The sequence below is a fragment of the Elaeis guineensis genome, chromosome 10, assembly GCF_000442705.2.
Source record: "Elaeis guineensis isolate ETL-2024a chromosome 10, EG11, whole genome shotgun sequence".
In the NCBI taxonomy this organism is placed as follows: domain Eukaryota; kingdom Viridiplantae; phylum Streptophyta; class Magnoliopsida; order Arecales; family Arecaceae; genus Elaeis; species Elaeis guineensis.
This window is the reverse complement of record NC_026002.2, coordinates 31,872,429-32,016,607: the sequence shown is the minus strand read 5'-3', so window position 1 is coordinate 32,016,607 and position 144,179 is coordinate 31,872,429. Positions and strand designations below refer to the sequence as shown.

The 144,179-nt window shown below is 38.9% G+C and overlaps 4 protein-coding genes across 6 annotated transcripts; 3 read left to right on the top strand and 1 right to left on the bottom strand.

The window, feature by feature from the left end:
* Nucleotides 1–25,367: 25,367 nt before the first annotated feature.
* On the top strand, nucleotides 25,368–36,187 carry LOC105052693 (external alternative NAD(P)H-ubiquinone oxidoreductase B3, mitochondrial). The gene is made up of 10 exons (XM_010933603.4): nucleotides 25,368–25,604; nucleotides 26,844–27,111; nucleotides 27,806–28,012; nucleotides 28,415–28,665; nucleotides 29,395–29,611; nucleotides 29,699–29,803; nucleotides 30,497–30,769; nucleotides 30,908–31,029; nucleotides 35,545–35,664; nucleotides 35,825–36,187. The coding sequence occupies exons 1-10, from the start codon at nucleotides 25,513–25,515 to the stop codon at nucleotides 35,910–35,912; spliced, it is 1,743 nt and encodes a 580-aa protein (XP_010931905.1). The 5' UTR covers nucleotides 25,368–25,512; the 3' UTR covers nucleotides 35,913–36,187.
* Nucleotides 36,188–40,821: 4,634 nt separating this feature from the next.
* Nucleotides 40,822–43,306, top strand: LOC105052692 (uncharacterized). Its single transcript, XM_029266852.2, has one exon. It carries the CDS (start codon nucleotides 41,320–41,322, stop codon nucleotides 43,060–43,062), a length of 1,743 nt encoding a protein of 580 aa, XP_029122685.1. The 5' UTR covers nucleotides 40,822–41,319; the 3' UTR covers nucleotides 43,063–43,306.
* Nucleotides 43,307–58,661: 15,355 nt separating this feature from the next.
* On the top strand, nucleotides 58,662–99,083 carry LOC105052691 (vacuolar sorting protein 18). Of its 2 annotated transcripts, XM_010933600.4 has the most exons (23): nucleotides 58,662–59,014; nucleotides 59,099–59,326; nucleotides 59,424–59,563; nucleotides 59,660–59,755; nucleotides 63,067–63,134; nucleotides 67,260–67,361; nucleotides 67,570–67,714; nucleotides 70,580–70,720; nucleotides 70,802–70,927; nucleotides 71,101–71,157; nucleotides 74,154–74,213; nucleotides 77,685–77,801; nucleotides 80,333–80,493; nucleotides 82,073–82,151; nucleotides 82,967–83,029; nucleotides 83,406–83,536; nucleotides 87,188–87,293; nucleotides 92,872–93,060; nucleotides 95,560–95,787; nucleotides 96,648–96,803; nucleotides 97,631–97,792; nucleotides 98,501–98,617; nucleotides 98,707–99,083. In XM_010933600.4, exons 1-23 carry the CDS (start codon nucleotides 58,846–58,848, stop codon nucleotides 98,875–98,877), a joined length of 3,012 nt encoding a protein of 1,003 aa, XP_010931902.1. In that variant the 5' UTR covers nucleotides 58,662–58,845; the 3' UTR covers nucleotides 98,878–99,083. The 2 variants fall into 2 exon arrangements, with proteins under 2 accessions (XP_010931902.1, XP_073100236.1); XM_073244135.1 differs by lacking the exon at nucleotides 58,662–59,014 and having other exon boundaries at nucleotides 59,135–59,326; nucleotides 59,395–59,563.
* A 4,172-nt stretch (nucleotides 99,084–103,255) lies between these two features.
* Nucleotides 103,256–130,935, bottom strand: LOC105052690 (protein RRC1). Of its 2 annotated transcripts, XR_012134892.1 has the most exons (19): nucleotides 130,813–130,935; nucleotides 130,503–130,582; nucleotides 130,264–130,399; nucleotides 130,077–130,122; nucleotides 120,676–120,730; nucleotides 118,464–118,613; nucleotides 116,101–116,220; nucleotides 115,837–116,002; nucleotides 111,664–111,776; nucleotides 111,375–111,446; nucleotides 107,799–108,020; nucleotides 106,682–106,740; nucleotides 106,419–106,497; nucleotides 106,121–106,258; nucleotides 105,583–105,807; nucleotides 104,699–105,498; nucleotides 104,408–104,586; nucleotides 103,605–104,089; nucleotides 103,256–103,495 (listed from the first exon to the last, which is right to left on the bottom strand). XR_012134892.1 is itself a non-coding variant. In XM_010933597.4 (18 exons), exons 2-18 carry the CDS (start codon nucleotides 130,566–130,568, stop codon nucleotides 103,827–103,829), a joined length of 2,940 nt encoding a protein of 979 aa, XP_010931899.1. In that variant the 5' UTR covers nucleotides 130,569–130,582; nucleotides 130,813–130,935; the 3' UTR covers nucleotides 103,256–103,826. The 2 variants fall into 2 exon arrangements, 1 of the variants encoding a protein (XP_010931899.1); XM_010933597.4 differs by having other exon boundaries at nucleotides 103,256–104,140.
* Nucleotides 130,936–144,179: the final 13,244 nt, after the last annotated feature.

Sequence of the window (144,179 nt, the reverse complement as noted above, 5' to 3'; positions counted from 1 at the left end):
TGAAATTTGAAATTTGGTTGAAATTTCAAAATTTGAAATTCAAAATTTAAAATTTAAAATTTGAAATTTGAAATTCAAAATTTAAAATTTAAAATTTAAATTTTGAAATTTGAAATTTAAATTTTGAAATTGATATATTTAGATATACTTGATCCAAGTAGCAAGTAATCGAATTGGGTTGGTTGCCATGGCCGTCCGGTCATAGGAGAAAAGTAGGGTTTAAAGGCCCTCTCTTCCCATTCGATGGGGTCTCCTATGGCGGTAAGAGTGCCGATGCGATTATATCCCATGCAAATGAAGTAGCGAAAGGAATATTCATGATTTATTTTGATTGAGTTATTTTCTACTATGTAATTAGCAATAGGATTGCTATTTATGAAATGTGCTGATATATTTGTGTAATAAGTCAATATATTTGGTGAACAGAAAATAAAACCTTTCAAATTTGAAAATTATTTTCGAAATGCCAAACCCTGACCCATTAGTCCAAATACTTAATTAAAAGAATTAAGTGTTGTCTAGTAGGTCTAGAATTGTGAATTAAGACTTAAGATAATTGCATAAACTTGTGGGTCAATGGGTTAGATGGATTAGATCCATAATTGGGTTAGACCTAAGGTTAGCTTAAAGAAATGGACTAAATTAGAGTAATTGATCAAATCTAATCAAAAGTTGAATTAGATTAGGTCAAGGATACTCTAGACTCAACTCCAATAGTTGTAGTTGAATGGGTCCATGTCTTTAACTAGACCAAGATGGACTTAATTCATGGCTACGCGGTGGAACCCTATTTACTAAATTGATCAAATTAAAACTAATGAACTGGTTGGTGTCTAAGGTAAGTTTGGCAGTTTGACCAGTGGTTTTTAAGCGGGAGCTACTCGCAGTAATTCGATCTCTGACGAGTTAATGGCTTATCCCCACCACTGATCTCACTTACCTGGCCAACCTGGTGAATTAGGTTTTGATTAGATCACTTGGTGATTAGTGCTCACCCATGTCATTAGGTAAATCAGTTTGACTGATTTAGGTGCTCCTAATGCCAGCTTTAAGTAAATCCTTTTTAATCTGACTTGGTAAAGTCAGTGGGAGGATTGAAATTAGCTGGATATTTTCTTCTTATCTATTCTTTAATAAAATCCTCAAAAAAAAAATTTATTAGGTCCTAAAAATGATTAAGTTATATTGATAACTAAGTCATAGCCTCCCATTAAGTGAGTGATAATGAGTCCATTAGTTTAATAATCATTGGAGGCCCAAAGGCCTGGTGCTTATTGACTAATGAAATTATCATTCATAGTATGATAATTTGATTTGAGTCTTTCTGATGGTGGTTAGATTGACCGACCAAAGTCGGGCTTGATCATTTATTGGTCCGATTCATCAAATCAAATCATGTTAATGGTTGGACCTAACCAAATTTTTTCAGTGGAGGCCAAAGCCTACTGATTAAATTTTGGGGCAAAATTAATTACTAGAAGTTGTTTAGAGAAACAACTGGTTATGAACCTACCCATAGATGCACATGGGTTGACCAACCAAAGTTGGGCTCGTGTGTAGTCTGTGTGGATTCTAGTACCCACTAAGGAATTAAAGTAATTCTTCGAATTGGAGGTTGAGGTACCAATTCGTAAAAATACTGGGAGAAACTTTAGACTAAAGTCCAAGTCTTTAGTATTAATAATTTATGTACTAATATAGGTCTGGTTTTCTTATATGCAGCTATGGCCACTACCCTGTCGCTTCGGTCATTATTAGATAATGACAAGCTCATGGGACCTAATTTCGATAGCTGGTATCGAAAATTAAAAATCATCCTTGAGCATGAGCGGATCCTTTATGTAGTAACGGATCCGGCACCTGAGGAGCCAGCTCTAAACGCTAGAGGAACAGTTCGAGATACTTATCAGAAGTGGCTCAATGACCGCACCAACGTCCGGTGCATAATGCTGGCGGCAATGAATGATGAGTTCAGTCGCAGGTTCGAGAATGCCCAGCCACAGGAGATGCTTCAAATGTTGAATGACTCTTTTGGCATGCCTGACGATGTTGAAAGGCACAAAACTAGTTGTGCCATTTTTAATGCTCGGATGAGGGATGGAGCCTCAGTCACTGATCATGTACTGTACATGATCAAAATGATTGAGCGCCTAAGTAAACTGGGTTTTTCTCTGCACGAGCAGCTCGGTAAGGATGCGATCCTTAATTCTCCACTCAAGTCCTTCCTTCCCTTCCTTACTCATTTTCGAATGACAAAGCCTGCAGTGAACTACCACGGCTTGTTGGGGTTGCTGCAGAACTTTGAGAAGGATCACCAGCTCCATAAGGAGTCGGTGAATGTTGTGGGAGGGTCTTCTTCTGGTCGTCGACCCTTTAAGAAAGGAAAGAAGAACAAGAAGAAGAAGAATAAGAAGGTGCAGTTGCATGCTGGGACGTCTGCACAGGGTCAGACCAAGAAGCGCAAGCTCGATCAGAGTCAGGAGGAGTGCTTCTTTTGCAAGAAGCAGGGGCACTGAAAGAGAAACTGTCCTCTATACATTGCCTCACTGGACCCGAACAGGCCAAAGAAGAAGCAAAGTACTTATATGATAACACCTTGCAACTTTTCCATTTGTGATACAACTGCCAGGGTATTGGATACCGGAAGCCCTTATCATATTTGCAATTCGATGCAGGATCAGCAAGTCAGTAGGAGATTTGATGAAGGCGAGAGGTTCCTGAACGTTGGAGATGGAAGCAAAGTTTCAGTTCTAGCATTAGGAATCATGAACCTTGCAATCAATTCTCGAAATATAATTCTGAGTGAATGTCACTATTGTCCAAGCTTTTTATTAAATATTATTCCTGTAGGCCTTTTGGCCATGAACGGTTATCAATTTTTAATAAAAGAAAATATTTACAATATCATTTTGAATGGTGTTACAATGTATAATGGACAACTTTATAATAGAATTTACTTTCTATCACAATCTGTTAATATGGTTCAAACCTCTGGTAAATGCCCTAGAATAGATAATGTATCAGAAGTCTACCTTTGGCACTATAGGCTAGGTCATATCAATAAGAACAGGATAAACAGGTTGGCTCAAGAAGAAATTCTTGAAGTAGGTGATTGTGAATCACTTCCAACCTGTGAGTCCTGTCTTCTTGGTAAAATGACCAAGTCACCTTTTACTGGAAAAGGTGAGCGAGCCAGTGAACTCTTGGGTCTGGTACATTCTGATGTATGCAGACTCATGAGCACAAGTGCAAGAGGTGGATATTTCTACTTCATAACCTTCACAGACGACCTATCGAGATATGGGTATGTCTATTTAATGAAGCATAAGTCAGAGTCGTTTGAAATATTCAAACTATTTCGAAATGAGGTAGAAAAACAAACTGAAAAGTATATTAAAACTCTTCGATCTGATCGAGGAGGTGAATACATTTTCAATGAGTTTCTGACATATCTTGGAGAGAATGAGATTCTCTCTCAATGGACTCCTCCTGGAACACCACAGCATAATGGTGTATCTGAAAGGAGGAATCAGACCTTGTTGGATATGGTTCGATCCATGATGAGGTTTGCTGGTCTGTCGATCTTCCTCTGAGGATATACGCTCGAATCGGCTTGTTACCTTCTAAATAGAGTTTCAAGTAAGTCTGTAACCAAAACGTCATATGAGATATGGATAAGATGTAAGCCAGTACTCTCATATCTTAGGGTTTGGAGATGTCCGGCTTATGTCAAACGTTTAATTACGGACAAGCTAGGACCTAGGTCTGACAAGTATAATTTTATAGGATACCCAAAAGAGACCAAAGGGTATTATTTCTACCTGACTGATGAGCAAAAGGTGTTTGTCAGCCTTAAGGCAATCTTTTTGAAAAAAGAGTTTCTTGATGAAGGGACTGTTGCTTCTAAGGTCGAACTTGACGAGGTTCGACAGGTGGAAAAACTGACACAAGTTGCCAAACCTGAATAGGATTTGATTAGATCAGATCCGGAGCCCATTGTTCAAGCACCCTTAAGGCGATCTGGTAGAGTACCACATCAACCGGATAGATACTATGATTTCTTGGTCTGGGACGACGATCATATCAAACTTGATGAAAATGATGAGGATTCGATCACCTACATGGATGCAAAGCAGAGACTCGACTCTGAGAAATGGCTAGAGGCCATAAAATTCGAAATGGAGTCCATGAAGGTCAACGATGTGTGGATATTGGTTGATCCACCCGAAGGAGTAAAATTCATAGGGTGTAAGTGGGTCTTCTAGAGGAAGAGGGGCGCAGACGGAAAGGTGAAAACCTATAAAGCCCATCTGGTTGCCAAGGGATATCGTCAACGTTATGGTATAGACTATGACGAGATATTTTCTCCTGTGGCAATGCTCAAATCCATTCGGATTATGCTTGCGATAGCTGTCCATCTGGACTATGAAATCTGACAGATGGATGTGAAGACAGCTTTCCTAAATGGAGAGTTGGATGAAGAGGTGTATATGATACAACCTAAAGGATTCACATCCACTGATGAGTCTAAGGTGTGCAGACTACAGAGGTCTATTTATGGACTTAAGCAGGCATCCCGGAGTTGGAACATACGTTTTGATAGGACGATCAAGATGTATGGCTTCGTTAAGAATGGAGAAGAGCTTTGCATTTATAAGTGGGCTAATGGTCCAGTAGTGGTATTTTTTGTATTATATGTAGATGATATTCTCTTAATCGGGAATGATGTCCCTGTATTACAGGGAATAAAGAATTGGCTGTCGTCACAGTTCTCCATGAAGGATTTGAGAGAAGTTCCTACATCCTAGGGATGAGAATCTATAGGGATAGATCTAAAAGGTTGCTTGGTTTATCCCAGTCTACGTATATAGATACTATGCTGAAAAGGTTCAGCATGAAAAATTTTAAGAAAGGCTATCTACCGATAGGCAATGAAATTTCTCTCTTGAAGAGGGATTGTCCGACAACACCTCAAAAGAGAGAGTGTATGGGTAGGATTTCATATGCTTCGGCAGTGGGATCTATCATGTACGCCATGACATGTACACGACCAGATGTGGCATACTCACTAGGGGTAGTGAGTAGATACCAATCTGATCCAGGAGAGAATCACTGGAAGGTTGTTAAAACCATCCTGAAGTATTTAAGAAATACTAAGGACCAGTGGCTTGTTTATTGTGAATCGGACTTGAGACTTATAGGATTTACAGACTCTAGTTTCCAGTCTAATCACGATGACAGCAAAAGTATATCGAGATTTTTTTTACCCTTAATGGTGGGGTTATCTGCTGGAAGAGTTTCAAGCAACACACAGTGGTTGATTCAGTTTGCGAGGCAGAGTATGTCGCTGCATCAGATGCTGCCAAAGAAGCAGTGTGGCTGAAAAAATTCATCACCGAGCTCGAAGTAGCACCCTCCCTTGTTGGTCCAGTTTTGCTCTACTGTGACAGCTCTGGAGCCATTACTCAGGCGAAGGAACCCAAGGCACACCAGCGGACGAAGCATATTCTGCGCCGCTACCATCTCATCCAAAAAATTATGGATCGAGGTGATGTCGACCTTCTGAAGATCGACGGAAAGGAGAACCTGGCCGACCTATTCACTAAAGCCATTGCGGTGAAAGAGTTCGACGACTACAAGTCGAAGATGGGTATTAGATACTGCACCGATTGGCTTTAGGTCAAGTGAGAGATTGTTGGGAATAGTGCCCCAAAGCTAATCGTCAGCCTGTTGATGATTGTGCTCATTTTTGTATATGTACATGAATTATGAATTAATAAAAATTATTTTGATATTTTTCATCACAAAATATTTCATCTTCTAATAAACTCCTATGTTGTGGTGAAGTCCTTAAGACTATTTAGACTCGACAAAGGAGGATTTGTCGTTTAGTCCTTAAATCTGTTCGTGACCAAATGATACGTTGTTACCAAAGACGACAACGTTTATCAAGCATAGGTCGTTGTGTGCCATATAGGTTGGTTGTCCTCTTAACCAATGAGTGCGGAGACACTGGTATGGCATACAGGTGAGATGTAAGGGTATATCTGCATTGAACGTGACCGACTCTGGAGCTATTTCTGCTGTCAAGATTTGCTCCGATTAAATATGGGTATAAATGTCCCTCCGACCTGAGACCGCCATGGTGACTTGCAAGTAACTCACTGCACTTAGGCACTGGACTACCTGAATTTCTAATTCAGTGACGGAAGGCTGTTGGGTGTAGTCAAGTACTTGACTTATCGGTGCATGTGTTAAGATGGGATTGACCACTCCAGTTTAGGAGCTGCGCACAGTCGTGTTTCAATTTAGCAAAACCTTGGCCAGTGCAGTCTTTGTGAGGAGTCACAGGACTGTTTGAGTTGAGCACGATTCGGATGATCTAATCAGGGTTGACAGTTTAACCCTGAGTCGTCCTAAACACAGAGGTCAAAAGGATGAATTATACAGTAACCATATTCACGTAGGTTCTGAGTGTTGCGATTGTGACTATTTGATCTATCCGATCGTCGGGTACCATTGCTAGATGGTCACTTCGATTAGTACAGAAATTGATTCCTGTGCTATCGGCTTAGGTTCGAACCTGCGGGGTCACACACATTAGAGATTCCTATCTGATCTGATGGCTGATGAAGAGTCCTAATGCTCGTGGACTATGAGTCCTATATGTCTGAGATTTTGTGATCGAGAATCAGGATTCTCTGATCATGAATTCCACACATTTTGGGTACCGGGGTCAAGAGTCCCACTGGTTTAGGACTCTTCGATCAGGGTTACATATCGATGAATTCTGATACCCGATTATCCATCGGATTTGGACTCAATATTTATGAGAGATTTAATTAGTGATTTGATCGCTAATTAACTCAATTTAATTGAATAATTATTTTTGGATCAAGTCCAATTGAATTGGATTCAGTTGGGTTTGACCCGATTAGGTTAAGAGTTGACCTAATCGTCGAGATGGTTTGGTTCCTGATTTGATCGGGAGTTGGACTTAATCAATTTCTAATTTGATTAAGATTTTATTGAGCCTAATTAAGCCTAATTAAGTTAGATTTAAATTAGACTTATTGGGCCTAACTTATTTGGTTCAATTAGGTTGGTTTAAATAATGAAACCACCTTGACCCATTCTCCCTGCGCCACCTCACTTCTACTGCGCTCATTTGAATTCACGAGAAGAAAGTTCTCATGAATTTTTTCTCACGCAAAGCCCTCCTCACGCCCTATTTTAATGCATCAAATGAGTGGATAAGGATGATTGGTTGGCCATTCAAATTCAAAACAAAGTTTGAATTTGAATGAGCAACCAATCTTAGCGCCTTAACCTTATCCTCTTTTAGCACCCCATTTATTACATGAGAAAATGTTTCTCATGAAATCACTCATGCACAAATTAAGCCACGCCCTCCTCTTCTCACGCCCTTAGTGGATAGGGATAAATTGGTTTTCATTTGAATTCAAAATTTGATTTGAATTCAAATGTGCAATTACTCATCTTTATCCTCTCATGTGGATAAGATGTTTGACATTGTTTTAAAAGAAGGAGAAGAGTGGGGCGTGTGAAAAAAAATTTTTGGAGAGAAAATTTGGGCATGAGAAATTCTTGTGTGCAAGGTGAAGGTCTATATCCTTCCGAGAGAAAAAGAAAGAAAAGAATGAAAAAGTGTGTGCAGGGTTTCAGTGAGTTCTTTAGGGTTTCAGCTTGGAGTTTAGGAAGTGAGAAGGTGAGCTACGAGTGTCGTGAGCCTACCAAATTTTAGAAAAATCTTCAACATCCTCTCAAGCACATTTACTGACGATCTGGAGCATCCAAAAAATCGACAGACATCGATCGAAAGAGTTCGATCAGCATCGGCCGTCGAAAGGACTCTACAACAAGCTAGCACTCGTGAGGAGTCAATCAGATCAGAAGCTTCGTGTGGATGATCCGCAGAGGCCAAACACGCTGTGTGGCTACATCATGATGATCAGACTTTTTCAATGATGATCAGATTGCGGCGATCTACTATCCGCATAAAGATATTGTGTTCTGAACACATTACAGTAAAATATTTACTGTTCAAATTTGAATTTCAAATTTAAATACATGAATACTATATATCATATTTAGATCCTAGTGTAGGATAAATTTTTATTAATTAATTAAATTAATTAATAATTTTTACTGTAAAATAGTGATTTTGAAAAAGTTTTAAAATTGCCATTTCACCCCTGCACTGAAATTTTCCCACAAATGGTATCAGAGCGGGTTCTTAGATATGATATATATATTTGCATGCATAGATTAAGTTGTAATCTAAAAGTTTAAATTTAAAATTTGAATTTTGAAAGTTGTTCGAAATTCAAAATTTAAAAATTTAAAATTCAAAATTTGAAATTTGAAATTTGAAATTTGAAATTTGAAATTTGAAATTTGAAATTTGAAATTCAAAATTCAAAATTCAAAAATTTAAAATTAAAAAATTTAAAATTTGAAATTTGGTTGAAATTTTAAATTTGAAATTCAAAATTTAAAATTTAAATTTTGAAATTTAAAATTTAAAATTCAAAATTTAAAATTTAAAATTTGAAATTTAAAATTTAAATTTTAAAATTGATATATTTAGATATACTTGATCCAAGTAGTAAGTAATCGAATTGGGTTGGTTGCCATGGCCGTCCGGTCATAGGAGAAAAGTAGGGTTTAAAAGCCTTCTCTTCCCATTCGATGGGGTCTCCTATGGCGGTAGGGGTGCCAATGCGATTATATCCCATGCAGATGAAGCAGCGAAAGAAATATTCATGATTTATTTTGATTGAGTTATTTTCTGTTATGTAATTAGCAATAAGATTGCTATTTATGAAATGTGCTGATATATTTATGTAATAAGTCAACATATTTGGTGAACAAAAATAAAATCTTTCAAATTTAAAAATTATTTTTGAAATGCCAAACCCTGACCCATCAGCCCAAATACTTAATTAAAAGAATTAAGTGTTGTCTAGTAGGTCTAAAATTGTGAATTAAGACCTAAGACAATTGCATAAACTTGTGGGTCAATGGGTTAGATGGATTAGGTCCATAATTGGGTTAGACCTAAGGTTAGCTTAAAGAAATGGATTAAATTAGAGTAATTGGTCAAATCTAATCAAAAGCTGAATTAAATTAGGTCAAAGATACTCTAGACTCAACTCCAATAGTTGTAGTTGAATGGGTCCATGTCCTTAACTAGATCAAGATGGACTTAATTCATGGCTACGCGGTGGAACCCTATTTACTAAGTTGATCAAATTAAAACTAATGAACCGGTTGGTGTCTAAGTTAAGTTTGGTAGTTTGACCAATGATTTTTAAGCGGGAGCTACTCGCAGTGATTCGATCTCTGATGAGTTAATGACCTATCCCCCCACTGATCTCACTTACCTGGCCAACCTGGTGAATTAGGTTTTGATTAGATCACTTGATGATTAGGACTCACCCATATCATTAGGTAAATCAGTTTGACTAATTTAGGTGCTCCTAATGCCAGCTTTAAGTAAATCTTTTTTAATCTGACTTGGTGAAGTCAGTGGGAGGATTGAAATTGACTGGATATTTTCTTTTCATCTATTCTTTAATAAAATCCTCAAAAAAAAATTATTAGGTCCTAAAAATGATTAAGTTATATTGATAACTAAGTCATAGCCTCCCATTAAGTGAGTCATAATGAGTCCATTAGTTTAATAATCATGGAGGCCCAAAGGCCTGGTGCTGATTGACTAATGGAATTATCATTCATAGTATGATAATTTGGTTTGAGTCTTTCTGGTGGTGGTTAGGTTGGCTGACCAAAGTCGGACTTGATCATTTATTGGTCCGATTCACCAAATCAAATCATGTTAATGGTTGGACCTAACCAGATTTTTTCAGTGAAGGCCAAAGCCTACTGATTAGGTTCTGGGGCAAAATTAATTACTAAAAGTTGTTTAGAGAAATAACTGGTTATGAACCTATCCATAGATGTACATGGGTTGACCAACCAAAGTTGGGCTCGTGTGTAGTCTGTGTGGATTCTAGTACCCACTAAGAAATTAAAGTAATTTCTCGAATTGGAGGTTGAGGCTACCAATTTATAAAAATACTGGGAGAAACTTTAGACTAAAGTCCAAGTGTTTAGTATTAATAATTTATGTATTAATATAGGTCTGGTTTTCCTTTATGTAGCTATGGCCACTATCCTGTCGCTCCGGTCATTATTAGATAATGACAAGCTCATGGGATCTAATTTTGATAGCTGGTATCGAAAATTAAAAATCATCCTTGAGCATGAGCGGATCCTTTATGTAGTAACGGATCCGGCACCTGAGGAGCCAGCCCTGAACGCTAGAGGAACGGTCCGAGACACTTACCAGAAGTAGCTCAATGACCGCACCAACGTCTGGTGCATAATGCTGGCGGCAATGAATGATAAGTTCAGTCGCAGGTTCGAGAACGTCCAGTCATAGGAGATGCTTTAAATATTGAACGACTCTTTTGGCACGCCTGACGACGTTGAAAGGCACAAAACTAGTTGTGCCATTTTCAATACTCGGATGAGGGATGGAGCCTCAGTCACTGATCATGTACTGTACATGATCGAAATGATTAAGCGCCTAAGTAAACTGGGTTTTTCTCTGCACGAGCAGCTCGGTACGGATGCGATCCTTAATTCTCTATCCAAGTCCTTCCTTCCCTTCCTTACTCATTTTTGAATGACAAAGCCTGCAGTGAACTACCACGACTTGTTGGGGTTGTTGCAGAACTTTGAGAATGATCACCAGCTCCATAAGGAGTCGGTGAATGTTGTGGGAGGATCTTCTTCTGATCGTCGATCCTTTAAGAAAGGAAAGAAGAACAAGAAGAAGAAGAATAAGAAGGTGCAGCTGCATGCTGGGGCGTCTGCACAGGGTCAGACCAAGAAGCGTAAGCCCGATCAGAGCCAGGCGGAGTGCTTCTTTTGCAAGAAACAGGGGCACTGAAAGAGGAACTGTCCTCTATACATTGCCTCACTGGATCCGAACAGGCCAAAAAAGAAGCAAGGTACTTATATGATAACACCTTACAACTTTTTCATTTGTGATACTACTGCCTGGGTATTAGATACCGGAAGTTCTTATCATATTTGCAATTCGATGCAGGGTCAGCAGGTCAGTAGGAGATTTGAAGAAGACGAGAAGTTCCTGAATGTTGGAGATGGAAACAAAGTTCCAGTTCTAGCATTAAGAATCATGAACTTTGTAATCAATTCTCGAAATATAATTCTGAGTGAATGTCACTATTGTCCAAACTTTTTATTAAATATTATTTCTGTAGGCCTTTTGGCCATGAACGGTTATCAATTTTTAATAAAAGGAAATATTTGCAATATCATTTTGAATGGTGTTACAATGTATATTGGACAACTTTATAATGGAATTTACTTTCTATCACAACCTGTTAATATGGTTCAAACCTCCGATAAACGCTCTAAAATAGATAATGTGTCAGAAGTCTACCTTTGACACTGTAGGTTAGGTCATATCAATAAGAACAGGATAAACAGGTTGGCTCAAGAAAGAATTCTTGAAGTAGGTGATTGTGAATCACTTCCAACCTGTGAGTCCTGTCTTCTTGGTAAAATGACCAAGTCACCTTTTACTGAAAAAGGTGAGCGAGACAGTGAACTCTTGGGTCTGGTACATTCTGATGTATGTGGACCCATGAGCACAAGTGCAAGAGGTGGATATTTCTACTTCATAACCTTCACAGACGACCTATCGAGGTATGGGTATGTCTATTTAATGAAGCATAAGTCGGAGTCGTTTGAAATGTTCAAACTATTCTGAAATGAGGTAGAAAAACAAACTGAAAAGTGTATTAAAACTCTTCGATCTGATCGAGGAGGTGAATACCTTTCTAATGAGTTTCTGACATATCTTGGGGAGAATGAGATTCTTTCTCAATAGACTCCTCCTGGAACACCACAGCATAATGATGTATCTGAAAAGAGGAATCGGACCTTGTTGGACATGATTCGATTCATGATGGGGTTTGCTGGTCTGCCGATCTCTTTCTGGGGATATACGCTCGAATCGGCTTGTTACCTTCTAAATAGAGTTCCGAGTAAGTCTGTAACCAAAATGCCATATGAGATATGGATAGGACGTAAGCCAGTACTCTCGCACCATAGGGTTTGGTGGTGTCCAGCTTATGTTAAAAGTTTAATTACGGACAAGCTAAGACCTAGGTCTGACAAGTGTAATTTTATAGGATATCCAAAAGAGACCAAAGGGTATTATTTCTACCTGGCTGATGAGCAAAAGGTGTTTGTCAGTCTTAAGACAATCTTTTTGAAAAAAGAGTTCCTTGGTGAAGGGACTGTTGCCTCTAAGGTCGAACTTGATGAAGTTCGACAGATGAAAAAACTGACACAAGTTGCTGAACCTGAATCGGATTTGATTAGATCAAATCCGGAGCCCATTGTTCAAGCACCCTTAAGACGATCTGGTAGAGTACCACGTCAACCAGACAGATACTATAGTTTTTTGGTCTGGGATGACGATCCTATCAAACTTGATGAAATTGATGAGGATCCGATCACCTACATGGATGCAATGCAGAGATCCGACTCTGAGAAATGGCTAGAGGCCATGAAATCTGAAATGGAGTCCATGAAGGTCAACGATGTGTGGATATTGGTTGACCCACCCGAAGGAATAAAACCCATAGGGTGTAAGTAGGTCTTCAAGAGGAAGAGGGGCGCAGATGGAAAGGTGGAAACCTATAAAGCCCATCTGGTTGCCAACGGATATCATCAACGTTATGGTATAGACTATGACAAGACATTTTCACCTGTGACAATGCTCAAATCCATTCGAATTATGCTTGCGATAGCTGCCCATCTGGACTATGAAATCTGGCAGATGGATGTGAAGACAGCTTTCCTAAATGGAGAGCTGGATGAAGAGGTGTATATGATACAATCTGAAAGATTCACATCCACTGATGAGTCTAAGGTGTGCAGACTACAGAGGTCCATTTATGGACTTAAGCAGGCATCCCGGAGTTGGAACATACGTTTTGATAGGATGATCAAGACGTATGGCTTCGTTAAGAACGGAGAAGAGCCCTGCATTTATAAGTGGGCTAATGGTCCAGTAGTGGTATTTCTTGTATTGTATGTGGATGATATTCTCTTAATCGAGAATGATGTCCTTGCATTACAGGGAATAAAGATTTGGCTGTCGTCACAGTTCTCCATGAAGGATTTGGGAGAAGCTTCCTACATCCTAGGGATGAGGATCTATAGGGATAGATCTAAAAGGTTGCTTGGTTTATCCCAGTCTACGTACATAGATACTATGCTGAAGAGGTTCAGCATGGAGAATTCCAAGAAAGGCTATCTACCGATAGGCCATGGAATTTCTCTCTCGAAGAGGGATTGTCCGACAACACCTCAAGAGAGAGAACATATGGGTAGGATTCCATATGCTTCGGTAGTGGGATCTATCATGTACGTCATGACATGTACACGATCAGATGTGGCATACTCACTAGGGGTAGTGAGTAGATACCAATCTGATCCAGGAGAGAATCACTGGAAGGTTGTTAAAACCATCCTGAAGTATTTAAGAAATACTAAGGACCAGTGGCTTATTTATGGTGAATCGGACTTGAGACTTATAGGGTTTACAGACTCTAGTTTCCAGTCTGATCATGATGACAGCAAAAGTGTGTCGGGATTTATTTTTACCCTTAATGGTGGGGTTATCTGCTGGAAGAGTTTCAAGCAACACACAGTGGCTGATTCAGTTTGTGAGGCATAGTATGTCGCTGCATCAGATGCTGCCAAAGAAGCGGTGTGGCTGAGAAAATTCATCACCGAGCTCGTAGTAGCACCCTCCCTTGTTGGTCCAGTTTTGCGCTACTGTGACAGCTCTGGAGCCATTGCTCTGGCGAAGGAACCCAAGGCACACCAGCAGACGAAGCATATTCTGCATCGCTACCATCTCATCCGAAAAATTATGGATCGAGGTGACGTCGACCTTTCGAAGATCGACGGAAAGGAGAATCTGGCCGACCCATTCACTAAAGCCATTGCGGTGAAGGAGTTCGACGACTACAAGTCGAAGATGGATATTAGATACTGCACCGATTGGCTTTAGGCCAAGTGGGAGATTGTTGGGAATAGTATCCCAAAGTCAATCGTCAGCCTATTGACGGTTGTGCTCATTTTTGTATATGTACATGAATTATGAATTAATAAAAATTATTTTGATATTTTTCATCGCAAAATATTTCATCTTCTAATGAACTCCTATGTTGTGGTGAAGTCCTTAGGACTATTTAGACTCGACAAAGGAGGATTTGTCGTTTAGTCCTTAAATTTGTTCGCGACCAAATGATACGTTATTACCAAGGACGACAATATTTATCAAGCATAGGTCGTTGTGTGCCATATAGGTTGGTTGTCCTCTTAACCAATGAGTGTGGAGACATTGGTATGGCATACAGGTGAGATGTAAGGGTACATCTGCACTGAACGTGACCGACTCCGGAGCTATTTCTGCTGTCAAAATTTGCTCCGATGGAATATGGGTATAATTGTCCCTCCGACCTGAGACAGCCACGGTGACTTGCAAGCAACTCACTGCACTTAGGCACTGGACTACCTGAATTTCTAATTCAGTGACGGAAGGCTGCTGGGTGTAGTCAAGTACTTGACTTGTCAGTGCGTATGTCAAGATTGGATTGACCACTCCAGTTTAAGAGCTGTGTACAGTTGTGTTTCAATTTAACAAAATCTTGATCTGGGTAGTCTTTGTGAGGAGTCACCGGACTGTTTGAGTTGAGCACGATTCGGATGATCTAATCAGGGCTGACAGTTTAACCCTGAGTCGTCCTAAACACAGAGAACAAAAGAATGAATTATACAGTAACCATATTCACGTAGGTTCTGAGTGTTGCGATTGTGACTATTCGACCTATCCGATCATCGGGTACCATTGCTAGATGGTCACTTCGATTAGTACAGGAATTGGTTCCTGTTCTATCGACTTAGGTTCGAACCTGTGGGGTCACACACATTAGAGGTTCTTATCTGATTTGATGGCTGATAAAGAGTCCTAATGCTCGTGGACTATGAGTCCTACATGTCTGAAATTCTGTGATCGAGAATCAGGATTCTCTGATCATGAATTCCACACATTTTGGATACCGGAGTCAAGTGTCCCACTGGTTTAGGACTCTTCGATCAGGGTTACATATCGATGAATTCTGATGTCCGATTACCCATCGGATTTGGACTCAATATTTATGAGAGGTTTAATTAGTAATTTGATCCCTAATTAACTCAATTTGATTGAGTAATTATTTTTGGATCAAGTCCAATTGAATTGGATTCAGTTGGGTTTGACTCGATTAGGTTAAGAGTTGACCTAATCGTCGAGATGGTTTGGTTTCCGATTTGATCAGGGGTTGGGCTTAATCAATTTCTGATTTGATTAGAATTTTATTGAGCCTAATTAAGCCTAATTAAGTTAGATTTAAATTAGTCTGATTGGGCCTAACTTATTTGGTTCAATTAGGTTGGTTTAAATAATGAAACCACTTTGACCCATTCTCCCTGCGCCACCTCACTTCCACTGTGCCCATTTGAATTCACGAGAAGAAAGTTCTCATGAATTTTTTCTCATGCAAAGCCCTCCTCACGCCCTACTTTAATGTACCAAATGAGTGGATAAGGATGATTGGTTGGCCATTCAAATTCAAAACAAAGTTTGAATTTGAATGAGCAATCAATCTTAGTGCCTTGACCTTATCCTCTTTTAGCACCCCATTTATTATACGAGAAAATATTTCTCATGAAATCACTCACGCACAAATTAAGTCACGCCCTCCTCTTCTCATGCCCTTAGTGGATAGGGATAAATTGGTTTCCATTTGAATTCAAAATTTGATTTGAATTCAAATGTGCAATTACTCATCTTTATCCTTTCACGTGGATAAGACGTTTGACATTGTTTTAAAAGGAGGAGAAGAGTGGGGCATGTGAAAAAAAAAATTTGGAGAGAAAATCTGGGCGTGAGGAATCGTTGTGTGCAAGGTGAAGGTCTATATCCTTCCGAGAGAAAAAGAAAGAAAAGAAAGAAAAAGTATGCGCAGGATTTCAGTGAGTTCTTTAGGGTTTCAGCCTGGAGTTCGGGAAGTGAGAAGGTGAGCTACGAGTGTCGTGAGCCCATCAAATTTTAGGAAGATCTTCAACATCCTCTCAAGCATGTCTGCTGATGATCCGGAGCATCCAAAGAATCGGCAGACATCGATCGAAGGAGTTCGATCAGCATCGGCCGTCGAAAGGGCTCTACAACGAGCTAGCACTCGTGAGGAGTCGATCAGATCGGAAGCTTCATGTGGACGATCCGCAGAGGTCAGATACGCTGTGTGGCTGCATCGCGATAATCAGACTCTTCCGACGGTGATCAGATTGCGGCGATCTACTACCCGCACAAAGTTATTGTGTTCTGAACACATTACAGTAAAGTGTTTACTTTTCAAATTCGAATTTCAAATTTAAATGCATGCATACTATATATCATATTTAGATCCTAGTGTAGGGTATATTTTTATTAATTAACTATATTAATTAATAATTTTCACTGTAAAATAGTGATTTTGAAAAAATTTTAAAATTACCATTTTACCCCTGCACTGAATTTTTCCCACAGATCTATCCGAGCATGATCAAAGAAGTGCCTGAGGGTGGTACGATGGCAATATTATCTATCAGATTTGGCTTTTTAGGAACAGCCTAGTCTTTGATGCCAAGGTGATGTCTGTGCATCAAGTTCTGGAGAGAGCGTGCGTCTAGCTAAGGAGTATACCTATTTTGACACTATCGACTGGTCCCTTGATACCTCGAGATCCTGGTACTCTCTTGCTGCACCTGCAGTGATCCGAAGGATTCTTTTAATTTTCTGAGAGCCCCCTCCCTTGAATTTTGTCAAAGTGAACTTTGACGGTAGCGTTAGGGTGGCAGAAGTGGTGCTGGCTTTGTTATCCAAAACTTGGATGCCAAACTGTTGGCTGCAAGGAGCTCTCATCTTTACAACCCATCTGTTTCCGGTGCGGAACCCCGTGCCGTCTATACGGGCATTATCTGGATGAGGGAGGAGTTTCGAGCAAAGAGGATCTTCGTGGAGAGTGACTTTGCCACATTATCGGCTGGATCTGGATAAGGCGATGCATCCGAAAACTCATCCATTACTCTGTGACATATATAGGTTCCTTCGTATCCCCACTGTGATATTTGTTCAGCATGTTTTTTGAGAGGTGAACAGGGCTGTGAATGGGTAGCATCCTTTATCGTCGAGTATACTGGTGATTGGATCTGGCGCCAAGGTGACGACTGCCTATGGATACTTCTTGATATTTTGTATTCTGATTCTATGGGTTGTACTCACCATAGACTAGTGTGATCGTCTATTTGTAATAATAATAAAAAAAAAACATGCAGGAAGGATAGCCCCCACCAAGATTAGACTTAATCAATTCAAGTTGGTTAAGTTGTTAATTTTTTGCATCTTTATTACAAAAAGAAACATACTATGGAATTAATAATAGTTGAAAGAAGCGTCAAGCTAATATTTTAGTTTTCTCCAATTTATTCAAGGGGAGGGGTTATTAGACGGATAAATTAACAACATATTGTTTGGAGTGAGATATGATAAGTTTACTTAAATGCATTTCTTTGCTATTTTGGCCAGCGGCTAATTTGTGCAGCTTGCGTGTGCCTCTTTTTTTTTATATATATATAGTTTTTTTCTTGTTCTAATAGCCCATATGGATTTCCTGGTTTTTCCGCTATGTCCGGTTTGTAAACAGTTCGATTCAAGTAAAGCTTAAAAAAAGTTAGCTACCTAGAAAGAAAAAAAAAACACGTGAAAAATATTTTGTTGTAGTTTCAAAAATATTCAAGGAAATATATATAAATGCAAAAAATCTCCACGCATTATAATCATGGAAATTGACATGTAACGCTCCCGTTCAAAGTTAACCAGACAAATTTTCTTGGAAAATTCGGCAAGTAACGGTCGCATCTGGTCCATTTAAGATGCATATATATCTTTATTTTTTTTTCATACGTTCTGCGATCTCTTCCACTTCTTCTCTCTTCTCTCTCCTAAGCGGTGGAAAAGTTATACATTTTGTTGTGGCCAATCGCCTCGTCGCCCGATCGCCGGGAAGCGTGCACCTGCAAAAGAAAGTCCGCACTGACCGGAGGCGGCTCCGACGGGGACCCTCCGACGGTCAAGTCAGAGAGGTGACTGGGCAACAGTGAAATATAGACAGAGAGCTCTGAGAGAGGGAGAGAGAGAGAGGAGCGAGCCTGCGTATGTGGGAGAGACGGGCGGATCGATCCCTTGCACTGTTGCCTTCTCCGGTTTATATAGTGGAGCACGGTATGGCGCCGTCATTAATGGCGCGGACAAGTGAGGAACTGTCAACTCACTGTAGACTGTCAGAGTCGCCGTGAAAACGTCATGTCGCCGTGTGGCCGTCTAATCACCAGGGTTGACCACGCTCTCGGCGGGACAATGCCCCTAGGTAACCGCGCCGCATGCGGCTGTCAGGACTGACAAGCTCTGGCGGCTGTACGGCGATCGGAGGAGTCGACCGACCCTAGGTCGGTGGCCAGCTGAGTGGCGTCGGGGCCCTCCGTTGGTCGGCGAGTGAGTCGGCCATCAGACTTCCTGGTCGGTCGGCCAGTCGGTCGGGGTCGGCCAGTCGGCCGGTCGGTCAGTCGGTCGGGGTCGTCCGTCGGGGTCGGCCAGTCGGAGTCGTCCGTCGGGGTCGGCCAGTCGGTCGGTCGGCCGTCGGAGTCGTCCGTCGGGGTCGGCCAGTCGGAGTCGTCCGTCGGGGTCGGCCAGTCGGTCGGTCGGCCGTCGGAGTCGGCCAGTCGGTCGGTCGGCCGTCGGGGTCGGCCAGTCGGTCGGTCGGCCGTCGGAGTCGTCCGTCGGGGTCGGCCAGTCAGAGTCGTCCGTCGGGGTCGGCCAGTCGGTCGGTCGGCCGTCGGAGTCGGCCAGTCGGTCGGTCGGCCGTCGGAGTCGTCCGTCGGGGTCGGCCAGTCGGAGTCGTCCGTCGGGGTCGGCCAGTCGGTCGGCCGTCGGAGTCGTCCGTCGGGGTCGGCCAGTCGGAGTCGTCCGTCGGGGTCGGCCAGTCGGTCGGTCGGCCAGTCGGCCCCTTCGACCGTAAGTCGATCGGTGGGGATTCCCCAACAGTTGCCCCCCTCCACTCCTGAGCCCGATGTTGTGTTGGCTCGTGTGAACACGTGGGCGACGGCTTCGGACGAAAGGAGTGGTGTTCCGTCTTTTCCTGCCCCGACTCTGGCGATCACATCAACGAACGATCCAATATCGGTCGTCCCGACTGTAGGTCGAGCATGCACGTCGGGTCGGAGGTCGGGCAACCTCCGAACGTTGCTCATCGACACGATCATTCTGCAGAATCTGATAGTCGAGTAGCATCCGACGTATTCGGATAGGATGACGATGGCAAGTCGAATATCCATTGTCCAGCCCTTGGTCGGACGTATGCATCGGGATGTATGATAAACGGTGGTAAGCCGAATATCCTTCGATCGGTCGTGACCAGATCGGTATGTCGCGAATGCGACTGCGGTCGTCTTGGCATTTTGCCTTTCTTAGTCGAAGCTAAGTCGGCAAGTTAGCCAGCCGCATTAGTCGAAGCCCTTTGCCTTCAGAGGCCGAGGCTGTCGGTTCGGCGATCGGTGATCGAGCCGTTGATTCGGCGATCGACGATCGGCCATGTTGGTCGGAGCCTTTTGCCTTCAGAGACCGAGGCCGTCGGTTCGGCGATCGGTGATCGAGCCGTTGATTCGACGATCGACGATCGGCCATGTTGGTCGAGGCCTTTTGCCTTGAGAGGCCGAGGCCGTCGGTTCGGCGATCGGTGATCGAGCCGTTGATTCAGCGATCGACGATCGGCCGTGTTGGTCGAGGCCTTTTGCCTTCAGAGGTCGAGGCCGTCGGTTCGGCGATCGGTGATCAAGCCGTTGATTCGGCGATTGACGATCGGCCGTGTCGGTCGGAGCCTTTTGCCTTCAGAGGCCGAGGCCGTCGGTTCGGCGATCGGTGATCGAGCCGTTGATTCGACGATCGACGATCGGCCATGTTGGTCGAGGCCTTTTGCCTTCAGAGGCCGAGGCCGTCGGTTCGGCGATCGATGATCGAGCCGTTGATTCAGCGATCGACGATCGGCCGTGTTGGTCGAGGCCTTTTGCCTTCAGAGGCCGAGGCCGTCGGTTCGGCGATCGGTGATCGAGCCGTTGATTCGGCGATCGACGATCGGCCGTGTTGGTCGGAGCCTTTTGCCTTCAGAGGCCGAGGCCGTCGGTTCGACGATCGATGATCGAGCCGTTGATTCGGCGATCGACGATCGGCCGTGTCGGTCGGAGCCTTTTGCCTTCAGAGGCCGAGGCCGTCGGTTCGGCGATCGGTGATCGAGCCGTTGATTCGGCGATCGACGATCGGTCGTGTCGGTCGGAGCCTTTTGCCTTCAGAGGCCGAGGCCGTCGGTTCGGCGATCGGTGATCGAGCCGTTGATTCGACGATCGACGATCGGCCATGTTGGTCGAGGCCTTTTGCCTTCAGAGGTCGAGGCCGTCGGTTCGGCGATCGGTGATCGAGCCGTTGATTCAGCGATCGACGATCGGCCGTGTTGGTCGAGGCCTTTTGCCTTCAGAGGCCGAGGCCGTCGGTTCGACGATCGATGATCGAGCCGTTGATTCGATGATCGACGATCGGCCGTGTTGGTCGGAGCCTTTTGCCTTCAGAGGCCGAGGCCGTCGGTTCGACGATCAGTGATCGAGCTGTTGATTCGGCGATCGACGATCGGCCGTGTCGGTCGGAGCCTTTTGCCTTCAGAGGCCGAGGCCGTCAGTTCGGCGATCGGTGATCGAGCCGTTGATTCGACGATCGACGATCGGCCATGTTGGTCGAGGCCTTTTGCCTTCAGAGGCCGAGGCCGTCGGTTCGGCGATCGGTGATCAAGCCGTTGATTCAGTGATCGACGATCGGCCGTGTTGGTCGAGGCCTTTTGCCTTCAGAGGCCGAGGCCGTCGGTTCGGCGATCGGTGATCGAGCCGTTGATTCGGCGATCGACGATCGGCCGTGTTGGTCGGAGCCTTTTGCCTTCAGAGGCCGAGGCCGTCGCAGGTATTCTTCCCCCTCGATCTCCATTAGGATCTGCGCACGAGGAGCGGAGAGAGGAGTGTAAGAGTCATACCAGGGGCGTGTCAGCCTTGGAGTCTGCTGCCGGGGTGACTTTTGGATACGTCGGGGTGGCGAGACCCGACTATCGGTCGGGGGCCTGCTGGGTTCAGCATGGGCCCGACCTTTCTTCCATTTTTTTTTTTTCAGCCCGTGCCTTAAGTCAAGCGCCGGTCGGAAGCTCCTTCGTCCGCGCGTATGTACTTGTACGCGCGCTCCAGCAATTCGGCGTATGTTCGGGGGAGGGTTTTGTCCAGGGAGTAGGTGAATCGGGACGCCCTCAGGCCCCGCTTTATGGCTGAGACAGCCATGTCTTCGTTGAGGTCCCGGACCTCGAGTGTGGCCTCGTTGAATCGCGCCACGAAGTGTCGGAGCGTCTCACTTTCCCCCTGTTTAAGGGAGAAAAGGCTGTCCGACATTCGCAGCGGCTTCCGGCTGGTGCTGAAATGAACCACGAAGGAACGCTCGAGCTGCCCGAAGGAGTGGATACTTCCCGATCGGAGACCGGAGTACCAGGCCCTGGCAGCCTTGCGAAGTGTGGCGGGGAAGCCGATGCAAAAAAGAGCGTCGGTTGCCCCTTGAATTGTCATGAGAGCTTTATAGCTCTCGAGGTGGTCGACTGGGTCGGTGGAGCCGTCGTATGGCTCCACGTTCGGCATTTTGAACCGACTGGGAATCGGCTCGTCGAGGACCAGTCGGGAGAGAGGTTGGGCGGTCTGGAAGTCGACGTCGTTCGAAGACTTCTGGCCGTCCATCTGCAACTGGGCGAGTCGGCGGTCGATTTTCTCGAACCGTCGCTCGTAGTCGTCCGCTCGTCGATGCTGGGAGACCCCAGGAGTGGAGTCTCCGAAGGATTCCGAGAGGGAGGCCGACGGTGTGCGCGGCCGCTTCTTCTTCCTTGCCCGTTCCAACGGGGAGGGAGAGGGCCGCTGGGACCGTCGGTCGTCGCGCCGTAGTCGTCCCTCCTCCTCTCCGTGGGAGCGCTGTTGGGAGCGCTCGCATGGAGGTGACAGGGATCGGCGCGGTCGTCGGCGGCTGCTCCTGGAGGGCATAGGTCGGGCCGCCGGTTGCTGCTGGAGGCTTTTGACTGCGTCGGTCAGTACGGTCATCTGCCGTACGATGGCCGCAATCTGGGCCTCCATGGTCACCGCGGGGCGCGGAGAGCTAGGCTCCGCCGCCGGTGGGGGCGGGGAGGCCTCTTCCCGGCGTGAAGAGCGCCTGGCCGACTCGGTGACTCTCGATCGTTGAGCTCTTGTCTTTGTCATGCTGTCCCCTACCTGGCGTGCCAATCTGTTGTGGCCAATCGCCTCGTCGCCGGATCGTCGGGAAGCGTGCACCTGCAAAAGAAAGTCCGCACTGACCGGAGGCGGCTCCGGCGGGGACCCTCCGACGGTCAAGTCAGAGAGGTGACAGGGCAACAGTGAAATGTAGACAGAGAGCTCTGAGAGAGGGAGAGAGAGAGAGGAGCGAGCCTGCGTATGTGGGAGAGACGGGCGGATCGATCCCTTGCACTGTTGCCTTCCCCGGTTTATATAGTGGAGCACGGTATGGCGCCGTCATTAATGGCGCGGACAAGTGAGGAACTGTCAACTCACTGTAGACTGTCAGAGTCGCCGTGAAAACGTCATGTCGCCGTGTGGCCGTCTAATCACCAGGGTTGACCACGCTCTCGGCGGGACAATGCCCCTAGGTAACCGCGCCGCATGCGGCTGTCAGGACTGACAAGCTCTGGCGGCTGTACGGCGATCGGAGGAGTCGACCGACCCTAGGTCGGTGGCCAGCTGAGTGGCGTCGGGGCCCTCCGTTGGTCGGCGAGTGAGTCGGCCATCAGACTTCCTGGTCGGTCGGTCAGTCGGTCGAGGTCGGCCAATCGGCCGGTCGGTCAGTCGGTCGGGGTCGGCCAGTTGGTCGGTCGGCCGTCGGAGTCGTCCGTCGGGGTCGGCCAGTCGGAGTCGTCCGTCGGGGTCGGCCAGTCGGTCGGTCGGCCGTCGGAGTCGTCCGTCGGGATCGGCCAATCGGAGTCGTCCGTCGGGGTCGGCCAGTCGGAGTCGGCCGTCGGGGTCGGCCAGTCGGTCGGTCGGCCGTCGGAGTCGGCCAGTCGGTCGGTCGGCCGTCGGGGTCGGCCAGTCGGTCGGTCGGCCGTCGGAGTCGTCCGTCGGGGTCGGCCAGTCGGAGTCGTCCGTCGGGGTCGGCCAGTCGGAGTCGTCCGTCGGGGTCGGTCGGTCGGCCGTCGGAGTCGGCCAGTCGGGGTCGGCCAGTCGGAGTCGTCCGTCGGGGTCGGCCAGTCGAAGTCGTCCGTCGGGGTCGGCCGTCGGGGTCGGCCAGTCGGAGTCGTCCGTCGGGGTCGGCCAGTCGGAGTCGTCCGTCGGGGTCGGCCAGTCGGTCGGTCGGCCAGTCGGCCCCTTCGACCGTAAGTCGGTCGGTGGGGATTCCCCAACACATTTAAGCCTCCCAACACTAATTATTTAAACATCACAGCAAGCATTCTACAGATCTGAACCATTTCCAGTTTATTTTTGATCTTGAAATCAAGTTTTCCATTATTTTTATATATGGTCTGATTTCTGCTGATAGAATTTATATCTGAACATTTAATAGTTTCTTGATCTATATGAATCCAGAAGTTCTGAATTGTTTATTCTTATGTGAAACTTTAAACAAGTAGTTTACTTAGAGTAAGTGCTGAAAATATGATTTCTTTTCAATTTTATTTTTTTATATATTTTTTTTATATATTTTTTATAATTTAAAATATTTTATTATTTTTATATTAATTTATGAAATTAATAATTTTTTTAAAAAAAATATACAAACACCTGTTGAACTTTGGCCTATTTACATTTAAATCTCAAAAGAAAAAATTTTAAATAGACCTCAAAATTTTAAAAAAATTATAAAGAGATCCAACCATCTATCTTCCATCTAACAGCATTAACAAAAGAGAAGAAATAACTAAAATACCTTCAGTCTGCAGGATTTTTTTTTGAAGGATAATAATTTTTTTTCTGTTTTTCTTTGAATCCTTCAAAGCCTTTTCAACTCTGTCCTGAGTCCTTGTATATGCCACCTCCACTACCATCTCTCGCCTCTATCGCCATCTTTTATCAGTCTCTGTTATCACTTTCTCTCTCGCAGATGTCCACCTCCTCCCCGCTTTCTTTGCTACCACCTCCTGCCAGTCTCCATCGTGTCTTCTCTCTTATGGATGCTCATCTCCTCCCCGCTCTTCTCATTGCCACCTCCCATCTCTACTACTACCCTCCGTCGTTCTCCGCTATCGTTTATCTCCTCGTGGATGCCTACTTCTTTTCTGCTCTTCTTGTTGCCACCACCTGCTGGTTTTCACTGTTGCCTTCCTCTCAATCATCACCAACATTGGTCTTTCCCCTTCAATCTCCTTCAAATATTTTTTTTTCATAGATCTCCAAAAAAAAAAAGATACCAATTTTCTTGCTCTTCCTCCCTATCATTACCGACATCGGCCTTCCACCTTCAATCCCCCTTTAGTATTTTTTTTCCCACAGATCTTCAAAATTAAAAAAAAAATTGATTAATTTATGCAAAAAATATATATATATATATATATATATATATTATTTTTATTAATTTTTTCTATATTTTTTTTAATTTTTTATATTTTTAAAAATCTCCAAGTCCCGATCAGAGAATACGTCGAGCTAAGAGGGATATTTATAATATTTCATAAAATTTAATCTTCGAAGCGATCCTCTCGTTATACAGATGGTTGGATCTTTTTGTAATTTCTTTTAAAGTTTTGGGTTCATTTGTAATTTTCATTTAAATATAAATATGGTAAATTCAAAAATATCACTGTAATTTTTTTTAAAAACAATTAAAAAAAAAAAAAAAAAAAAACTCGCAGCGGGAGAGAACATGGCCGCCTGCCGCCACGGCGGTCCATCTTGTCTGCGCCATCTTTTAATTATTTTTAAATCCACCGTCAAACGATCAAGCCTGTCTCTGGCTGTCGCTTTCCTTCCTTCCACAAAGACCGGAATCTTCCTGCCCTCAAAGAATTCGGGAAGCGTTGCCTTTCGTGATTGACAAGTCCGACAACAAGCCTCCCTATTTATTTGATCCAGTTATAATTTTTTTTTACCCATTTGAGGAATTTATATTATAATTTGATAAAAAAAGAAATATTAAGACCAGAGACCCTCAGATCTCTCAGCAGTCCATCTCTCTCTCTCTCTCTCTTTGTGAGATCTCTCTCGGTGCTCGGCATGAGGTTCTCGGCCTTCTTCTTTGATGGCGTCTCCCGGGCCTTCCACCATCGCCCCAGCTTCTCCAAGCTCGTCGTCATCTTGACCGCCAGGTCTTCTCATCTCTTCTCCGTGTTTTGATCTGCTTTAAGCCTCCAGATCCGCTCTCCTTTGTTCGATATGGTGAAATTTGGCGGGCAATTGATCTCTTTTAGCTTTAGAAAAATAAATAGCTTCCTATTTGGCTTTCCTAGATTCTTGGAACAAAAGAGGTTGCCTTTTTTTTCGCATACTTTTGTTTCTTGTACTTGTTCTGGTTTTGTTCTGTTGGATATGGGGTTTTTCTTTGTTGGTGAGCTCTACTGTTAGAATCTCACATATCGTCTGTTACAGACGATTTTTTGTATCATTTATTTATTTCTTTCTTTCTTTCTTTCAATTATATAGTATATAATCCATGTGTTCCGTTCTGAGAAACAACATTGAACCTATTGTTTTAGGTAAAATAAAAAGATAAAAATTAATAGAGATGGTTGATGAGTCACCTGTTCGGTGAGCTTTGCTTCTCGTTCGTTATTATGATTATTATTAGGTTGATTTATGAGAAAAATCTTTAGGTTGCAACGCTGTCGTGTTTTAAATTCCCTAACTTCTGATTGGTTATAAAGAACTCTTGGATCATGAAAGAAAAATTGACAAGTGCCTCATATGGTACGTAGTGGATTCGAGCATGGGAAGAGATTTCTTTTTCAATCTTCTCACAGGATTACATTAGTTAAGAGAAGCCTTGATATTTTTATAAGTAATTGGTTCCTATACCTGGTAGTTTGGTACCACTTGTTAAATGAGCAGTACCGCTGGTAACCTGGCAAGCTCTGGACCATCTGTTTCGAATGCATGGGCTGTTGAAGGAAAGAACAGATGTGTCTAAGCAAACGTCTGAAAGCAGTGAAGGATCCAATATAATTTAACAAAAGTGGGATTTATATCATTTATTGTTTTTTAAAATGCTTTGATGTGCAACCAGCTGAGCACGTTACCCAGTGTGTCACAAAAATAACAAGGCAGTTGGAGCAAAATGATCTGCTGACATGTACCATGTCACTGTGTCTCATTCACAGCTGAAATATATTTATGTCTGCATAAGTGCACGCACATATGTATGTATATTCATGTGTATGGATAAGTATGTATGTACATATGTATTTCTTGTATCATTCTGATTCATTTTTCTATTTATGTCCTCATGTGTTATTCTAATCTATACGAGTTCCCGACAATTTAAATGCTTATTTACATTGTTGATGTTATTGTTATGTTCTAAATTGTGGCTTATGCTTCCTAACTTGCAGTGGTGGAGGTCTTGTGGCGTATGCCGACTCAAAATCAGACCATGCCATTGAATCATCTCAAGTAGCACACAAGAAAAAAAAGGTGGTAGTTCTTGGTACTGGTTGGGCTGGCACAACGTTCTTGAAAAATCTAGATAGCTCATTGTACGATGTTCAAGTGATATCACCTCGTAACTACTTTGCATTTACCCCTTTGCTACCTAGTATCACATGTGGAACAGTTGAACCACGCAGCATTGTTGAGCCAATTCGCAAGATAATAAAAAAGGTACAAATTGGCATGTTATTTCCATTGAGTTATGCTTTTTTTTTCTTTTTGAAAAATAGGAAATTGTTACTCTTATCATTTATAGTACTTTTCTTCTTCAAAAAAATATTTTTTATTTTTTTATATTTTAATTTGCAAATGAGTGGTATCCTATGATGACTTATGCGGATGAGTGAAATTTTCTATTAATTCATTTAATGTATAATGATTCCTTAACAAAATTTGAGAGGCTGGCAATAACAGATTCTAATGATGCTTGAAGTGCAAGAATGCAATTAGTATGACAACAACGGTAGCTTCATATACCTTGTAAAACTATCAACTTGTTAAGGCAGAGTTGGTTTCCAGCTTAACACTTGTGTCAATCTAAAACAAGGCATCTCTTTTGATATTTGTGAAAACAATATGATCTGCCTCTGTAGATAAAATTGACAAATAAAAGATGAATGAAGAAAAATGATAAGAAAGTTAATGAGAAGACTTTGATGGCGAGAGTTTACTTAAGTTACTAGTAACCTTTTCTCCCGATTTTGATGTGATATTCTTGTTTAGATATATTATTGTTAGTCTTATCTATCTTGCTTGGTTTCCATCTATACCAGAGGCTAATGTGTTTTTATGTGTTGCTCAATGAATAATTTGGTCCTGTCAGTGAATCAGTACTCAGCCTGTTCTCCAATTATTGCTTTTGCAGAAAGGAGGAGATATAAAATTTTGGGAAGCTGAGTGTTTCAAAATTGATCCAACAAACAAAAAAGTCCATTGTCGATCTAATATTGGCACAAATTTGGACGGAAATGGTGAATTTCTTCTTGATTACGACTGTCTGGTGATAGCGATTGGAGCCAGGGCAAATACATTTAACACACCTGGTGTAGTGGAACATTGTCACTTTCTGAAGGTACACTTAATTTCATCATGATAGAAGTCCTAGTGTCAGTGCAGTTTACTTGTCAAGACAGCATGCATGTTAGGTATTTTTGAAATAAATTACAGTAGATGCAGATTTTTAATCTTATTCGCTTGAGGTACAAGTCTGACTGTTCCACCACACTACCAGATTCATGCAGCAGAGTCTTATTGCTGTATGTTCCTGATACATGAGGTTTCATGTAAACTATCTCACCACATATATGTTCTTCAGTTGTTGCTTAACTTTTTGACAGATATCTCGCTAGTTTTCAGCATCCATTTTCCATATTCTTTCAAATGATGCTTTTAAAAAAGTTGATTGTTATATTTGTTGATTGCATGACTGAACCCATCTTGTGAGGTTCATCTGACCAATGGTAGCTATGTGCAGGAAATAGAGGATGCTCAGAAAATCCGTAGGAGTGTGATGGACTGTTTTGAAAGGGCCAGTCTTCCATACCTTGATGAAGAAGAGAGGAAGAGGATGCTTCATTTTGTTATTGTTGGTGGTGGTCCAACTGGTGTTGAATTTGCTGCAGAGTTGCATGATTTTGTCTCCGAAGATTTGTCTAAATTATACCCTACTGTTCGAGACCTGGTGAAGATATCAGTTATCGAAGCTGGAGAGCATATCTTGACCATGTAAGGCAGCATTTGATTTTTATTTGTTCTCATTTATTTCCCTGATTTGACCATATTTATGATTTTGAAGTTGGATGGTGCAAAATCAGAACTCCTTCATCATACTATTTGTGATTTCATATGCATATAATTTACCATGTTCAACCTTATCAGATTTTGATTAGACATCTATCAAAGGCTTGTGGCAAGACATATAATACAAGTTATACAGCAGTTATTATTCTGGCTGATCCTAAATCCAATTGAAATGTGTCATGCAAAGGGTGTCTTTGGATGCTCTTCCAAGAAATCACGGCAATTTATGGGTTTTCATGTTTTTGAAATTTACAATCTCTGATTTGATAATACCAGGCATTTGGTTGACAATCAAATTTCATAAAGGCTCTAAACCAATTGCAAATCTTTATGGAGTAGAATTTTCCAGATTCAAGTTCTTGTCTCCTTGTTAGCTTATGTTTTTCCTTTTTTCAATATTTTTTTCATTTGTCAATATTCTCTTTTTAATAAAATCTCGACTCTTCAATTGAAGGAATCAGTTAGAGAAACAGATGTAAGTTTTTGAAATTAAGAACTTCCAAATGCAGCCAAAAATAGATTTATCTAAATTTATTATCTTTCATCTTCATGTTATTATTAAATTTATTTGCAAATTGCCTCCTCTACGTAACTTTCTTTTTCTTCCATCGTACCTTCTCTAAGTTGTATGTGCATTATGGCTGTATCATTTAGGTTTGACAGAAGGATCACTAAATTTGCTGAAGAGAAATTCCAAAGAGAAGGTATTGCGGTGAAAACAGGATTTAAGGTTGTGGAGGTGTCAGATAAGGACATTACAATGACAAACGCATCGACTGGAAAAATGTCTGTACCATATGGAATGGCTGTGTGGTCTACTGGTATTGGGACACGCCCTGTCATAATGGATTTTATGAAACAAATTGATCAGGTTAGTTGATTGTAGCTTATGGTCACCATTTTCTAAAATCTGATTTCTTTAATTTTGTTGATACTTTAATTTATATCTAATGCACAGGCTAACAGGCGTGTATTAGCAACTGATGAGTGGCTTAGAGTCCGTGGATGTGATGGTGTATATGCTCTTGGTGATTGTGCCACCATAAGTCAACGAAAAGTCATGGTATGTGAAACTTTGCTTATTGATGTGATGTCTTGTTTCACTAAAAGGTGCTGGCTATTAGTTAGAGGGACATGTAGTACGTGAAGTGGATTAGTACCATGAAATATTTCATGTTTGCACAGATAAATACATAGTTACGTATAGTGTTGATTTAGAATCTTGTCCTATTTGTTCAAATAACTTTAATTTGAACCTACAATGTAAAGTGTGGCTGCCTTAAAATATCAGTTATCTTGAAGGTTCCTTAACCATTCATTAAATGGACAAAAATTTTTGGCACTGAAAGAGCTAAAGGATGAAAATATGTGATGGTTAATGTAAAGTAAGAATAAGTTTGTTCTTGACTACCATTCTGTTTATCAATCTGAGCATCCATTGCTGATGGCTTAAAAGCTTAGATTGTCAAGCTGCCGTTTCACAGTTTAAATTAGTTTATGCTGTTCAGTTTTAATCTGCAGAATATCTTCATGAGACCTATTAGTAGCTCTCCATTCTCAGCTAGTGAGAATATCAAACGGGTATTGATAGCAAGTGATCATGTAAAACTGCATTGAGACCTAACATGGGGATTTCATGCAGGTTTCACATGTTTCATATAACTAGACATCATGATGAGTGCATCAATTAGCATCAACCAAATTGCGATATGAACAATGTGGTTTATTAATATGCTTCATGACTTTGTGCTTTCAGGAAGATATATCATTAATCTTTAAGGTTGCAGACAAAGACCATTCTGGAACTTTAACTGTGAAAGAAATCCAAGATGTTTTAGATGATATTTGCATAAGGTACCCACAGGTGGAACTCTATTTGAAGAGCAAGCAAATGAGTAACATAGTTGATTTAATTAAGGATTCCAAAGGTGATGTGCAGAAGGAATCTGTAGAACTGGACATAGAAGAGTTCAAAAAAGCTCTTGCAAATGTAGATTCACAGGTCAAAAATCTTCCAGCAACAGCTCAGGTAATCTTTTATGAGATAGAGTTTGAGTAATTGATTAATATAAATCTGACATAACTAGGGAATGAAAATTTTATAATTTGTCCAATTTTTGTATGCTGACCGACATCATCTTTAATGTTCTTCATTAAAATGTACAAGGTTGCTGCACAGCAAGGTAATTATCTTGCTCGATGTTTTAACAAAATGAAGGACACTGATGAGAATCCTGAAGGTCCACTGCGCATTAGAGAATCAGGCCGTCATCGCTTTCGTCCCTTCAGGTACCTGTTATAATGCTTCTCTGTCTCTTGTGTTTTTCTATTTTTATCTTTTTTAGGTTACTTTATGAACTTTAATCAGTATGGATGGCAGATATATGATCTTACACAATTGTTTTCCTGAACCTATATCTGTTTACAACTCTATAATTATTAAAAGCGTGCATTGGATCGTCACACTTTGGTTGTAAATATTTAATTATTATTCTTTGATGGATTTTGGGCCTCTAGTTTGTTCATTCAATGTCACCTAGTCTAATTATTGTAATACCATGAAAGCCTGTATGCAATTTACCAGGCCATGGTCAAATTATGACTTACAGATAGCACTTGTAGTAGCATGCAAATGAATAGTTTAATTTGGCAGTGCAAGATGGGTTGTATTAGATGCCTGCAATGATTTAGTCATAAATGAAAGAGAAAGTATGTATTTGGAGCTTCTATTGGTGTAAGTATTCATTACTTACTTTTTTGGAAGTTCTAATGAATTGATGGGAGGTATAAAGGTTATGAAGGGTAACTATGTAACCTTGAGGACCCTAACAGAGAAAAATTTTGCACCAAGGAGTAAAGTGAAGATATACTATAATACTTTATTCTCCACTCATCCAGTCCTCTGCCTTTAACTTAAATCTCCATTTATCTCTTCCCCCCTCTCTCCCCTCTCTCTCTCTCTCTCTCTCAAAATGGTGCCAGAGCTACTGTGATCCATTGAGCTTGATAATAATAAAGAGGCAGTAACAGAGTTGTGATGATCTAACAAGATTGACAATAATAAAGAGATCTGTTCAAAGATTGTGAAGGCTTCAACTTCAAGTACCGGGTTTGTGGCAAAGGAGAAAGTGAAAGTGAGTTGGGGAAGCAAAAGCAACACCATTGCCAAGTTTTGAGGTGAATGAAATGGATAGACAAAACAATGATTATCAACTATCAAGTATGTGCCAATTTGGAAAGGAAAGAGAATGGAGAAATAGTAGTTCTTTTAAGAAAATTAGGATATTCTAACCTTGCGCTTTCAAGTGCTAGCTTTTGCTAGGCAAGTACTAGCACCTGGCATGGGTCAACACGGCACCTATTAAACCATTATTTAATATATTTAATCAAAAAGGTCTTTATCCTTTCTTTTAATCTTTTTTTTCAGCACAAAACTGGTAGATGCCTATGTGGCATGTTATATGCCCTGCTAGCCACTGGCTAGCATGCCATGTGCCACTAGTGTTTAAATTGGTTCTAATGATATATATTGGAGCAATCAAACTCGCATATTCTAGATTCTAAATTATGGGATGTTGCATAGAAGCTAGAAAGTTGCATTCCAAGTAAAATTCATGGAAGAAAGGAAGAGAAAGCACTAAATAACTTTGTGAATCACCAAATTAATTGCAGGAAAAGATCAAGTTAGTCTTTTCCTGTTACAAGAGTGAAACATCACCATGAAATTATCAGTTGGCAATCTTGGATGATGTTGAATTCTTGGAAGAAAATATTGAAGAAGGTGAAAACGAGATGACTTTAGGAATGCAGAGTTTGATGAAAAGAATGCAGACTTTAAGAATGCAGAGTTTGATGAAAAGGATGAGAAGCAAGAAAATGAAGGGAAGGGTTATTAGGTTATAGGAGAAAATTGAAAAGTTAGAAGAAATTAAAAATGCGCAAGATGAAGAAATCGCAGACGTAAAGGATGGTAAATCAAGATTAGATTGAAAATTTGAAAACTCAAATTGTTTGAGGGATAAATATTTGGTAGACATGGAAACTTCTTTTTTTACCCTCCGAACGAGAGAAGCAGGCACTAAGATGTTAAGCATAAATATGAAGAAGAATAAAGTGCTTTTTAAGTGAAGTCATTGCACAAGCAGATGAAGATCTTTTGGGAATCCCTTCGAGTCAATGAAAACAGAGTGAAGATTGTTGCACATAGAAGTGTCAGAAATTCCATGAGGTGGAGGAAAGGCAAGCTGACATTCTCACCATGCCCCTCAAGATTGATATTTTCAAGAGGCTACAACTAATGCTCATAATGATAGCTGGATTCCTATTTTTGTGGAGGGTTGGCGGTTGTGTTGGAAACAAAACCAAATTTAGTATTCATTGAAGTATGAATTGCACTCATCCATTGATTTACAAATTAAATTGAGAAGCTCCTCTCCCCTCCTCTTTTCCGCAAATTGAATTTTAAACGTTATATCCCAGATAATCCCCCGCCGCCCACCCACAAACAAAAAAAAATAGCACCATCCCAATACTAAATATACCATCTCTCCATTATAGTTGCTTTTGGTCTTTTGTACCTTCTGTGGTTGGCTTTACTAGTTTCAATCATGGGATTTTCTATCGGCCTGCATCTTTTTCTTCTGTTTTGTGCCCAAGATATGAATATTATTAACTACTTATTTTAGTCTAATTACTACAAATTGAAGCTCCCAGGTTGCGATTTTTTTTCTTTCTCTTTTACCTTGTAATTTCAATAATGGTACTTTTTTGTTTTGGTCCGTTGTTTATATACCTCAGATATGAATGTCATTCACTATATCAAGCCTTGCCTACTCACCTTTTTCTATAAACTCTTAAAGGTTACGTTCAAGTATCATGATGTTAAAACACACAATCAAAAAGGCATTTGTTCCTCCCATCTGGTCTTTAGGTTCTTTGGTTGGATATTCTATTGCTCAAGGCTCTCATGTCATTGGGGGTTCCTGAACTTTAATGTTGCTAATATGACTTGCCCATCTCTGTGGAATAAGGTTTGCAATCCAAGTTCTTCATCTCATAATTTCAAAAGACAATCTGCACCTAATAATTAGGGCTTACCATCTGGTTCATATGATGTAAACTTCTGCAGGAACAATTTCTTTCTTTTTCTTTTTCTCAAAACATCCTAGTGTCATCACAGTGGACCTCGACCACCAATTCTCTGATTTAATAATGGAAAAACATATTATACAAGAAATTGGGAAATAACAAAAATCCTACACTTTTTTCTTCTTCGTTTATTTGAATTGATGTGTAGTACTTGTGCATAGGGCTTTGGCTCATGTTTGAATTATGGCCAACCCGCATATGGTCAGCATGTGGACTCTACTAAACTATCATTGTGATTGTTTTACTGAACTAAATATGGCTGTAGGTTGCTGAGGTTAAATAATCCCTCAGGCCACTATATGTGATTGTTGCCTCCTATCCTCAGATACCCCAGTTTGTGATTTACAAGTTTTCAGGATAAATCTTGTTACTGGTTAGCCAAATTGTAGGTTTCTTGGTATCTCTACCGGCACAATTGTGAAGTTGCAGAATGGCTGACATTGGCTTCCAGCTGGACTATGCAGAATAGTGGATTTGTTGCATATGGATTGAGCCAGAAAGTTAATAATAAACATTTCAAATTTTAGGATTTAGTTCAGAAAATTGCTAATTACGGAACAATTCTCATGGATAACGAATATCAAATAGGATTAGAGCCTAAGCAATTTCACTTAAGAATGAAGGGCGATATACCTAGTTGTCTGAACTTGGTAGGTGGCTTACGCCCTGTTTTCTGTGGATGTTTACAAGGTTGTTTATTAGTTTAGTAGTCAAAATCAAAGAACTAATGGATTGATCAACTGTTCTTTTATGATTGTCCTGTCTGGGGATAATGATCCTAACCCCATCTTTTTGGAGTGTGCTTACTGATATCTATTTTTATCCTTGTCGAGTGGGTTGCGTTTATGCTTATCTATTTTATCCTTATCTCCTGTTGGACTTTAGTCTTACAACCCTATATAAAGATTAACCTCTCTCACTGGGTGACACTGGGAAATACATTGGGTTATTCATCATGAGAGTCAGATGGGCCTCCATCAACACCCCATATTGCTAGCAATGTGTGACACTCTCTTTGCTTTTGTGGTTGGGGCTACAACAAACAATGGGATGTTCTACATCCTCATCAATATGATGGGAGCCACTAAAGATCCTCCTGCTGCCTATCCAAGAATCATGTCTGAAGCAACATAAATAAACTTGTAGTTACCTGTTTTCCAAATGCTCAGAAAAAAATTAGACTATGATCTAATGGTGTATATAAGAAATAACATAAAAGAAAGGACCTTGTTCTATGTTCCCTCATTGTGCTCTTGCATTTACATTTTAAATCTGATGGAGTTATAAAACAATGTAAAATATAGATGTAAAAAATGCTAGGAGTTGAAGGAATTTTGCAAGTTGTGAGTATATCCACCACATTTTGTTTTTATTTAGAAACTAAAAAAGAACAAGGAATCTTGAAGACTTCTTTCTCAAGTTCCCAAGTGCTTTATTTAGTTTTATTGGAGTCACACACACACACACACAGAGAGAGAGAGAGAGAGAGAGGTCCATCATCCAATGCATGTATATGTAGGATTCTATGAAAGGTATATGCTGTTGTTTTTCTTTTAATGTAAAGCTGCTGCATTTTCTCCCTTATCATGCTACAAAACTACCTATATTTTTCCTTTTCTATGGGATACATTCTTCTGATCTGTTTTGTAATCCAAGGTATAAGCATTTTGGGCAATTTGCTCCACTGGGTGGGGAGCAAACGGCTGCACAACTGCCTGGCGATTGGATCTCTATAGGCCAAAGTTCCCAGTGGCTCTGGTATTCTGTGTATGCAAGGTACATGCTTGAAAACTCTAATGTATTGATTTTACTGCCAATTTTCCTTGAAATTTTGATACATGCATTGCAATTTTATCTTGTCTTTATTGTTATGGTCTAAACTGTGTTTTTAATTATAATCTGGTCCCTTATTCTTGCTGTTTCTTTTCAAATCCAGCAAGCAAGTCAGTTGGCGCACAAGGGCATTGGTAATTTCTGATTGGATGAAGCGTTTCATTTTCGGGAGGGACTCGAGTTGCTTATAATTTAGCAAGAAAGGCCAAAACTTGTAAAAGAAAGCTTTTGCTGAAGATTCTGCAAACTACACAAAAATCAGATCCTGAATTCATTTAAATTTTTTTTTAATTTCTTGAGGCCACAAGCAAGCTGTTGTTGGCAATTTTGAATATTGCTATTCTTGTTGTATGTCATAATAAAAAACAAAGTGTTGTCTGAGGATGGTATCCTCTTTCATTTTTCCAGTTACACTAGTTACTATGGGACTACCTAATTTTAATAAGTTTTTGTGCAAAATCTCTTACCGTATACTGTTGATGAATTCTTTTTTTGTGTATTATGGATACTTTTGGTCAAGATATGCTGTCTTGGTATGTGCCATCATGTTACTATATAAGTATATGCTTGGTACGAGACCGATTTAGCATATCGAGTGTATATCTCTTGTATCATATATCAATACCGAACTGATGTGGTATAGGATGATTCAGTATAATATGGTGTACCTACCTTCAGTTTTTTGTTGGTTTGATTGGACCAGTGTCTTTCTCATCCAAAATCATGCATATACTTCATGACATGATTGACCATTAACCGTTATTAGCAAGTAGTTCCATTTTTCTGGAAAATTTGAAAATTGAAGTATTTATATGTCATCGTGGATTCAGGTATGGAATAGTGCGATCGGACCTGGCGAGGTGAACACCGGAAGTAGAAGACCTGCTTGACATTTACTTGACCATTGGTAACTTACGGTGGCTAAAAGATGGGGATCAGTAATATTCTGGGATGTGCCATGGTGACGCGTTTGATAATATTTTGAGGTGTTATCCCGATGCACATCTGGAAAGTAAATTTAAAAAACTAGTGCTCACCTTTTCCTACCTCCACCCTATCCATTTCGCATCAATATACGCTAAATCCTTAATTCCAGGAATATAGTTTGCAACGTTGGCTGCTATTAGAGCGGGCGTTCGACATGCAAAGAAATTGATCCTGAGGCAGTGAGGCCAACAAAAACATCACGTTTCGTGCATGAATATACTGTTAATCCCATATGGGCACAATAGAAATATATTCTTAATGTCGGAACTGTCATCCGTCTTGCTCTAACAATACGTGTTAGAATTTCCTTGATGGTAGGGGCAGAGAGAATTTCCGGCGTAGTGAAATATGTAGAAATCAAAAGGAACACCATTGCGGACATTGACATTAAGAGACAAAAACTAAGGGAGTAAATGTGATTACATACATTAGTAGGTCTAACCATAAACAATGGATACTAGGCATTATGCACATTGATCCCTGTAGTGCTACAGCTAACAAGTTAAATATCTGTTCAGAAAGTATGTTCACAAGAATAAAATTCAAAGGAACTGATGAGGGCCTGTGCCAACGGTAAAGCATGTGGTTTAATTTGATACAAAGTGATGAACTTTATCGAGATCTTGTTATGGAGAAAAAGTAATCTAGTCATGGTTAAATATAGATGCATGTACTTGATCAGTTGGTGGCAAATTAGGTGCTATTAAAATATTGTTCTTGATAATAATTGAAGTGGAGCCATCCGGTAACATCTTACCTCAGTCACCTCAGATATAAACGAATTGAAAAGACAATTATATCTATCCAAAAATATTGGTTGTAGTTACATCCTCTCCATCATGATCGCAAGTCTAAAGTGGCTATAACTATAAGATAACATAGGAGGTCGTTAATATATAGTTAAGCACTATAAAAATTGTTACCATGCAGTTAATGCATGTTCCATCCATCTCGCTACCTATCAAATTTTCTCTATAAATAGAAAGGAACAAAGGATCTTTAGAAAAGATATTTGATCACTCCAACTCTTACAATTCTCATAACTCCCACCATCTCTTTCTCTTTTTTCTTCTATTCCTTAAATTTCAATTGACTTAAGCATTGGAGGATCTCTTATTTGAAAAACTCCGAAAATATTTTTTTTTTCAAATCCATGTGCCAACTAAAATGCTCCGACAGCCACATCCTTAGATCCATGTGGTGCTCTAATAGAAGAGCGGCCTCACTGCAACCTTGGTCGTATTGCCCTCAGTCTGACCTTGGATTTGGGTGGCACTAGTTTTTGTGCTATTACAATTTCTCAAAGAATAATGTGTGCTTGTGCACAGGTGTTCAGAGTAAATTTGTGCGCACTTTCTTTTGCATGCGCATATATGTGCTGCAAATAAAACATACCAGTAACATTATCCAAAAAATGTTGTTCTAGGCTGATTGATTTATTTGTGGTCTTTTCCATTAGTGAAATCATTCTCATGGTTCCTGTTAATCGATTCATGATTTTTTCCAGGGGCCAAATGAATATTTCATTGGTCATACTTGCGAATTCCTAATATATGCGTTACTTTTGCTTTCTCGTGATTGCATTGTTTTTTCTTTTCTTCTTCTTCCCCTTTTTTTTTTTTTTTGGATGATAATGGAGGGTCAAACCACCCAGCTCGTGATTGCATTGATATCTTCCTTTTTTTTGTTGCATCTCCCAATCACCTTTTTAGAAGGATACACACACGTTTCCTAGTAGTCATTTTTCTCACTTTTTTTTTAAATTTTTTGAGAAAATACTTTTCACTTTTTTATTACTTGAATTTTCCTTGAAGTATTGGATTTGCCCAGACTTGAATTAACTTTGAAGGCAAAATTTTGACATGGTAACAACCAAGTAGACACAAACAAATCTCTCTCTGTGTGATATACGGGGAGGCTAGCCCACCCATTTTATTAAGAGAAGAAATTATATCGACGCATTTAAAACTTACAAAATCCCAAAGCAGCAAGATATGTCGGATGGGAAATCCGAACCAGTAATCGGTTTGGCAGCATCTGCCCTGGAGTCACAAGACAACTCACATTCTTCACAAGCAAGAAAAAACCATTCAAGGGATTATTTCCTCTACATTGGCCAATCAAGATCCAATACCTCTTGCCTGTCCTTTCTTATTTGGTGTCGCTGAACATGAAAAGTGTTCAGAGTTCTACCTTCTTTCTGCTAAGCTAAGTTACTTGTACCTGTCCTTGATCTACCTGGTACATCACTTCTTCCCTACTCATTAATTTCTGAAGCAACCAACACCTTTCACCATCATACCAAGACCTTCATGCTACCTAACCTTCGTTATATTGACTTACATCTGCTGACCCAGTGGACCACACTCCTTATTTATATAAAATTATAATTCTATCATATCTTTTTTCTCATTGAGGAATATAATTCTACATTGTTGGAGCCCGAGCCAAAAGCTAATAAAAAGTTCTCCGGACATCGATATATAGAAAATGACTTCCATCCAAGAAATTGTTTTCAATCCATCAAGCAAAAGCACTATCATTTCAGCCGAATGGACCGATGGCATAGTTACTATTCGTTCATCTAGTTCACCACCTCAAAAATATCATAGTGCTAATGTAATTTACCATTCAATCAGAACAAAGGGAGTATGATTAAGGACACCTACTGATTTCTAGGACCATATCATTTATTTTTTTATGTAAGCATCATACTTTTGTAGCCAGCCATATTATTTATTGCCTTCCACATCCTCATGCCCAACTTCTTCAGCTCACTCCAAGGCTTGTCCTCTTTTTATTGGTTGCATGAACCTTTCCTTTATATGCTTTCTTTCAGCTTGGTTTGATATGGAAGCCTGGTGCTTTTGTGGTGTCCATCTACCAATCTACACTCTCAAAGGTACAAATGAAGTCATTCTACCAATCTACCAAACAAGGGGGCTCACATGGGGGCAATGACACCCCCTAGATGAGAATATTTGGTATCCCCACCTGCGGTCCCTAATGGGATAATGTAGGCGGTCCATGACAGCAATTGTTCTCCCATAGCATTATGTATGCTCTCTTCTGTCTCAGCTTTTCTTCCTCCTTTTGTTGGCTAGCAGCCTTATGGGAATAGTCTTATGGCATTCTTGGGACTTGCAGAGTGGGGTCTGTCCTCCTGGCAAAAAATTCTTTCAGGTCCTGGATGCAACTAATTGTAAGTGAAATACAGAATGGATATGACTAATTATAAGTGAAAATATGTACACATGAAAATAAGGGGTAAATGCATGCCATGATTGTTGATGTATTTGCAAGTAATATAAGGTTTTACTCATCCAAAAGACGATCGTAGCCATGAAATCTTAACAACAAAAATTGTAGATCTTCATCATACATGGGAGATGCTGTCATAATTATAATCTGTAAGTGCTGCAAGCTAAATTTCAAACTATGTTATATTGGCATATTTAGAATGTATTATAAGATTTTTAGGTGGTGTTAATAAATGGATGGAGGGATATGAAGGAGTAGGTCTACTTCATGGAATAGAATAGACGTGTTTTTGGTTTTATATGAGAAATAATGCAAACAATAAGTTGAGCCAATAACCTACATTCAATCCACATTGAAGTTTGTGATAGTTTTGGATTTTATCACCAAAAACAAATTACCTTCTCATTTTTTTGAGTGTTATAGATTAGATGAGGAAAAAAATCAAAATTGAAAGGGATACAGACAAGCTTATTCCACGGTGCAAGTCTATTCCACCAAAATGGTGGAATAGACTTATATCGTGGCGGGGGAGTGTTATGGCAAAAATTCGGAAAGATATTAGATATCCCTTACTTATTCCGGAATCAAACACCATCTTAAAAGGTGTCCTTTGTGAGATGGTATAACATTGTAATTTACTCGTGGTCATTGGGCCTTAATTCTAGAGAAGGTGGATATATTAGGATTAATGAGTAGCATAATGATTAATGAGTATATATAATTAAGTACCAGTAAGGAAACAAGTGATTTCTTGTAGCACAGGTCCCAATTCCCAAACCTGCAATACAAAATTATCATTGGTACATCAGTATTATATTAAACTACCTTCCTCTCCCATGGCCCAAAAAATCCTCCTTTTCTTCTCATACACTCACAAGCCTCCTCAACCTTGTTCATCATCACCAACAACAAGCACCACCCTTGCATTAATTATGCACTCTTCATGTTCCCAACTAACCTCTCATCATAGTTATCCAACCTCACCAGGATCTTGCAAACTGACAACACCACCTTCCATCTTCTGAAAGACCAAAATGACCCAACCTCTATTACATTGGCCCTGCACTTCACCTATTCACACAGAGGTTGATCAGTAAGTTTCATTACTATGTCAGAACTCAGTCACCAAAGCATAGGATTTATGTCCATGGGCACATATAAAGGCAGCAACATATAACAGATAATGGATAAAAGGGAATGGATAGACATTAGACCAGAAGAAATATATTCCTCTTCTCTCATATTCCCCTGCCAACTTAAGCTGACCCATTGAAGTCTATCCCACTGGAATTCCAAAGCACCAACACTGCATTCTTTTAGCCTGACTCTCCAAAAGATGATCCCATCCTCATGAGCTCAGAGATGAGAGAAGATCTAAGAGAACCAGCACTTATCTCTCCACTTTCAGAGGAGATCAGCCTCCGGCGAGCATCGGAGCTCATCAACTCCTCGATCTCCTCCTCCTACTCCATTCTCTCTTTCCCCACCAAATGGCAATTAATCCGGGACAAGCTAGAGCAACTAAACTCCAACCTAGCGGCTGCAGCCGACGGCAACTCTTCCACCGACAATTCGGCACTCACCGCGTTCTTGAAGCCGATGATAACGACTCTGAATGACATTCAGATGCTCGCTGATCGATGCAGCGATGAAACTTACAGCGGGGGGAAGCTTCTCATGCGGAGCAATCTCGATGCTGTCTCATCTAGGCTCGAGCTCATCATCAAGCATCTCACACAAATATATGCTTCTGCAATTCTCTCCCGATCCCAAGCCATTGTTCTGACGAGGCCTGCTGTTGGTGCAAACAGAGAGGACATGAGGTTTTATGTAAAGGATCTCTTCTCAAGGCTAAGGATTGGAGACTTGGATATGAGATCTCAAGCCTTGACCATCCTTAAAGAGATACTTCATGAAGACCAGAAATATGTGAGGATTGTGGTGCTAGAAACAACTGACAGCATTAGTCTTCTGGTGAACTTTCTTGAATTTGGAGACATGGGTATTCAAGAGAAGGCTGCAGGGGCTGTCTCAGTAATTGCCAGCTTTGATTCATATAAAGGAGCTCTTGTTACAGGCGGTGCCATTGCGCCATTGGTTCGGGCGCTGGAGATGGGAAGTGAAGTGGGAAAAGAGGAAGCTGCTCAAGCTCTGAGGAAACTTACTGAGAATTCTGATAACGTGTGGTCTGTCGCCGCTCATGGAGGTGTTACAGTGCTGCTCAAGCTCTGCGGCAATGCTGATAGCAGTGGTGAGTTGATTGGTTTGGCTTGTAATATACTAAGGAACCTTAGCAGTGTCGAGGAAATTAAGAAGTTCATGGTGGAACAAGGAGCAGTTTCAGCTTTCACAGAGCTTTTGAAATCAAAGGAAGAAACAATCCAGATTCATGCACTAGAGTTACTGTGTGCAATGGCTTTGGAGGATGCCAGCCTTGGGCATATGGTGGTTGGAGAAGGGGTCATTGAGCCGCTCATGAAGTTATTGGATCCAAACTCTTCCTACTCATTGAAGGCAAGAGAGGTTGCTCTCCGGGCTACCGAGTTGTTCTTCTTCTCATCGATAGATTTGATCAATGTTTTGATGGGCTGCGGTTTCCTTGATCGGGTTCTCTTTTTCCTAAAGAATGGTGAGATATCTACCCAGGAATCTGGCCTCAAGATTGTTTGCCATTTGTGTGAGATATATGAGGAGGCTAAGAAGGTGATGGGTGATGCAGGATTTATGGCAGAGCTTGTCAAGTTGCTAGAAGCTAAATCTTTTGAAGTCAGAGAACTGGCAGCTGAGGTGCTCTGCTGCATGGTTCCAGTTCAACGAAACTGCAGAAGTTTTATCCAGGATGATCACAGTGTGAATCAAATCTTGCGGTTGCTCAATCCAGATGAGGAGAAATCGGTAACAAATAAGCTTCTGCTCTCAATCCTGATGTCACTAGCTAACAGCAGCAATGGAAGGAGAAAGATTTTGGCATCTGGGTATATAAACCACTTAGAAAAACTAGCAGAGGCTGATGTTGTGGATGCAAAGAAGATCATTAAGAGGCTCTCTAGCAACAGATTTCGGAGCATTCTTAGCGGAATATGGAGTTTGTGAGTTTTATCATTAGCACTTCGAAATTTTTTAATGTCTAAACTTTAGCTTCTTTTCTTCCCCTCCGGAGTTTCTTTTTTTTTTCATTATGATTTGGAGCAGCTTTTAGTGTAACTTTATTTTCTTCCCTGAAACAGTATCTGAAATATCACTGCTAAAAAATTGTTCCAACATGCTTAAGGTAAAGCTGGTGTTTGCTAAAAATTTAGAAGGAAATGTAAAGGGAATTGTTTGGAAATTTCTTTCTTTCTTTTTTTAATGATGATGTTAGAGATGCTTATTGCTGGTCTATCAACACTGGATGGGATTTTTCAATCCAAAAACTTAAATTTCCTTGCCAACTTGATGACAGTCTTGCAGCAGCCAAAGCACTTTTTCAATCTACACTTTATTGAGAGCTGATGGGATGAGGCGATGCAGGTCATACCATGTATCGCATACACATGAACTTGCACATGGAAGCCTTTATCATACATCAAATAATATTTAGGACTCCTCCTATGTGAACAAAATAGATATATTTCTATAACCTTATGGTTACATCCTTGCAGGAAAGGTCATTGAGTGAGACAGTTCTCCAACATCTGGGAATTCTGGCTTTCTTTAGGAGACTTCATAAGGCCAAAAAAAAAAAAGCAATAGGGAATACAGTAAGTTTCATGGAAATCAAGTGATGCATTCTTTGATTGTTCCATGGGCAGATAAAAGATCCAGAAATTGGGTTTCCTACAGGTAATGAAGAGTCACAGGATGAGATTATTGGTTAAATGACAAATAGGTCTATATTATGGAGGGATCACATGGATAGCCCATGGGACCATGTCCCAAAGAGTATCCCCATCAAGGCTTGTCTTCAAGCTTATGAGATAAACCAAGACATGGTTCTGCATTATTCTTGTGTTCTATATCCATCCAAGGAGTGGGCACCATGTGAACCTTTAAATGAACAGAATTTTGTACAAGTTGCCTCTATCATGTATGCCTATTGTTCAACCATTCTGCACCATCCGAGCAATGGACGATCTCTCCGATGGTTTGTACAACTTAAGATATGAACCCATCAACTAAACTTGGACAGGGAGGTACAAGTAGAGAAGCTATGAAATGGATGGATAATGTCTGGCTCTTCACTATAGGCTTGTATGTAATGTTTACTAACCTATTTTTACCATATCTAGACAACCATTGGCATGTGCTCTAACTGTATACAGGATCCCTCAAAAGGGACACGTCTGAGCGTATGCTTGGTCCAGGGACTCACATGGCATCTTGGACACTATTTTTATGTTTGCATATGAGTTTCTGTTCCACTCTATGGTGTTCCTATTACCATAAAGCATTTCTAAACTGTAATCTACTTCACATGAAATAAAAACCCACGATCACTCTTATATCCATAGGAAACATATATGCAAGGCTTTCATTTTGTTTTTCTTTTTTTTTTTTTTCTGAGGAAAAGGCTTTCATGATTAATTGGAGAATATATTAACTGAAACTTTTCCAAAAGGATACCGAAGAATCTTATATTTCTGCTGGAAAAATCAGACTTCTTGCAGATTTAGGGTGAAATTATGTGAAGTTATAACTAATTACCTCATACTCTATCCTACTTTACCTAGTCCAAGTTTTGACATTTCCATCTGTCCGCTAGATTTGGGTTCATTGAACTTACTAACCACTATATCTAGCAGTCACTTGATTACATTCAGCCAAATATCAAATTTAAGTATATAGTATGCTTTTTACCTGTTGGTGCAGAATTTCACCGACGTCGAAGAAGCTAGAGTCGAGGAGATCGCGTCCGCCGCTGGGACCTGCAAGGGAAGTCTAAACCGAAGTTGGAGGTGCTCCGGCAAAACCCTCCGACGCTCAAGTCAGTATTCTGCCTCAACAGAAATGGAACACTCAAATGGAATTTTAGCAGAGTTTCGAAATAGAGTTTTTAACTTAGAGAAGAACGTATTTGGGATCCTTTTTTATAGACGGAGAACGTAACTGATTGACAGCGGCGTCTGTAACTGCCTGGTAGTGGGCCGTTCAGGGTCACACGGAGTTTGTTACGGAGAGTAGTGGCGTCAGGGGGCCGTTCAGGACCATGTGGAGTCTGTTATGGAGAGTGGAGTGATATCTGTTGTCGCGACTTGCCAGAGAGTGGTGCAGCCACGTGGAATCCATTACAGAGAGTGGAGTAGGGTAGTGGCCATTGTCGTGACTTACCAGAGAGTTCGGACCTGACGGCTGAAGCTCGATCAGGACGTCTGATGGAGCGGAATGGCTCTCTGTTTCAGCAATCCAGAAGAAGCTCGAATATTTTCGAGGTTGCTGACGAGTCTACTGTTGTCGGATGCCTTGGGTGCCGATGCTACAGGCGGGAGTCATCTGCTGTAGAAGCTCAGACAGGGACTTTCTGTTGGTGAAGTCCGATAGAAGTTTGATTACCAGAGAAGTCCGTCTGGAATTTGCTTGATGTGGAAGCTCGTCTGAAGATTGTCTGCCGGAGAGGTCTAGTTTTATGAGGAATCCGGTAGGGGGTCGTCCGACAGTGGAGTTCGGATGGCGTTGTGGAGGTTTATCCTCTGAAGGAGTCTTGAGGACATTGTGGAAGGTCGAATGTTGGAGGAGTCCGAGATTCAATTCTGCTGTAGAAGTTCGGACGGAGTCCGGCTCTCGTAGGAGTCTGGATGAAGTCTGCTTATTGTAGAAGCTCGACCGAAGATCAGTTGTCATGGAAGCTCGGATGGAGACTTCTTATTGTAGAAGTCCCGCTGCTGGAGGAGCTCGATCATTGACGAGGTCCGAAAAAAGTTCGGAGTAGAGATCCAGTGGAGCCTATCCGTCGTAGAAGTTCGTCTGTGATCCGTCCACTGTAGAAGTTCAGACAGAGTCCGATTCTTGTAGGAGCTCGGATGAATTTCGCTTGCGACAGAAGTTCGAAGTAGAGATCCGACCGGTGTAGCCCATCCATTGTAGAAATTCATCTGAAATTCATCCACTGTAGAAGTTCGGCTGGGATCCGGCTCTTGTAAGAGCTCGGATGAAATTCGGAAGGCGGTCCACCATCGTAGAAACTTGGATGGAGCCTGGTTACCGCAGGAGTCCTGCTGTCAGAGAAGCTCGAACATTGACGAAGTCCGAAAGAAGTTCGGAGTAAAGTCATTCGTGGCCGGAAGAAGTCTGAAAGAGATTCGAAGAATAGTCGATCACTGTAGAGAATTGGCTGATAGTGAAGTTCAAAGAGCATTTGGGACAGTCTGATAAATGAATGGAGGAGCTCATTATTGGAGGAATCTGGATGAAATTGTAGAAGCTCAGACGGTCGGAGGAGTTCAGAGAGAGACACCGCATAAGGTCGGAAGCCAGAAGAGCCCTGGAAGGGTTGGCCTTTTACGAACTTCGGTTGGGGGTATTTTATACCCAACACCAGTCCCCCTAATTTCGAGTTTAGATTTCGAATGAAGAAAGTACAAAAAAATTTTTACCGTCGAAGTTGCCTCCCTCGATTTTTGTACTCGATTATTTCCAGATATTTTGGCGTTTGGCGCACTGGTGCTGGAGCCTTTTCGAATCGAGGCGATCCGAAAAGATTTTTTCGAAATTTTCGCTGGAGCATTGCTTTAGGTACGGTGCAATAATGGTTCTGTCAGCTGTCAGCCACTTTCAGCCGCCTGCCATGGTGAGTGGGACATATGGCGGTTGTAGATCGACCAGAGGAGATCCGCAATCATCACTGCGCCGAACCTCGTCGCTTATTTAAACCAACCTCCCTCCTTCAGGGATCTCACTTTGCCTGAAAGTTTCTTCGGTCCCTCCTTCTTCCTGAGAGTTCCGTTCTTCCCCAGCGTCCTTCTCGACCTTAGGCATTCTTTGAGTCGTCCCCATCTCTGCATCCTTCGGACCAGTCTAGGTTAGTTCCAGAACTCTCCCCCTATATTTTTTCTTCTTTTTTTTTGCTGTTCTTCTTTTGTTTTTCCTCCTTTACATTCTACCTGTTCGATTTTCCATGAACATCCCGCTTCTTATTTTTTTCAAATTTTTTGGGGTTTTTAGGGTTTTCACTGGATTCAGAATATCCTCCAACACTTTCTCCTCCAGCAGTTCTAGGAGTTCGTCCATTCCAGCCCCCCAAAATCTTAGTTCTGTAGATGAACCTCGTCCGATCTTTGTACCAGACACCATCTCCAGCTCTCTGACTTCGGAAGAACTCTCACTGATTAAGATTCAGTATGGAGTTCCTTCGAAATACGAGCTGAAGCTTCCCGGGCCGACTGACCGGGCTAGCGCTCCTCCCCCCGGCTGCTTCTGTTTATACCAAGAAGCTTTCCGTGCCAGGCTTCGACTTTCGCTTTCACCTTTTGTTATTGCTCTCTTCCGCTTCTTAAACATTTCTTTAGTTTCTGTAGCGTCGAACTCCTTTAGGTTTCTGATAGGATTTCTTTTCCTCTGTAGTTTAGCTGAAGTTCGGCCAACCCTTTCTTTATTTAGAAATTTCTATACCTTCAAGCGCCATCCCTCGGCAAAGGACTGGTGGTACTTCTCCCCTCAGTTCGGTAGAAAGGGGTTGCTGAAAGGTGCCTCCTCTTCTATCTACAACTGGAAGGAGAGGTATTTCTACGTCCGATGCCCGACCTTGGAGCTGGGGTTGCCCCCCTGGGGCTCCCTGAGGGATTCCGTCCGTCGGGCTTCTAGCCTAAGACAGGATGACCTTGAAGCCTCCAATAAACTCGAGGCTTATCCAGCTCCTCTTCTCTCCAACCTCCTGAAGGAACAACTCTTGTTCAACATCGGCCTAAGCCCTCTCAATCCTATCGGTATTGTTATATATATATATATATACATTTTTTTTCATTGTCGTTCGCTGCTTCTCCTTTCTTCTTGTTCTTTTGTTAAGCTGTGTCGATCCTCATTCACTACAGATATGGACGCTGACACAGCTCGAATGCTAGTCCAGGGTCTCAAGACCCACAAAAGGAAAGGTGCAGCATCCTCGGGGGCAGCGAAGAGGGCAAGGGCAGAAAAGACCAGCCCGTCCGCGCCTGCTCAGGCGGCCGTTGCTGTCGATGCTTCCTCCGACGTCGAGCCCGCAGTCCCCCGGGCCTCTTCAAGGAGTCCCCCGGTCGAGGTTCCCGCTCCAGAGGCCCGGCCCGAGGAGGCATCAGGGGCCGAACGGAGAAGGAGAAAGAAGATATTGGCCCGCAAGAGCCGCAGCAGCAGGACTGCCATTGAGGGGACCGATGGCTCCGAAGAAGATCCGGGGAGAATCCCTTCAACAATAGGGATCTAATAAAGAGATTGGTCGACGGGTGCATCCTGCCCGAGGTCGTCCACAGGATCGTCCATGCCGATCCTGAGCAGCAGGTCTGGGACTCTCTGGGGTCCTTCCTTGAGGTAGGTCAATTTACTCCTTCCTGCCTCTTTACTTTGCTTACTCCTCGACTTTTATATTGACTCCCTGGCCGCTCTTGCAGATCGGACACCAACTCATCGCCAATATCGAGGCGATGAACGATGTTAGGAAGGAGGTTGCCCAGACGGAGGAAGGTCGCCTGATCGAGGCCGCCCGCCTCGAGGAGAAGATTGTCGAGGTTGCGAGTCTCCAAGAGGCGCTGCAGAAGGAGGGGCAGACCTCGACAGACTTGAGAGCCACCTTGGAGGAAAAGAGAAAGAAAGCAGAGGCCGAGGTCTCCAAGTTGAAGGCGCAGATCCCAACCCTGGTCTCGGAGGCAATGGTCCGAGTAGTGGAGGGGTTCAAAACCTCCTCCGAGATGAGGGACTGAAGGTCGAGTTCGGTCAGGCCGCCTTCATCAAGGGCTTTGAGCTCTGCCAAGAGAAGGTAGTCAAAAAATTTTTCGAGCTGGACCTCGACTTCCTGGATGAGGCGTCTGATGATGAAATCGGACCTTTTGAAGCTACTGCCGGTCTTCCTCCAGCCGAGACTTCCTCGACTGCCGCAGCTGCCACGGTCGACCTTCCGAGGGCGCCGAGCTCCCCCACTTCTGCCTCAGAGGTCCGAAACCTCTAATTTTATATTCTCTCTTTTTTTTTGTTACAATTTTTTCTCGTTCTCTTGTACTTAAGAACTATTTAATCAATAAAATCGGACTCTTCTTTACAGAGGGCTCCTCTTTTTTACTCTGCATTCCTTTTCTTCTCTTTTGTTTTCTGGCACTGATTTGTGTTGTGGCGCTCTTATCTTCCAACGACAATACCCCGTCGAAGCTCTTTCCCTACCACAGGAGATTCCTCTGAAGTCGATGGTCCGGGACCTCAGAAGGAAAGTTCATCACCTAACGAAAAAATCAAAGAAGCTGGATGACGAACTTCACCGACTGAGGCAGAGCCATTCGGAAGTCACTGCAGAGGCTGCCCGCTTTCAGGACCTCCACAAAAAGGGCTTCATGGACTATATCCGGAGGAAGGCTGACTTCGTGAAGGAGCTTGAGGAACTCCGAAAATGTGCCAGTGATCGATCTTGGACTCAGGCTTCCAAAATCAGCTCCCTTGAGGTCGAGCTGGCGGCTGCACGGGAGAAGATCGGCCAGTTGGAAGGGAGCTCGTCCTGACTCGCAACTCAGGCCGACCGCGACCGAGACTGGTCGAAGAAATTCTCTGACCTTCAGAAGCAGCTGCAGGATGCCGAGGCGAACTACAACGCCTACCGAGTTGGCTGGTGCAGGCAAGCAGACGACTACCGAAGGAAGCTCAAGACGGTGACTGACAAGGTTGCCTGCCTTCAGAGGCAGTTGTCTGAGAGAGTCCAGGCCGCCTCTGCACAAAGCTCCGACGAACTCCACTCCTTGAGGGGGACCATGGAAGAACTGTCCGTGGCCCTTGGGCAGGAGAAGGTCGAACTGCAGCGGCTGAAGATTCAGCTGGCCTACGAGCAACAGGCGGTCAAAGATGCCGAGGTGAAGTCCGAAGTTCTGAGGAAGAGGCTTCGGGAGTCAGAGGGCGAGAGTCGGCGGTTCCACCAAATGTATCGGAAGATGCTGTTAAGAAAAAAAGAACTGGAAGAAGAAGTCGAAAACTTAAAGCAATCCTCGATGATGGCTGGAACCGAGAGTTCGAAGTCTGAAGAAGTCGAACTTCCTTAAAGCTTCTTTACCTTTTATTCTATGTATTCTTTCCTTTTCTTGTCGTTTTTCTTTTTTGGCCTTCAAAGGCTTTGTAATGTACACTTCACTAATGAAATGAAAAGAAAATTTTTCATTACCTTGTTCATTCTTGTATTAAGTTGTCGTTTACCGAACTTCTTTTGTCTTTCGTCTTGTTCGATATCGACGTTGTTTGAAGATTTCTGATCGTCGTCGTGTTGATTTGCCCCTTTTGTTCATGATCGAAGATCTTTTCAAGGCCACTCGAGTTTGACGCTTCCTCTCGGTGCTCGAGCTTGGAGGTCCGAACTTCTCGTTACCTTGAGGAAGTCGATTTTCTCCTGCCAGTGCTGGGTTCCCTCTTAGAGACTGAGAATTTTTGACAAGAGTCTCCTTCCTCGTTGAGACGAGGTTTCTTGTGTTTTTGATGTAGTTTGTTTTTCCTTTGTCACTGACGTGGCTCTTCGCTTTTTCTTTTTCTCTTCCTCCTTTTTTTGTGTTCGAGTGAGAGTTTTTCCTCTGCTCTTAACGGAGTCGTAGGGGTGTAGAGGAGCCGTTGAGGAGGCTTTCCTCCTCGTCCGATCTTGAACGACCGGATCTTCGTTTGTGTCAGGATGAGGTTCTCCTCCTATTTCCGACACAGTCAATTTCAGCTCATGTTAGGACGAGGTTCTCCTCCTGTTCCTAACAGGACTATGGGGGCACGTAAGGGCCGTTGCAAGGGCCTCTCCCTCCATCCGATCTTTAAATAATCGGACCTTCGACTTTGCTCATGTTAGGACGAGGTTCTCCTCCTGTTCCTAACATGGCTGTGGGGGCACATAAGGGCTGTTGCAAGGGCCTCTCTCCCCATCCGATCTTTAAATAATCGGATCTTTGACTTTGGTCATGTTAGAATGAGGTTCTTCTCCTGTTCCTAACATAGCTGTGGGGGCACATAAGGACCGTTGCAAGGGCCTCTCCCCCCATCCGATCTTTAAATAACTGGACCTTCGACTTTGCTCATGTTAGGATGAGGTTCTCCTCCTATTCCTAACATGGCTGTGGGGGCACATAAGGGCCGTTGCAAGGACCTCTCCTCCCATCTGGTCTTTAAATAATCGGACCTTCGACTTTGCTCATGTTAGGACGAGGTTCTCCTCCTGTTCCTAACATGGCTGTGGGGGCACATAAAGGCCGTTGCAAGGGCCTCTCCCTCCATCCGGTCTTTAAATAATCGGACCTTCGCCTTTGCTCATGTTAGGATGAGGTTCTCCTCCTATTCCTAACATGGCTGTGGGGGCATATAAGGACCGTTGCAAGGGCCTCTCCCCCCATTCGGTCTTTAAATAATCGAGCCTTCGACTTTGCTCATGTTAAGATGAGGTTCTCCTCCTGTTTTTAACACGCTTAGTTTCGATTGTAGGAAGAAGCTACTCCCTGTCGTTATGAGCTCATGCCAAAAGAAAAGATATGCAAATATGAAAGAAACTTTTATTTAAGGCAGAGTTATTGGTAATACATTCGTAGATTTTTCGAATCCCATAGTCGTGGAAGGTCTGCTCCCCGTCAGGGTCCTCTAGAGATGGAGTTGATGATCCCAATTGGAGGCCGATCTTCAGGCTGCTCCTTCCTCCTTGGCGGCTCCGATTGTGGCAGGGCCCTCGGCCAATCTTTCCTACCTTCAGGCCGGCGTCGAATGAATTTATCGAGCCAATCTCGTCTGATGAGCTCCTCGATCTCGTCTCGAAGCTGGATGCACTCCTCCGTGTTGTGGCCGTGGTCACGATGATAGAGACAGAACTTGTTAGGGTTGCACTTTTCGGGGTGTGTGCGCATCCTTTCCGGCCTTGGCAGCTGCTCCCTGACCTCCATCAATATTTGGATTTCGATGCATTGAGAGGGGCATAGCTGTGAAATCTTCCTGGGGGAGAGCTCTGCCGAACCCTGCGGTCCGGGCTCCTCTGCCTACGAGCTCAGGGAGGAGTGCGGACACGCTTGTGTCCGGGGGGAGTTTGAAAACGTGGCCGAGCTTCACTCGATTCTTTTTCAACTGTGAGCTTACTGGAGTCGCTCGCCTGCCGCTCCTTCGCGGCCTCCTCGTCCTTCAGCTTAAAGGCTTCTTCTACTTGGGAATATCCTTCAGCCCGAGCCAGCAGATCAGCGAAGTCCCTGGGATACTTCTTTTCCAGAGAGAACAGAAGATCGTTCTTTTGAAGATTGCTCTTCAGGACGGCCATTGCAACCGATTGGTCCAAGTTCCGGACCTCCAACGCGGCGGCGTTAAGACGGTTGACATAAGTTCGGATGAATTTTCTCTCCTTTTGCTTGATGTTGATGAGGGACTCCGAACCTCTTCGGGGACACCGGCTGCTGACGAAATGAGCAACGAACTGGTGGCTCATCTGATCAAAGGAGAAGATAGTATCCGGCTTCAGTGTCGAGTATCAATTTCTTGCTGCTCCTTTCAAGGTAGACGGGAAAGCTCGGCACAGGATGGCGTCTAGTGCGCCATGGAGCAGCATCATTGTTCAGAAGGCCTCCAGGTGGTCAACCGGATCCGAGGTCCCATCGTAGCTCTCGAATTGGGAGAGCTTGAAGTTCGGCGGAATTGGTTCCTGCATGATCATTTGAGAGAAAGGAGGGTCAGTGCAAATGTCCTCACCGTAAACGGTGGGAGTATGGCGGAGCTCTTCGATCCGCCGGTTCATCTTCCAGAATCTTTGATCCAGGAGGTCCTCTCGACTGCGAGTCTCGAGGATCTTCTGGTGGAACGAAGGCAGGGACCCTCCGGGGGTGAAATCGTGATCGGACGGAGGGCTCTCCACCTTCTGCTTCTCCTTTCCGAGGAAGATAGGGCGACTGGCCCAAGTGGCCCGTCCGGTCGCTGGATTCTGAAACTCCGACAATGCTCTTTCCAGCCGCACTGATGCCTGCGGCTGTTGCGGCTGCTGCTGCTGCATGGCCTGCACTGCTTCGGTAAGGTCCCTGACTTGCTAAACCAGAAAGTTGAACTGCTCCATGCCGACTGCCGTTACCAAAAGAGGAGGAGCCTGAGAAACTGGAGACGAGGCCGAAGCTTGCGGGGCTCGCTGAGATCTGACCGCGGAGGCCGTGGATCGCCTGGTGGATGCCTTTCGGAGAGGCATTAGGTGGAGATCTGGCAGGGGAAGAAGGAGAAAGTGTCGAAGAAGATGACCGAAGACAGTCCCGTTGAGTACTCCTTTAAGAACAAGGGTACTGCGAAGACACAGGACCCTTCCTCTGGCACCAATTCTGTTGATGCAGAATTTCACCGATGCTGGAGAAGCTGGAGTCGAGGGGATCGCGTCCGTCGCCGGAACCTGCAAGGAAAGTCTAAACTGGAGTTGAGGGTGCTCCGGCAAGATTCTCCGATGCTCAAGTCAGTACTCTGCCTCAACAGAAATGGAGCACTCAAATGGGATTTTTGCAAAGTTTCGAGATAGAATTTTTAGCTTAGAGAAGAACGTATCTGGAGTCTCTTTTTATAGATGGAGAGCATAATTAATTGACAGCGACGTCTGTAACTGCCTGGTAGTAGGCCGTTCAGGGTCACACGGAGTTTGTTATGGAGAGTAGTGGTGTCAGGGGGCCGTTCAGGGTCACGTGGAGTCTGTTATGGAGAGTGGAGTGGTGTCCGTTGTCGCGACTTGTCAGAGAGTGGTGGAGCCACATGGAATCCGTTACAAAGAGTGGAGTAGGGTAGTGACCATTGTCGTGACTTGCCAGATAGTTCAGGCCTGACGGCTGAAGCTCGGTCGGGACATCTGATGGAGCGGAATGGCTCTCTGTTTCAGCAATCCAGGAGAAGCTCGGATGTTTTTGAGGTCGCTGACGAGTCTACTGTTGTCGGATGCCTTGGACGCCGATGCTACAAGCGGGAGTCATCTGCTGTAGAAGCTCGGACGGAGACTTTCTATTCGTGAAGTTCGATAGAAGTCCGATTGCCAGAGAAGTCCGTCTGGGATTTGCCTGATGTGGAAGCTCGTCTGAAGATTGTCCGTTGGAGAGGTCCAGTTTCATGAGAAATCCGACAGGAGGTCGTCCGACAGTGGAGTTCGGATGGCGTTGTGGAGGTTTATCCGCTGGAGGAGTCTTGAGGACACTGTGGAAGGTCGAACGTTGGAGGAGTCTGGGATTCAATTCTGCTGTAGAAGTTCGAACGGAGTCCGACTCTCATAGGAGTCTGGATGAAGTCCGCTTATTGTAGAAGCTCGGTCGAAGATCAGTTATCGTGGAAGCTCGGATGGAGACTTCTTATTGTAGAAGTCCCGCTGCTGGAGGAACTCGGTCATTGACGAGGTCCGAAAGAAATTTGGAGTAGAGATCCGGTGGAGCCTATCCGTCGTAGAAGTTCGTTTGTGATCCATCCACTGTAGAAGTTCGGACGGAGTCCAGTTCTTGTAGGAGTTCGGATGAATTCCGCTTGCGACAGAAGTCCGGAGTAGAGATCCGGCCGGTGTAGTCCGTCCGTTGTAGAAATTCGTCTGGAATCCATCCGCTGTAGAAGTTCGGCTGGGATCCGACTCTTGTAAGAGCTCGAATGAAATTCGGAAGGCGGTCGACCGCAGTAGAAACTTGGATGGAGCCTAGTTACCGCAGAAGTCCTGCTGTCGAAGAAGCTCGAACATTGACGAAGTCTGGAAGAAGTTCGGAGTAAAGTCGTTCGTGGTCGGAAGAAGTCTGGAAGAGATTCGGAGAATAGTCGATCACTGTAGAGAATCGGCTGATAGTGAAGTTCAGAGAGCATTTGAGACAGTCCGGTAGATGAATGGAGGAGCTCATTATTGGAGGAATCCGGATGGCATTGTAGAAGCTCAGACGGCCGGAGGAGTTTAGAGAGAGACACCACATAAGGTCGGAAATCAGAAGAGCCCTGGAAGGATCAGTCTTTTACGAACTTCGGCTGGGAGTATTTTATACCCAACATTACCTATGGCTTGCAATCAGTGCCATCAAATATTAAAATGCATCCAATTTAAGCTTTGATATCATGTTTCTAGCAGAAATGATGTCATACAAAATGTACTAGGTAACTTGTTTCTTGCATTATTATGTGATGAAACAAAAAGACTGAAGTCTAGCACTGTTGAACCCCATACTGAGGTAGTATGAGCCATCAGATCAACCAACAGAAAACCAATGTAATCTGGAACATCACACTTAATCACACGCACGCCATAATTGGCATTGTACTAACTTTACGATCAAAATGCTGAAAGAAATAGAGTGTCATGTAGGATTTTTCTTTTTCAGAGCAGCAGTTGAAGAGTCAGCAATCATTTCGAAGACGTAACAGAAAATTACCTAGGTAAAACACTTGGAGGAAAACCACCCAAAGTTTGAACTTGGAACCTTGCCCCAATGGATGGGTGCACTAGCTGGACTTGTCCACTTGCGATGGCACGTAGGATTTCAATGTTGCCAACTTCGGCTTCAATATCTCAACCATGCAATTCTCAGGAGTTTGAATTTTAGTTTAGCTGAAAAATTTATTCATTTCTTCTTAAGATCCAGTTCTAAATTGTCAGCCGATTATGATTTCAATGCAAGATCAAGGATTTGCCTCTCAACTTTCCTGGTTTCCATTTCAATGCAAAATTAAACTTCGAGGCATGATTCGGCTAAAATATCAATCAAGTCATGCTCAAATTTGAATTTGAATTTGAAGGTTAACCTACTGATAATAGTATATATTATATAATATAAATATAAATAATAATATTAAAAATATATATAAATTTAAATTGATTTGTGAGCTTTCATCAACTCGAAAAATTATTCGAATTTTACTCCAACTCGGTAATAGCTGAAGCCTTGTACTCGCCGGAGATTCATCATTCTTCTTCCGAGCTGATGGTGACAAGCTCTGCTTCAAATCCACAACTCTTGGTGAGACAGCAATGATTTCCCGCGGTACAAGACTACCACTTCTTCGTCGAAACTTCGCGCTCGCAGGAGATTACTCGATCTATTTCGAAGCAGGCATCATCATGAATTTAGCCGATCCACCCACACCCCACGCCATCCGGCCACGGCAGCTCTCGAATCCGGAGAGCTTCGAGCCTCGAGGACAGCCGCCCGATTTCCTTCTCAATCTCCTCGATTGCTCCATCGATGCTTTCGTCGACGATCTGGTCATCCTCCTTGAAGGACAATACTTGGATGCCTTTCTGGAAACAGCTGTCGGACCGCCAAGAGGTTTGAGTGCGGCCAGAGATTTCTTGGAGTCTGGGATTTGTCTCGGACCAAGCTGCATTTCTCCTTTCACCCGTCCGAGATCGAGTGATTCAGATTGGTTGATGGGGATGGGGGGAAGAGGAGACCATGGCAGCTTTGCGGCATCTCAAAAATCGAGGAGCCTCATCTTCTTGTGGGCTGGATAGGAGGAGATCTCTGAGGAGAACAAGAGGAATGGAGAGGGGAAGGGTAGAAGGGAGGAGAGATTTTTGGGGAGCTCTTCTCTGATTCTCACAGAATTCATGGAAATGGGTATGGAAATGAGACGGTGGAATCAGAGGGGTAAGGGTTTTGTCTCCGGAATTTTTTTTTGACCATTAGCAGAACCGGGTTCTCGAATTCTGCCCATTCGGAGCAGAAATCGTAAGGAAAAAATATATATTTTTTCTTTCTTTCTCATTTTTCACATTTTTATAATATATTTTTTTATTAATATATACTATATAATTAAATAATATATATCAAATAAATTAATTATTAATCAAATCAATACATAATTTTAAATAAATTGATATATAATTTTTGAAATATAAAATTTACATGATATACATTTAGCAAATTAATCATATAGCATTTAATACATATTTTTAAACTAATTAATATATAATATTTAAAATATTATGTTCATCAGGATATACTATATAGTATAGTGATGCATACTCATCAATTTTCTGATATATACTAAATTTTTTTTTGATACACATCTAACAGCGATCTAATATATATTTTTAGATAAATAGATATATAATATTCAAAATATAAAATTTATTAATATATAACATATGGTCAGTTGATTCGCGCTTAGTAATTACTCATCTAGCAATCTAATATATATCTCTAAGAAAATCAGTATACAGTTTTTAGAGCATTGTATTCACTAGTATATATTATATGTTATGGTGACATACATTTTCGACTTTCTGATACATATTATATGCTTTTTTAATATGCATCTAGCAATAATGTAATAACATATCTAAATAAATTGATACATAATTTTTATAATATATATTTTTTTAAAAAATATATATTGGATCAGTACCGGATGTGTATGAAAAAATCTTGCAATATATATGAGAAAATCAATGAGTGTATATTATCAGGCCATATAATATGTACTCGTGAATATAATATTTAAAAAACTGTAGATTAATTTATTTAAAGATATGTAATGAATTATTAGATAACTAATTTACTAAAATATGTATCACCAGACTATATACTATGTATTGATGAACTTTATATTTTGAAAACTATATATCAATTTTATTTGAAAGTGTGTATTAAATTGCTTAATGATTAACTTGTTTAGTGTATATCATATAATCATATAATATATGTCAATAAAAAGTATGTATTGAAAATAAGAAAGAAAAAATATTATATTTTTTTAAAAAAAATTATGAGATTAATGAGTTCATTAATAGAAAAGTCTTTGACTTTTAGATTTATTTTTTAAAATTGATGTTAAAAAAAATATGGCTAGCTACGAAGTTTATCCCATGAGTTTATCTTTAGTGCCCATCCTATATGGTTTTTGTTCCCTTGGAGAAGCTCCAATGTGATGAGGTGGGTAGTTTAATAGGGATTATATAAGGCAAGTTATCACTTACTTTTCTTTTTTTTTTTTTTTTTTTGGATATAAATAACTTCTTTCTCCTTTCTAATAAATGTAATTTGCATCAATGTTGCAAAATTGACACATGTAAGCACCCACGAGATCAATGGATGGTTAACCAACCCTATTTTTAGCTATTCTATAATAGTAGTATAATAAATTATCATGAATAAGAGATTTTAATAATTTAATTTATGTAGCATATTAATTTGGTATTTTAATTTTCTTTGCAGACTCATAAGATATATTTTTTAATATTTTAATCTTTTTTAAAATCATGAATTACAAGTGCATAAGCAAGAGAGAGCAATTCAGAGAAATGAATAGTGGCGATAAAAATCTAAATTTTTTGGATGCAGGATGATTCAATGATAGTTGTTAAATAATTTTCTGATGCAATGTTTGATGATAGTAAGTGACATTTGTGATTACTGTTGAGTTTTGGATGTGTTTGGGGAGCTAATAGTGCTTGTAACTGAATGATTTCTTTAGTAGTTGAACATTTTAGGGTGATATTATAGGATTTTATAACTGATTTATTTTATAATAACTTATTTATTCATGTTTAATTTAATATAATATATCCCTTTTAACAAATTTAAAAAAAAAATCCGAACTTCTCCGGAGCTCTTCCTGAAATCCTCGGATCCGCATTTTAAAACATTTCGGTCTTGCCTGAGCGTATTGTTCCTCAGCACCGAATGGCGACTCCGCGATTGCTCCCGACCGCCGGTCACCTTCCCTAACCGTCAACCTTCCTCGCCCGCCCTCGGTCCTCTCCAAACCCGCGCTTCTTCTCCTGGGGTTTCGCAGACACCCCCATCCGATCCCGTCGCCATGGACGCCACAGCTGGCGGTCACCTCTTCGCCGTCGAACCGTTCCAGTGGGACGCCGCCAAGGGCCACGGCGTCATCACCTCCATGGCCGCAGGCAACGACGTCACCCTCCTCGGCACCAGCAAGGGCTGGGTCATCCGCAACGACTTCGGCGTCGGAGACTCCGTTGGTTCGTCGATTCCCCTTACTTTCCCTCCTTGGACCCCCTTCTTAGATGCCTCTCATCCTCCTCTTTCTCTCCATTTCATCGCAGATCTCGACTTCTCTGGCGGCCGGGCCGGCGACCACCCGGTGCACCGGGTCTTCGTCGACCCCGGCGGGAGCCACTGCCTCTTCGCCCTCCTCCACCCGGGCGGCGCCGAGACGTATTACACGCACGCGAAGTGGGCGCGATCTAGGGTTTTGAGCCGGATTGTTTTGAGCCGGCTGAAGGGCCTCGTTGTGAATGCCGTGGCCTGGAACCGGCAGCTGATCACTGAAGGTGAGTCCTATTATCTGTTCCTTATGGCATTTCCAGATCAAGAATCTCTTCTGTTATGTCTGAATCAGGGCGGCTTGATTGATGATTCTGAATTCAGCTTCAACGAAGGAAGTGATTCTGGGAACGGAGAACGGGCAGATTTACGAGATGGCAGTTGATGAGGCGGACAAGAAGGAGAAGTATGTGAAGTTGCTCTTCGAGCTGACAGAGCTCCCAGAGGCCATCATGGGCTTGCAGGTGCTTTAAAATTTTTATCGCTGCTCATCTCGTCGCCCACAAGTTCTGATGGGTTTAAGTCAGTCATGCCATGCTTACTCAGTTCTTCTTGTGCAGATGGAAACAGCTATAGTAGGTAATGCTACGAGGTATTATGTGATGGCTGTTACGCCAACTCGATTATACTCGTTCACTGGCATTGGTTCTTTGGAGGTAAGCAATTTATTTATTTATTTATTTTTTAAGAACTATTATTTATAATGTACATTTCTTGTGGGTAGATTTAAATCTTATGAATGTTAAATATTTCATTCATAAATCAGTAGAAGCAGGCATAGTTAATCCATAAAAGCATTTGATCTATGAAATGTAGATCAATATGGAACCCTTTAGATCAAGGCAATCTTTGAGGTAGAACTATATTCCATGCGTTTGTTGAGTATGTTTAATGTTTCCTAGACATGCTTTGGCAATCAAGAGGTTTAGTTGCAGCAAAACAGTATAAGAACGCACAAGATTCTTGGACATTTTGTTTTGGTTTTGTATCAGAATTCTTCTCGAACAATTTAAAAGAATTCTGTGCAGGTGTAGGTATTGTTAGTTTTGGCACCCAGGATAGTCAGCTTGGACTTTGGGCTATATGTGAAATAGGAGAATCTAATATATGAACAAACAGAAGGACCCATTTCCATATATGAGCTTGACCATTCTGATAATTTCCTCTCTTTTAATTATTATCTGATATCAATGAGAGTCATATAAGCAGCTTAGGATTCGGAACCTGGACTTCATATTTGCTGGCAGAGTTCTTGTTATTTGGCCATATTTTTCTTTGTCATATGTGCTTGCCTATTTATGGGTTTGCTTGCACAACTTGATGAATTTGAGTACTCGGCAGTTTCTATTATTTAGGCGGTCATTTGTTGCAGCTGGTTAGTCAAGGCAAGCTGAGCCACTGTGAGTCGGCAAAGGACATGAGGAATTTGTCAAGTTCACCTTTTCTAAGAGCCTCATTAAGTAGTAAACAGAATTTTCTGAGAAAATTGAGTATTGGTGGGAGCCCATAATTACTGAAGTAAGACATAAGTGGTAAGTTGGCAGCATTTTAGATAACCATAGCTTAAGAGGCATTTCATGGTTTAGAAATCTATCTTTTCTGTTCTGAAGTGGTGTATATTCTGAACTGTTTTCTTAAAGATGCCAGTCGTATTAGAAACTTGAAGGATCGATGGTCTGCACATTTTATATGGAAAAAAAACAGTCAAGGGGTACTGCCTTAATTTTTCTAGAATGCTACATATCACGATGTACTTGCCACAATTGCTCAATGAAACATTGACTTGAGATGGCTTAACTGGTTCTAGAATCTTTCGTAACACAAATTGCAAGAAAGTTTGGATGTACATGTGATCTGGAAGATCTGTTCTACAAGATTGGCAGATCTGTAGTATATGCAGATATGTAGATGAAATGATGAATCAAGAAAGTGGGGAGGAAACAAATCCTGCTCCTAGGGCAATCATATATATGATTTGGTGTGATTCCTTAAGCCCAAAGAGTGTAATAAGGAAAAAGATGATAGGGAGGAAGAAAAATAATCAAGAAACTAGTGCGTAATATATTCTGCTGTTCAATGGCCTTCCAAAATTTACCATCTCTTGATCAAGACACCTTACATTCTTTCCCAGTGAAAGGTAATCAAAGCATATAAAAATAACATTTTTTTTTGATAGAAACTAGTGTGGAAAGGTATCATAATTCACTTTTAAATCAACTCTATCCTTTTTATTGGTAGTCCAATTTAAGATTAAAAATCATGGTATGGGGATGTACCTGTTTTCCCAAGGAATGGTATGCTGTGTATTGTCGTGTCCTGATGCTCAGGATGTGCTGTATCCCAATTCATCCTTAAACCGGATTTAAGGTGGATTGTGGGGGTGAAATGGTGATTTGGGCCCAATAAACCACATATCTCGCTTATACTTGGTTCAATGCTAATTTTCGGTACATGAAGTAAAGGGGTAGGAGGCTACCCTCCTTTAGCTGCTGCCTTTGCTCCCGAGCAGTCATCTCTCACTCTCTCTCTCTCTCTCTCTCTCTCTCTCCCTCTGTCCGTGTGGTCCTTGCCTTCACTAGCTTAGCCCAGAGTTGGGAGGCATTGTTTTGTTATGCTTCTAGGCCTTGCCACCTCTTCTTTAGCACTAGCACACCTCTGTTTCTGCCTGTTTTGTTGTCTTGTCATTTCCTTCTCCTTCTCTTATGCCACCTCACCTGTTCTTGTTTCAATGTCTGGCCACCTCCTCCTCCAATGTCCCCCTCCCTTGTTTCCTGTGTTCTGGGGACCGTGTTTTTGTGCCGAAACAGTATGGTAACTATGGGTACCGTCTCGTTCCACTAGTATTTAATTCCATCTTCTAGCATATACTTAAAATATGGTCTAGTGACTACACACACACACACACACTTGAAATTTAAGGTTTAAAAAACCTGGCAGACAAATAGTCCAAGAATCTGATATTAGAATTGCAAGAAACTAAAAAAAAAAAAAAATCAAACCTTCTAGAAGAGTTAATTAAGACATCTAGGTCAGGAAATAGTAGCAGCTACCCTATAATGAAATATTTGCCTGCCTAGGACTAAAAATTAACAAAAAAAATGGTGGAAGTTAAAACTTCATGGCTTAAAATACCTAGTTACAAATCTGAAATTAATTTAAGTTGTATTGAACATTTGGATGCTTTTGTAGGATAGATCTTGTCCTGGAGATCGTTTGAAGGTCGTCCATTTACCTCATCTGCCATTGGATCTCAAATACTTCTTGATGGAGACCATTATAATGCTAAACTTTTTTGATCCATTTTGATTTGCAATGCAGGTTCATGATAATGTAACTTCTTGATTCTAAACAAAACTTGTAAGCCAAACAAAGTCTAAATTTCAGATTGAAAGATTCACATGGCTCACTGTACAAAGTTCCAATAAACTACACTTGAGGAGGTAACCCAACCATCTGACCTTATGTTTAATTTCAGAAGGGGTCTGAAAGTCGTACTAACAATCATGCCAACTGTAACTTTGGTGGTTTTGAAATTAATGATTTGCCAAAACTATTTTGTCTAGGGATCTTCAGTTAGTTGCATCTAGAACTACCCTACTCCAATAGTCTCAAGTATTTATGACTTTAATGTTTTGAAATAAATGAAAGAGAAAAGCCAAGCAAATTAATCAGTTATCTCTTGTAATTTTAATAAGTATTTTTTTTAATAAAAAGATTAGGGAGTAATACAAAAAACCTCTTAATTAGAGTGTTATTTAGCATTAGGCTTTTATTGATAATCAAACAATGTAAGAAGTGTTCCATAATTAACTCCTCATGTATGAATTAAATGCTTAGAAGCCTGATAAATAGATGCAAAAGTTTCTCCTGCTTTGGTGCTAATTTTACCAATTTAGCAAAAAGCTGAATTTGACAATCTGCTGCTACATATTCAAAAAATGTTCCTTATATTGGGAGCTTTATGCAGAGTGTTTTTGCTAGTTATTCAGATCGTGCAGTACATTTTATGGAGCTTCCAGGAGAAATACCTAATAGGCAAGTGTTTCTTCATGCCCCTTGTTTGTTTCAACTCGTACTATATCTGGAGTTCATCTATCCTCTCCATTTCTTTGCTATTGTATTCTTGATTTTTCTTTTCCAACATGCTATAATTATGCCTTGTATACATGATGTGTCTAAAATAAATGTGTGCACAGAGACTTTGAAAAGATGAAACATGCATTTGAGGAAAATTCTTGGTGAGAGACATGGTATTGTAATTCTAAAATTGTCAAGGATAGAGTTTTTGCTTTTGATGTAAATGTTAAGACTATTTTGCATGCTCTGTGTCATAAAACTAGTTATTTTTATATACTCAATACTCAATAGTAACATAAACACTACATTGGTTCTATAAAATTTATAACAGTATCAGTAACAATATGAAGTTCACAATTGGTGAAAGAGAGCAGAATTTGTTTGTCATGGACAAAACTGAGATATTATCCATGTCAAACCACCAAAATCATCACTTATTGAGTGCTGGTTCTATAAAGTTCTCTTTGGCAAGACTAGTGGTCAACAGGCCTGATGCACATGGGATGAAATGATATGATCCAGTCCAATTCAATTTTTTCTAATTTTCATGTAAATTAATAAATGTACTCTCGTTTTTAGTTTTGTTGCTCTCTCCCCCCTCCCTCCCTAAAAAAAAAAGAGCAAGAGAAATGTGAACAAAGAGGAGGGTACCTACGAAACATTGGGATATGTTTGAAGGCAATAGATAAACCAAGGTGGAGTTGCCTTAGAGGTTCACATTATATTATGGAGGTGGCATCCCATTTATTAGCTTTTCTCAATCAGCCATCTTTATCATTTTCTTACTTTTTTTGTTATATGTTTTTGATCAATTTTTAGACACCTTGGATTGCATCATCATCATCACCATCCAGCATTTTCCCTGCCAAGATGTTTTGGCAATGGAGCAGAAGTCTAAGCTGAGAAAGCTTTATTGAAGTGTTAGCAGGCTGTTATGACCCAATATCAATTAGATGTTGACACTATTTGTTGGATTCCTGGCCAGGGCAACCTTATGTAATGGGGTATAACTACAAAACTAATATGGTCAATTGGGAGTCAAGAGATCGACCTAATGAAAGCACACTGGTAGCAAACTAGGTTAAAAAGAATTTACTATATGCACCTCAAGATCCTTGGTACAACCCCTGTAAATTAAAGGTCTGATATAACGATGGCAACCTTTCTTCTCCTCTTGAGTGATCGATTGCCTTAAGATATAAATATCCACTTAACCATGTTTTAAAATAAAATAGTTACATTTATTATAAGTGTAAGTTCCTCTGTTTGTAATATAGAGAATGGGATCAAAATCATCGCTCAATTCTTATAAATATTTAATAAGCAGAAGATATTGGTGAAGCTATTCTTTTAACAAATGCATTCTTTTACATTGGAAGCGTTAACGCCGGTAAGGATAGGCAGCGTCTGTTAAGATAGCTACCATATCCAATTACATAGTTCAATTATCATATGTTGAATTGTGAATTGATAGGACAAAAACAATTGACAATCTGATTCTGTTCCGTTAGCCAGTCTTAGCTATTCATTTTTTCAAACTAATCTATCCAAATTTTCCTTCCTATATGTTTCTAAATTCTATTCATTTATCATAAAGTATTTCCCCCTCTAGATTATTAATGCATGCTAGCTTTAATATAATCACTAATGTATTCCGACTTGGAGAAAACTACAGTGCCCTGCCTTTCTTAGCCGCAAGACCTAACCAAGGTCTTCTCTTAGGGAGTTAGGATGCAACCTACTTAGCCTATTTGTGCTTATAATCATCCAACAAACTTGGCTCAACTGGCTGCCTTTGTGAGGTAAAGCCATCGTTCACAAGAATGGGCACAGAAAGGGACGTCACTTTGTCTATATTGTTATTTTCTTTTTTCCCACTATCATGAATCAGAATAGTTGGTTATTTCAGGAATATGAAATCTATTGCTGTAGGAAATCATATTATTGTACCCTGCTTTTTACAAGCACAATCCCCATCAGCCACCTTGTTGTTAATGAATTACTGAAAATTACTATTAGCTCCTGTATATGGTTGTATGTGAGGTTTGCCGTCTCAATATTGGACCTCGTACTGGTAAAATCCCACTACAGCATTGGTATACGGTATGGTACAGTACGACATAGTAGTGTTGGTATGGGGTGGTATGGCATACTGGTATGGTACTAGTACAATATGGCATGCCCCGTGCCACTCGGTATGGAGCGGTATGGCAAATCATGGTTGTATGTCCAAGGAAAAAGAGTTTTAGTTTGCTTGTGTGGGCATTAGAACAGAGACATGCAGCTCTCAGAATAATAATGGGTTAATTTTGGAATCCAGAGAGGTTTTTTGAAGTAGGAAGTTAATTTAGAGGTTATCAAATTTGCTGGCAGATTTTTGAATCTACAAAAGTGAATGACATAGAGGAAGAAGAAATATTGTTCTGAAATCTCTTGATTGTTCTGCTTCCTCGAAGATTATTGGAAATAGCTTCTCATCGCTTAATTGGAATCTAGAAACTGTTCTAGATATATGCTGTTTTATGGCTTCCTATCAAGAATTCAAGATATACTTTCTTGCTTGTGGTGTCCTAAGAAGGGGGTTGATTGAGTATTTGTGCTTGATGAAGATGAATATTCTCCCACCTCACATGGAACTTAGCATAGTAGTGCTTTTGAACATATATTAGTTTGCACATCTGGTTGGTTGGTGTGGGCCAGATGTGGTCTTAAGCTTCTCCATCACTAGATGGCTTGGTTGTAGCTCAGTGTAGTTCAAAAATCACTTAAAACTTTTCAATCTTACCATTGCCCATTTGATTACTGGATTGTTTTTTTATTTATCTTCTAGTTATTTTTTTTAATAATTGACAGCATGGGAACTCACATGTTGGGAAGAAGAATGACCAATATTACTTATTTTTTATGCTATAACCATGGTTAGTACGTAGATACAAAGGAACTTGCACAATAGAATTCATACCTGTATGTATTTGAGTTTAATTTAGCCTTGAGCTCATGGATTGTTGGTTTGAGCTTGGTCAGTATTAGGTCAGGCCAGATTTTCAAGCCCAAGCTCTACCAAGCTCAATGACAATTTGGCCTAACACAAGTAAAATGCATGTCGGGGGGCACAAGCAGGCTATAGGCCCCTCCAACTCAATGTGCATTACATGATGCACCTTCAAATTTTTTGCCTTCATTTAACTGCTCTAGTGGAAGAGGCCTGTGATAACCTAAAGTGAGTACTGGTAGGTGTGTTTTTTTCTGTTTTGTTTTGTTTTGTTTTTTTTCTTTTTGTGTGTGTGTGTGTGTGTGTTGCGGGGGGGGGGGGGGGGGGTTGCGGTTGGGACATTGAAATAACACTTGGGATGTGATTCATTTTCAAGTTTTCTTATGATTTTTTTGAAATTTGTTACTCAGGAGATGGGACTTAGGGGATAACTTCTATTTGTTTTTGAAAGGAACTACTGCTGCTTGTTGCAACGCTGTTATCGTCCTTTGTAGAAGAAAGTAGATATAATGGTTTGGTGCATGGCTTAACTCTGGTTGGAACTTTTACGCTCTTTTATGTGCGAGTTTGAAATAGGATGCTGCAACACCTTACTTCTGATATGCTTCTTTTTGTCTTTTCCTATGTACATATATAACCAATTGGTTTCTGCAGCCTTTAAAACTGAAGAGTTTAGCAGGTGATCAGAATGGTGTACCTTAATGGAGGAATGATTTTGGTTGATTCTTCCTAGCACCAGCCAAAGTGTTTTAAAAATTTTCAGACTCTAGGCTATTTAACTGGGATTTGATATTAAAATATTAAACCTTCATTGGTCACATGCTTTTGGTGGGTCTTTTGGGGAAAGGAAAAGAGTGTATGTCATGAATCATAGGTGATATTATCAGTAATGTCAAATCTCTCCTTTCCTCTTTGGATAAACCTTGAGTTTGGTGGGATAATTTTGTATGTTTCTACACATTGTTACAACTAGTCCTGTTCTCACCTTAATATATTGTTAAAGAAACCTTAATCAAATTTTCTTTTCCGCATAATTGAAGTTGTTATCAATTAACTGGAGAAGACATTGTTTTTTCTGTGCTGATTTGCAGTGAACTACATTTCTTTATCAAGCAAAGAAGGGCCAAACACTTTGCTTGGCTTTCTGGGGCTGGAATTTATCATGGTGACTTAAATTTTGGAGCACAACATAGGTGAATCATTCTGTGTTTTTGTTCTGTATATATTGAAATTAATTATTTGTATTAATATTTTTACTGGCATTTTATTCTGCATTTGGCATGAAAAGGCCATTTTTTTGCATCATACGTTGTATACTATTTTCCTTGGATTTTCATCATTTTAGTATTTGCTGACAGTCCAAGATGTTGACATATTCTTACTGGACCTTTTGTTGAGTAGTTCAACCAGTGGAGATGAAAACTTTGTGGAAAACAAGGGCCTCTTAGACTATTCAAAGTTGAGCGAAAGTGCTGATGCTATCAAGCCAAAATCTTTTGCGGTTTCTGAATTCCATTTTTTGCTTCTAATCGGTGATAAGGTTAAGGTATGGATCCCTATATCATTCAATATGATTTACATGCTGATTGCCGTTTTTGTGATATGAGGCATTTTCCAAGAACTTTATATTCATTAACTGATTAACAGTCTCCATGACCACCTGTTTCATATTCCTGTCAAAAGCCACCTTTTTCTTTAGTAGCCAAACAGAAATTTTTTATCTACTCTCTGAACAAAGTTGTATATCTATATCGGCTTCTATCCAGTACCTCAGCTCAGAAGGAATTGTATGACATATGAGGCAGGCAAGTACTTTCAAGGAGTTGATTAATGAAGACACTCGATTAGCTTATCAGTCAGAAACCTGGTTAGCCTTCCTAAGATTATTTTAAAGGAACGAAGTTGGAAATGATAAAAATTGGTTCACAGTCTTGATATTCTATGGTACCTTCCAAACCTCTTTTAGCATTTTACTAATTCAAGAGTTTGGTTCATTGTCACGATGTATGGCTTTACAGGTGGAATACTTGGCAATTTGTGCTCATGCAGAAGCGAATCAGCTTCTATGTCTTGGTGATTGACTGATTCATCCTTCATAAGAGTTTACCATCAGAAACCTTTAACATAATCTTGTCAGATCAGAGTTTGAAACAACTGCATGTTCTTTAAGTGATTTCACACCTCTCATTCTATGTATTATATTTGTCCCAAGTCAATCAACTATTGTCCTTTTACCTCTACAAGCAATATCTTACCCTTTTTTTTATTGCAGTCAACAAACACATGCTTAGAAATCTTCTTTATTATGTTATCAGATTAGTTTCAATCCTCGTCTTTTATAATTTTGTGTAGATAATTCTGTTGTCTCCAAGTTATGGATTTTTAGCCCTCTTGAAATCCTATTCAAAAAAACTCTATTTAAGCACTATATAAGGAAATGCAATGGCGCATGTTTGATGGTTCACATCTTGAATTCTCTGTATTATAACTCAGTGTCCTTTTATGTATTAATTCTATAATGGGTAATTTTTGGATACAGATGTCTATATGTATCTGATGCGTATTGAATGCTGCCACGGCATCCATTTTCCAGTATCTGTGCTTCCTAGTTTTAAAGTTTATAACCCTAGTAACTTGTAAGTCATAATATCCTTAGGCTAACAACCTTTCTGTTTGGTTTCTTATATATAAGCAACACCTTATCCACTCGTTCCTTGCTATTTCTAGTCAAAGTTATTATATTTCAAGTAGCGTATTTAATTCACCTGGTTAAATGATTAATTTCTTTGCATGTTTTGCTTTGTTTGATGTGATTTTCATCTCTTTACAACTCCAGTTGGACTCCGTTGTGTCACATTACTTCTAGAAAATGCCTCAAACTGAAGCAACTCTTGCTTATGTGTCACTGTAATCAGGTTACATCATGGCACTTGCTTATGAGTGATGATCCAGCTAATTATTGCTTATTTGTCACTTCAATTGGGTTACATTGCAGCACACCACTTGTAGACAATGACCTAGCCATCCCTTACCCACTTCTTACCACATTCAGATTAGGTTGTGGCATGTTCCATAAAACCAGGGGATGCAATAATATTCATGCATATCCAATTTGGATCCATTTTTCATAGTTTGACATAAGGTTTTAAATACCGGTATCGGACCCCGTGCCAATTGCTAGTTGGTATGGTACTGTACCATACCGTACTGTACGGTACCATACTGACAATAAAAAAATCTCACTCTCTAGCACAAAAAAAAAAAGAAAAAAAAATCGTACCAGGCGGTTCGTGCTGAAACCATACTGAACCGGCCGGTTCGGGCTATTTTCGAAAATTCGGCCGGAACCGTCCCAGTTCCCTGCCGGTCCAGTTCGGCATGTCCCGAACCGTCTAATTCGGGACAGTTTTGAAAACCATGTTCATCTATCTCTAGGCTTGGAGTCAACTGTGGTACTATTTCATGATTGTCAATTAGTCTCATTAAATAGCAATTTCTCAGCTTGCTTTCAAATGGTTGGTTTTTGCTTAATATTATTAAAATTAATTTAATCCAAGGCAAGATTTTAAATCCCATGGCATAGAGATGCCCTAGTATCTCCAAGGAACCGGGCACCGCACTATCCCATCCTATCCGAACAGCCTTCCTGGTCATGCATCGTTATAGATATGCTCCATCTCTCTCCCTTTCCTCTTTTCTTCCTTCTTTTCTTTCTTTTCTTCTGTCTTTCTTTCTTTTCTTTTTTTTTCTTTCTTTTCTTTTTTTTCTTTCTTTTTTACTTTTTCTTTTTCTTTCTCCTCTTTCCTTCCTTTTTCTTCTCCCTTCCTTTCTTTCTATCATTTTTTTTCTTCTTTTCTTTCACTTTTTTTCCTTTTTCATCTTCCTTTCTTTCTTTCCTCTTTCATCTTCTTTCCCTACATGGATGGATTTCATAGTCCTGACCTTATCCTAGTCCCATTTTATCATAGAAATGGGATGGGACAAGCAGGATGTCTCCCTCCCATCGGGATGTAAAACCTTGATCCAAGGTAAGGATTAAGGACCTAGTCTGTCATGGTGAAACTGTACTGGATCAGAGAAAGACCACTCTTAACTTGGCTATCAATTCTCCAAAAACACTAGAATAAATGGATGAGCTTCGAGTATAATTGTTTTGTGTCATATTATAGGAAAATTCAATGTAATTTGTGTAAGAAATTGCCAACTTGTTGTGATGTGAAACTATATTGTGAACTATGGCTACATTAGTTTCCTTAGGTGCAGATACTACTTTAATTTAAGCTTCTTTATGCACAGTGAACTTCATCTGCGGTTTTACCTGAAATGTATTTACATTGTTTTTCATTCAAAGAATGAGTTAGCCTTGTTTAGTTAGAAAACCTCAGAAAAGCTTTGTATATCCTCTTCGCAGGTAGTCAACAGAATCAGTCAACAAATTGTGGAGGAACTTGAGTTTGATCATGCACCAGAATCTTCAAAAGGAATCATTGGTTTGTGCAGTGATGCTACTGCTGGATTGTTTTATGCATATGATGAAAATTCGATATTCCAGGTAAGTTTCCATCTTGATTCTTTCTTTGGGTCTTGTGGTATCCCTAAAATTACCATGTTGCTGGTATCAACCATATCTCAGGTGTCAGTGAATGATGAGGGCCGGGACATGTGGCAAGTGTACCTAGACATGAAAGAATATACAGCTGCTTTAGCCCATTGCGATGAGGATAAGCCATTCCAGAAAGACAAAGTGTATTTAGTACAGGTAACTAATAGTTTTGCAACTCTTTCTTTTTTTTTTAAGATTTTTTTTTCCTCACTGGCCTCAGCTTTTTATCTTTTTCCAATAATCAGCCAGTTTCACATTTCCAAATTTACTTCGCGCTATGCGTTTATAATGTGTTTCAGTAGCAAGTAACTAGATGAGTCTCAGTGCAGGCTGAAGCTGCTTTTTCTGCAAAAGATTATGAGAGAGCAGCATCCTTGTATGCAAAGGTGAGATCTCCGATCTTAATTGGATTCATGTACGGGATGAGTCAGTCCTCATTTTATGATGTCATTTTTTTTCTTTTTGTGATATATTAATCAATGACATGATTTGCCTCCTAATTGTTTGTACTCAATCTGAGCTATTTTTGGATTTAAGCGTTCCAAATTTTTTTTTCTGTACCTTTCCCACATAATCAAAAGGTGATGGTTGATGATATTTCTAGTAGAGATCAAGCATGCTGGTGCTGATCACCACTATTCTGTTGCATGGTTGCTGCATACCACAGAGTTGATAAAAGAATATAAAAGTCATGAGTTTATCATTTTTGTGCTTCTGAGATTTGATGAAGGTCTCTAAAGCTATAAGTTCATCAACTTTACTGTATGGATCTGATGTCTAAGAATTAAATGGTATTGAATAATTAAGGAGATTCTTTAGATAGAATCAGATGGTAGAGCTGGGTTGAGCTATGGCAGTTGTTATTTCAACACAATGTGATTGGCTCCAACTTAGCTGGTAACATTTATACAATTAGTTTCATCTACTTGCTGTCTTAAAATGCTTGTGATCTTGGTTCTAACCACTTGGGTAAAACTTGCTACCTTTAACTTCTGTTATCTAGGAAGTCCTTTTCTGCTTTTGTTTCCCTCTCTTTAATGGCTTATATTCACATTAAGGTCCTTTAAACCAGCTAAAGCCTAACATGATTCTTTTGCCTTTTCCCTTTTGTTTTCTTTGTCAAGCTGGGGGATCCCATATTTCATCATGATGTAAAACATCTTTAGAGTATCAGAAACTCTGATGTCCTTTCCCCGTTGTAATATCCAGCAGACAGCTGCCTCCAATCAAGGAGATCTCGTAGGCAATTCAAAAGCGAAACAAAGATAATGGTTACCCTCCCTACCTTCAGTCCTTGGACTTATCCAGCCCAGGTCAAGTTACCCTCCGCTTTCTTTGTCTTCATGGATGCTCCTACTTTACCTTCCACCAATATGGTTTTATGCTCCATGTTCTAGCTTCCTTCGCCTGCTATGTATTCAGTGGAATACCTCTATTTTGTATTGCCTACTATGTATTCAGTGGAATACATCTATCTTGTGATGCCTATCCCGCATAGCTTGTGGTACCCATGCTTTTTTTTAATAGCTCGATGTAGTTGGGATATTTCCACTGGGAGGGAGAGGCAGGGGTGACATCAGAAGTAGGATCGTCAAGTGGATAGCAGCATTGCATTGAGCATTGACTCATCGAATTAACCAACTTTCGCATGAAATAAAGATCCCTTCCACGCACGACTTTTGTTGAACCATAGAATGAAGCAAGGTTCTAAATCCCGTGGGACGGGGCTGTTTCGATTTTTTCATGGAATGGGATGCATTGTCATCCCACCCCGTCCTGACACTTGGGATAGAGGATGTCCTAAATCGTCCCGATCGGGATGCTAGCGGGACGGCCTGTTCCAACACATGGGATGATATCCCATCTTGGTGTCCCACGGGACGTCTTGGAACGTCCCGTTGGGACCTAAATCTTTGGAATGAAGCATCTGATCTCGTATCTTTTTTCTATGAGATGGAATTGCCCAATGAGCAACCAACCTGCCTGTAAGGGGCGAGTGGATAATCGATCACTTCTGTAACACCCAAACATGCAGTGCCCCTCACCTCCGTAAGGTCGGGTGAGCAATAAATCTCTATTGTTACTGGTTGGATTGGGCTCCGTCGGCTGATCTCTATTCAAATCCAAGGATCGGAATCAATCATAATTTTTACTTACAGTGACTTTGTTCAGACTTTCGAGATCAATGTCTAAACTCCTGGCAACTTATCTGAGGTCAATTTGTGCCTATTGAATTATTATGTCTCACATATATGCCATGTCTTAGGTGTTCTCAGTCCAACACAAAATCCAGGAGAGATACAATTATACTGCAACTCTGTTAACTTTTAATAACCATGGTTTAGCAATTTTCAGTTTCAGTTTAGCACAACCAGTAGATAATATAATATTATTTGGTGCCAGTTTACTTCTTTTGGATATCTACATATTTAATGTTCTAATAAAAAATTTAACCATCATCTTGGATCGAAAAACATGCAGCCATTGTTTTAAGAATACTTGCATTATTTCATATATAGAGTATTGCTTTCTGTGAATCAAAGTTTTGCTGATTTAAGAATAGAACCTTCCACCCTTTAAAAAAAAAAAAAAATTCAGATGGATTTCTCCTCAGTTCATTCCAAAAAAATAAATAAATAAATTAAAAAAAAAATCTATGGTGAATCCATAACACTGTTATTTGAAGTTATCAGGCTTTGAGAAAGTTGTTGGAATGAGAGGATTATGGTCTTGGAGATTGCTTATCACTTTATCTGCCACTTTGAATTTCTCAATTCACCTTTTTCTTTTCATTCCAGTTTGCAAAATTATAATAGCCCCTTGCTGTTGCTGATTGATCACATATATGAAAGTTTTTTTTTCTTTGGTGACTTCGTGATTAAATTGATGAAGGGTGTTGAGGGATTATGGGGAGGGCCCCATTGTGAAAGGGTTAATGATATGTTAAATTACATATTATTGACTTCTTTTGCATATTTTAGTTTTCATCTGTAGCTTTCTTTGATGATATAAAGATTCATATAAAACTGAATTCTTTTACATTTTTGAGTTCTAGATCTTGGTCTTTGCCTCTGACCTTTGTGACCTTATCAACTGTCTGTTATGTTAAGATTGTACAGCTTCCCTTTTCTATGTTTCTTCATGATGCATTTTTTTTTGTTTGCTTCTCACTTAGGGCTTCAAGGATTCTATTGAGGGTCTGTAGTAGTTTTCATCACCTTTACCAAAAATCAGACAAAAGAATAGATAATCATGAGAGACACATGAGGAGTTAAAATGGGATTCTTGTACAAGTAAATTCTGTGGGACAAGGTCGAATGACTTATCTCATTTTTTCAGTATAAAAATATGATGACTTATGGGTCATTTTCCTTTTCCACAGATTAACTATATGGTGTCCTTTGAGGAGATCAGCTTAAAGTTTATTGCTATGGGCGAGCAGGTAATATATATACATTTGTCTGAGAATAAATTTTGGAATATGCTGAATCCATGATTGCAAGTGCAGCAGTAAAAATATTTGCATTTACAATATTGAGAAATGACTAGAGATTTTATAGGATTCAGATGTACAATTCTGGTTTCTACATTTTTTTCTTTTAATTTGTCATGCAGGTCCATCAAATAGATTGATATGATATTCATGCATTTTTTGAAGGGACATGATTGCCTCTTTGGTTCCTCAATTTGATCTTAGGACCTATAAGCTCTTATGCTAAGATTCCTATTAAATACATCTCTCATCCAAATTCTGGACTGTTTATTGAATTCTTATTTGTTGGAAAGAGTTGGAGACTAAAGGTCTGGTTTAGGTGGTGAGAGATGCTTTGAGCAAACTTTTATTTTAAATGACTTGGCCTAGATAGGAACCAATGGCGAAGTTAGATCTACATAATCACCCAAGCTTATGGCGCAAACTATTTCCTTTTCTTTGCTTTTGATCTTTACCTCATAGCCTGTGTATGTGGCATCATGGTCCTTCAAATATCTGAAAAGAGATGTTAGAAAAATCTGAGCAAGAAGCTATGCTTGATGTGCAATATTCTTGTTTGGTCATTTGCACTTGGAAGATGGGTTAGTCCACTAGTAACAACCATTTGTCCTTGAACCATGGTTTCGTCAGTTTTGAGATAAGTAAGAACATTATGGGAATTCCTGGCAAGCTCATATCCTAGAAGAGGGCTTTCTAGAGAGAATGTACCATAGAAAAAGGTTCCATGTTTGTTTCTTGTTGAGAGACTAGTTTGGTACGGTACTTCTGTTCCTTGTCAGCAAGGACTTTTTGGTGGTGAAATAAAGCTTCTTAAGAAGCACTGCTATTGGCATTTGAAAGGCTCTAGTCAAAACATCATGCATTTTGTTGCATTTAGAGTATCTCACTTTTGATTATTGTATTTAGTTCATTACAGGGGAGACGATCTAACCATCAAGCCGTACGTTCCCATGCTGACTATTACATACCATGCTAGTAACATTTACTGATTCTGTATTGAAATTTGGTTCAGTATATGAGGTGAACTGGTTCGTGCAGGTTCGAACCATACGGAATCACCTCATACTGCCTGGTACTGATCCATACTGCCCGATTTCGGGCATTACGATGTCTAGAAGTGAGAAGGAATGGTGAGGGATATGATTTGTACCGTACCACACCAAATGAATAATATTGTACCAGTATGGTTCTCAATTCTGATTTCGTGGACCTTGCCATCAACCATTTTATCTTCTTTCCATGTGAATTTTTAATCTGCTTGGTGCTGGTGGACATATTGTCTAATAGGTGAATCATGTAGATCTTGTGTTTTGTTCTGCTCATGCTTTCCTCCATTGCTGTCTATTCTACATGATTATTTCCACATCTTGATTTTGGGTTGTCAAAGAACCAAATCGGGGGTTGAATTACTGGTTGGGTGGAGCTACATAGTGGTTAGGGACCCTCAGAGAGTGCGGGGGGGGGGGGGGGGGGGGGGGGGGTGTTCTAGCATTAGGAGATCCTTGAATGATCCACTAGCACTAGGATCCCAACACCAGGGTTCATAAATGTGATGCTTAACAGCTGCCCCATCACTCCTATCGGCTGATCACCGTGGCCCCATGTCTTGTGCTCTTGTCCCTCTATTGGCTGGTAGTCAACCTTGTGTCAACCACCGATATAAACTATTCATTTGCAGTCCTTGTCCTTCTAAAATTCTTGTGCAAAGTGGAGAAAAGACTTATCTAGCTTATCCACAAATTGGAAGGCTTGGATTTGCTTCCAGGCCCACATCCCACTAGCCTCTTTCTCTATGTGGCTATATGTCCCAAGAGCTCTAAAATTTAGAGCTCTTTTCAAATATTTGCAGAACTGAAAAATATAATTCTAATGCGGCAAATCTTCCCTTGCAAAGTTTAGAACTCCAACCAAATATCAGGGACTTTCCAGCTCCCATTATGGTTGGCCCTCTGTCTGTATGAGAATTATAATATTGGGAATTATTCATTGCCTACAATGAGTCAACTCCTATTCTTTCTCTAGTTGAATCCAAAAAACTGGCTTATATATTCGAGGATGATGAGGACCAAGGAAGAAGTCGAGTGCCTTGTCTAGTTTTTTTCTTATTCGATATCTTGAACTTCAACTCTTTTCTTTCTATTTATTGTGCTGAAAATTGCATGTTGATGTCTTTGCTATAACTTAGAGCATCTTGATGAGAGGATATGGATATGTCACTGAGCATCTAAAGACTATTTGCTTGATGAAAATGGAGGTAGACCTCATTGATACACAAGAATTATCTTTTAAGAGAAATTAATAATAATAATAATAATAATAATAATAATAATAATAATACACAAGAATTATTAACTACTGTTTACTAGTTTTTCTAGTCAATCAGTTATTTACTTTATCACTTGGTTTTCAACCCTATAACTTTTCTTTTTTGAAGAAATTTCAAATGTATAAACCATTCAACCTAAGTGATTTATTATTAAACTTTTAAATTAATTGACCAAAAGGATACTAGCTCTTCTCTCTCTCTGGAATGTGTGTATACATATAACTGTAGGTATATGTGTTTGTATATATAATATAGACATATCTATACACATCGACACAAAAACTCATGTCTACATATCATATACACTTCTAAAACATCACACGCTTATTTCACATAGATACATATGCATACATTTATAAATATACATGTATAGCGCATGGAAGTGTTGTGTGTTTGTCGTTTGCCATGCCATGCTGCGTAAGTGTCTAGCATGCTCTAAAATGGTTGCACAACAAGTGCTAGCATATAGCTAGCACTATGTCATGTGCTGCTAAGGCACTGGAACCATGCATACTGTTCATATCATGCATGCCAACTGGCACCTTAGGCCATACTGGGTAGTATTTTTGTGTATACTGATACTGTTAGTGTGAACTGTTATGTCTTGAAATTTCAATACAGTTTTCAAGCTTGCTGTTGGTCATATTCGCCAACCCAATGGAATTATAGCCAGGAATATTATCCATGTTGTAGTTCCAATGGTCAAATTTGTACAGTCATTGATCACATGGGTTTGGTGCAGTGAGTGGATTTGATGGGTACTATAGTGAAGCTCTTATTAATACACATCCCTTCCGGCTGATGGAATACTATTTCAGACTTTTTACTCCCATTCACACCCTTACAATTTATTAATGGAGTTGTCTATTCAAGCATCAGTTTCTCTGTTCTGCGAATTTATCTCAGCTTTCCTGGGATTCCATTATCTAGTTTTCAGTGCTTGACTTGCTAAATTTGCCATTATGCTATCGAATACATGAAAGATTTGAAGTTCTACACTATTTCGTGATAATACAATCTTCACATGTTTGCAACACTTGTTCCTCAAAATGTAATCTAGATTGTCTTATCTCAGATGCTTCTCTTTTATGCAGGATGCTCTGAGGACTTTCTTAACACGGAAGCTTGATAGTCTTTATAGTACTAAAAAGGAAGATAAGTGCCAAATTACAATGATCTCCACATGGGCTACTGAGCTATACTTGGACAAGGTTGTACTTCGAGCAACATATTCTTGATTATCTTGCATGGCATCATGTTTGATGCATAATGCAGAATATACAAGTTGCTAGATCATATTGTGCCCTGTTGCATGACATAGTTTTCATGCCAAGATTTTGAAAGGTATCTATTCATGCTAGACCAAGGTTTGCTATATCGAGCCTTACTGCACGGTACCAAGCATTACTATGCCAATAAGGTACCACTATTGTAAAGATATGGTACAGCTACTGTCTCACCTCCAGCATCATATTATGTGTAGGTGCAGGGGGCGTACCACGCCAACCTGCAACGTACTGGTATGTTACTAGAATGGTGCACGGTACCAGTACAGCAAACCTAGACTGCAAAAAATGAAACTCCTGCCCATGCTTTACGTCTTGATAACATTTCTTTTCTGAAGTTATCAAGAATTCTTTGTGCTGGAGAAATCAAATAAATGGAGAGTTGTTGAGCTTGGTCACCACATATTAGAAGCATAGTTTGTGTATGGCTACAATCCCCTGCTTGGTCATTGACTATCACATCTGCATTATAAATGCCATGTGTTTGACTGACTTCATTAAAATGATCACGAGTTTGAAGTTTGAACTCTTGCATCTTTGCAATTCTTATTATATGGTTGTTATTTGTGAAAATTTTTAACCAATACTTGTTTTATTCTTGAAGATAATTATGCTTTCATGCTGTTATGTAGACATGCTATCCTTGTTTCAATAAGAAGAGATGAGTATCAGTAGTTTTATTTCAATACGGACAGTCTGTTTTGCCAGAGTCCTGGACGTTGGACAGTTTAGTCGCATTGTGTTACATACCTACTATTCCATGGAATTTGTTCTTGATCTTCCTATTCTCATTGCACTGTGTTGGAACTTCCTAGCCATGCCTATTTCTTGTTGAATATATTTACAAGTATGACTTGACCCTTAGGCTAGAGCCTAGACTGTAAGTACGTTAATTTGTCTATTGGTGAACCATTGTTCAATGAGTGCAATCTTGATTAGTACCATATACAAGATATTGTAGGTTCTGGACAGCTTAGTTGAATTCATGAGGCACGTTCTTGTAATAGTTGTTGAAGTTTGAGTATAGTTCGATTTTTTTTTTGAATGTTTTCCAACTTATGGATCATTATTCTTCGGTTATATTTTTGTTTTTCCCTGGTTTCCTGTGTTCTTCTTTTCATTCACCTTTCCTTTACTTTTTGTGTTTGCTGCCCCTTTTTCTGAGTTTCATCTTGTGGGCATCCATGCAATGATGGTTTCTGTCACGGTTATACTATCCCGAAAAATGTAAATATACCGTCTTTTGGTAATTTGAACAAAAATCAGTGTGGAAGGTGAGATAAAGGATGTTTTGCAATCCACAATAAAGAAAATAAGAAGAAAGATCTTCTTTGACCTAGGAAATGTATCTAAACAGCATTTTGGTCCCACTTTGAGTAGACTTTGAGTAGATAAAAAAAGAACGAGAAACAGTGTGCTGATTCACTGTTCAGTGCTTGAGAACACTGACAAATTTAATTTCATTACTAAATTTATCTGTATCTGGGTACTACTTGATATAATTTTTAGTAAACTATACTCCTTTCATATACAAGGAATTCAAAGAAATGGAATTGTTACTTAGATATCATGGGGCTGTTGCAAAGATCTGAGTTTGATGAGGAAAACATATGTTTTTTCTGATGGAACTTTTATACTGGTTAAAACAAGCATACTGCTTGATGATATGATGTTTGGGCTAGTTTCATCTGGTTTAATTAGTTGTCATAACTAGTTCATATCCAGATCCACCAATTTTCTTATGTTCTTTGTATTATGTTGTCTTTCAGAAGACCGTTTTAAGAAATGAAAACTTATGAACTGACTCGTTGCTTAATTTGTTCAGTCAGGTTGAAGACTTCTATAAAAATAGGTGCAAATGTAAACCACCAGGCTTGGCACCACAAGGAATTTATGTCATCCAGAGAACTAAAAAGCTCTAATCATTGAGGCTCTTTTTGGTTCTCAAGATAATGAAAGAAAAGAACGAAAACTTGAGAGAAGAAAAGAAGAGGAAATAAAAGAAAATTGAGTGTTTGCTCCTTTTTTTGGCTTAACTAAGATAATTGCAACGAAGTTCTACAGAAACTGGTCAAAACATGAGTGAATTATTGTCTTGCATTTTGTTATTTTTATCTCAAATTAACTCCTAAAATGAAGGAAGAATTAGGGGCTACTTATAGAAATATGTGACTCTTTATTTTCTTATTTTCATTTCATGAAATTCACTTTCACTTGCCTAATGATATAGAAGAAGATTCTCACGGACTAATCTCCAACTAACTTTCTTCTTTCTTCCTTTCATTTTTTGATTTCTTAACAATTGTATGTGAGGCCAAATTTTTTGAGTCAAAATGATTTTTATAGTCTGTATGATGGTGATGTGATGGGAAAAATTTATGCTCCTGTGATAATGTTTATTGAGTGATGATACTAGGCTTGCATTTACTAATAATTTTATTGTTTTATTTTTGCAGATCAATCGTCTGTTATTAGAAGATGACACAGGCACGGTTGCTAAGGTAGTATCTGAAGCCAATAAGTCAGAATACCAGTCTATTGTGAAGGAATTCCGAGCTTTCCTTAGTGACTGGAAGGATGTATTGGATGAGGCAACCACTATGAGATTGTTAGAGAGGTAATGTAACAATCCTATTTTAGTGACTAATGCCTGAAGAAAGCTGTCCGTCACTTCCTGTAGTCCATAATTACCTATTTAGGTTCGCCATTTGTCATTCAATATGTACACTAGCTAATATAAAAAATATTCCAAGTTATTTGGAAATCCGATTTCCTAACCATGCATCATCTTGAGATATTCTTTGGAAGATGAATTTGAAACGTGTACTAACCGGTGGGAGACATCCAACACCCTAACATGAGAAAAATAGTTTTATCAAGTGGTGCAGCATGAGAGTTGTGATACACCAGTTGAGGGTTTGTTAGTGGCTTGGACTACCCTATCTTGCTTTATATCCTCCAAACATATCATTGTCTCCTGATTCTAGTCCTCGCATTGTTGTATGCACTGCTCCGCTGACTTCTTTTCACCATTGAAAGTGCAGATTTGACTTTTTGAACAGGCTAAACATGGATGCTACTGCCTTGTGGTATTTGTTATTTCATGGTACTGAAATATTTCATGGAAACAAGACTTTGTATGTTCTATCTGATATATACTCTAAATTCACTTAATGTCAATTTATTTTTTTATTTTATCCTTTTTTAAAAAAAATGAAAAGAATTAACGTTTGTAATTTGACTTACTTGGACCAACTTGACTTCTTTATGGCTCGCAACTCTGATACCGACAACAATTCTTATGCAAGGATTGCTTGATATCTTAGAATTTATAGTTATTGTTAGTGATTTTGCTAGGATTGCTTTGATATCTTAGAATTTATAGTTATTGTTAGTGATTTCGCCATGAATTTTCCAAAATATGGCGTGTGTGTGTGTGTGTGTGTTTTTTTTTTTTTGACATTCATCCATCCTTGTTTCATAGAAAGAAAAGATGCTTGAACAATCTTGATTCATTTTCATCAAAAATTAATTTTTGATCACACCCAGGTCAACAACTTTAAGTGTCTTCCTTGAAGTTGACTCAGGGAATATGTGGATTTTTTTTCTCTTTGATTAATCTGGACATTTGGTTCTCTTATAATATGATTCTGGTAAGGATGCAATTTGCTGTATGTTATCTTGAAAATAGTGTGATTCCTTTAACATTAAAATCTGCTTTCTCAATTTCTCTACGTGGCTTTTTTTATGCATTGCTTGTAATGGATTTTCTGTAATTCATGTGCTATGTCATGGTGTGAAATGCTATGGTAGAGGGCATTCTGTTCATGTCTTGGTATTGTACATAAAGTAGTACCCTGCCCCTGTATCTACTCATGGGATATCCATATGTCTCAGTATGTGGTACAATGTGGTATGGCTTCAGTACCCCTCAGTACGAGGGATATCGTACCGCAGTGCAGTTTCAAACCTTGCTTTATGCTGCTTTGCCTCTCATTAGCATTTGGAAAGACATATGTGATGGTTAGTAACATAATGTAACAATTCATTCGGAATGACAATTTATTTGGGATGTGTATGCTTGGACGATTTTCATTGTTCAGCAATCTTTGTCTGCGATGCAATTTTTAAAGTTACACCAGTTAATTTAACATTGAATCAAAAACTATATTTTATCTTTTCCAACATTCTTGCAGTTATGGTAGGGTCGAAGAGCTAGTCTACTTTGCCGGTCTAAAGGAGCAATATGAAATTGTGGTTCACCATTACATTCGGGTATGGTTTTTTCAGTATATAAAAATATCTTTTTTTTTTAGGGGAAAAAAACTTAGTTATCAATATCTGTTGTACTATTGTATTAGGGATTAGTAATGCAACTCGTTTCTTTTAGTTGGTGCCTTGCTCTTGATTGCTCACTAATAAGTTTCTCAGATTCTATTGTCACCTATTATTGTTAGAACAACTTTGACAATCCAATGTCAACTGAAAGCTATTCTAAATCCTGTCTCACAACTTTCACATATGTTAGCTTAGGATCGCTTCTCATCTTTTTCGTTTTTAGACCTTTTGCACAAATTTGAGGACTTTCTAGGGTCTCTCAAGATCTTCTTTGCATCTACCTATACTGCCTCAACCGGTTCTCCTTCACTTTGTGCTTAACTGGGCCATTCTTATATATATTACTATTATTCAAACCTAATCATATAATACATCCATCTCAAGTTTTTTTTGTTTTTAAAATTTCACATGACGTGATTCTACGATTTCTTACTTACAAATAGGAGTTTAATGTAGTTGACTTCTATTTCATGTAGAAGTTAAAGAAATCAATATAATTTAGTTTTTCTTCGCATGACTATAGTGGCAGTATACTTTGTACTCCTAAAAGAATGAGTAGTTTATAGTAGAAAATTTTCTACATCTGCATTTAGCTGGAAATTTACTCTTCATTTCAAAATAGTAGAATATAAGACAGAAGTCATTTTAGATAGAGTTATTATGGCAATTGGACTATGATATGGATGATTACTAATGCATGACTTTTATTTCTGGTAAAAAATTAATGTTCATTCTTTTTTGAGTGGCTTCAGCAAGGAGAAACAAAGAAAGCTTTGGAGGTGCTTCACAGACCTAATGTCCCGATAGATCTTCAGGTATTAATGATCTTCCCATTCATGAGCGAAGCATTAACTTTTTCATATACGACCTGCATCCAGATACTTAATCAAATGATATGCTGTTATTAATGTTTTCTGGTATGAGACTGTACCACATGGTACAGCACATAGCCACATACCTTACGTACCTGTGGGGTACCGAGATTCGGTATTCCCCCCCATGTCAAGTTTTGGTATCGAGACCGTATTGACACTTCGTTCAGTACCATGTGGGGTGTGGTACCTAGACTATAGACCTTTCTTTCACATATTATCTTCTTAAGTTTTGGCAAGCTACAAAAGCTATGGTCTCAGTTTAATTCAACTGCTGCACTATTTGAATACTGCAAGGATAATCTCTGGTATTTTGCAGTATAAATTTGCTCCCGATCTGATAATGCTCGATGCTTATGAGACTGTTGAATCTTGGATGGCTACAAGCAAGCTGAACCCAAGAAAACTAATACCGGCAATGATGCGCTACACAAGTGAACCACATGCCAAGTATTATTAGTCTGATCTCATTTTTTGCTTCATAATTTTATTGGTGTACTTGGATTGTGAATTATTGGATACGTTACTTGATACTGGTTTAAGCTGAGCTCTTGTTTATTTTCAAAGATGTAGATATCATTGGTATCTTGCTTTGCTCAAACATCGATTATTTTCAACATGGACAGGTTCTGGGCATGCTATTCCTTTCTTTTCCATTGATTAGAAGTGTTCTTCATGCTGATAAGAGATGCTAAATAAGTTCTTTATGTAATTCCGAACATCTGCTGCACAAAATTGTTTCAAACCTTTGAGTATGGTCATGTTGTGGCTCATGTATTTTTTGCTTCATTATGTTTTGGCTTTTAATGTGACTATTTGTATAACAGCTGTTTTGAACCCTCACGATCATATATATATCTATAGCTAGCTGTAGAGTTCTTAGAAGATTTGGCGATGGCCAGTGATGCATGTAATCCAAATATTCTTTTACAATTCCTCAGCGTAACATGTTTGTGGGTCATCTTGTTCCTTTTAGGTGCAACATACTTTGTGATATTTTAAAATGTCACAATTGAGTTTGCTGCTACTTGGATTAGTTGCTTGCACTCTCACCTTCTAATGTTGCTTGACTTATTCTAGGTTAAGGAATTATCAACAGTGAAGTGTCTTAGTAGTTAGTACAACATTTTTTTAATCATGAAAATTGAATGTTGGTGACGAATGCCTTATATGAGAATAGAGGATCAGAATTCAACACAGACTGTGGTTAGAGTTGTACGGATAGTACTGGTGATGGAAATCTCTTTGATTGCTTACATGGACAACTGCATCAAACGCCACAGTGGTTAATAAGAGAATAAAAGTTTGCTAAAGCATATGAAGTTAGAAAGAGTTGTATGTTTACACTTCTCAAAAATGTTGCTGTCAGATTGAGCAGAAGAGGCATATGTGAAACCAGGATTTTCCAGAGAAATCCATCTTAAACATAACCATAAACATCAAGCCTGTCCTAACTCCCAACTATCTGGGTCTGGCTTAATTTGAATCTTCATAGTTTAATGTGCTTTTTAATGAGTGGCTATCAATCTACTGTCAACCACCACCCCTTTAATCTGGACTTATGACCAGCTTCAGTGGTTTCAAAGAAGTCCATCATTAACAAGAAAATTTAGTTTGAGCTGGCAAGGTTAACAAGGATGAACCATATTTATCCCATTAAGAGGACATTCTAAGTAATAAGGTGTTACATGGACTGAGAGAAAGTATTTTAATTTTTGTGAAATGTTGAAAAGTGGAGATAACGAACCAAGGATTTAAAAGTCAAGGTATGGACGTGTACCTCTCACTAGCTAGTATTGTATGTATCAGGATACAGTGCAGCACATGCTGGATCAAGTGAACAATAGATCATGGTTTGAATGGGTGATAGGGGCAGTTTGGAGCGACATGGTTTGGTAGATGCAGTTAGTGCAGGGTCTAGGGCATGCAAAGGGTATTTGCACCTGTCCATGTTTAGTACATATGATGCTCTTAATCCTTGTAACAGACCATTGACCATAGTCATTTGTGTCTTGACTACAAAAGCCAGCAATGAAACTTACTCCAGTAAAAATAAGCTGTCCATTTCTATCTGATTCAGTCAGGTAAGTGATGGCTGAGAATTAAGGAAAATTTGATACATGGAATGGTAAGGAGACATGAAATAACCTTGTTAGGTTCAGGAAAGGCAGAAAATGAAGGGCAATTTGGGGCTGAAATTTTAAACTAAATGATCTGATAGTAGCATTGCATTGTTTACAGGCATAACATGATCTGTACTAAGACATCTTGGATTAAAATTTTCCTTTCCTTCTTCCCCAAGTATGTTTGAGCTTACTGAGTTATTCAAGGATTCTCCAATCACTCAAGAAAATGTTGCTAGGTTAGTAAGTGGGTCCAATTGTTGAAGCATAATTTCTGGTAGAATAAAGATTTATTGCCTTGCTAGATGCATGGCATTGTATATCACTAGATATTGAATTGTATAAGAAATAATGTGGGTTTTCTTTTTATCTGTTTGAATCTTTGAATTAAGATTGGTGCATTTGATTGTTTAGAATTTGGATTATATATATCAATAGTCTATATTGCTATTAGGTTTTATCCCTTGTATATCTTTACATATGCAAGTAAGCAAGGTTATGTCCACAATAGGCTATGATGAATTATCGAATGATCAACATCTTCCATTGTGAACATAGTTTGTGTGATACTAAGATATCTTGATGAGGTATTGTTTGAGAGCTTGGTTTTAGACATTCAACATGCTCTAGAAAACAGTTGAGACCCTTTGATGATTTGCTTGATTCTCTCTGTTACCTTTGGTAATAAGGGTTTAAGTCTTGATATAGGGCTGGGTATTGTTCTAGGGCCAGGTCAGACACTACCAAGGTGCTCTTATTCTAACACTTGGGAAAGGTTGGCATCTAAGTGATTCATTTTGATGTCCTTTTCTTTTTTTTAAAAAAAAATTGTTTAGAGGTTTTTAGAGTTGCTTGTCAAAATTTTGGTTAGGTCTTTTGAGCCAATGATTGGGTCCATGCCTCTATGGTGCCTATATTGGTAATGGCACCAGTGGTTTGGAAAAAAATAAAAAAATAACAATAAATTTAAATGAAACATCAACAGTCAATCATATCATGAGGTAAACAATCATGAATTTAAGTAAAAAAACAAGAAAGCCTCTAAACAGCCATCAAAAATTAAAAAGAAGACAAAGGGGCATCCTAGTGAAAAACAGGATGCCAGCCTATTCCAATTGTTGGGACACATCAATCCTGATCTATCCCTGGCGAGGATGGAACAGGACAGATTGGGATGGCCTAGTTTGGAGATACCTAGGGTCTTTCCCCTATCCCAAGAACCTCTCTCTCTCTCTCTCTCTCTCTCTCTCTGTGCTGCAGTAGGGGATGTTTAGGATGGACTGGGTCTTTAACCCTTGAATAATATAGATTCCTATAATCTAGCTTGTCTTTGGACGAGTTTATTTTAAGGCCTCTTAGATTTGGAAAGACATCTCTCTAATTCCACTACATAACATATAGATCAAAGCCTTTTCTCTGCCAATGATTTTGTGTGGACCACCTGTACTAAAACATTTTTAGATCTTCAATGAGTAACTACTACTGTCTATGTTGCATCATCTTGGGAATCTAATTGGTCTTCATCTACCAACACTGCATTTGTTGTGTTTTCATATTTTAATCCATCCCTACCTTCAAATAACCGAGCCAGAGAATCAAATTATGGCACACACGTGCACACACATGCGCGCGCACACAATCACACAAACACACGTGCATGCACATGCGTGTGCACACACACAAACACACAGAGGTTTAAAAGGCCCAAGGGACTCCTATCATTTGCTTTGATTTCAAAATCACAGTAGCCTCATATTGTTGTTAGTAAGCTGAAGCCAAGATACTGGACCACATAATTTGTAAAAAGACTTTATATGATTCTTGTACCACTACATACACAAATGGAGCTGCTTCCTCATTTTTCCTCTTTCAAAAGTTGCACACTTAGAGCTTTATTCTTCTGTACTTGATTTTGTAAACTAACTTTCCTTGAAATTATTTGCTGCTATTGTTCTACATAACAATATGCTGGATGCAGGAATGAAACCCATGAAGTCATCAAGTATTTGGAATTCTGTGTCCATCATTTGCATAATGAAGATCCTGGAGTGCACAATTTGTTGCTTTCCTTGTATGCCAAGCAGGTTAGATATATCATTATAGTTGTTAATTTCATTGGATAGGTTTCTGCTTCTTGTTTATATCCATAAATTTCAAATTGCATGTTCTGTTATTCTAGAGTCTTGACTTTTACTTTTATGCTTTTCTGGTCATCTAATCCCTTTTTAAGAGCAAAATGGTGGCAAGCCACCTTATATCATCTGATTATTCTTCTGACTCAAAGATAAAGCTAAGATTACAGAGATTTATTATGCATTTCCACATATGTTCTTTTGGTCTTGGTGTAGTTTCAGACATGCTGTTCTCTTTTATTACTTTATATAAAGCATAGAAAAAAATTAGCTGACAAATTTCTTGTTGTGCGTGTTGGATACGCTAGAAGATGAAGTTACAAAGACCCTTTTATGGAAATGGAGAGATCTTGCAGTGCATCTTTGATGGATTTAAGCTTTTTAGCATGCAATTTCAGACAAGATGCTTCCTTATATATAACAAATGGTGGAAGTGGATTTCTGTTAGAAAATGTCATTTCTGAATCAATGATTTGTTGACTTTGACATCTCATATTGTTCTTACTCTCATGTCCTTAGAGTTTATGGTTATGTGGACAAGGTTATGTGGACAACCATCTACTGAGGAAGGGGGGTTTCGATTTTCTGTACTCCCATCAGCTCTCTATTTTTTCTGTTCTTCATGAGAAATTGACAGTTGATGTGGTCTTTGTACCTGTAAATCATCTCACCTCTTGAGACTCATAAGTCGATATGCCAGTAATTTTTTATCTGTTTGTTCATCATTAACAAAGTAAATGATAAATTCTCAGAGTTGTGTTATCCTCTTCTAACAACAATATAGAAGTGCCAATACATCCCAATTTTTTCAGCCCCCTAAATACTCCCACTTGTTTGCACACGGTTTCTCTAATCGAATCCACTCCCAATTTAACTAGATTTCCTGTTTAAACTGTGAGCCCTAATCCCTTTATATGATTTGATGTATCTCGTAGAAACCCTCTTGTAAGCTATTTAACTAGATTTTCTCTAGACCCAGGCATGGGCTTACTCCCTTAAGATCAGCTGTATGAGAGTATTGGGATCCACAATTTAATCCCTTAATCCAAATGTACTTTGTTCCCCAGCAACCAACAACTACCCTTGAGTAACCTATAACGTAATAACATATATATTTTTCATTGCATAGCAGGCTCCTTATCATTGAGTTGCCCCAAAATAACTCTAGAACTTCATCTATGCTGAGATCTTTCCTAATACCTCATGAACTTTTCAAGAAGATGAATACCCTACCATGTGGATTTTTTCTTTACCACTTATGATATACAGGCTTGGTTTTCCATGTGAAAGAAAAAGCAAAAAAAGAAAAAAAAATTCTTATATGTCTGTTTTAGAACTCAATGGGGCCGTGGCTTCGTTCCTACTCAGACACAACCTCAATTAATTTATGTCTGATTTCTTAATGAAAACCCACAATCTCTCTTTATCTCTTGTCGACTTTAGATTTTTAGATTTGAAAGAGAATGCAGAGTCTAGTCCAATTCATAAATGAACTGCCCCTACTATAGCCAGTGACTCCCGTGTGGTGTCTTTCCTCTTTGAGACCCGAAACCCCTCAAGAACCAAACCACCTTTCATTTTTCATCTCTCTGTTGTCCTTTGATAAACAACTCCGACTATATTTTACCTACCTGGGGATTTGGTAAAGTATAGATGATTTTACTATTTGCAATGTTGATACTCTCGTTTTTCTTTTTGCAACCTTCTATTATTTTATGCTACCAGAGGGAATTTGTGCCCCTGATGTGCTGCCATACCTGCCCATGCTTTTGGCTGTTTTGTGCAGTACTGACAAAATTTCTTCAACTTACATTTAAAATTTGTGTAAAGTTACTGCAAACAATGTTCAGAATTTTGCAATTTTTTTTTTATAATGCTACCTTGTCCACATTGTGGAATTGATTTTCAATACTTGTGCAAGTTCTATTACAGAACTGTGCAGGTATGGGAGGGGCCAGGGGCATTTCTGTCTGATGGAGAAAAAAATGTATTGAAGTTTTCAGAAGAAAATTGCAATGATTATATCTTCCATTATTATTAGACCCAAACCCATATAGGCAAAATGACATTTGATCTGACTACAAGATATTAGAATTGTAATAATTTACTTTTACATAACATATGCCAAGTCATTTTTTAGTAACATAATGTGCATAAACACTTGCATTGTAGCTAGTATTACTAACATGGAAAATGACCAATTATATATTTCAGTATAAAAATTGGATTTGCTATATTTCAATGAACATCTAGTTACTTGATAGAAGCTGAAGGTCAGTTATATTTCCAAGAAGTCAAGAAGCCAACTGGTGCTGCCACTCAGATGTGGAATTACCTTTTCTTGGATGAATGTATCTTGAACATGGAAATTGTGTCAGGTCTTTCCGTTAGAGATTTAGCTGCTACAATTTCAGAAAATGTTAGCAGAACTAATGTTTTTTATTATATTATTACCTGACTTCTCGTTTATGATCTTCTTGTTTCGAATCTGACTAAGAAATTGCCAATATACAATCTATTGCATGCAGTATCTTGGGCTGATATGTCATTCTAAGATTTGCAATTATTTTGATGTTTGACGTGATGACAGATCATATTGCAAAGGATTGGCAAACCTTATTTCAAGCTTAATTCTTGTTGCTTTGTATCCTCTTAATAAAAGGTCCTAGAAGGATGTTTTATGTTTTACTTTATTTTTCTGCAAAGTCTTGGTCCAAATTTATTACAATTATTTTGGAGGTCTTATTGTTTTTTTTATTTTGGAGCAGCACCGTTGGATTAAAAAATAATGATCTCTTCTATTACTGCTAAGACTTCTTAACGTGTACATCTGTGAGTTCCCCATTTTTTCATCTATTTCTTTGCTCTCTGATTAGTTAAAGCGGTAACTAGTAAGTAGTTATAGAAGAAAAAGTTAGCATCAGCAAGCAAAAGCTTGAGCCTTTAGAGGAGTTGCATCCCTCCAGTGCTTAGTATGTACACTAATTACCCTGAGTTTTACAACAACAATTGGCATCCTGGAAGCTGCATATGATTGAGGAACCTACAGTAGAGGACATCTTTAACGCGTACATTTAGAAGTTCATGTGTACTCCATGTACATTGATAAGAGAGACTAGACTCCTAAATATGTTTCAGGATTTCAATTATTGTGCAGGAAGTGTTCAAGAAACACTTAATTGTACTGTTGGTATGGATAACTTGCTTTCAACAGTAGTTGAAATGCTAACATTGTACAATGAAATGCTTCTTGGTTACTAGCACAGCTATAGAAAATGAGATGATAAATGTTGATAAAGATGCATGATCATGGATGTTGTACCAATCAGTACCGATACATATCAATTATATTGTAACGGACCTGTGCGAAGCATCAATATTGCCAAACTAACCCCCGTACCGAGCATATCGATACTAGGTACAAGGCTTGGTACCGAGATGGTGAACCTTGTCAGCATGATCATGTTCTCTGTCAAGAACATTATCTTAAACATTTGATTAGGGAAATGGTATCTATCATGCCATATCAAACACTTTTTATCACAATGTTCCATATTAGATTGATATGATGGAAGCCTAACAATGAGAAAGAATTCAAATAACTCATGTAAAAGTTATCATCCCACATTATAAATTTTTTTGTTGGACCATGTTCGAGATGGTTCTAGGAGTTTTGGAACTTGTGGTCATGTTATTACAGAAAGCAGATTGAGATTTATGCAATTTTCTTGCTGTGTTTTATTTTCTTTTTTGGTGAAATTTATTGAATTTTATGTGTTCTTCAAGAACTTTGAAAATAAAATGTTGTTCATTTTGTTCAGAAATTTTGGTGGAGCCTTTTCTTCGCTTCTCTTTTTGCTGAGCTTTTTTAGATTAGGTGGTGGAAATACTAAAGAACAATTTCATTTAGAAATTTCTGCTAATTTATAATTATTTCCTGTTTTTTTGTAAATTTACTTTGAAATCAGACAGCAACTTAGATAAATGACCTTTTCAATATTTCCTTACAACACCAATAAATGTGTGATTGGAAGCAGTGGACATGCTGATGCATGGATCCCATGCTTGTAGAATCTGTACTATTAAATACTTGATTTGTGTAGAAATTGGACAGCTATGAAACTTTTACTATTTTTTGAACATTAACATGTTTAGGACAAACAAGCAACTCTTTTTTACCCAGTCAAATGGTTAATAAAATTGTTACGTTTTCTTTTGCTATTCTATGGATGATTTGCTTAAATTCTGTTATAATGACGAGAAACTGAAATGCTTGTGGGCCGATCTTTAGTAAAACATTAAGAAGTTTTAAAAGGTTCTTACAAAATTTTGCATGAAGAAACTCATTATTTGAATTATGTGTTACTTGATCTTTTCAGTTGCAAATTAAATCCATCCTTCACATATAGGGTGTTTAATGAATAAAGCATGAATAAGGAAAAGAAAAAACCATCCTTGCCCAAAGCTTTGACTGTTTCTTAAAAATCATGAATCACTAAAATCAGGAAAAGTGACTACATGGTACACCAAACCTGTAGAATGATGTAGCCCTAAAGATTTACTTACCTATATCCAGGACGTGACTAAAAAATACTGTAGACTTAGTGAAAATGCTTGAAGTTTCTAGATGATTTTTAGGTTTATTGAGAATACAAGGTGCATTATATTAGAATACAAGGACCCTTGGCTCAGAATTCGTCTAACCACATTTCAAATAATTAGGTTAGAAAACTCAGAGACAGTGTTGCCTGCTAGTGCATTTTAGCAGCACCAACAGTTTGTTGTGTCAAACATATTAAATCAGGTGGACAATTATCTTGGGAAAACAGTGCTTGACTGGTCATTTTTTTTGCAGAACAATGATTTTGTTGTGAAAACATAATATTATGCTCAAATTGAAGGAAAACTGTACCTGACCGTGAATTTGACTGTACCAACATTTTGTCATTGCAGTAAAAACATCAATTTTGAAGCAAAGGATGATTGCATTTCTTCCGTAGTGAACTACATTCTAATAACCAAAGTCATCTGCGCAAATCATTTTGTGAAGAGAAATCTTAGAGTGTGCAAGTATCATATTTCATATTTTCCAATTTTCAATGTTTTCTGGCTCAGGCATTAGATGTAGGCTATCTTGAGCATCTCAATTGAATTTATCAATTTATTTTCAATTAGAACTTGACTTGTAATGGTCACGTATATGACAAACATCTCCAACATGCCATATTGTGTTTTACTATGGGTAGTTAAGAATCCATGTTTTAGGTATCTGACCTGTGAAGTGCTTCTGATCTTATATGTTTCATGTGTGCAGATGCAACTTCAATTACTCTTCAAGCATCTTAATGTTTAACTGCAAGAACCATAAGATTGAGAAAAATTGTCATGCACTATTTTATGTTGAAACATGATACAGCAAAGCTATTTCATGTGTGATATCACTGCAGTATTGTGTGTTTTGGTTTATAAATGGCTGCCAAGTAATCATCTTCACTATATAACAGCAATTATTTTGTGATATTATGTTCAGGAAGATGAGAGTGCTCTACTGCGTTTTTTACAATGCAAGTTTGGTAAAGGACGAAGCAGTGGCCCTGAGTTCTTTTATGATCCCAAATATGCATTGCGACTGTGCCTCAAGGAAAAACGTATGCGTGCTTGTGTTCATATATACAGTATGATGTCCATGCATGAAGAAGCTGTCGCTCTCGCATTGCAGGTAAAAATGGTTAATTAATTTTTTTCTTTATAAAGTCCTTTATTATTTTTCACTATTCTCTAATTTGCATAGTACCTGCCAGACACAAATGTCACTGCATTATAAGGTGTCTTTCCTGAATATTTTGGGGAAGATTACCAAGTTCAAACCTGCATTGGTCAGCAGATATTCTAGTATTAACTGCATGACATGTGATAACAGCATGACATATTTAAATGTCTTTAATATCATTCAGTTTTTAGTTTTCTGTGTTTTTGACAGAATATGCAAGTGATAATATGTTTTCTGTTTGTTAAGTGTTATGGGATTGGTAATATGCTTTGTGCCAACTTACTTTTATGACCAACATATTCTAGGGCATTTGTCTATGTTTTCTTTTTAGTTTGGCTTATTTCATCTTTTCATATGGGATTGTTTCAGCCTACTTAATTGGTTACATGCCTGTCACATGAGAATTTAAGTGATTTGATGTCTTATTTGATGTCCTTAGATTAATAGAAAAATGAGATATGGAGATCCAAGAGATTGAAGGGTGGCTGGGGATTCTTACCAATTGAAGGTTCCTATAACAGCAATCTTCACCTGGGTTTCTCCTTTAGTTTTTCCTTTCTTGGTTGTTATGAGGTACCATACCATGTTGTTCCATGCCGTTTATACATATCGTGCCATTAATGTATCAGTGCAGCACAAGGATATGTACCTCTGTATTGTATATGCTAGTTCCTTCCAGTCCATATTAATCATTGATGATCTGGCACACACTAGTAATGACTGCTGGGGGACCGGAATTGGTTTTCATGAGCCTTAACATGTGGTTGAGCATGTGACTAGACCGATTCACATGGCATAATACATACTGTGCTAGGGCTTGACCAACACAAGCACAGAACAAAGTACTCAAATCCCTGTCACTACCTTAGTCGCTTTTGCACATTCCTTTCTTTCTATTTCCATGTCTTTTCTCTTGATCTTGTCCCTCTTCCTTCTTTCCTCTCTTACTTGTCCCCTTCACTGCTAGATCTCCCTTATTTGTGAATCCTAGGCTCTTTTGGAATCCTTATAGGCTAGATGGGCTTCTAGGGCTGATAAAGAAGAATGGCTTACAGAAATATTTGATCATATGTGGCTGCAGCTGTGTTGCTTTCTCTTATCTCTTTTTTGCACTATCCTTGGTCTGAGCTTCATCAATCCGAAGGTTAAGTGATCTTGATTATCTGTCTTTTTTCCATGTCGTATAGATTTTTTATTCCTTTGTTCAGGTTACACCATTGTTTTCATCATTCAACAACGAATATATTCTTTGTTTTGGCATGCATTTTCCAAATCATATTCTTTTTAGTGCCTTAACTACAAATGTGATGCAACTGTACATGCCCTAGACTAGTTGTTTTACTATTTAGTTTAGATTGATGCTTCCTTTCATTCAAATGCGTCGCACTATATATTCAGATTTCTGCATGCTGATTATGGATTATTATTATTATTAATTTATGTTTCAAATGTGTTATATTATTTAATTGTTTTTGATTTGTTGTAGAACCAGGATGGAGAAATTCTAGCCGAAATCCAAGTGAGGGCAGGACTTGAATCTAGGTCCTTTGTACCAATCCTCATTTGTATTTGAAAATTAATTTGATAGGAATCACATCTGGACTTTGGGTTTTGTTATATATCTTTTCTATAATAATCAGAGTGGGCTAATATTTTGCAGAGCTAAAAATCAGATCTTGTGCTAGAGAATTCTTCAGAAGTAAAAAAATGTTTATTAATTAACCTTGAATTTAGAACGAATCAGTCTTTAGAGCAAAAAACTGATTAGGTTGCAAGAGCAATAATAATATTCGTGAGTACTGAGCTATACCGAACCTGTATACCTGACTCAAATCTCTAGATTTTATGCTAGACCTTTTAAGTTGGTTGGTGTGGCCTGGATTTTGGGACCTGGATCTAGATGCTTATGCACACCCTCTAACTAATTGTAGTAGAAGGTAACTGTAATTCGGCATGCTGGTTAATATTGCCTTTTACATAGGCATAATCTTATTATTAATTTGATGCACATATTAAATTTTGGGACCTGTGAATGCTCGATGGTAACTGGGAAAAAAATAATATGATTCATTGAACTCTACTGATTGGTTTTCTATGGTTCACTATTTTTCAGATTATTTTGACACTGCTTGCTAAATCATGCAATTATATCTAGTACTAATTACTTTCTGATATAGGTTATAGAGTATGATAGTTGTTGTTTGCATATCGTGCGTGAGAACAAAGAAGTCTTGCAGTAAAAATCACTGACATGTTTCTGAGAGTATTGTAATTGTTCTTACTGATGTTATATGTTTCTTTTGAGTCTTGAAACTGCATTATCTCTTGTTTGAGGCAGCATTGTGATAACTTATTTGTGGACAGCATCATAAGATTTTGTGCTTCCTCCTAGATATTCAATATTCTAAAAGCTTTGTCATTATGTTTGAATGATTGACCTTCCACTAGGTAGACCCAGAGCTTGCTATGGCAGAAGCGGACAAGGTTGAAGATGATGAGGATCTAAGAAAGAAGCTATGGCTTATGGTGGCCAAGCATGTAATTGAGCAAGAAAAAGGAGTTAAAAGGGAGAATATAAGGAAGGCAATAGCATTTCTCAAGGAAACTGATGGCCTGCTGAAGATTGAGGATATTTTGCCATTCTTTCCAGACTTTGCACTGATTGATGACTTCAAAGTAAAATTCTTTTGATGTGCTTCAAGCATTCTAATATACAATGATTATTTGCTACTTTAGACAAGATTGGGGAAAAAAAAAAAGAAAGCATGTCAGCCACATTTTTAAAGGAAATCTAATTATAATCTTTTAAGCATTTCAAAAAAAAAAAAAAAAAATCTGATCAAACCTTGAGTGTGAGACCAATTAAAAAACAGTTTAATGACTACAATATCCAAAATATACCAAAATGTATGCTCCACATAGTTTTTGCATAAATAAATAAATGGAAATTTGTTCTTTTAATTAACATGGCAATTTGTTCCAAAGCAGCTCTTTTAGTTCTGTTAACATTGTCATGGATGGTTTTGGAATGTGTACCACTGTAAAACTCAAGGCCTAAGTGGCCTGTAACCTGGAATCACCCAGTTGAGTTCTTTTTGCCACATTAAAGTCCAAGTTTTTTCCTGCAACAGTATATTGTTTACAGCATGTCTGCTCATGCTGCTTGGTATTCTGTGTTACATGCAAGCATGCTTGCTGCTTAAGTTCCCATAGTAAAATAATTGAAATTGCAAGTTACTCCACTGTATATCTGCGCATGGAGCAGACATGTTTAACAGGATCATGCTGCTCTGGAAGACAGTGAAAGCCTCAGCTGGGCATCGGCTGAAACAGCTTTCCTATATAAAATATGTAAATCAAGCATAATGTTCTCATGAGTTCAAAGTTTTTGTAGTCTACTTTGTGCAGGTGTAGTGCTAGACATAAGAATCAAGACTCAAATACTTGCCTTTTTGGTGGAAAAATTCTTATTATTGTGAGGACTTCCTAATTGTCACTTAGCAACCTAACATTAAAATTTATTTGGTATATTATAGGAAGCTATCTGCACATCCTTGGAGGACTACAACAAGCAGATCGAGCAACTGAAACAGGAGATGAATGATGCTACGCATGGGGCTGACAACATAAGGAATGATATCAGTGCCCTTGCTCAAAGATTTGCTGTTATTGATCGTGATGCAGAATGCGGGGTACTGGTCCATGGGATGAATTGTCAATGTTTTCCTTTTTATCCTATAAAATGTTCTTTTATTTGGAAAAATCCTCCCACTGTTGTGACTATTTTGTCTCAAACAGTAACTATTGATTCAAATGTCTGTGTTCACTTAAACATAGTAATTGTACCTAAACTAACATTAAGTTTGGCAATTTTGAAGGCTAGTCTTGATGGCTAGCCAAGGACATTGCAACATAAATGGAAAATTTGAAATCCTGGTTTACTGTATCGACCAACCCATGCATCCGTACCACCCAATATTGGGCATATCATATCATACTGGTAAGGTATTGGTATGATAGAGCAGTTCGTTACAATACTGTACTTACACGGTCTTGCTACTATGTCATCTCTAGCAGCATGCCATATTTCAGTATGGGAGTGACTATACCGGTCCATACTATACTAGTAAGATACTGATACAGTGCCCGGTACTAATACAGCAAACCTCAGTTGAAACTAATCCTGATTATATATTTCATTTTTTAGGACCTAATCACTGTGGTTTAGTGCTTCAGCATTTTGACTTGATTACATGGTTTCCTAATGCCCACTTAAGATATGGTGAATTCTCATAGATATGGGGAAAAAAGGACCTACTTTCTGCCATCAAAGTTGATTTTGATTTTCACTTTGTTTTCTTTTTCTTTCATCTTGAAACTATATTATATAGGCATGTATGTTGAATTCATATGCTTTGTTTTAACTTCTAAGTTCAAAAAATCATTATGTTCTTGTGCCGAGAAGTCTAGATACACGTGCGATCTTCTTACCTACCTTTTTTCTGTGTTATGTTACTAGGGTTGCAAGCGCAAAATATTAACATCTGGTGGAACACAACGGTTAGCAAGGGGTTATACATCAGTTGGACCTATGGCCCCATTTTATGTCTTTCCTTGTGGGCATGCCTTTCATGCTCAATGTCTGATTGCTCATGTTACTCAATGCACAAGCCAGACTCGGGTAAGTCACAAGTTGCCATGTTTCTGTTTCTATGATTCCCATGTTATGATGTGTTCCTGTGGAAGTTCTTAAAAAATGATGTTGCTATAAATCTTTTGCAAGAGATCCTTATTAGTAAAAGGTTGTATATCCTGAAGTTTTTAAAGCAACAAATACTAATTTAGCGAATCTGAATAAAATTCTGCTAAGATGCCACTGTTATGTGAGTGAACATCTTCTGCAGAGCAATTTCGCAAATGTCCTCCATACAATCGGCAGGACATTTTTACCCTCCTTAAAATGATGCAGTAAACGGGCGTTAATAAGACAGTTGCATACTTCAATTTTTGTACAAATAATGTACTTCCAGTGACCCTCCTGTTCCACAGTAAATCTTTGTTGTGCTTTCTTGTATCGCTATGTTATTTCAGTAATTATTTCATGTCTACCGATCTGAGCATAATTATTATCTCTGCCAGCAATTACTGTAATAATAATACTTCCCCATAAAAGTCTTTTCAAATTTTGCGCATGTGTTAGAAATATCTAAACCATCTGTGTTTATTCTGTTCAGCCTCATCTAATTCATTTTTTCTGGAAAGCAGATAACATAGTTTCTTGGATCACTCGTTTTTTTTTCTCCCTGGTGGAGACACTACGTACTCTAAAGGATAAGAGTGCAATCATAATTGTGCTTTCTTTAAACTATTTATTATATGTTTGATGTAGGCTGAATATATCCTGGACCTCCAGAAGCAGCTCAGTTTACTTGGGGATAAAGCAACAAAGGAATCAAATGGCAGTGCAAATGGTGAATCCATCACGAGCATGACGCCTATAGATAAGGTAAGTATGATATGAACCTTATGTAATATTCATGGTGAATGTTGAGTTAGTGCTACATTGACATGCATATACATGAATTTGTGGGACAGCTGCGGTCACAGCTGGATGATGCTATAGCCAGTGAGTGCCCATTCTGTGGGGACCTAATGATCCGAGAGATCTCATTGCCTTTCATCCTGCCTGAAGAGGCTGATCAAATGGCTTCGTGGGAGATCAAGCCTCAGGTTGCAACTCAAAAAATTCTGCCAATGACCATATGATTTTTGGATTTGGACTGCACTATCGGTATTTCATCTGTAAGGCTAACCATTTTTCCAGTAGGCATGTAAACTTGTATGTGCAACTAATTGGATGTACATTTTGGTTTGGTCATATTCTTTGTTCAGTTTTCCATATTACCAAGCATCTTTTGCAATCTTTGGAAATCAAACCATTCTATGGTTAGTAGAACCTGGTAAAATTGCAATCTGTATGGTTGGGCCTGGATTTGCTGGATCTTTAAATTTATTAGCATAAATTCAACACCAGGAACTCAATCACTGTCCACTTGATACTGAATCAGTTCAGTTTCAATGAAGTCAAAACGTGAGATTTATCTAAGCCTAGTCATCATAATTCCATAACATGACTGGGATCTTGTTGGGATTAAACTTTGTGCTCGGGTTCAAAGCCAAACTCTTTTATGTTATTCAATGAGCCAACCCTAGAGCATCACTCCAAATTAATCATGGTTTCAGGAAATAACCCTAATGAATGTGATTAGAGGCAACAATTATTGTGGAGCCTCTGCTTGAGTTTCGAGGTGATGAGACTACTGTCTAAACTCAGTGTATTTTGTCTACTGTTATATAGTGTTAACAACAAGTCAACAACTACCATATCATAGGAGTATCTTGAATGATGAGATAGACCTTTTGATCATGTGCAGCAAGATAGCCAAATTTTATGAAGTCAAAATATTTTATGTTTGAGGTCTTACTAAGTTTCAGCTATGATTTAAATGATACTTTTAGGTTTTGCTTTTTTGAGGATAAAAAATTTATCTGGGAATATGTATTTTTCTAGGTAAATATTTTTTAAGCAACATTTAAATAGGAAAATAGTTTATTCATGTTCTTTTGCATTATCAGTTTTCTGAACAAGTTGTTAAAATCTATCCATATTTTTTATATTTTTTATTATATAAATATTATTATATATAATAATATAATATTATATTATATTATTATAATATATATTATATAAATATTATTATATATAATAATATAGTATAATATATTATATATACTAGTGTAATAATAGATTGGGTTTGGCTAGGGTATGAGAAAGGATCGATAAACTTTTTGTATCTAATTATTATCTTGATCTTTTCTTAGATGCTCCAATGACCTACTTAACCAAATTTGCTTCAGACCATTATTCTCTTCTTTTTTCTTTAAATGAATCCGATAATCGAAGATCTTTTCCATTTAGATTTGAAAAAAATGGGTTGTATTGTGGTGGGATCCAAGAGGTGATTAAGCAAGCTTGGCGGCCGGTGCGATCGAAACCACTCCCAGAGGATCAAATTGTCATTGCGGTTATAAAAATACCCATAAAGGCAGTGATTATATGATGAGATCTATAGGCTGTAATTATTAGAGTCGCTACAGCATGGCCTCTCAATGAACAACATTTTCAGCTCCTTTGTTATCTTCAAGCCTATCATGAGACTCTTTACCTTCAAGAGGTTTTATGGAACTAGAAGTCTAGAATTATTTGGTTGAAAGCAGGGGAAGTTAATTCAAGCTTTTTTCATAAGTATCTCATAGTAACGGTGAACAGGTGACGGACCAAGAGGATATAGTCAAGTTTCTTGTCTCATTTCCAACAAAGGTGGACAATGTAGTCGGATGTGGAGGTGATGGATATTCCGGCGATTCCTTCATCTATAACTGAAATACAAATTGACTAATTGATTGGACAAGTCACTGCACAGGAAATTGAGGAAGCAGTGTATAGTATGCAGCTCTTGGGCCGGATAGATTTCCATATATTTCCAAGCTTTTTATTCCACCATTTTTGGAGTATCATTAAAAATGATGTGTGCCAAGCTATTCAACACTTCTTTTCTCAAGCAATGATGCCAAAATTGTGGAAGAGGACCTTTCTAGTTTTGGTACCCAAAAAAAGTAATCCCATGGGAGTCAATGACTATAGGCCAATTAGTCCGTATAACACTATATACGAAATTGTTACGAAAGTTTTGGCCAATAGATTCCAATCTCTGTTGTCCAACATAATTTTCAAAGAGCAAGAAGCCTTTGTTCAAGGTCGAAACATAATGGATAGCATTTTAGTGGCTAACATAATTTTCAAAGAGCAAGAAACCTTTGTTCAAGGTCGAAACATAATGGATAGCATTTTAGTGGCTTAAGAAATAATGCGTTGACTGCAAAGAGCCTCACCTTCTAGAGGTTTGGTAATGATGAAGATAAATATGGATAAGGCATATGATAGAGTTTATTGGCCATTTTTGGTTCAAGTCTTATCCCAATTTAGTTTTCATTCACAGTTCATTGGATGGGTTAAGGCAAATATTTTGAAGCCTAAATTAGCATTACTTAGTAATAGATCTCCGATGTCTTGGTTCTGGACTTCTAAGGCATTGAGGAAAGGATGACCGTTATCATCTTAGCTATTTATTATATGCTAGTAAGTTCTTTCTCAATTTCTTCATTATGCAGTGGAAAGTAATTTATGGAAAACTTATAGGGTACCTAAAGGGGGTCCATTGGTATAACATCTTTTATTTGCGGATGATTGTCTTCTTGTAGCAAGAGCCACAATTCAGGATATTGGATGCATGAAGGCCATAATTGATGCATACAGTTCTATTTCTTGCCAAGCTGTTAATATTGCTAAATCTCAATTTATGATCAGCCCTTCTATTCCAAGGAGAATTAGTCAGACAAATCTAGAGGCTTATTGATCTAAATGAAAACAATGGTCTTTGAAATATATTTTTTAAATCCAAAAGTTCAATATCTTCCCACGAATTAGTGAATAAGGCAGGGTTCTTTTGTACAAAATAGGAAACAGTGGGTCAATCTGATGTGGATCATTCAGGAATCGAAATCGATTTGCTTTATAAAAAGAAGATATCAATGAACTTCTATAAAATGGTTTCACAGGATTCAGCTCTTTGCTAGCCTTTAAGAGCAAGAGCATTATCATTTCGTCATGATAAGATGACTTGGTGGATCTCTATCTGACAATGGAAAGCTATCTTTAGCTAGTAGAGCAACTTTGCTCAAGTCAGTCTTATGTCTATTCCTTTATATACCCTCTCATGTATTCATATGCCTAGTGGTATAATTGAGAAACTTGAAAAAGAGTTTGGAGCCTTTCTTTGGGTTTATTTAGGAGATAAAAAAGGGCTTCACTTAGTGGCCTGGGATTGACTGTGTATGCCTATCAACAACTGTGGTCTTAGATTGGTGTCCCTACACCAGAAAAGGGAAGCCTTCTTTTGCAAGCTTGCAGCTCAACTTATGGTAAAACCAATCTTTGTGGGCTAATGTGGTTTCAGCCAAATATAATTTACTGGTTCATGGGAATCTTATACTAAGCCTAGGCACACTTCCATGATTTGGAGAAAGATATGTAACGGTAGTCACATTGCTGAGTATCACTGTCTGTGGTCAATTGGGGGTGGGCAGTCGGTCAATGTGCTAAATGATCCTTGGTTATCCCTTATTGCCAATTAGAGCTTGGCCCAGTTTCATAAATACGGAGGTTTCATTTGCTGATCTGTGTCTCAATGATTTGATCTCTCCCAACGAACAGAGGAACGGTGCTTTAATTGCTCGGTTGTTCTCAGCTGATATGATGACTAGTGTTTTATCCATTCCAATAGCTACTGAATGTGAGTAAAATCAACTTGTCTGGGAACCTAATAGGGGAACAAACATTTCATCAAGGAGATGCATCCTTTATTGTCTCAGATGCACCACCAACAGCCATTCAGGCCATTTTGGTGGACATGGAAGTTGGAGGTGCCAATGAGAATCAAATCATTTTATTTCCCAGAGGTATGTTGGGGCTGGATCAATGTGCGTGCGCTTATCGCTCCAAGCCTTTGGGGGATATCAATCATGTGATTTGTTGATGCCCCTTTGCCCAAGAGTGCTGGTTATTGTTTAAACAAATGGTGGGTATTGAATTGGAGACCTCTTCTTTGCCGATCATGGTGGATGTTTTATCTGCTGCTAGGGAAAAGGCTCCGAGCCATGTTCACCCGAAGTATCTTGCTTAACAGCAACGTCGTTTGATTTCCGAGCTGTTAGCAATAAACTCTGTTCTCATACTTTAGCACAGAAATAGCTCATACTATAATTTCATCCCAGATACCGAACCAAAGTACTAAACCTCAAGAGGAGGTTCCACTTCGCTTGATAGCTTCATAGTTCGAGTTGGCCAACACCAAAGATGGTGCCCCTATCTGCAGCTCTGCCAAACCTAGCAAGTTTAAAAATCTTAACTTCCTCACACTTCCGGCCACGCACATCACATCTATGTACGAGGACCACAGAAGAAGATATCATTTCAACAGCTGAATGAAAAAAGAATACAAATTTGATGAGGTACAATCCCTGCTTCTAGCAAGATCCAGTAAGTAGATACTTTATATGCAAGTTTGCCCAGAAGTAAATCTTGTTTCAGACTTGTGTGTGTACAAATAATGTTTAGAGTTAAGGGTCTTTGAACATAATTTTTCATTACAGCTATAAGTCACTACAACTCATGAGGTGGCTGCTTTCTGATCTCTACTTTCGTGAAAGGCACATCCGTTCAGCCACAACGGTTTTGCATTAGGTAATACATGTTACTTTTCATCTGCACCAACATTTAAACAGCAGAAATATCTTACCATCTCGTAGAACTGACCAACCTTAATCCTTTCTCAGCTAAGAAAAACTTTGTTTGTTTAAAACAGAAATCATACCTAAAATAAGATTTTACGATGTCCACTTAGCTTAAGTGCTCCTTTCATGTTAATCACTGAAGGCAGCCTCCACAATTCTAGAGCCAAACCCGATCAAGATACTCGAGACTTCAAAAAGTAGCATTTTCAGGCACTCCTTCACTGGACTCTTGACAGAAACATTTGTAAGCCCCATGAGAAGCAATCCTGTACTCGAAGCCCATTCCTACTCCCTGCAGTGCTTTATTTCACCTTCTTCCTCCGATCCTTGTCCCTCTCTCTCGTCCTATCCTTGTCATGATGATCGTCCTTCTCTCTACTCCCACTCTTCTCACGTGACCGTGCTCTCCCACTCTCCTCGTGTGACCTGTCTCTGTCGCGGTGCCTATCTCGATCCCTGTCTGATGACTTCCTCTGTGGACTGCGGCTTCGACTATGGCTGCGACGGCGCTTCCTTGCAGTATCACTGACACCATGTCTCTCCTTCCTCTCCATAGATATCCTTTCTGCAATTTCAGCAGTTTGAGTCAACAACAGGAATCCAATGCACATAGTTGCTGCAACACCATTAAAAGGATCTAATGCATAAACTGGCATAAATAAGCAATTTCGAGAACAAAACAGTCACAAATAAAAAACAAGGAGCACAAACTTCAAACTAAAAATGTGCTAAATTCTACTTCTATCAATATTTGTTTACTTTTTACTAGTCAATGTGATGTGACATGATTAGAAATTGCAATATAACTTCTTAAGTATATTCCATGTACATTGATGGATATAAGAATATAATGGCAAAAATAGCATTTTTTTTCCTCACTGACCAGATGGATGCTTGTTGCTCCCTGAATCATCAGTAGAATCTGATAAACCAAATTCAGATCGAAGTCGTCTTCGATGAATCGCTACCTTCTTCTCAATTTCATCTTTACTTCGACAGCCCTGTTCTTCAAGAGATTCACGGTATTCCATTACAGCGACCTCTAAACGCCTTAGTTTCTGTCTGCAGGGGAAATAAAAGTTAATCAATTATGGACTGAAGCTTTATCATTTTAGCAAAAAAAAAAAACTACAAGCCAAGTAATTTTAGTTTTCTTATGGAAGCATGTTCCAACCTATATTCTTCATTCATAAGATTGTCAAGGTGAGCATGAATGCCAGCATCAGTAGTTACATCCAACTCAGCAGCCTTTCCAAGATTATCAGCATCTTCACTCCCAGATGAATAACTTAAGCCCAAACCTGGAGGACTTTTCTTATCTTCATCATCACTACCATCATCCTCTCGGCTCCACTTAGAAACTAGTAAAACAGGATCAGATTTTACTTTCTTGTTTGTAACTGCTTCATGCTCAAGTGAAACCGAACCTTTCCCATGTCCCCCAATCACTTCATTATAATACTGCTTTGATCCAGTTGGGCCCAATAATCCTGTATTAAGATTAGGTTCTCTACGTCCAGCATTATGGGCATTCCAGCCACCCTCATCCCTAGGATATTTATATGAATGGCTTTGTCCATATGTTAGATCATCATCTTGTTCATAGCCTCTCTCCCTTTCTGCTTCTTCCAGATTAAGCAATCTAGCAACCATCATCTCTCTTCCACCACACAGTGACAGACCATTATGTCTGCAGCGCCTTTCTAGTTCAGCAATAGGAAGGCACAGTAGCTCCTTCCTGGCTGCTTCCCTTCCCATTGACAATGCACCATCTTGGTTAAGCTTGCCTCCATCATAAGTAACATCTTCATGGCTAGTTTTATTTTCAACTTCCGGTGCATCACCGCATATCAAATGGAAGGAGATGACACCTGAATTGCTTGATCGAAGGAAAGTTGCCCGCAGCCCTCCCAAATATGCATCTGAAAAGAGAAACCAGTCTGCCCATACTTGGAGAACCTTGAGAACTCTCTCCTGCATCCATCACAAGGAAAATGCAACATGTGACAACATCATCAGAAATGACAAACTTATGCCTCAATGGAGATCTCAAGTTACCTTCAGTGCTTCGGCAGTGATCCGTCCAGTGATGCTGCGATACAAATCATTGAAGCTCTCCATTATGTCAGGCAAGGTTGCTTCAAATTTAGTACGATATGCAGAAGAATTCTTCACTGGGGCACTACTGTTATGCAGAATGTCAGATACCAGCATTAGTCTTGCAACCTTGGTTGGTATAGGTGTTTCTTTAAGTGTTAAAGACTCGGTAAGAACCTCAACTATCTGCAGTAGATCAAGTAAAAATCAAAGGATTAGTACAAGAATGAAGTTGCAGATCTACTGAGCAAAAAGCAGGACGGGGCAAAAAGGCAAATAATATCAGCATTGTTGTAGACCTAAGCCTACTGCTCGTAAAACATAAAGATCTTATTAGTTTGTGCAAAGGCTGCAGTGAGAAGTCTTCAAAACAAAATGTGGATAATGTCAAACATGATCTAAAATTTGGATCTCACAGGAAACTCCAGAAAAACTTGTCGAAAAGACCAATCAGAAAAAGACAACTCCTTAGCATCAACAAGAATTAGGTTAGCATTACCTCTCCAGCAGCATCAGCATTATCCAACGCAAACCCCATAGTTTCTTTTATCTGACTCCTTTCTAAAGTCAAGGCCCGCAACATGTCCTCAAATTCATCTCGCTGAGCATCTGTCAATGTACGCTCCAATTCCACACGCTACAACCACATCAACAAATTATTTCATCAAGGGGGAAATTTTTCTTGCCACACATTAATGAGAAATAAAGCAAGCCTGGACTTATTGTGAACTACATTATTTGTAACTCATGGATGGGGGAGAACAATTGCTATAATCCACTCTGACATGAAAGCTTACCCTGCTTCTACCAGCTGCAAAAGTAGACTCTTTTTCGTGCTCAGGGCTTCGACTGGGTGGCAGAGAAGGTGGAATCCACCTAGGTTAATCCAAGAGGTTTGCATTAGAAAAGGAAAAAAAAATAACAGCATATCAAAACCAGCACAGAACTAGAAAGCAACCATGATGTCCTACAGATTGCACATCATAATAGAGCAAAATTTTGATCTTAGCTGAAGTCTGTGTCATGTAGACAACCACAATTTCCTAAGAATCTAGCTTACCTTCCGCTACCAGTAATCATGATGAAGGGCTCTGTCCGCCATCGCTGAAGCGTATCACCCTACAATGCCACAGAATACATGTGAGTTTCTCAGATGGGTGATGGGCAATATCCTTTCCATTTTCAAAAGTCCAAAGCAACAAAACTCTAGAACAACATAACAGCATAAATGGAGACCAATCCCTTTACAAAAGCTTTCAATGTATTTAGCAATCTTCAGCTTGCAAACATTGTATGATGCTGGGGATCTGGGGTCACCTCATGGTTCACATCAATAAACCTCAATCAAGATGTAATATGAGGCTTTTCACGTCAATATATAGGATGTAAAAGGCATTCTATCCCATCAACCAGCCATTGTATTATGGGATAAATTTGATGGGACAATGCCAGAGAACATCAACAGGACGACGTGAGCACATTGGGTGGGGTTTTCTGATTGAGGCTCCATCTACAATTGAGCTGAATGTACATGCTTCTAATTTTGTAGACCATGGTATTGTTTAATTGGGTGGGGCTTTCTGATATCATGCCGTCCTTCACGCACAAAATCTTATGGATTTAATGTGGAAGAATGATCAAATAAAATTCTCAGGATGCATTAAATTTTGACGGTTGTCTAATAAGGAACCCAAGAAAGGAGATTCATAAGACACTAAGGTTCATTATGACATCGTTGTCGAGGTCCACAGAATCAGGAGTCTGAAACATTCATTTAGACCCCTGACATATCAGATTGCCAAGAAATGAAGGGGGTTGTACAATGAGAAAAATTCTGCAAATATTGTTTGGCCGCTAGGGGATTTGATCATGGCTAAATTGTAAATTATGTAGAGAAGATCTTGGCATACAATTATTGTCTTCATGTTTTACAAGTCATAGATTTTATGTCACTAGTAGACAAACTAAGGAAGACTTTTGAGGAAGCTATACCAAGTACAAATATGCTGCTACCTCTTCTTCCATGAGGGCTTTGCTTACTCTATGCCTACTTTTTTTTGTTGGTATTTAAATTACCTGAATAATGGCAAATTAACAAAATGAATGAATATTTCTAACTAAAGGCAAAACAGTGAGAACAAGAAATGTATTGGTGAGAAGAACAAAAAGCATATAACCTGAGCAAAGGAGTAAAGCCTCCAGACATAATATGTATGCTCTTTTGATCTAAGATCAAATAAGAAATCAAAAAGTGGATTTCCACGGCCCCTTTCCATTACAGCTTGCTCAAAAGCACATCCACCATCAAGAACATACAATGCCATTGTGTCCATCACATGTCGTAAGTGATCATCATCAGGAGGTACAACCACTATATCTGGAACATTTGGAGTAAGCACCTAGGAAAACAAGTAAAACCATGGAAATACATAAACATGTTTAATTTATGTGAGAACAAGAAGATATTATGTGAACGATATAGAAAGTTTTCAACAACATATAAAACTAGCAACACTGACACAATTTTGATTAGCCTTCATGAGGTGAGCTGAGTTCCAGCCCATAAACTCAAAATAGTAAATAACTTTAAAAGCAATCTACACTACAAGATAGAGAACAATAAGTATACTGAATAAAGGGAAGCAACAATCAGTTGGAGATGATTTTAAATGTAAAAATTCATTCAGAGCAAAGTGACCAATGCAAATTTACATGTTCCTAGATGAATAAATCTACCATTATCAGCAAAAGCATTGTAGTTTCACATACTCATGAAGAAGTTGTCACATCATATTCAAATTAAGAAGTTATGGGAAATGGATTGGACAACAAATCGATGCTGAAGGCAAACTTACATGGTCAAACAATATTTTTTTCTTTTTTCTTTACAATCCCCTGATATCCACCATATAATTATAATTAGAGAAAAAGGCAAAGAGTCACCATTTTCTCCCGATTACCTAAAACTTGTCCCTTTCTCAGGGACACTTACATTTTAGCATATATATATGGAAGTAATGTACCAATGATCAAGAGTAATGTTATGCACCTTTAGTAGATACGATCTTTAAAGCATTAACACTAAACAGTTAAGCATGATGACAGCACCGAAATTTCTATTGAATGATGACTATTTTAGCATTATTAATAAAAGAATGAAAACACACTAAGAGTGTTAATAGGACGAAAAGCATATCTTTGTTTTATTTCTATGATACAGCAATTACAGGTGCCCACAAATCAAAATATCTGGTCGCTGAACTTCAGTTTTCAGTGGCACTAACCACTAAAAACATATAGGCTATCAAGTAATAAGCCAACTATTTTATGTCATCAACATTCATTTTCTATTAAAGGCCACAATTTTTGTCAAGCATTTGCAAGACCTCTCTGCAGATTCGGTCCATGATTTTTGCATATGCCCTAAGCATTACCAGCCTCACAAATTGTATTAACTAATATGCAGAAATGTCTCAAAGACATGTATCAATCACATAAAAATGATACATTCGTTTGCCTGTTAGAAAGTTAATGACAAATCAAGCTTTAAAAGAAACAGGCATTATAACATTTAAAAACAGGCCTGCAAAGTAGGGGAGATTTTTTCACTAATCTCTCATCACTATGACAAGAACAAATATGATCCATTGGAGTATCTCATCATTTTCAATTTGGCCTTCTTTTAATTCTTTTCCAACTAAACTTGCATCCGAAGCACTTGCTCCACTTTTGCTGATTGTAGACCCTAATCTAGCCAAACTTCTCTTAATAATCATGATATCAGTCAATACACATAAATATCAACAATTAATGTATTATGGATCATGCCAGACCAAACTTTGGTATAGGGCAACTAATCAAAATTAATCTCAAGAAAAGCTAAATTATACATCTTAAAATCACATCCTGTGGTACTCAATCAAAAGTTTTCTTCCAGTTGGTAAGCACGTGTAATGCGTTGTCTTCTCTACTGGTCAACAGCTTCCCAAGGGGAAGAAACCAAATTGTTACCTACCTGGGTATTAAAGCAAATTGGTTCATGGAGATTGTAACTTTTTATGTTCCACTACCTCACTGAGCAGCTCACATATGTTCAACCACCTCATCGAGCAGCTTATATGCTTTGCTTTGATTATAATTGGTGCAGTTATGCACCTCACCTTTATTCTAGTATACTGGAAAAGAAAGTCAACCAAAAATAACCCAAATTATTATCATAGAGTGATTATAATAGATGCCCTTAATCAACTAACATGACCACCATAACCCTTTTTTTATCTTGAAAAAAAATCTACAATGATTTCAGAAACAAACATTGATGTGTTATATTTTCATGGTCTCGAAGAAGCACAAGGAAAAAAATTGTTGCTACTCATCTCACATTTCCATCCCACAAGAATAAAAGGACTAAACAGCTGTAAGGCATGGAATGTGAAAAGTCTTAAGTATATGCTATTGACAAGAAGTCCTCAAAGAGGCAGTAGCATCCTTTTGCCAAGACTTGTCCACCATGGTTTAGGATCTAAGCAACAGCATGAAAGCAGCCAGCCAGCTGAGCAACCAATCATGGTTGTTCACCTCCATTTTTAACTGATCATGACCATCAAGTAGGTGCTAGACTTTAGTTCTCAATTAAGCAAGCAATCATACAACTACATTTCTCAGATTATTTGGAGCAATGAATAAATATTATAATAGGCAACCTTTACCCAGCAGGTGGACATAAATTAACAAGTTAACCATTCACTTCCAATACATAAAAAAGCATTGAAGTATCTAGAAAAATTTTCTGCAAATTTTAGCAAAACAGCCATCAACTACAGGCTTGAAAAAAATCTCCATGATCACGCTCCAATCAAGTTTTGACAATCCAGTGGATACAAGAGTTACAAGGTTATAAGATAATGTCGCAAAAGTAAATTGATGAAAACCAAAAATCAGACCTTTATCAATAACAGGAGGTTTAATTTCTTTTTTAGGGAAGATTTTGTGCTGAACCCAGGTTATATGGGCTAGGCCAAGACTAATAAGAGAACTGTCGAGTCAGATGGTTCAAACTTCATAATTTTATGCTCTCTAGTGAGTTGGTCAAATAAAGCTATTCACTAACATAGACTGGACGGACTAATTTCCAGCCATCAATTCTATCATCAGTTCATTGACAACTTATTAAGGATTGCGTTTTGGCCAGATTTACGTGTTTTAATATCCAGATGTAATTACATCCGCAATTTTCATAATATATCTGGCTGAAAATTCTAGCAAACTTTACATTCACTTGGTTCAAACGGATTCCATTCTACCTCTTTCTTATTCTGTCATCCTACTCTGCTGAAGCCCTATTATCTTGATTTCTGCAAATCCATATGTTGGGACTAATCGGTATTCCATGTTAATCTGAAATAGCATAGCCTGTGCCCACAGACTACATGGCCAATTCATAACATACAATTTCAAATATTTAAGCAGGTGACCTAAAATTTAAATGCCGACTGCACTAGAAAGACAACTGGATTAAAAGGTTTATGTAAATTAGTTACCACAGACTACAAATTATTACCTAAAGAATATTTAAAAAATAACAAAACAGGATCTCTGTATGTTATTTCCATATTTTTGTGAAAAAAAACAGTTGCATTTCATAAAATTGGCTATTAATCAAGAAGAGTAACTGTTAGGGTTGCAGTAATTACATTTCAACATTGAAAAGTAAAGGCTGATTAATGCTTTTCTCAATAAATCAAGTAACATACCAACTCAGAGTTTTGATTTGTAACAGAAGTAACTGCTGCACCATCAGGGCCAGATATAATCACAGTACCACCCTGCCATTTACCATAATGAAAAATAGTGTCATGAAATAATAATTAAGCTGCTTGAGTGAAGTGAAAAATAAGAACGAAGGAACAAATCTCTTGTAAAAACTAAAAAGTACATGTAATCTAACAAAAACAATTACAATAATAGAAACACTCCTTTTTTTCTTTTTTTAATTAAAAAAGAAAAGGTACATATAACGAGCACAGAAGAAAGTCAACAGACCTCCTTATTTCTGATCGCCATGTGACCAGGTGGGGGAGCAGGCAATGCCTGTGCTGGAAGAGCCACAGATTTACCCCACCCAAGCTTCAACTCATATTCATAAACAACTACACCTGAAATAAACAATCATTAGTACACAATTCGACCTGGAAAATAGACACTCATATTCAACCTGGGGCCTAGATGATTTCAGCAAAATGCAGTGCAACCAATAAAGGATGCCATTTAAAGTCCACTAATAACAAAAGCTCCTCCTCGCAGATATGTAAACATTGAGAAAGAACACTAAGAGACATCGATAAAAAACTTGTCACTTAGCATGCAAACCAAGGGCCAAAACATGGTTTGTGCATTTAAACCATCCATTTTCTGCCAAATACCACTGCCAACTAGTGCACATATGAATTGAACAAAGAAGAGATTACTGCAGCCACATATAATTAGCCTAACCTAGCACTAAGACATGTCATGACGATTTCATATAACAGTTAGATACTTAGATACAAGGGAATTTGCAAGACTAAGAATATATGATGGAAAACAAATTTAAGTATAAAATGCTAGTTTGTTAGCATAAAATAGTGAGAGGTATATATTTTGAATAAACAACTAAAGCATTGGTGAAGAGAAATAAAAGGGACACAATAATAGTTGGACACTCTAATAACGACGTACGCATTCAACAGACACGATCTAAAAGGTTAAGATAAATGTTTCCCTTCCTTTTTGCTATACTTTTCTCTGCCTGAGTTCCTCTTGTTCTCAACAAGTGCAAAGGGAGGTTGCAGACCGCTCAGATGGTAAAGGATTGAAAAGGATTCCTTTTCTAAAGGGGTTGAAGTGAGGCAAAATAAATTGGTACAAGAGAGATCATAGCAACAAGGAACTGATTAGTTCTAAACAAATTTCTTATCTGTTGAATACTTGACAATAAGATTCATCGAACTGATACTAGAGGTCATACCGGCCGACGATCGAATTGGTACAGTACAGATCTGTACCATTCTGAGGATATCAAAAACAAGGAGAGGGAGAAGAAGAGAGAGGTGGAGAGAGTGGGGAGGGAGGGAGAGGGGGAAGAGAGAGAGAGAGAGAGCGAGGGAGGGAGGAAGGCAGAGAGAGGGGAAGGTTTCAGAATCCCACGAGGGGGGCCACCATGGATGTGGGGGAGAGAGAGAGATGGAGAGAGGGAGGGGAAGAAAGACCCTAACCTCAAACCCTTGGAGAGGGAAGGGAAGGGAGGAGATCGGAACTTCCGTGAGAGCGATTCCGGCGGTCAGCGAGGACGAGACAAGCATGAAACCGTCCAACAGGCAAACAAGTGAAACCCTTGGGAGGGCTTTCAAAGCTAAACAAAGGGGGTTCAGAGTTCATAAACTAGGGTTAAACTGACCCGAGAGGCTGAACCATTCGAGCCTGTCTCAGTACAGTCTCCTACAAGCTGAACCACCCAATTTAGGTCAGTATGACAATCCATGCTTGACAAGCAAACATGTTATGTAAGCAAAACCTGAAGAACAATTCAATTAAAGAGGGACCAGAAGTTTAGGTAGTAACTTTGAGGGTGAAAAGAGATATGATGCTACAAACGGAGGACGTAAGAGACTTTAAAAGGGGGTCCTGGTGCACGAGGCACCCCCATCACAGGAGGGTCTACAGAGGGTCACATGCACACTGACCTTCATGTGTGGAGATGCCATTTCCCTATTTCAAACCTATGACACCAAGGTTACAATGGAACAACCTTATGGTTGCACTAGGGCCCATCTCAGACCAGCGAAGTGGTAAAAGACTTCCAAATTAGATATGTTATTAATTCTGAAAAAACATATAAAGCAACTAAATACCTAGAAATTACTACATATGCAGCATATGATAATTAGTAGTATCAGTAAGACATGATGAAAATATATTAAACTAGACAGGAATCCAAAAAGATTAGACATTAGGGGAGAAAATCAAAAGAGATGTGCACATTTCTAGGAGCATGCACGCGGCGTCTAGAAATTCAAGTGGTGCAAGAGAGATGTTTGGCATGGTTAGGGGAACACTAGAAGAGTGAATAGGTAAACTACCAGAGATGTAAACACAGTTACAGGAGAAATTATTTAGTATTGTTACTAAGCTCTTTTCATGTAATCTTGTTCAAAGAAGATGCTAATGGACTGAAAAAAAAAAAAAAAAGAGAAATAATTAAGTATAAAGAATGAGCATAATTCTAACATTGAAGGATCGAATTTTAAAAAAAAAAATCAAAAAGAAAAAAGAGTACAATGAAACATTAAGAATTGAAAAAGTTTAGCTTTCTACCTAAAAACCGAATGGGAGTTATATCCGGAGACTTTTTCCGGCAAGTGGCTATAGACAATGAATCATACCTCCTTTTTATTGGCTTTATCCACCAACTCAGTTTCCTTATTTAGAGATTATTACTTAAAAACATGGAGCTTAAATATAAAGACACATTTATGTTACCCCACAGTGGTGATGCGATCCATACAAATTGTGGGTAAGTAGTGATATTTATGTTTGACATTTTTGCTTTGATAATTCAGGACATGAAATAAGTATATTGTTTGAAAAAGCATAACCAAAAATGAGATTGTGATTCCAGAGTAAGGCATAAAAATGGACAAATATCAGTCCATGATATTCAAAAATTTGGAGCACATTTACAAATTATTCTGTTACTTTGATCAGAAAATTACACTTTGTCTTGTGTTCAGTAGGCTGATTGGATTCACACCCAGAAATAGCTTTTGCTTTACAGTTGCAACAGTGCATTTGGAACATGTCTACTCCAAGGTTTTAAATCCTGTGGGATGGGACTATCCCAATTTTTTTATGGAACGGGATGCACTACCGTCCTACCCCATCTCAAGACTTGGGATAGAAGATGGCCCAAGGTGTCCCCAATTGGGATGCTAGCGGGACGGTCCTGTCCCGACACATGAGATGGTATCATGTCCCATGAGACGTCCTGCTGGGATCTGAATTCTTATTCGAGCACCATAATATCCATAGTTAATCTTTCAGAAACTATTATATCATCTGCATAAACAATTGACCATACCTCATGAGAACACAATTAAGTTTCACCATCCTGTTCTCTTTTTGTTGGAACTTTGATATAACATTGCTTTTATCTTTGAAATTATATACATCAACAATCAATTTATACTTACCCATCAATCACACAGTCATTTAATCAACTGACTGCTGTAATTTTTTTTTTAGAAAAGCATCACTCTAATAGTTAACTACTAGCTCTTTAATGGGACATGAGAATCATATAACGAGTTAAGTTGTACTCCATATTTTGTGCATAAATTAAGCATAGAATCATGTCCAACCATAATGCAGATCATTCTATTAATGATGTGAAACTATAAAAGATCATCAAGCAATGTTGTTGGGACTTGAAGTATAGACCGCGTGTCAAGTAAAAGATTATTGGATATAAAGACCGGCACAATTCAACAGCAGAAAAATGCATAGGAAATATAAGTGTAGTAAAGAAAGAGAGTTTGACAGATGTAGTTTAACAGGAGCGAGTTTGATCATGGTAATCCTTAAGGGCACACCAACTTTAAAAAACTAAGTAATATCATGCCCAAGTGTTCATGTGGCAACATTTAACAACAATTTTTATGAGCATGCACATTATGTTGGTACTAACTTCATGGTTATTATACAAAATCCATTCTCTTTTCCTCATCACATGAGATTTTTCTTCATTCTATTTGTTAATCACTAAATATTAAAATCTCATATTACTATTTAGTGAAATAAAACTTGTGACATCTCATATGAAAGAGAACAAGAAGTTTTCTCGAGATTCTTACAAACTTTCTGCAAAACAGAGAGTACAAAATGGATATTTGACTATGCCGCAAGATGATTGTAAAATGCTATGTATGTAGGATGTACAAAATAATTATATCATCTTAAGCAAAAACTTTTCACTAGTTGCTAGTGCACAATGATTTGTAATGCCATTGGCTTTGTGGATCCTACATCACAACCAATCCCTGCACGCACCAGAAGCCCTTTGAAATGAGTTAGAAAGAAACTCTCTCATTATTTAAGTCATAACCCCACAAAATGCCAATTAATGGCAGTATATACCGCTTAGTGCAGCATTAATGTCAATAGGTCGAACAGTCAGCAAACCTTGCATTTCATCCTTGGCATCTTGTGCATCAGCTCTGTTCATGAAAGCAACAAAGCCACAATTTCTTTGCCTCCGCCGTTCCTCTTCGGTTCGAGGCCACATTATCTTCACACTAGCAATGGGTCCAAACCTCCCAAATGTTCTCAAAAGAAAATTTTCATCCACCTAACATGATTCATAATGGTGCAACTATTGGTCACTCCCTTAAACTGATAAAAAACAAAATCTTGTAAAAGAAAAAAAAAATAAGAGCATAATCAGACCTTTGGTGAGAGGTTCCCAACATACAAGTTTGTGGTTTGAGGATCCCCCTCATCAAATGAACCTGGAAACTTTCCACTTGGATCAGAATCATCTGGTAGCTCATCAAAACGGCTAGGTGGCTGCAGAAAGAAATTTTCCAATACAAGCATATCAGAACTTCGTAAAATCTAGAAAGAAGCATTAGTAATTTTTTTCAAAAAAAAAGATGCTCACAGTTTTGGACACATAACCGTAATATTAATTTTACAAGACCAAAAATGTCTCAAAGAAAAGTATCAGTTGTTAAGATTTTAAAATAGTAAGGTTGCCACCCCAATCAAGGATTGCCAACTCAGAATCAGATCCCGTGTCGGCCAGCCGATGGTACAAATCAATACGCCCCCATACCGAACCGTACTGGGCCTAACCCGACACAGAAACGAGGAATGAATCGGGAAGAAAAAGAGAGAGAAAGAGGGGGAAGAGTGGGAGAGGGAGGCCAGCGAAGATGCCAACGGTGGCCACCGGAGAGCCGTGGAGGCCCCCTAGGCTCTGTAGTCCTTCACGAGAGGAAATGAGAGGAGAGATAGAAAGAGGGAAGGAAGAGGACAAGGAATGAGGAGAAGGCAGCGGGGAGGTCATTGGAGGGTCGTCAGACGGCGCAAATACACCCTACGGTTGCTGCAAGTTTGAAATAGGAGCAATGCCCCTGTTTTGTCATGTTTTTTAGTTCGTCGGCTTCACTGTTTATTTTTTAAATTAAAAAAAAGACGAAACAAGGACGTCCCCCCTGTTTCGAACCCATGACGACCGCGGGGCGCATTTGCACCATCCAACAGCCACAGCAGCCCTCCAGCAACCTTCCCACCACCTTACTCTCACTCCTTTTCTCTCTCTTCCCCTCTCTCTATATCTCTCTCTTCTCGCATCTCGTAAAGGACCACGGAGTCCCGAAGGCCTCAGCAGGCCACCACCGGCCTTTCCCTCTCCTCTCCTCTCTCTTCCTCTCTTTCCTTCTTCGCTCCATTTTCACTAGCATTTCAAATCAAATGCTTGAACTGCATCGGTTAGCTGCCAGTATAGTTCGGCATGCCCCTAAATGGAAGGTTATTGGCTGGATCAACATGAACAAGCCCTACAGCAGCCCCACCACAATCATTCAAGCATACTTCCACCACACCGCTGGTCGTTTTCCCTTGATTTTCTTCCTCTCCTCTCCTCTCCTCTCCCTTCATCAAGGCCAGCCCCACTACAATCCCACTTCAACACCATCATTCAACCCATTCACCTCTACCCACCATTGCCAAGTGCCAACCACCATTCAAACCTTGGTGTTGAACCAAAAGCCATTAATGAGCCACAACAATGCATCATCAATGCTACTCTTTTTCACCCTCTCCACTCCTCTCTGCATCTCTTAATTTATTCAGGTAGGTGTGTAGGATCTGGTCATTGTCACTACCTAGCTAGCTGGTTCAAGTTAGTCCTTGTACAACCCACTGGTGGGTTAGGCAGGTCAGAATGATTACTGGTTTAGCTTATTAGCGGATGTCAACATGACTTGAACGCGACCACACCCAATGCATTGTCACCTCTAGGTCACTTTGTAGACACAACGTCTTACTGCAATTGTATCGATTAACAAAATGTTACATCTTAAAGCTAGCATAAATGATATAGGCCCAAAATATGCAAGGTAACATAGCAATGAAAGGTGCCATATTAATTTAATATGAACTGTATAATTCATGGCTCTATAAGTATATATCTATATCATAAGTTATATTAGGTATATCTATTATTGTTTATAGAACTAGATATGACCAAATATAATTAATAAAATTTGATTTTTCTAGTAGATTTTTTCTAACGGAAATATATGACTAATTATCCCATTAATAGAAATATTCTGGAGATAGGTCCCATTCCCACTAAGAAATATAACGAAATCACCTTTCCCATTCTTCCTCCAGCCCTGCTACAAAGAAAGGTGTTTACTTCTTAAAATATCCCATATGTCGAGGGGAATAGAGGAAGGTGTCACATTTTTCCTGATGGGAGCAAGAGTAACAACATGGTCTACAATGCTGCATCTGCAAGTACAATAAGCAGAATAGCACATAAAGAAAAAGGAGCATATAAAATAACCATAGTTGATGCAGCGGATGGTCATCAAGTTCACATGGGTTTATTCAAGAGTTGTTATTTGGGTCCTTACTCTTTACAGATTTCTTTTTAAAGTATATTATTTTTTTGTCTTTTTATTGATCCCTCGATATTTCCATCTGCTGGTTCGAATATATTAATTTCTACTTAATCATACTATAAATTTTAGCACCTGCTTCTGCATTTCACAAAAATATTGAGATACACGACTACTTACAGCTTTATTATCATTGTGGCGACCTTCTCTCCACTGTTCGCGTTCTTGATTACGCTTCTCCCTTAATTCTTGTTCATACTTCAGCTCCTCCAAAAACTTATCGATAGATCGTTGTTTTCCTTTCTCCTTCTCCCTTGGCTTCTCCTCCTCCTGCAAGTAAAATTAATTGCTTCAAATATCATAGCGTGCAAGGCCCCGAAAGCATTTTGTAAACTTCCAAATAAAACAAGGAAGATTATAAGCACACTTTTGTTAACAAACATATATGCATACATACATATATTACACGCATGCATGCATGCATGCGCGCGCGCGCGCACGCACACACGCACAGAGAGAGAGAGAGAGAGAGTGCATGTGTGTGGACTAGGATCCGGTTGATCAGATTTCAAGTCAGATTCAATCAAGTGAAATAATAAGATGGGTCAAACACGAATGTCCACACCATTCCAATACGATCTGCAACCTCTAAACTGCTTACTGACCAAAAAATAATGTGACTTGGAGACCTCCAGCCTCTGCATCAAGGGCTCTAAAACAAACGTTGGATCAGGTTATTTAAATTATCTATTTTTGACCACTTGATGCATAGATCAGGCGTCTCCAAATCACATGATATTTAGTCTATAAACAGCTTAGAGACAGTTGATCACATTCAAAGGTTCAAATCATCAGTGTCAGGTCCCCTTTTCCGATTTCACTGACTGAATCTGACTTAAAATCCAGCCAAGTGGCTGTGTGCATATGCATGTGCGTGTGCATCATTCGGCTGCATATGAATCAGTCAGCAAATTAAAGAACTAAATGTATAGTTTGAAAGTGATGGTTAATATATTAATATTAGATAATGTGAAATAGGATAAGAAATACATGTCTAGAAGAGCTAAAAAGCTAATTAATTGTTATCACCAACTATCCAGCATATCAAACACTTTGTTGCCCCATTTATTATATATTTTGAGGTTGATAATTTCTTTTGTTATTGTTAGACAAATAGAAAATTATACAGCTCATATGTTGTATGAACCGTCTGGAACAAAGTATAAGTTTTACCATTGCCGCTATTGATTTAGGTTGAATATTTAAACAAGTCACAAATAGGAAAGGCTTAAGATAATAATAAGAGTCTGATCCTTACACTTTCACAATTACATGTTTAAGAAGCAAAAGTCTCCTTGAAAGTAAGAAAGAATTTTTGTAATAACTATATGATTTCTTAAAAACAATATTTACAGGGGAAAGTGTGAAGCAATAACATGTGTTAGATTCTTCACAAACTTGACAGGAAAGATACCTCCAAACTTACATAAGTTTGCAAAGAAGCTCAATATCTCAGAATAAAATATGTCAATTTACTTCTCCATTTGAACAGAATTTTTAGAATAGTAAATAAAGCCCAAAAAGGATATCAAAATAAACAGACATTTATACAGCATTTGATGAAGGACCAATTAACATATTTTATCTACTAGCAGATGCTAAATACTGATGTAGTTTCCTGTGTTATGTCCAGAAGAAAAGAGACCCAAAAAAGGCAGGAAAACGTTTTTCAAATTTCAAACAGTGAAGCAATTTCTGCCAACTCAGACAACTAACAGACCAGCCAAACCTGCCCAAAAGTCCTTCCACTAATTTCCAGATATGGTTAAATCCTTAAAGCATGCAACAAGCAACCTACCCATGCCCATCACTACACAGGCATTTCAATCCAGATGATCCTTGCTCGAAGCCCTCATGATGCTATGCAAATTGCAAACCATGGCTGACAAATTAACAAAGAGTAAAGCGTATGATCATCAAATCAGATCACGGCACGATCTGATATGGCCCATCCTTTCCCTTTACCAGGCAATATATAAACATATATCTTAAATCTATAGTAAAGATGCTGATATAATTATCTGAACCTTGAACATATACCAAGTCAACCATAGCTGACCAAATTGTGCTCCAAAATACCAAAAAAAAAAAAAAATCTTACAAGCGTAGTTCTCCAGAACACTCTTCAACTGAAATTAAGATGATGAGGATGATTTTGATGAAATGAAACAAAACAACAGAAAAATATACATTGAAACACACTTCATATTTAAAAGGTATATATTGCTATACAAAGTCAATGTAGAACTATAAGTATCGAAGAACAAAAAAGGTGGTGTTTCTTGAATTGATACTGCAAACACAAACAAGGATGATAACACCTCATGCAAACCTTTTTGTCAGCATCTCTTCCTTGAGATGCTGGTGGCAAGAAAGATGGGACATACCTGGAAAAAAGTTAAGAAAAGTTTCAAGAAAACGAATGGAAATCATATATGTATATGCATGAGTATTCACATGTACGTGAGCATGTTTGTGTAAGACTCTGCATGTGCATGTGCATGTGCAAGAGGGAGAGAGGGGGGGACATGGGAAGGAGGACAATGTCATAACCAAAGTGAAACTTTGATCAATTAAAGGCAGAAATTTCAGGAAAAAAAATGCAATTGATAAGATACATGAATGCGAAACTTCGATCAATTAAAGGCAGAAATTTCAGGAAAAAAAAGCAATTGATAAGATACATGAACTAGAAACCAACAATAAATAAATAAATAATGAAATAGCTTAAGGGTGGCAAATCACAACCAAACCTGCCAACCTGACCCATAGCCAACACGAGATAAATAAGTCCATGCAACATAAACAGGTTTGGATCATAAAAGGTTGACTTGACTAGCCCATTGATTAAATGGGTTAACTTTGGATTTAGAATCCTGACCCATTTAACCCAGGTTGATGCATTTAAGACCCAAAGAGATTTTCCTTATATCTAACCTCTCTCACATATCTTAGCCCTCTCCACCTCCATTTCTTTCTCATTCTCCTCAAAAAACCCTAGCCACCACCCATGAACCTCTTTCCCTCCATTGTATTGCAACTTTCTAGAGCTCAACCACTTTAGCCACTGGCCTCCACCTCCTCTGACTTCAATGCCCTAATAAGTTACCCAAGTCTAAGTCAAACCACTCCACCAAGCAGGAGAGCCCCCTAAAGAAGGTGCTAAAAGTGATGAGGACTCTAAACCCACCAGCTTCGATGCTCCTCCTTGAGGCCAGCCCTCTAGGCCAGCTCAAGCCATGTGGCTCCAGCTTCACTCTGATGGTTTCAAGCATTTTTTTTAGTTGTGACCACAACCTCTCCATGGGCATGAAGCCATAAACCTAAGCCACATCTCCAAGGTGCTCCCTGTGCCAGAAAACAACATCATCACCGTCAAGTCCAACAATGCAAACATTGTCATCTCATGTTTGAAAGCCCAAGTCGACCATTAGGATTTCTAAATGAATCAATAGAGTTTTTGATTATTCTTGAATCATTGACATTGCTGGGTTTAATGTAGTTTTGAGGTTAAAGGGTTTGTATTTTTTTGGTTGGAGATAGATGATTGACTAGTTGTTAGAAAATTTTAATTCACTAGTTTTCAACTTCTTTATCACAAGAATATTTAGATTGATTAATTCTTAGATTAGTATTGGAACAGTAATGGTTTAATATGTTTCTTGGTTGAATTGGAATTGTCTCTCCTTTCTCCCTCTTCTATAATTTCTTTTCAACCATGTCAATCTAACCTGGCTTGGCTTGCTTGTTAAACAATTTACATGTGTTGGGTTGTGTTACCTATTTAATAAGTATGTCAGGGTTAGGTTTGAGTTTCGACCCATTTGCATAAACAAGAGGGGTTTGGGTTGATGGTTTTTCTAGAATGCACCAGACCCAACCCATTGCCATCCTTAGTCTAATTTAATATAATAAAGGAAGCAAAATGAACAATCAAATGCTATTAGCAAAATAGGCAACACGTGTGTCACAAGTGAGGATAATGAACAATAATCAGCATAAATAAGTTATTTCTTAGCACTCTAAGCAAGAGACTTCCCCGTTTAAACCACATCACTGTCACAATAGCCCTTATAATTGTTATTAGTACTTGGTAGTATTAGTTTACACTTGATTTCCAAATATTGCATTTGAATGTCTTGAAACAAAAACAGCCAATCATAACACATACAAGAAGGGGAAGATTAAAGCGATGTCGAGCTACACTTGACTTTAGAAAGAATTGGGTAGATTGGTGTTTCATAAATAGTTCTGATCTTGTTTTAACCAAATACATACTAGTAACTGCACATGAAAAGCATAAGTTGCCTCTGCTCTAGGAAGTAAGCTTACACAAAAGAAAGTAGAAAAGCACATCTTAACTACCAAAAACACTACATATAAATGGATGATGCACCTTTCTCAATAAAATAAATCATAGCATAAGTTTTCTTCAAGAAAACTTGACATTTAAATCAAATTGATTTTAAAAAGCTTTATAATTACAACATAAGTTCTCGACCAAGGTTTAATAATTAAGGATGCCCACATGAACCCCCGATTTGGAGGCACTTGCCCCATTGCACTTAATGAAAGTCAAAGGGCGCTCCTGATTCTCCAACCTGATACTAAGTGGCTCCTTTATTAACATGATAGTGCATCTATCTCAAAGATTTCCAGTGGATTTTATTCTTATGATTGCTGTAAGAGGGCCCATGCTGACAGGTTTTAACGTTATAGCCTAAATCTCCAAACATGCAAAAAGAATTGAAACAAAACTAACCTGTCATCATCATTTTCTTAACCTCAATGAAATTAGCAGCTTTGAGTATCACTAATCATACCATACATTATGTAGGTACATGATTTTCTTGTCTTGCTACATTTAACAATATACAATCTGCTGCGCATTTCATTCCCACCTTGAACTTCCATTGCATAACATTCATCAAGTAAAACCCAAAAGAGGCATTCAATTAGCGAATTATCATCATCAACAACAACTTTCTCCTATGAACGAATGGGGCTTTACCGAGTGGTCACCTCTCTATTTCTCAACCAAAGGTTCTAGGTTCAAGTCTTGATGGTGCGTCCCCAAGTATTTGAAGCAAACATAACTATAGTGCGAGCGAGTCTCCCTCCCTTTCCCTTAAACTATATTAACAACAAATAAAAAGCCTTCTTTTATCAAATATTGTTAGCAAATTAGTATTTAAAGAAACAGAGAACATTGCACATCAAAATACTCCTCATAAAGATGGTTTCAAGTCACTATCTTGGACTTGGACACGCATGAACTGCATGAAAGAAAACATGCACATACTTGGGCAATTAGTACAATGCTTACAGTTAAGAGCTGACTTATGAAATATTTAGTTTAAGTAAAGCTGAAATCAAGGTTCTTAGCTCCGGTATCGATGGCCGTTCTGATCGACCGGCGGCACGATTTGCTACGGTTCCGTACCGAATCGAACCGGGGCGAACCGACAAAGGCAAGAAGGGACGTTTCGAGGAAGAGAAAAAGAGAGAAAGAGAGAAAAAGAGAGGAAGAGTAAGAGAAAGGAAGAGAGAGAGAGGAGGGTCCATCGGAGGGCCTCTAGTTGGCCGCTGTGGCCATCGAGCGGCGTAAACACCGTTTGCGGCTCCGCGGTGTGAAACAAGGACGATCGTCAGATCGTCCCTGTTTCACAGGCTTTTTTAGAAAAGCCCGATAACAGTGAAGCCGGTAATAGGTTTGCCGACTTCACTGTTTCAGATCTTTTTTTAAAAAAAAACTGAAATAATGAAATCGGCAAATCGATTAACGACTTCATTATTTTTTATTTTTTTTTTAAAAATCCTAAAAAGTGAAGCCGGCAAATGAAGTGTCGGCTTCACTGTTCTTCTTCCCCTTTAAAAAAAAAGCCCATGCTGGCCGCTTCTGCGACTCCGCCCGCGTCGCTTCCTTCGTCCGATGGCCACGATGACCACCCAGAGACCTTCAATGGCCTCTCCACCATCCAGTCCTCCCATCTCCGATGGTCTCCCCCCTCTCTTGAACTTTATCGCTCGTTGCGGCAGCCCCATTAAGCGAACTGAGCCGCGACAGCTTTCACCACCTTCCGACGGCCGCAAAGGGCCACCGCCAGCTTCCGACGGCCTCTCCCTCTCCTCCTCTCTCTCTGCCTCTGTTTTCCTATCTTTCTTCCCCAGCACCGGCGTGTGCCGTTTTCTTCATCGGAACCATCTCGGTTCTCCGTCGGTCCGGTTCAAGATGGTTCTGAGAACCATGGCTGAAATATTTAGTTTAAGTAAAGCTCCATCAAGAAGTAACATATCATTTGTTCCAGTTGGGGCTTGGCACTCTGTGTATTTTGCTGAAAATCGCACAGAATGCCAATGAGAAAACTCAAGTTTTGACATGCTATATATATATATGTATATAGATAGATAGATAGATAGATAAATACATATAAATACATATACATATATACATATATATATATATATATGTATGTATGTATATGTATATGTATATGTATTTATATGTATCTATCTATAGATACATATATATAGATAGATAGATATATGTATATGTATATATATAGATAGATAGATAGATAAATACATACACACACACATATACATATATACATATACATATATATATACATATATACATACATATATATATATATACATATATATCCGACCGAAAGATTCTCTACGGGACTCGCACGTGTGTGTGCGTATACGTGCGTCCGCGCAACATACTGTTCCATAATTAGTTGAACCTAACTAACGAAAAGTGACCGAAGGATAGAGATTTCGGGACAATCTATTCCACGGACATTCCAGATAACGAACTTCATTGAGAATCCGGAAGGTTGGTAGAATTACTCCCCTTTCTACCAAAGTATAAAAAAAAAGAATAAAAATTTATCTTATCGGAAATGCTCAGGAAGAAGGGGTCATCTTTTTCTTTCTTTTTTAGGGACAGAAAAATCTCATCTATCGGTTCATTGTACATATCTATTTTCCCAAAGTTACGAGGCTATTTTGCTGAGTTCCTTAAAGAGAGTTGTCTTGCGCCCCTAGGTATTCTCTACCTACCCACCTGTGCTTTTTTTTCTTTGGTGCTTAACACTCGCCAAAAAGAAAAATTAGGTTCGATTCATAAGGTCTGCTTCTTATTGCCCATGGATAAAGAAAGATTGTTTCAACATCAAAAACAACAAAAACTAGAACAAACATGTAATAGCGGATTCAAAATTGTAACCGAGCTTAACCGAAAGGCTATGTTGATAGAAGAGCTCCGAAAGGCTATCTTAGTGATTTAGCAAGAAATGCTTTCTTTTCACACCCGCTTCGCCTTCAGATGTTGATTCTTGGGTGCACTTTCCAGCGAACCTATGCCCGACCAGAGCAAGGGACTCCGCCTGCCCTCCCTAGGTCCATTTTACAAAAGAGTCTGTCCATCTGTGAAGGTACCCAGTTAGCTGATCGCTACGCCCCTTTTTTACTCTTTTCGAATCCCCTCTTGCTCTTAGGGAATATATGCTGCTAGAAGGGGTTGCATGAAAAGGCCTAATATATATACATACATACATATACATATATATGCATATACATATATATATACATATATATATATATATTATCCAATTTCTTCAAAATATAGACTAACATTAAATACATCATACACTCATACTTGTTCAAACAAATAAACATAGCTTTTTAAAAAACTAGAAACATAGGATCAGCAATCATTATAGATATCATCATTGATTGTGGTTTTACATAAGGATTCTATAGTTTCAATTAATTTATCACGTAACTACCCTTATGCAACTATTTATACATTATCAACACAACTAGGCTTAAATTTCTTGATAAAAACCTACAGGGTGATATATAACCATGTTGGCTCATCAGCAACATCTGTAAGTGTCATATATATCATGGGAACCTGACAAATTGATAGTACTAGGAAGCTCATATCCAACTTACCTTATTTTTTAACACTCGATACAACATATGATGAATTTTGGAAGGTTCTGTTTCTATTCTAGATTATTTTTGAACTCTTCCACATTGGTTTGTTTTCCTTTCTTGTAAGCACTTTAAGACCCTACCTACACATGGGACATGACAAAGCCTGTCTAAACCCAGTAATGAGGCATTTCAAAGCAACATGCATCAACATGAATTGGCATGTACGGTGCAATGGTACACACCCATGCATCAGGCAATAACTTGTTAAGTGTAGTATGTATTGCAGACACTAGATGGCACAAATGGGAACTTTAACCCTTAACTCTAACCTAGTTCAACTTCCCAAGAAAACAACATTAAAGGCAGATTCTCCTCAAGGATAGAATAAATGATCACTTAAGTGAGAAAGGAAAGGACTTCCTCTATATATTGCTATACATGTTTTTAAGCTCCTTAGTTATAGACTAACTCAACAATTCAAGTCATGGTAGCTATCAATATGTGTGTGTGTGAAGATGAAAATACTGAAGGCCTTTTAGAAATTAAAGACACTTGACAAGCCACAAGGTACACACCACCCTTTGCCCAATGTTACATGGACATGTGCCAAGTGTCTCAATGCCCAAAAGTGCTAGATATGGCAGCCTCCAACATTCTAGGCACATCGACACAACATGCATTCGTGCATGCATGTATAACTCATTGTTTTGATGCTTTCCCAAAAGGCAGAAACTTAACCTTTTGTTTGGTACGAAGAATGGATTGAAGGAGGAATGGATGGAGGACGAAGGATGGATGGAGAAAAGGATGGATGGATTTTCTATCCATCCTCTCATATGTTTGGTGAAACATGGAAGGATAGATGGAAATAATTCCCTCATCTATTTGGTATAGGAAGAATAAGAAGGATGGATGATATTTTTATAATATTTTACAAAACTACCCTTTGATAAAAAATATTATTATTATCAATTCATAATACTTATTTATATTAAAGAAGTAAACAATCTATAAACTTATAATCTTTATAATCTATAATTATATTAAAAATTATATAAATATTTAATTTAATACAGATTTCATAAATTAATTATTAATAAATTAATTATATAAATAACTAACTAATCTATAATTTAATTTAAACAGTTAATTATTATTATACAAATAGTTAATTAAACAATAATAAATATAAATAGAGAAATAGAAGATAATCTAATTATTTAAGTATAATTATGAAAATTATATATTAAAATTAAAACAATAACTAATAAAATTTAATAGTATATAATTAATAGTATATATAAAAATATATATAAATAATATTAATGAAAAAATAAAGAAGTATTATATTTTTATCAAAAAAATTAATGAGGTAATTTTGTCAATATTAAAGTCCATCCTTTCAATGCTCCATACATCCTTTCTTCATCTTCTCAATTTGAGAGGATGCAAAATGGTGGACCAAGATAAATAGACAATCCACCTTTTTCATCCATTCTCTCTATAATTTTTTGAACCAAACAGTGAATGGAGGCCATCCATCCTTCCAATCCCATCCATCCATCCCCTCATGACTCCAACCAAACATAAAGTGTCAAGGGATGGGAGAGGAGAGATGCAGAGAGAGATAGAAAAGGGGGGAAGGGGGTGGGGGGAGGGAGGCAATACACTACCTAACACACAAAATAATAGAATAACCATAAGACCACAAGTTGTTCAAGTTATTCATTAGGTTCATTTCAGCTTGCTTAAGATGTTTTATGATAGTTAAAATTGATAACTGACCATGACAAATTTACATTAAAATTAATGAAATCTTGCTTAAAGTGTCCAACACTCAAACCTGAGTTCCCTGCCACTCCAACGTAGGAAAAAAAGAACTAAATGATAGTGCACTTAGCAGAAGTCACCAGGACAATTCAGAGCAAAGTGTTCAGCCATATTTTCATGTGTCGTACATCTCTATGTCTGGTTTTGATAAAAAGATACCAAATCCAACAAGGAACTGATGATTTCTATAGTATGCTCACTTTATCTAACATGAGTTACACAATTTTATTCTCATAATTCTATTTTTTTATAGAGTATTTAAAAAAAAAACTTTAGTTTTCTTCCTATCACCCGCTTGTTGGCTCATTGTGTCACCTTCCACCCAAAAATTCTGCAGCTCTGGTCCGCATCCATCCATCATATGCCATCATCATCTTTTCCCCCTCATTCCTCTAATCCTTCCCACATTGACGTGCTCATTATCAGACTAAATTCATGGCGATCCATATTTGTAAACCATAAACATGATCAACACTTGATCCATATTTAAATTCAAAGGAGAAAGAGTTGATTTACTACATAATCATTGGTCTCACATGTTAAAAGCTGTGAGTTTCCAACAGCTTTTGAAAGTAAAAAGAAAGGAAAAGGCTTGCCACATCAGAGACATGTCGCATGATCATCTAAGAACTTAGAAGTGCCTTCACATAGTCAAGCTCAATTTGTTCAAGTAGCTCATTGTGAACCCATATAAATATACATACATATATATATATATATATATATATATATATATATATATATATATATATATATATATGGAAATAGAGTGCATGATATATCAATTTGAGGAAAAGTAGTATCATGCAGCAGATGCAGAAGCTAAATTATTCCTGCTCCCAGGCACATATCATCTCCAATCAGCTTGGCTATGAAAGCAGGAAATAAAACAACTTTGCAAGGTAATGAATAGCAACAAATAATAGCATTGAAGAATTTAGGGTTTTAGAGAGAAGGGCATCCTTTGCCCGACCAAGATTTGCCTATTCACTATTCTATGCTCACATAAACATAAAGATGCCTTAGATGTGCATCTAAAAAAAGATATGAGAAACATGACATCAAAGTGTAAGTAAATATCACTGAAAGAAACTTGAGAAAATCAAAGACTTGGATATGTGAGAATAAGTTACATTGGCAAATTGCTCGTAGAGTAAAATTGAAGTGGAAAAGAAAAGGTTGCATCTAAAGATACAGATTTGCACAATGGAGCAAACAAATTATAATCAGACTGGTATATCTGAATAAGAAGTGAGTGCAATCCCAAATTTAAAAATTTACCATTTTGAACTAATTGTGAGATGAAGTAAGCACACTATTAAAAAATTTGTGAACTCTCGTTTCATTCCCTTCCTATAAACATCTCCACCAACACCCATGTTATCTTTGTGTGGACATATGAATGCATACTTTGACCTGAAATCAACAAGCTTTGTTTCTTCTATATGGAATTTTCTTCATGACTCTACGAGATATGCAAAAAATTTTACAACCAGCTCCCCATTTACAGAACTCATTATGGAAACAATAACCAAGTCCCTTGCAACAGCAAATTTGACCAGCAAGGAACTGGCAGTAAAGCTAAACTGCAAATTACCAAGTATATAGACATATTTTATCCATGCATATTGTAAGATCATGCAGCAGAAAAGCAAGGGTTTTGCTAAGTTAGCAAGTTTCTGCAATAAGGATAAGGTGGTTTTACATAGTAAAATGCATTGATCTCTGAACGACAGATTATATGCATGAATAGAGATGTATATTTTTAAGGCACTGAAACTGATACAAGAAAAACTTTATTCATAGTATTATCTTCCTACTTCAAAAGTGACAAGCAGTTAATATTGCATTGTAGTCTGATCAAATCAAATGGCACTGCTCTCTATTCTAAGCACGGAATATGGCTACCACCAAGATTCCTCTCTTAAGAATCAAAATACATTTATTTACCTACTTCCCTTCTTTGGAACAGATGCCCCATCTTTGGACTTTCCACCTGTCATTGCCGAATGAATAAAAAGGCCCATCTTCTTATTAATGCGCTCATGTAATAAAAAAGAACATTCATGCATCCATTGCGAGAAACTAAAAGGTAGAGCTCAAGTAAGCGAGTGTATCATCACTGCATAATACTAACCTTCTGAATCGGCCTTCAGCTTCTCATTTGGATCGATAACTCCTCCTCTAACAAAAGCCTTTGACCCAGGAGTGCTGTCGGCATTAAAAGACTCCAGAAACTCAGCATAGACACGAGCAGCTTCATCCTCCTCCCTCTTGAAATTCCACCATTCGAAATATTTTAAAATAAAGAATTAATCAAATAGCTCGGACCGGAGTCCAAAATCAAGAAAACAAAGGAGACCGAGCTTTTCTTACCTTCTTCCTGGCCTCCTCTGCTTCCCTGTGTCTGTGGAAAGGGATCTTCTTCTGAGACGATCCCATCTTCTCATCAGATTCTAGAAACCCAAGAAGCAAGATGAGCAAGGTTGGATCTTTAGAGCTCCACAAACAAAGGAAAAGACATCCTAGTAAAAACCCCCCGACAATTCTATGGTTTCTGGCTATATCGCGTGACGTCGGGACGATCAATAACAGGAAACAAAAAGGGGCATTATCTACAACAAAAACTAGCGTAATCGAGTCGGCTAAGTAAACCCTATAAGCTCAGATGATTAGAGGAGCGCACCTTAGGATCGATCTGGGTTTCGATCGCTGCGAAGGGATCTAGGGTTTCTCGAGCTTCTAGAGCGCGCGCGACGGGCGAGGAGAGAACGAAGGGCGCGTTTAGCATGCACTTTGTAGGTATAGAATACCTATATAGCGACCGTGCAGGGTTCAGCCTAGCGTCTTAATCTCCTACCTAAAATTATGAGCTTGAGCTAGCCCTAGGACCCGATTCCAGGCTTTCTGACTCGAAAAAAATCAAGCCAGACCCGTCTTGGCCGACCATTACGACCAAATGGAGCCAGAGCCGGGGGGACAGTTTTAAGGATGGAGTGCGGGCCCTAGGTCAGAACCGGTCATAGTTGGTGATCACGATTGGTCGGGGAGGATGAAGGTTGGGGCCTACGGAGCAATGCTGGTTAGATGCGGTCTGTTCAAAGGCCGGAGGGTTTGAGCTCGCTTCTTACCTCAACTGGAATTACATCTGATCTAATATATCTAATATATTTAATAAATATATATATATATATCTATTAAAACAGAAATTTTTCAATGAAAAATTCTCCATCGCGTGGAGCAATGCGGATGCCTCTATCTACCATATAAAATATAGAGAAAAAATCGAAAAAAAAATATCAAAAAATCGAAAAAGTCAACGAAGATCTATAGTGAAAAAGAGCACACAGATCAAAGAGATTTCTTATCGGAGACCTGTGGACGAAGGAAAAGCATGTAAATCGGAGGGGTTTCTTAGGTTCCTGTTGGTGTTTGCAGTGGCCAACGAAAGCACCAAGGAGGCGGAGGGCATCGGGGAGGCCATCAATGAAGAAAAGCATGCAGATCGGAGAGTGTCTTTTGTTGCAAGAGAGCGAGAAGATGAAGGCAATGATGGAGGAATTGACAAATATGGAGAGAGTTAGGTGCTTAAAAACTGCATCCTTTTCATTTCATCTTTTTTATGCTTAAAAAGATCTCAAGCTTGTGCCATCAAAATCCCTCCCCGAGCTCCCAATGCCTCAAGCTTTTCTACAATTCTGTCAAATTCCTGAATCGAATCCAAACTCAAGGAGAGCTCTGCCGTAAAAATCCATCCACTATTCGACCACAAGCGTCGCATTCGTAAGCCGAGAAAGAGGTAACGAGAAATGGACTCCTTGAAGACGTAGGGTACTGGATCTCCTCTTTATCATGATTGGCGCAAAGTTTAGATTTTGTTATTATTTTTTTGAAGTGTTGGGAGGGCCATGGCGATGGATTTGGGTCGGTGCTGATCAAAATGGGGGTTCTCTCAGCAACTGATCACATATCGATGGTGTCGATCAATCTGTTTGTCGTGTTGCTCTGTGCGTATATTGTGATTGGCCACTTATTGGAGGAGAATCGATCATGGTGAGTTCTTTAGGTTAAAGATGAACTCCTTTTCATTTTTATTGCTACAACTGACTTTGATTGGGCGTTGGTTTGATGTCAGGGTTCGTGCACTGGAGTGGTTATTCTTCTCACTACTAAAGGAAAGAGTTCGCATCTCTTAGTCTTCAGTGAAGACCTATTCTTCATATATTTGCTGCCGCCAATTATTTTCAATGCTGGGCAAGTTTTGTTGGATATCTGTACTTCTATTCTTGCTTCTGAATTGTTTTAAGATTTAGAGTTAAATTTAATTTTGGCTAGATAAAATGTTGGATCTAGGTTATTTTTCTATCTATAGTTGTTTTACTTTTCTGCCTACATTTGTTCTATTTTTCTGCCTTCCTTCCCGAGACAAAAAGCACTCAGGCAGAGATGATGACTGGTGTTTTGTGTTGGGTATGTCCTTTCTTTTTCCATCCTTAAGAGCCCCAACTAGGTGGCACTGTGACCAGCTTGGAGTGATCGAACAAGGAAGCTTAAACAATGGCTGGTGTTTTGTGTTGGGTATTTCCTTTCTTTTTCCATTCTCGAGAGTCTCAATCGGATGGGAGGCTTGGAGCGGTCGAAATATTTTTTTTTTTTCATTTGACACATATCTAGATCAAAAGATCTACAAAAAAAAGTGCAATACGAAAAAGAAATTAGGAGCCGATCAAACTAAAATTGATGTTTAATGATGAGATTGTTGTTCGCTATATGGGCCCGAAGCTAATTATCTCACTGGAGAGGGAGATATGGTAATCCAACATTGTCAACTCTACTATTGAAAGAGTTTGAGGATGTGAGAGGAGAGGATCAAAGGAGATGAAGAGATGGAAGGATTTAAAAATGATTAAAGATAAAATAATAAAAAAATAAGATGTTTAGAATGGGGCTTTATGGAATCAGGATCATTGGATCTTTATAAGATTTATCCGATAGCTTGTAATCCATGCTATGCATAATATATATTTTTTTATTATTTTAATTATTTTTAAAATATATATAAAATAAACATAATAAATAGATAAATAAAATAAAATATTTTAAAAAATTGCATACCATGCATTGCATGGGGTTATAATCTAGTATGCGTTTGTTTTGCAATCTGAATCGGAATCGAAATCACAATTCTTGAAATGAAAATCAAAATGGCTATATTTTCGGATATGTTTGGTTCATGATTGAAGTTTGAATGGAATATTCAAATTTAAATATCAAGGAAGAGTCTTGGATTTCAAGAGGTTGAGATATTTCCAATCTCTTCTAGAATCGAAATGGAAGAATTGGAGCATTACCTTGGAATTGAAATAGGAATGGGACTCCTACCAACCAAGTAACTAACTAGTTTCCATTATCATTCCATAGCCCAACGAAATATATTCTACAAAGAGATAGGAAATCTAGTATATTAAAGCACATGCATCAAGACCAGCCCATCAAGAAATCTACTTCTCTTCATTGATACTTAATTAAATTGCCTTTGGAACTAATTTTTCTTCATTGATATCAATCTTGAGGTGGAGTTAGTATATTTAATTTTGGATTCTAATAAAAAAGAATGAAAATTATTGGTGGAAAAAAAAATAGATCTTTAGAGCATTTCAATCTTCTTTCTTTGTTTCTTTTTTGGGCTTTTTTTCTATAAAGGAAAAAACCAGCAAGCATAATCATATGGATCAGTACTCGTATAAGCGCACCGAAAAAAGGGTTGGACCTAGCCGAACAAAAGTTTATAGCATTGAGAGCACAATCATATGGATCAGTACTCGTATAAGTGCATCAAAAAAAGGATTGGACCTAATCGAACAAAAGTTCATAGCATTGAGAGCACAAACAAGCTAAAACAGGCAAACCTGCCTAAGCTCCAATAATTTATACCCAAAAAAACTCAAATTCGAATCATTCAATGCCTTTAGACTTTGTATATAACTATTGGTTCATGAAGAAATATAGTTGTCGATCAATTTTGGAGTAAAATAGCAAAACCTTATCCAAGGAAAGAACCCCATTGCACCACCTACTCCCATTGAAAACTCAAATTTGCAAGGAAATTTGATCGATCAAAGAAATATCCTGACATACAATATTTTGTAATTATGTATGATATGAGCTACTCCCAACTTAACTTTTTTCACTTTTTAAGAAATTTTTTTTATTATTATTTAAGAATGTCCATTAAGATAGATTTGAGCTACAGAAGCTACAAGTTATAAGTTGCCATATGACAATAATACATAAGGTATTATATGTTTCTATATTCCCACATGACATGGTGCAATAAACACAGTTGCCATATTGAAACTCTTTCTACATAATATTTTGATACCAAATAACCAATGGAAGCTTGTACAATACAAACTAATCAGTAGTGCTTATCAACTTCTCAAAGAAAAATAAGAAAGAAAGCTCAACCTATGAAATGTTCCCTTTAGCACGGCGAGTAGGGCCCAGGATCGAAACCAAATTGGATACAAATCAAATACTGGCATATACAACCAAACTTATTGTATCTCCTTTCTCCTCTTCCATCATTGCTCTTCAGAAAGTAGAAACCCTCTCTCTTTTATTTTGAGCTTGAATGAGCCGCTTGAGTTGGCTCAAGTAGGGGTGAGCTGGCTGAAGTAGGGTGAGCCGCTTGAGCAAGGAGTTTCTTAGCTTTTCTTGAGCTCGTGTTAGTCCTTCATATTTTTCGAGTTGATCTCAAGCATAGCCTAGCTCGACTCATTTATACATGGAGCTATAGATGGGCAAAATCAAGTTGGACTGTGCTACTACCAAAGCTCGATCTCTTTTTTTTATTGTTGAGATTGAGACTAGGCTTGGGCCTTAAAATTTTAAAATTTTAGATCCGAGCTTAACCCAAGCCTAAGCTGAAACTTAATTAGGCTCTAGCACAAGGCCAAAAATAAAAATAAACAACAGGTGGGGAGGGGGTGGGGGGAAGGGGAGAGAGAGAGTGGGGTCATCTCATCCATGACCCATGTTCGATCCATGGCCCTACCATTATTGTTCTTCTTCTTCTCCCCTCAACCCTCTTCCTCTCCCATTCTTAATCTTATAGGCGACCATCCCATTCTCTGCATAGGTTAGCTTTTTCGCACTCATTCTTCATGTATTAGTCCTAGCCTACCAATTGGCATGCCAACTTACCCCCCCCCCCCACCATCCCCTCCTTTTCACTTTAACTCTGCATGTGTTAGTTATGGCCTACTAATTCACACTCCAACTCCAACAACCCCACCCCTCCCCCCACCCCACAAAACCCCAACCTAAAGAGCTCCTCCTCCTATGCTATCACTATTGGAAGTAGCTAAACTTAATTGTGCATAAATTTTAGAATCTAAATATGATATTTTCTAGAGTCAAAAGATAGTCAAACTGTCAAATTTGTATGTTTTCAAGAGTTAAAAGAAAATTAATGTTGTATCTTCCCAAGAGAATTAATTAATGATGTGGCTTTCCAAGAGAATTAATTCTTATATTGGAACAATCCATCCAAGTTTGAAGAGTCATATGTTCATTTATGGTGATATGTATGGCTTAAAAAGTCTCTCATATATATATATATATATATATATATATATATATATATATATATATATATATATATATATATATATATATATATATATATATATATATATATATATATATATATATATATATGCATAAAAAATCATTTGAAAATGAGAATTAAGTAATATTTAAGTCAATAAATCTTCTTTTATGATCTCTTAATTTTTTTTGTCCAATATATCAATCCTGCTATACTTTTGCTATCTTTAATAAAGTGGTATAAAAGCCATGACTAATGTAAGGGACTTTCACAATTACTTTTTCCTCATCTTATCAACATCAAATATGAGAAATAGAATGTTCAAATGAAGGTGTTGCTTAGATCACAAGATATTTGGGACATAGTCGAAAGAGGCTACGAAGATGTTGGAGATAGAAATATTCTCACGGTGCAATAAAGAGAGGTTCTACAGGACAAGAGAAAGAAAAATAAGAAGGCTCTCTACTTTATCTATCAAGCTAAAAATGAATCGATTTTTGAGAAGATTGCGGTGGCCACCATCTCCAAAGAAGCATAGAAAATTTTCTAAAATACATATAAAAAAGTTGAGAAAGTGAAAAAAATTCATCTTCGAACTCTTAGAGGCAAATTTGAAGCCCTACAAATGAAGGAGTTCGAATCTATCTCAGATTTCTTGACAAGAATTTTGACCATCATCAATCAATTTAGAAGAAACAGTGAGACCTTGAGTAATACACAAGTAGTAGAAAAAATCCTATACTCGTTAAATGCCAAATTTGACTACATTATAGTTGCTATCGAAGAATCAAAGAACTTAGAAGTCATCACAATTAATGAACTCATAGGTTCCTTACAAGCCCATGAACAAATACTTGACAAGAAGAAGTAAGAACCTTTGGAGTAAGCTCTTCAGTCTAAGTTTACTCTGAAGGAGGAAAAAGAAGACTTCAAGAATGAAAAGAGTTAAAGAGGTCGAGAATAAGGTCGTGGCCTACACAGAGGCCATGGATATAGAGGCTACAATAACAAAGTGGAGGTAAGTCAAAGTCCAATAGAAGGGCATAGACAAGGATGCTTATCTAGAAGTTGAAGGTATGACAATTCTAAAGTTTGTTATTTTATTTGTAACAAACTTGATCATTATACTTTGAATTATTGGTATAATGATGCTAATCAAGTTGAAGAGAAGGCTCATTATGCAAAGAAAAAATAAAAAGATGATGATGATATCTTATTACCAGCTTGCAAAGAAGATGACACTGACGAGCAAAATATGTTGTACTTGGATGCTCTAGCAATCACATATGTGGCTATAAGAACATATTCGTGGAATTAGATGAATCGGTGAATGGGCATATATCTTTTGGTAACTCCTGCAAAGTAGATATGAAGGGTAAAGACAAAATCCTTATTCAATTAAAAGATAAAAATCATAAATCTATCTATAATGTTTATTACATACCAGAGATGAACAATATTTGAGCTTGGGGCAATTTTTGGAGAAAGAATATGTTGTGCATATGAGAAATAAAAGTCTATTTTTGAGAGATCAAAAAAATAATTTCATGATCCATGTTCAAATAATAAAAAATAGAATGTTCATACTTAACATCAAATATGTCAATACTAAATGTTTGAATATAATTATGAAGGACAGCTCATGGCTTTGACACTTGAGGTTCGGCTATCTTCACTTTGGTGGCCTCAAGCACTATCAAGCAAGAAGATGGTGAAGGCTTATCGCATATTAATTTTCTAAAATAATTTTATAAAGGATGTATTTTTAGTAACTAATTAAAGAATAGTTTTTTCAAAGAAGCTTTCTATTATTTAAAGAAGCCACTTAAACTGATCCACACCGATATATACGGGCCAATACCTCCAACATTCTTTGGAGAGCCCCATTATTGATAATTTTAGTAGAAATACTTAGGTGTATTTTTTGAAGAAAAAGTTTCAAGAATTTTCTACATTCAAGAAGTTCAAAATAATGGTGGAAAAAGAATGTGGCTATTACATTAAGGATTTGCGATTCGATCATGGAGGCGAATTCACATTCAAAGAGTTTGAATACTTTTATGAGGAGCATGACATCTAACGATTATTAACAGCACCCTATTCCTCCAATAAAATGGCATGGCAGAGAGAGAGAATCAGATCATTCTTGATATAGTTTGAAGTATGCTGAAGACGAAGGACATGCCGAAGAAATTTTGGATGGAGGCCATAAACTATGCACTCTACTTGCTCAATCGATGTTCTACAAAAAGCTTAGAAGACATAACTCCATAAGAGGCATGGAGTGAAAAATGACCTAGTATCTTTTACTTGAATATTTTTAGGAGTATCGTCTATGCTCGTATCCCTGATCAAAGAAAAATGAAACTTGAAGATAAGAGTGAAAAGTTTATTTTCATCGACTATGATGCTTGATTTAAGCCTACAACCTCTTTGATCCAAAAGCTAAAAAAATTCATGTGAGCAAAGATGTGAAGTTCCATGAAAATAGCATGTGGAGTTAGCAATCAAATAAAGAATTATTTCATTAAAGAGAAGGAAGAAGAAGAGAGGAATCAAAGTTTACACATTGGAAGTCCGTAAAAAGAATTTTTTATTATATTCGAGTTACTATATCTCATGAATTGTTGTATTCTTCTTCTTATGATTTTTCAGCTTTCTAATTATTCAGATAGTGCTTGGAAAAAATACAATCAGACTTATTTTCTACATAGGTTATACGATATTTACTTGGCTTTCTAAGAAGCAAACTATTGTGACTTTTTCTACTTATGAAGTAGAATATGTTGTGGCATCTTCATGTATTTGTCATGCTATATAGTTTAGAAGATTGTTGCAAGATATCTATTTCTCTCAAACTGATGCCACAAAGATATATATCGATAGCAAGTCAGTAATGACATTAACAAAGAATCCGATCTATTATGAAAAGAGCAGGCATGTCAACATCTATTTTTATTTTATAAAAGAGCATATAAAGGAGAAGAATATTAACTTATGTGAAGACTTATGATCAAGTTGTCAATATTTTCACTAAGCCACTTATGGCGGATCCTTTTCACAAGTTCAAGAATGTTCTTGGAATGAAAGATGGAACACAATTAAGTTTAAAAGAGGAGTTTTGGAAATAGCTAAACTTAATATTTATGCATGAATCTTAGAGTATGAGTATGATATTTTCTAGAGTCAGAGGATTGTCAAAGAGTTAAATTTGTATATTTTCAAGATTTCTTGTTTTAAAAGTCAAAGGAGAATTAATGTTGTGTCTTCCCAAGAGGATTGGGACTAGGAGAATAAATGTTGTGAGTCTTCCGAAGAAAATTAATTATCTTATGAATCTTTTCAAGAGAATTTCTCAGATTAAAACTATTTATCCAAATTTGAAGAGTCATATGTTCATGTGTGGTGATATGTGTAGCTCAGAAAATTTCTCAAGCCTATATATATGTGTGTGTACACAAGAAGTCATGTTGGAATGAGAATGAAGTGATATTTGAGCCAATAAATTTTTTTTTATAGTCTCTTAATTTTTCTTGTCCAATATACCAACCCTGCCATACTTCTGCTATCTCTAACAGCCACGACCTTCACCTCCTCTCTAGCCTCTCTCCACCGCAACACCCACTATGACTTGGCCTTCTCCTTTAGTTATCACAAATCCTAATCACTAGCAACCCTACCTCACCAGCTAGCACAAGCTCCATAACCTCAGTGGCATCAATGTCGGCATCCTTATCCTCATTGATGCCACCACTGCTCTCAGCTCTGCCAACTTAACCCAAGCCTCTTGCTTCCCAAGCAACATTGACTGCATGCTCACATTGTGGTCATCCTCATTGCCTACTTGCTGCCCCAACTGCTCCCCCCAATCAGAATCTATGTGGCTGTGGTTTGGGTTTTCATCCCTGCTTGGTTGTCCCCTACTTTTATGTTGGACGTGCCAGTTCAAAGTGGGTGCCCATGATGAGTGGCCCCAGTCAAATTTCATTAGTGAAAAGAGAAGGATGATTTCAAATAGTTGAAACTATTTATTTAAATTTTAAAAAAAATAAGATGGTTATATTTTTTTTTTCTTTTTCATGATATATTTCTCATCCGTTGGATAAACGTTGAGTACGATAGAGTTTGTCTTTCAATTGAAAGGAAAAAGCTATCTCCATTATCTCTTGCCAAGATCTTGTTTGTTGGCTTCTGATATGTGGATAATCCTATATTCTTCAAAAATGATTACAAAGTGACCTATGAATGTAAGATATTATCAAATCTTGAAATGTAAGTACCTCTATATCGTACTTTTCTTATTTCAAATCTATATTGATATCAGAGCTAGATTTTATATAAATATCTTTATCTGATGATCAATTTATTTATCCATGAATAATTACTATTGATAATGCAAATCATATTAAGAAGATGATCACCATTTAATTTTATTTAAAGATCATGGTAGTAATTATCCATTATTTATTCTTCTTGATAACGTAGATTACTAAGCAGTAATCTATCAAATTTTTTTTTTGAACTATATTTATGGGCATTATTTAATTTCTGTGGATTGTGCATAAGTTATATGGTAGATAGTGTTGGAAGGATCTCTCACAAGTGCGGAATACGAATCTCCACCTAAGATCTCAACATCGATGATGATGTTGGTACTACAAGAAAAAAAAGAAGAAAGAAGTATAAAGGATAAAATAAAAAATAACATGGATCAGCATAAGGTTTATCTCCATGCGGCATGCCAACTTCACTATAAGAAAAAATAAATACAAGAGGAGATCTCATCCTCTCAACTCTTATACATCAATCTCTCTCTCTTAATAAGAAGCTAAAACCCTTACAAAAGGCTCTCAATCAACTCTCTAGAAGGCCCTCTCTCTCTGTGAGCCGCTATAAACCGCTATACTTGAGACTCTGGCCACTGCCCCAAGATCCTTAGCCACTATCAACTCCACAGGTCGTTAGGCCTCTTTAAAAATACTAAAAATATGTCCTAATTGCATCCAAGATGCGTATATGACCCCTGTTAGGACTCTAGAATCATATGCAGTCACCTGATTGCGTTCGCACGTATCTGCAGCAATCTGATCATACAAAATAGCATTTGGATCATGCGTAAACCACATGAAGCGGTGCGTGGACCATGACTCATGTGGTGGACCGCATGAAGACTGCGCATCTCGTGCGTGGGTGTATGCCGCGGGCTTGTGCGCCTGTGGGCTATGTGCTGCGAGCCACACACCTGTGGACTTCTCCTCTTGGGCCTCACTGCTATGGGTCGAATTCAAGGCGCCAAAATCCAATAACCTCCACCTCGACTTGACATTCATCCTTCACATAATTTTGAGAGCTTTTGGATAATCTCGTCCCCATGTCTTGGGGCAAATAACTAGCTACTCATAGATGGATAAATATGAAAGTCGAATCAGACCGCTCGATCTCATCTCCATCATATGCTATGACCTGTCTGATTTGAGATCTGCTCGAGATAGCCTCCTGCAGCAATAAAAACTTCACCCTATGATGTCATCTGTGATCATCTTGAGTCTTTCATCTCGTACCCAATCCATCTGTATCTGTAGCTCTATCTCATACTAAGCTCTCATTAGCACTGGAAGCTCTATCTCGCATTAAGCTCCCTACTAAGAGGTTGTACCCTCTATACTTCTTTTCCTTCATAACAATCCTACTGCCATGCATAACCTATAGAATTTCATCATCAGCTCTTTATCTGTAGGTGCTTGAATCCAATCTACTCAGTAAAATCAGATTACTCATAAAACTGGGTATGTATCGGATCTCACTCAATTTTCTCACTGCTCCATTATGTGTCGCAAGCTGACTATTCTAATGGCCTTGATCACACAGCTTGATCCATCTGACAAATGAATAGTATCCTCACTACTCTTTAGGGAGTCAAACAGCTCCTCTATGCAACAAACATGATGTGAACATGTCAAATCTAAAATCTATTGAAAGGAAGAAGTAGATACCTCATCTGAAACTAGAAGAATATCACCGTATTTTTTAGTGTTGCTACTTTGGACCGCTGCTGTAGTAGCCTTCATCCAATTTCTGAGCTGTAGACAATCTCTGATTCGATGTCCCAACTCATCACATCGATAGCATCTGATCTTGCTGAAGTCTCTTGACTTGGATGTAGATCGCTTATCTTATGATCCTCTATCACTTCATCCTCTACCACCACCACTTCTAGTCACCACCAAAGTTGAGTTGCTATCTAAACTCAAAGTTCGATTTTCTTATCCGAGAATCTCATTCTGGAGAAATACGGAAGTGATCTCCTTCATCTTGATGGTACTTTTTTCTATAAAAAGAGCAGTCACCAAAGATTCAAATGAAGGGGGAAGCAACAAAAGCAACACCAATGTTCTAATTTTCTCCTTAATCTTCTCACCAACGTTGAGGAGATCAGTGAAGATCTTTTGAAAGTTACTGAGATACTTCTACATGCTCTATCCCTCGCTCATCCATAGTTTGTATAACTACTTTCAGAAGAATAGAGTGTTAATGAGTGTCTTTGCCATATACATCTTCTCGAGCTTCGTCCATATCATCATCGAAAAAATCTCGCTAAACATATAGATCACTACATCATCTATCAAGTATAAGCGGATCGTACTCACCACTTGTGTCTAGAGCTACTTCCAACTCTTCTTCTCCATGGTAGTCAGCTTCTTTTCATAAAAGAAAATATCAATCATCCTTGTTGGATGAGTACATTCTTCACCCTCGCTTGTCATAGAGAAAAATTACTCTTTCTATCAAACCGATTGATCTCTATCTTGATTGAGCCTGTCTTCTCTATCTTCTCCAACTTTGATTAACACCGCCACAATCTAGATATATGCTCTGATTCCACTTGTTGGAAGAATTCCTTACGAGTGTGGAATAGGATCTTCGCCCAAGATCTCAACATCGATAACGATGTCGATACCATAAGAGAAAGAAAAAAGAAAGAAGCACAAAGAATAAAATCAAAAATAACGTCGATCAACATAAGACTTATCTTTATGGAATATACAAACTTTACTATGAGAAAAAATAAATATAACAGGAGATCACTTCCTCTCAACTCTTATACATCAATCTCTTTCTTAATAAGAAGCTAAAATCCTTATAAAAGGCTCTCAATCAACTCTCTCGAAGGCCCCCCTCTCTCTCAACAGCTATGAGCCACTACTCCCGAGACTTTGGCCGCTATCCCAAGATCCTCAGTTGCTCTGAGCTTCACAAGCCGTCAGGCCCCTTTAAAAGCATTAAAAATGTGTCCTCATCGCATCCAAGCTGCGTATATGACCCTTGTTAGGACTCCAGAACCATCCATATGAAGGGAAAGAAACTTATTTTTCGCGGATAACCAAAGTTGCATTTAAAAAAAATTCTATATATTTAACGAAATAAAGATCAAATCTATACCCAAATTGCAGCGAAAAAGGGATCAAAACTCTAGAATTTGGATTCAATCTTTGCATATGTTTAGAACTGCAGGCCTTCTATTTCGCGCGTACGCCAGGCAACATAGAAAAGTGGGATGAATCTCAGGATTGATGCACCTTCACAAGGCCACCAAGGAAGGAAAGAGAGACACTAGGTGTGACACCTCACACCAGCAAGAGGACACCCAAAGGAGGGCCCATGCTAAAGAGGAGAAGGGGGCAGCAAGGTAGAGCAACACGCTAAGGATGGGATGCCCACAAGCTCTCACGCCTCTCTCTCTCTCTCTCAATCTGATTTCTATACTCTCTCTTATGCATCCATAAGTAGAGACTCTTTTTATTTATAGATGATTCCTATGATCCAATAAGTATATGACTCCTAATTCAAACATACTTTGAATCAGTCCATAACTTATTAAAGAAGAACTTCTACGTGAGAAAGGATTGGCACCTTATATGGTGCCTACTTTGCACCCACGCCCACACCTATGTGGGACGGCCCACTACCAACACCATACTAGGTGCTAGTCAGCCAAGGAGTAAGAAAGTTTCAGTGAAAATAGGACTCCAAGAATCTTATCTAAAAATGGTTCAAATCGAATCCAATTTGAAGCTGATTCGAAATAATTTCGAAAGACTGTCAATCCTAAACTGTTTAGGACTTTAGAATCAAGTCTAACTTAAAATTTTGAACCCAATTAAGCTTAATTAATTTATATCTAATCTAAAATTAATTAACACTTAAATCCAATCTCTTGTAGGCTTCTTGAATCATAGATCAAAAACTGTTCATCCTTGGGATTGAACCTAAACCTCATGTGTAGTGCTAGCTAGATATAGTCAACTCTTCAATCCCATTTGATTTATAACTTAATTCTCAATTAAGTTAGTCTATATATTCAATCAAGTTAAGTACTTTCAAATTAGACATATAAATATAGGCCAATACTTTTCTATCTTGTCTGATTTGTGTGCGTGACT

Bases quoted from the DNA above. Each gene is read 5' to 3' on its own strand.
- LOC105052693 (XM_010933603.4), top strand. From the start codon at position 25,513: ATGAGGTTCTCGGCCTTCTTCTTTGATGGCGTCTCCCGGGCCTTCCAC. The intron at 25,605-26,843 runs GTCTTCTCATCT...CCTAACTTGCAG, and splicing joins GTCGTCATCTTGACCGCCAG to TGGTGGAGGTCTTGTGGCGT. The intron at 27,112-27,805 runs GTACAAATTGGC...TTGCTTTTGCAG, and splicing joins TTCGCAAGATAATAAAAAAG to AAAGGAGGAGATATAAAATT.
- LOC105052692 (XM_029266852.2), top strand. From the start codon at position 41,320: ATGAGCTCAGAGATGAGAGAAGATCTAAGAGAACCAGCACTTATCTCT.
- LOC105052691 (XM_010933600.4), top strand. From the start codon at position 58,846: ATGGACGCCACAGCTGGCGGTCACCTCTTCGCCGTCGAACCGTTCCAG. The intron at 59,015-59,098 runs GTTCGTCGATTC...ATTTCATCGCAG, and splicing joins CGGCGTCGGAGACTCCGTTG to ATCTCGACTTCTCTGGCGGC. The intron at 95,788-96,647 runs GTAAAATTCTTT...GGTATATTATAG, and splicing joins CACTGATTGATGACTTCAAA to GAAGCTATCTGCACATCCTT.
- LOC105052690 (XM_010933597.4), bottom strand. From the start codon at position 130,568: ATGGGATCGTCTCAGAAGAAGATCCCTTTCCACAGACACAGGGAAGCA. The intron at 118,614-120,675 runs GTTTGCATGAGG...TTTTACTTGCAG, and splicing joins GAAGAGATGCTGACAAAAAG to GAGGAGGAGAAGCCAAGGGA. The intron at 116,221-118,463 runs GTAAGTAGTCGT...TTCTTTCTGCAG, and splicing joins GCCACAATGATAATAAAGCT to CCACCTAGCCGTTTTGATGA.